At 43.4% G+C, this 132211-nt stretch overlaps 2 protein-coding genes across 9 annotated transcripts; one reads left to right on the forward strand and one right to left on the reverse strand.

The window, feature by feature from the left end:
* Nucleotides 1-34575: 34575 nt before the first annotated feature.
* Nucleotides 34576-76741, reverse strand: LOC311225497 (polypyrimidine tract-binding protein 1-like). Of its 5 annotated transcripts, none has more exons than XM_084310794.1 (16): nucleotides 76683-76741; nucleotides 75377-75430; nucleotides 67399-67432; nucleotides 57672-57735; nucleotides 57103-57275; nucleotides 56111-56257; nucleotides 53377-53544; nucleotides 50912-51022; nucleotides 49015-49189; nucleotides 45368-45439; nucleotides 44965-45104; nucleotides 42940-42973; nucleotides 41511-41603; nucleotides 40573-40789; nucleotides 39092-39169; nucleotides 34576-38539 (listed from the first exon to the last, which is right to left on the reverse strand). In XM_084310794.1, exons 1-16 carry the CDS (start codon nucleotides 76688-76690, stop codon nucleotides 38407-38409), a joined length of 1701 nt encoding a protein of 566 aa, XP_084166920.1. In that variant the 5' UTR covers nucleotides 76691-76741; the 3' UTR covers nucleotides 34576-38406. The 5 variants fall into 5 exon arrangements, with proteins under 5 accessions (XP_084166920.1, XP_084166918.1, XP_084166921.1 ...); XM_084310792.1 differs by having other exon boundaries at nucleotides 44965-45134; XM_084310795.1 differs by having other exon boundaries at nucleotides 67399-67429; nucleotides 76683-76705.
* Nucleotides 76742-89042: 12301 nt separating this feature from the next.
* Nucleotides 89043-109191, forward strand: LOC311225499 (ELAV-like protein 1). 4 transcript variants are annotated; one of them, XM_084310798.1, is made up of 9 exons: nucleotides 89043-89231; nucleotides 90379-90442; nucleotides 91831-91887; nucleotides 99450-99621; nucleotides 101915-101980; nucleotides 102874-102977; nucleotides 103730-103889; nucleotides 106476-106701; nucleotides 106963-109191. In XM_084310798.1, the coding sequence occupies exons 2-9, from the start codon at nucleotides 90407-90409 to the stop codon at nucleotides 107279-107281; spliced, it is 1140 nt and encodes a 379-aa protein (XP_084166924.1). In that variant the 5' UTR covers nucleotides 89043-89231; nucleotides 90379-90406; the 3' UTR covers nucleotides 107282-109191. The 4 variants fall into 4 exon arrangements, with proteins under 4 accessions (XP_084166924.1, XP_084166925.1, XP_084166926.1 ...); XM_084310799.1 differs by having other exon boundaries at nucleotides 103730-103883; XM_084310800.1 differs by lacking the exon at nucleotides 101915-101980.
* The last annotated feature ends 23020 nt before the right edge of the window (nucleotides 109192-132211 follow it).

Raw genomic sequence — 132211 nt, forward strand, 5'->3', positions numbered from 1 at the left:
CTCCTCGTCATCGTCCTCTGGGGGTTGCTGACTGTCTGTCTGTACGACCGTGCTAAGTACACTAGGCTGAGGTGTCTCTGTTTCTTCACACCTTACTCTGGAGTCCAGCTCTGGCTCCTCTGTCTGTGTCTCGTTCTCACATGTTGTCTTTGTGACAAACTTGACTAGCCTGTGTTTCTGCACTCTCCCTTTACCGGGATAATAAACTAGGAAAGCGGGGCTTCCTTTGTCGTGCCCTACAAAGAGTCCTTTTTCACATCTGAACTCGAGCTTTTCTCTGTCCTGCTGGTAAGCATAACACACTGATCCAAATCGGTGCATTCTAGCTAGATTACACTTCTTTCCTGTCAGTGCTGTATATGGGGTGGTGCCCGTGTGCTTATTAAAGCACCTGTTTCTGGTGTAAACGGCTTCTTGCACCGCATAATGCCATAGACTCTTAGGTAAGTTACTATCTACTAGCTTACACCTAGCCATTTCGAAAAGAGTGCGTCATTCCCTCTCTGCCACTCCGTTCTGGTGTGGGGAGTATGGACATGACGTCTCGTGTCTTATCTTGTTCCTTCTCAACAGTGATTGGAACTCTCTATTTGTGAACTCGGTTCCGTTGTCGGACCTCAAGCATCTTATGTTACCATAAGGGGCTACGTCTGCCAGGAATTTCTCTGTGGCCTGTAGTGTGTCACCCTTTGCTTTGAGAAAGTAAACAAACACTGCCCCTGTACACACATCTGTAAAAGACTGTACATATCTAAAGCCTCCTATGGACTCGTTGCTTACTGGACCGGCTAGATCTGTCTTAACTAGCGCAAGTGGTACCTTTACTTTTTCTGTGGGATTTCTGTTTCCCGATTGAGTAAACTTCCCCTTTATGCACACTACATATTCTCTGTCAGGTCTACACTTTTCACCTTCAATGTGCATGCCTTCTGTCACTGCTTGCAGTTTCAGTAAATCCTCGTAATTACAATGACCCATAATCTCATGCCATGGCTGAATATCGTGACTGACAGTCACGTTACACATATCATTATTATTATTACACTTGTCGTTGTCATTACACTCTGTTTGTAGATAATACATTCTCTTGTACACCTTTATGTTAAATCGTGTACCGTCAGGCTCTACAAGAAATGTTTTACCTTCATTGAAGAATACTTTGGCACCGTTCGCAGTAGCAGCTATTACAGAGAATAGTTATTGTGGGAACGAGGGTACGTAGAAAGCGTTCATACCTGTGCGTCTCCTCTCTCTTGCGCCAACCCGTAGGTGCGCTTCCCGTCTGCCAGCTCCATGCTGTGTCTCTCCGGGTCGAAAGTGTTGTCAAAGTTCTTGAACCGACTCCTGTCGTTGATGACGTGGGACGACGCACCTGTGTCCACGATCAGTCCCTTCCTTTGGGCCTACTGCAGCTGCGTTGGCCTGGTGACATACGCTGTCTGCGCCCCAAAGATGAAGTCTTCTTGTCCTGCTACTCTCCGGGCGTCGTCTCAATTCGTCTCACGTCCACCGTCGCCGGCCATCTTGTCCACTGCCGCCATCTTGTCCATGCGCATACCGCGCGCTCTGGTCGCGTTTCTTCATGCACACTCTGTCTGTGTGCCCCGTGGATATCTACCCTGGCCTCGAAATTTCGTAACTTGGCCTTGAACTTTCCCAGCGTCATGTCCGCTGAACCGTGTGTTACCAGGAGTGTGAACGGTTCGTACAGCTCCGGTAGTCCCCTCATCACCATCGCCATCATTAGCCCATCGCTTGGTGCTTCTCCTGCACTCTTCAACGCCGTAATGATCTGCTCAGCTCTGATGACGTATTCGGTCACAGTCTCGGTGTGCCCCTTCTTCAGTGCTGTTAGTGTTATGTAGAGGGACACGACTCTGGGTCTTCCTTGCTCAATATAATGTTCTCTCAACACTTCCAGGCTTTCTCTGCCTTTGTCCTTAGTGTCGCGGAATATCAGCCCCAAGCTTGTGTCGTCAAGCAGTGGTGCTAACTCACAGTATGCATCTGCATTATGCTTGTCGTCCAGGGCTTGCGCTTCCGCCGTTACTTCTCCCGTGGGGGCCGTCAAGATCGTCGTCTTCAGTCCCACACCGTGCATGATGCAGCACAACATGCGCTCTTCCCAGAGCTCATAGTCCTCGGCTCTTCCGTTGAACGAGGGCCATTTGCTCTTTCCTTTTGTCGCCATCCTCTTGTTGATGGTAGGCGTAGCATTAGCTCTTGTTGGCCTAGCGTCTAGCCATGCAGTGCTCCTGGTGCTAACCTAGCCTATACTTCAGCTAAACTTGCTACCTTTTATTATTTCGCCCCTGCGTGATCTGGGCCCATAACCTGTTGACAGAGTCTGCTATGGGGCGACAATAATATGTTCATGAGGCATGGTTTCTATCTTTAGCCATAAACGGCGTGGTTTATTTCACATGCTCCACAGCAGTACATCAGTAGCAGCTCCTACTATCGCAGCCTGGTGGGTCGCAGCCGGGGGTTCACGTTAGGTCGAGTTGAAAATGTAATGCTCTGAGATGCTCTGGAGCAATCTCTCTCTGTCTCTCGGATCAATCCAATAAAATAATTAACACATGTATATCATTTTAAACAACTCACCATTCATTCATTATGCATCAGCAGCAGCTAAATTAATGTTATAGTTCACAACACAGCAGCGCGTTTTGCATCGCTAGCCTATTATCGTCTCAGCAAGCACAGTCAATAATTTCCGTAGCCGCATTTCTCGGAGACAGCTGTGTAGCGAGAGCGAGAGAGAGAGCGAGAGAGACTTACTGTTTAGTTGAAACGTCCAGGGCAGGAGGGCTTGATAAAGTGTATAATCCACTGTTGATGTATATCCAGACCACTGTCCACTGTCCAGACTGCATCCGCCATATAGCTTGTTAGCCAAGTGTTAGCTGTTAGTGTTAGCACCACACAACACAAGCACAAGTACTTGATTTCTTTGCCCATTTCCGCATCTAACAGCCTGCAAACTACCTGGCGTTCTATCGCCCTGCTCTAAGACAAACTCTAACCTTAACCAACTTTGAAAGAGTGCCTAAGCTTAACCGTCGAAAGAACTTGCCGTCACGCTCTAAGACAAATAGCTGCATATCACAACAACACACAACTATCAACCTAGAAATCTAGAATTGGAACATAGAAAGTGGCGTCGGCCAATCAGAGAGCGTCTCCGCGAAATGCGGCTACGGGAAAAAACTGACGTCGGCCAATCAGAGAGCGTCTCCGCGAAATGCGGCTACGGAAATTCTTGACGCTGCTATGGATGTTTGCCTAGACCGCTTCAAATCGCGCCCGGTTTCCAACATAATACATCATATTTCAACGCACAGCGCGTTACGCACTGATTGGCTGCGACGGATACAGCGATGACGCACTCAGAGCGTTATTGCGTCTAGCCCGGGGAGAAATGCGGCTATGCTCAGTGAGTCACTTCCTGTTCAGGAAAACGATTTTTTTTTTTTTTATATATTAACGTTATATTGTGCATTGGAAACACAAACATACTTAAAATGAGTAAATATTATTCATTTTAAACATGTTTATATTATTTATAGGGCTATAAAACAAAAAACAAAAAAATTAAATGTCTTGTTCTTCTCTATTTTAACCAGGGTTCACCAGGGGGGTCGGCGCCCTAGCGCCCCTAGTGGCGAGCCGCCACTGAGTACATGATACATCCTTCTCCTCTGAGAGTGAAGGTGGAAGAGACAGAGGGGGAGTCGACATCTCCTTAAATACCCTCTACCTGGTGGCAGCATTAACGGCTCCGCCTATAGCGCCCTCTTGTGGAATCAGTTATATACAGTTAGACAGTTAGGTCAGTTACTTACTCAGTTACTTGCAATCATATATAACCTCTAACTTTAACAGTGTTTACTACAATCCATCCATGAGGAATGAAGCGTGACTCTTATTCGTCACAAAGCAAACTTTATTGTGGCTAAAAAAACGGCCCACAGTATGCCAAACAAGAACCCAACAGCAACGACACTGTGACAGTTCAGATGTGGCAGGCAGAAACAGTTTAATGGGTAAGCAGAGGTCAATACCAGAATATCAGTCCATGTGGCAAACAAATCCAATAAGGGAGCAGGCCGGAGGAGAAGTCGAAATACAAAATCCAACAGGGAGGGTCAAAGCAGAAACGGATGACTCAAATAGAAGAACGCTGGATAGCTAGGTAAGACACTAGACAATCTGGCAGGGAGCAAGGGAAACAAACAGGTGTATGTGATCGGCAGGTGATGCAGGAGGGAGTGTCCAGGTCTGAAATGACAGGAGAGTTAATATCAGAAAACAAAAAACATATTAACCCCTTCCCCTACCAAATGGTTAACCCTTTCACTGCGACAATACAGGTTAACCCTTTCACTGTCACACGAAAAAGTGTTAACCCTTTCACTACCACACTACAGAAGGTTAACCCTTTCACTACCACACGACAGACGGTTAACCATCTAGTAGTGTGGTAGTGAAAGGTTAACCTTCTGTAGTGTGGTAGTGAAAGGGTTAAAGCCTGACTGAGGTTGTGACAGACGTCTTGGTCACGGGGACCTTCATAAAGACTACCAGGTTCCCATCGGTCCAGAGAGAGTTCTGCTGAGTGATGTTTAGTGAGGACAGTGTGTCCATCAGCAGCAGCTAGTGAGGACAGTGTGTCCATCAGCAGCAGCTAGTGAGGACAGTGTGTCCATCAGCAGTCAGTGAGGACAGTGTGTCCATCAGCAGCAGCTAGTGAGGACAGTGTGTCCATCAGCAGTCAGTGAGGACAGTGTGTCCATCAGCAGTCAGTGAGGACAGTGTGTCCATCAGCAGTCAGTGAGGACAGTGTGTCCATCAGCAGTCAGTGAGGACAGTGTGTCCATCAGCAGTCAGTGAGGACAGTGTGTCCATCAGCAGTCAGTGAGGACAGTGTGTCCATCAGCAGTCAGTGAGGACAGTGTGTCCATCAGCAGTCAGTGAGGACAGTGTGTCCATCAGCAGTCAGTGAGGACAGTGTGTCCATCAGCAGCAGTCAGTGAGGACAGTGTGTCTTCTTAACCTTGGCTGCTTTCTCTTGGGCTTGTGAAACCCTGCCATAAGCTCTATTCCAGCTACACATGCGCGCACATGCACACACACACACACACACATACACACACACACACACACACGTAAGCATGGGCTCACAGTCACACCTCGTTTTCAACCAGTCACATGAACACACAGGCATGCATGAACACACATTCTCTCTCTCTCACACGCACATACATGCGCGGCACACACATACACACAGGCATGCATGTAAGCACACACACACATAAGCATTGGCTCACACCTTGTTTTCAACCAGTCGCACAGGCATGCACACACACACACACACACACACACACACACACACACACACACACACACACACACACACACACACACACACACACACACACACACACACACACACACACACACACACACACACACACACACACACACACACACACACACACACACACACACACACACACACACACACACACACACACACACACACACACACACACACACACACACACACACACACACACACACACACACACACACACACACACACACACACACACACACACACACACACACACACACACACACACACACACACACACACACACACACACACACACACACACACACACACACACACACACACACACACACACACACACACACACACACACACACACACACACACACACACACACACACACACACACACACACACACACACACACACACACACACACACACACACACACACACACACACACACACACACACACACACACACACACACACACACACACACACACACACACACACACACACACACACACACACACACACACACACACACACACACACACACACACACACACACACACACACACACACACACACACACACACACACACACACACACACACACACACACACACACACACACACACACACACACACACACACACACACACACACACACACACACACACACACACACACACACACACACACACACACACACACACACACACACACACACACACACACACACACACACACACACACACACACACACACACACACACACACACACACACACACACACACACACACACACACACACACACACACACACACACACACACACACACACACACACACACACACACACACACACACACACACACACACACACACACACACAGTATTCACTGACATATTTAACCTGTCCTTAGAACAGGCTGTCATCCCCACCTGCCTGAAGAAGTCCACTATTATCCCTGTACCCAAAAAATCCAAGCCTGCTTGCCTCAACGACTACCGCCCTGTAGCTCTCACCTCCATAGCCATGAAGTGCTTTGAGAAGCTAGTAAAGGGCTACATCTGCTCCTCCCTCCCCATCAACATGGACCCCCTGCAATTTGCATACCGCCCCAACAGGTCCACGGAGGACGCCATATCCCATGTGCTGCACACAGCAGCATCACACCTGGACAAGAGGCAGGGGAACTATGTGAGAATGCTATTCATCGACTACAGCTCGGCATTCAATACCATAGTCCCCTCCATACTCATAGCCAAGCTCAGGGACCTGGGCTTGGGCTATGACCTCTGCCAGTGGGTCTTGGACTTCCTGACTGGCAGACCCCAGGTGGTGAGAGCAGGCAACTGCACCTCCTCATCCATCACCCTCAACATAGGGGCCCCCCAGGGCTGTGTTCTGAGTCCCCTCCTCTACTCCCTGTACACACACGACTGTGTGGCTCAGCGGAGTAGCAATACAATCGTCAAATTTGCTGACGACACAGTGGTGGTGGGCCTGATCTCTGCCAACGACGAGAGGGCCTACCTGGAAGAGGTCAAGGTCCTGGCGGGATGGTGCCAGGAAAACAGCCTCTCCCTGAACGTCAGCAAAACAAAGGAGATGATTGTGGACTTCAGGAGGTCGGGGGTCAAGGACTACAGCCCCCTCAGCATCGACGGGGCACCGGTTGAGAGAGTCAACAGCTTTAAGTACCTCGGAGCCTACATATCCGAGGACTTGACATGGACCACACACATTAACAGTGTTGTGAAGAAGGCACGACAACGCCTCTACTTCCTCAGGCGCCTAAGGAAGTTCCAAGTCAGCCAGAAGATCCTTAAGAACTTCTACTCATGTACAATAGAGAGCATCTTGACCGGCAACATCACCTCCTGGTTTGGGAATAGCACTGCACAAGACCAAAGCAGACTACAAAGAGTGACACGTTCAGCCGAACGCACAATTGGAGGGGGGCTCCCCACCCTCCAGAACATTTACTACAAGCGTTGCAAGGGCAAGGCTAAGAGAATCATTAAAGACTCCAGTCACCCGAACAACTGCCTCTTTGAACTGCTGCGGTCAGGCAAGCGATACAGGAGTCTCAAGGCGAGCACAGAAAGACTCAGAAGAAGCTTCTATCCCCAGGCCATCAGGCTGCTAAACGAACAATGAATGAACACTACACAACAACAACCACCAAACGCACATAGCACACACATCCACACGCACACACTCACTTTAAACAAACACACTGTAGCACCCACTCCACACACTTATAGCACACACCCACTTTAAACAAACACACTGTAGCACCCACTCCCCACACTTTATATTTATGGATGAAGGATTGCACTACAACTCGTACACCTTACTGTAAATTGTACCTAAAATTGTACCTCATCCCATTTCTGCTTTGCACTAGATAGTACTGTACATTAGTACACTGCATAGTATTGTGTATTGTATATTATATGGTAACTCAGAACATTGTACATATGTCTATACCGAACACTGTGACCTCATTTTCTTCTTCTAAATTCATGCTATATTATGTTATTATGTTATTTGATACTATCTTGTCTAGCACAGTCTCTGGAGCGTAACAGTAAGAAGCATTTTGTATGAAAGTATTCTGTACTTCTGTATGACAACTATTAAAGAACTTGAACTTGAACTTGAACACACACACACACACACACACACTAAAAGTGCCAGACCGAAGGCCTTTTAAGTTGAATTAATCATGGTTTTGTTCGAGGGATGTGGGGCGCGTGGCAGGAGAGGTGGATGCACTGCTCCCCAGAGAGACAAGAGAGAGCGGAGACAGTGATAGTAACACGTTTATACAGTATCTCTCTCAGACACTACACAGTAAACACACAATATGATTATACAGTATCTCTCGACACTGTGCACAGTAAACACACAATGTGTTTATACAGTATCTCTCTCAGATATCGTACACAGTAAACACACAATACTTTTATACAGTATCTCTCTCAGACACTGTACACAGTAAACACACAATAGGATTATACAGTATCTCTCAGACACATACACAGTAAACACACAATACATTTATACAGTATCTCTCTCAGACACTGTAAACAATAAACGCACAATAGGATTATACAGTATCTCTCTCAGACACATACACAGCAAACACACAATACGTTTATACAGTTTCACTCTCAGACATTGTACACAGTAAACACACAACAGAAGAGAGAAAGAGGACATATTTTAGTAATTTTCTTTGGTCTTTGATGTCCCGTAAACATGTCTTTGATGTTTTTTGCTGAAAAACCCCCACTCAGATTATGTATTCTAGCAGCGTCTATACCTGTCAGTCCACAGAGGAACAGGAGCAAGGGGTCAAGTAGTGAATACAAATTAAGTCATTCCGGTGGTGGTGGTAGTGTGTGTGTGTGTGTGTGTGTGTGTGTGTGTGTGTGTGTGTGTGTGTGTGTGTGTGTGTGTGTGTGTGTGTGTGTGTGTGTGTGTGTGTGTGTGTGTGTGTGTGTGTGTGTGTGTGTGTGTGTGTGTGTGTGTGTGTGTGTGTGTGTGTGTGTGTGTGTGTGTGTGTGTGTGTGTGTGTGTGTGTGTGTGTGTGTGTGTGTGTGTGTGTGTGTGTGTGTGTGTGTGTGTGTGTGTGTGTGTGTGTGTGTGTGTGTGTGTGTGTGTGTGTGTGTGTGTGTGTGTGTGTGTGTGTGTGTGTGTGTGTGTGTGTGTGTGTGTGTGTGTGTGTGTGTGTGTGTGTGTGTGTGTGTGTGTGTGTGTGTGTGTGTGTGTGTGTGTGTGTGTGTGTGTGTGTGTGTGTGTGTGTGTGTGTGTGTGTGTGTGTGTGTGTGTGTGTGTGTGTGTGTGTGTGTGTGTGTGTGTGTGTGTGTGTGTGTGTGTGTGTGTGTGTGTGTGTGTGTGTGTGTGTGTGTGTGTGTGTGTGTGTGTGTGTGTGTGTGTGTGTGTGTGTGTGTGTGTGTGTGTGTGTGTGTGTGTGTGTGTGTGTGTGTGTGTGTGTGTGTGTGTGTGTGTGTGTGTGTGTGTGTGTGTGTGTGTGTGTGTGTGTGTGTGTGTGTGTGTGTGTGTGTGTGTGTGTGTGTGTGTGTGTGTGTGTGTGTGTGTGTGTGTGTGTGTGTGTGTGTGTGTGTGTGTGTGTGTGTGTGTGTGTGTGTGTGTGTGTGTGTGTGTGTGTGTGTGTGTGTGTGTGTGTGTGTGTGTGTGTGTGTGTGTGTGTGTGTGTGTGTGTGTGTGTGTGTGTGTGTGTGTGTGTGTGTGTGTGTGTGTGTGTGTGTGTGTGTGTGTGTGTGTGTGTGTGTGTGTGTGTGTGTGTGTGTGTGTGTGTGTGTGTGTGTGTGTGTGTGTGTGTGTGTGTGTGTGTGTGTGTGTGTGTGTGTGTGTGTGTGTGTGTGTGTGTGTGTGTGTGTGTGTGTGTGTGTGTGTGTGTGTGTGTGTGTGTGTGTGTGTGTGTGTGTGTGTGTGTGTGCGTGTGTGTGCGTGCGTGTGTGTGCGTGTGTGTGCGTGTGTGCGTGCGTGTGCGTGTGTTGCCATTATAATTATTTTAATAGGATGTTTTTCTTATTCTGAAAAATAACTAGATAAAAAGAGGCCTAAATTCCATCCCCAGATATTGCTGTGACAGATACTATGTACAAGACTGACACCATGTGGATTTAGTAGGTAAATCATTCAGCTAAACTAATTGATATACAGTAGATTAGAATAGATACCATTTAATTTAAATGTTCCCACTTAGTGGGGCCATACAATGTTTAGGTGAGCTCTTACACCAAAATTAAGTTTATATTCTAGTATTGCTAGAAGGTCTGAACCAGAATTAAAAATTTAATTGTGTGTAACGCCGGGGACAGACCAGAGGCCCGCGCAGGTTTCGTGCGAGAACAGCTCGCGTGGCCATCCACACAGAGTCCGACTTCAGAGCGGACAAACTAGCGCACATTTACATTGGAACAGCTGTAAATGCCTAGTCTATATTAAGCGAAGTCAGTCCCCGTTTGAAGATTTTCTTAAGATTTCCAGTTCGTGTTCTATTCTGTAATTGTCCATTTTGCATGTTTAACCCGTTATTATCTCATTAATTAAAATGTTAGAATGAATTTTAGAATGGTGAAATCAGTGTGACTGTACTCCTGAAAAAGTATAGTATGGTTTATTTGTATTGGGAAAGATACAGACACATTAGCTGGTTGAACAACATCTATATGTGTGGTAATAATGCAGATATTGAGTGTATTTCTGTGAAAATGCACGTGGCGCACGCCTCAAATTCCAACCAAAGCGGAAAAATTCGCTGCCCGCCCGCCAGCGGCCGGTGTGAACAGCCCGTTGACCGCCACGCTGTTTTTCCAACTTTACTCCCTGGCGCCAGCGTTATTGACCATTTTCACGGTTTGCGGACCCATCGTATATTCTATATTTTTCCAACGCTGCGATCATTACAAAAGCATGTTTTATGATGGGGTTCGGTAAAATAGATGTAAAATAGACGTTACCTTTGTCAGCAGGTACTCCACTCTCTCTCCAAGTGTCTTGGATCAGAACAGGATCAATACATATAACGTTAGGTGGCCCTCCTCCGTTGTCTTCTTCTTCATCATCTCCAATAGTTTGCTCGCCATTGCATTGCAGGCTACTATTGTGTGCTCGGGCCAGACTATACCACGGACTATAGTATTTTTATGATTTACCAGAAGTGCTGAGTCCAACATAGTCTGGTGAAAACACACCTTATCATCCATAATCATCATCCATATCATCCGTTTCGTCTTCTTCTTCATAATATCCAATAGTTCGCTCTAGGCGATCGCCATTGTCGAACGTTAGTTGGCTGTAGTTTGTTCACTGCTGCTCGCTCCCTAATGCTTTGGGGCGGCCCCACACTAAACTGGCCCATACAGTTCAAAAGGTAGGCAATACTGCCACCTGTTGGGATTCGTCCCAGGCACACTCACAAAAGCACGCGCGAGTGTTTAGAATAATAATGAAAAAAAGGAAAAAGGAAGGAAAAACGAGATATCTCGTTATTGGCGCTCAAGCGTTGGTTGTCAGAAACGAGATATCTAGTTTTTGGCACTCAATGAGTTAACATGGGAGCGAAAGTGAAGCAATGATAGCTCGCCCACCTCACGCCCGCATCCCGCGTTTGGTGTGTTCGTGCCGTCAGGCGATAAAATCTGTTTAGCGGTTCTCAAGTTACATGCCGATATGTGAGACGTTGTCGCAATTATGCCACAACAATGTGGAATGCCCTACCCAAAGCTGTAAAGGAATGTGAATCCCTGCCCACATTCAAAACCGCTCTTAAAGAGCACCTACGGGAGGCTGCAATTCGAAACTGGCCACCGTAAATGCCCAAAACCCCCACCACCTCCTAATAGACAGTCTCCTCCCCACCGCATGTATATATTCCCTCCCCGCCGTATGTATATTTCTCTCCCACCCACCCACCCCCTCCTAATGTACAGTCCCCTCCCCATCATATGTATATACTCTGTCAGGATCTAGGGGTAACAGTACTGTATATTTGAATACCGTTTATGTCACAAATGTATCAGTACTAAATACCTATATGTCCCTATGCCATAAATGTCATGTATGTTGTGTATGTCATAAATGTCTATATGAATTGAAAATGGGGGACCCTGATGGAAACAAGACAAACGTCTTTCTCAGGTCTGCATCCCCTTAACAATTGTATGTATTGAGCCGTACTGTACCCATTCTGCAAGCTGTTAAATAAAGTTCTCATTCATTCATTCATTCACGTGCGCCAAAGTACACGGCAGACTTTAAATTTGTTCGAATACCACCGCCGACTCCCGAGGCTCTAGCTCTGTCAATAATTTGGTGATCTCGAAAATTATTGGACAGGTTTGTAAGCAATGAGTGTGGCTTTCCAATGATACCCCACATGGGGATGAGCGAATCAGGGATCTAGGTGAAATGTCATGAGCGAAAACAGGAAGAGAAAAAAACGCAGAATGCATTGGAGTCAATGAGGAAACTGAAACCTGCAGAGCTTTTTCTTTTTCTTTTCTTTTTATCGCTCCTAATCACTCATTTCTGAGCGGATTCTTATGAAATTTGGACATGTTGTTATGGTTTGAAACCGACCCCAAACGGCACAGAGAGAGTTGTTTCAGAGTTAGCCAAACTCAAGGGCGTGTTTATTTACTGAGTAACAAGAATGAATTAGGTGGTGAACAGAACAAACTGGGAAACAGGCATGTGAGGAATGTTTGCTGCTCTGCAGCTTCTCCCAGAAGGTGATGTTGTGGAATTTGTCCGTGACGTCTGAGCCGCTCTGCAGATCCTCCCAGCATATACTCCGGATGGAGGCGGAGAGGGAGAGAGAGAATCCGAGTTAGCTCAGCGCACAATTGAAACTGACAGGTGACTGGTAAGGTGAATTGTCCAAACAAATAATCCAAGTGACAGATCTTCGGTGTGAAACACACAGTGAGCAGTGTCCAGAGTGAAAACAATTAGGTAATCCAAACGTGTAATTCCAACAGACAAAACGGTGAGAACAGTATGAACAAAAAACAGGATCTCTTCGGTGCTTTACAAACACAAAAAACGATAGATCCAAAAGACTGTTTACAAAAACTCACCAGAGCGCAACGCGCAAAGCGGGCAGATCAAAAGAGGCGGCCGCTTCGTAACGGGGAAGCAGGTTCTCCAAACGGAATATTTCTCGAGAGTCCTGGGAAGCAACAGAACAGGGAAAGGAACAGGCAAATGCAGGGAATGTTTCAAAACGATCCAACATCGATACTAGGGGAATCAGAGTCTATAAAGCCTCTTGGGGCGCTGATTAGAACACACATCAGGTGCGTGATGGTAATTGATACTTGACTTAGAAGTGTGTGTTCGGCACGGACCAATCAAACGCAGAATCCTCACAGTACCTTAAAGGAATGGAGCGAGGCAGGGAATGCAATAAATCAACAAAGTACCTTAAAGGAACGGAGCGAGTGGGTGGGGAGCGGACCAATCATCACAGTACTTTAAGAAGCCTGTGGTGGGGAAAGAACCAAACCTCACAGTACTCCCCCCTCCACGGGAGCCACCCGGCGACCCACTCGGCCCCGGCCTGCCCGGACGGGACCGAAGGAAGCCGGCGATCAGGGGCACTGGAGAGGGGGACAAAGACAGAGGACCGGCGAGGGAGGCCGGAGACGGGGACTGGGGCCCGACAGCGGAGGCCGGGCACGGGGACAGAGGACCGGCGAGGGAGGCCGGAGACGGGGACTGGGACCCGACAGCGGAGGCCGGGCACGGGGACAGAGGACCGGCGAGGGAGGCCGGAGACGGGGACTGGGGCCCGACAGCGGAGGCCGGGCACGGGGACAGAGGACCGGCGAGGGAGGCCGGAGACGGGGACTGGGGCCCGACAGCGGAGGCCGGGCACGGGGACAGAGGACCGGCGAGGGAGGCCGGAGACGGGGACTGGGACCCGGCGAGGGGGCTGGACGGCACCTGAAGACACTGGGCACGACAGGAGGAGCTCCACCCCTTGATGGTACCGGAGGACCAGGCGATGTGGGGCTTGTGCAGCGCGAGCCAGGGCCTGCCCAGGACCACAGGGACAAGAGGAGAGCTGGTGACGAAAAACTGGAGCCTCTCAACGTGGTTACCAGCAACGGTGAGAAGGACTGGACAGGTGCGTTGAGTGACGTCAGCCAGGCGGCGATGATCCAGCGCGAAGACCTCCAAGGGCCTCTCGAGGTCCTCAAGTGGAATGTTGGCCCGGGTGGCAAACCCAACGTCCATGAAACTCCCATCAGCACCAGAGTCCATGAGTGCACCCACCGTCGCCCGCTGGTCCGCCCAGGCTAGGGTGACGTCCGCCAGACGGTTAGGTGGTGCACGGGTGGGGGAACAGGAAAAACGGCTCACTAGGATCTCCCGGGGTCCCGGCGAGCCTGGTCTTCTTGGCCGGGTAGGGCAATTGAAGACACGGTGTCCATACCGGCCACAGTAGAGGCAACGGCCGGACCTGAGCCTGGACTCCCGTTCGGCCGGGCTAAGGCGGTTGCGTCCCAGCTGCATGGGTTCCTCCTCGGTCACGGCTCGGGAGGGAACAAACCCACCAGTCACGGAGGGGGCAGGACGGTCAGCACCGTAGAGGCGGCCGCCGGGAAAGGGAGCCCCTGAGCGGAGGTCGATGGCACAGTCGAAAGGCCGGTGAGGCGGAAAGACCTGAGGCCTGGACTCACTGAAAACCTCCTCGAGGTCGTGGTACTCGGGGGGTACGTCTGGGGTACTGAAAACCTCCTCGAGGTCGTGGTCCTCGGGGGGTACGTCTGGGGATCCCCGTCGTGCTCGCTCACGCCTTCCCTCCCGGAGGCGTCCGTCGATGCGGATAGCGAGGCTGATCAGGTCCTCGAGGGACTCAGGTTCCTCACGGGTCACGAGCTGGTCCCTGACTGCGTCGTTGAGCCCCCTCATGAAGGTAAGACGAAGTGCTTGGTCGTTCCAACCGCTCTCCGTAGCCGCCAGTCTGAACTCCAGCACGTAGTCGGTAACCCCGCCGCTGCCCTGCCGGAAGGTACCCAACCGGGCTCCAGGGTCCAGACCACGGGCTGGATGGTGGAAAACCCTGCGGAGCTCAGCCACGAAGTCTGGGTAGGAGAAACAGAAGTCTGCCTCCATTGCCCAGGAGGAAGTGACCCACTGGGCTGCCCGGCCTGAGAGCAAGTTAGTCATGTAGGCCACTTGGGCTCCCCTTGAAGTGAAACGACTGGGTTGATGACGAAAAACCAACTCACATTGCATGATGAATGTGGCACAATCCTCGAAGTTACCGTCGAACAGCCGTGGTTCGGAGAGACGGGGCTCCCGAGGTGCGGGATCGGGAGGCGCGGGGCCTGCCAGGGCTGCGGGTGATGCTGCGGGTGAGGCTCCTGAAGGAAGTGGGGTTGCAAGCAAGGTGTTAATGGTTTCACTCAGTGCTTGTAAGTGGAGGAGAATACTAGACTGCTGGCTAGCCAGAGCCCCCAGGGACCCCTGAATAAGCAGGACCTGCTCTCGAAGTTCCTGTACAGCAGCCGCAGCCGCATCTAGCTGTAGGCTGTGTTCCTTGGTTGACTCTAGCTGGACTGCCAATGCTGTGCTGACTCTCTCTGTGTCGGCTGGGGTCGTCATGGTTGGATCGTAATGTTATGGTTTGAAACCGACCCCAAACGCAAACGGCACAGAGAGAGTTGTTTCAGAGTTAGCCAAACTCAAGGGCGAGTTTATTTACTGAGTAACAAGAATGAATTAGGTGGTGAACAGAACAAACTGGGAAACAGGCATGTGAGGAATGTTTGCTGCTCTGCAGCTTCTCCCAGAAGGTGATGTTGTGGAATTTGTCCGTGACGTCTGAGCCGCTCTGCAGATCCTCCCAGCATATACTCCGGATGGAGGCGGAGAGGGAGAGAGAGAATCCGAGTTAGCTCAGCGCACAATTGAAACTGACAGGTGACTGGTGAGGTGAATTGTCCAAACAAATAATCCAAGTGACAGATCTTCGGTGTGAAACACACAGTGAGCAGTGTCCAGAGTGAAAACAATTAGGTAATCCAAACGTGTAATTCCAACAGACAAAAAGGTGAGAACAGTATGAACAAAAAACAGGATCTCTTCGGTGCTTTACAAACACACAAAAAACGATAGATCCAAAAGACTGTTTACAAAAACTCACCAGAGCGCAACGCGCAAAGCGGGCAGATCAAAAGAGGCGGCCGCTTCGTAACGGGGAAGCAGGTTCTCCAAATGGAATAATTCTCGAGAGTCCTGGGAAGCAACAGAACAGGGAAAGCAGCGACGGGAAGGAACAGGCAAATGCAGGGAATGTTTCAAAACGATCCAACATCGATACTAGGGGAATCAGAGTCTATAAAGCCTCTTGGGGCGCTGATTAGAACACACATCAGGTGCGTGATGGTAATTGATACTTGACTTAGAAGTGTGTGTTCGGCACGGACCAATCAAACGCAGAATCCTCACAGTACCTTAAAGGAACGGAGCGAGGCAGGGAATGCAATAAATCAACAAAGTACCTTAAAGGAACGGAGCGAGTGGGTGGGGAGCGGACCAATCATCACAGTACTTTAAGAAGCCCGTGGTGGGGAAAGAACCAAACCTCACACATGTACTACATAAGACTTCAGGCTATGGACCCGGGGTGTTTTTCAAGCCATACCAATTTTTTGGATATATACTTTTGGATTGATTGAATGAAAATTGTATTAACAGATTGCAGAATGGGTACAATACAGTACGGCTCAATACACACAATTGTTAAGGGGATGCAGACCAGAGAAAGACGTTGGTCTTGTTTACATCAGGGTGCCCCATTTTCAATTCATAATGAATTTTAAGTAAGGGTGCAACTTGCTCCGTGCAATCCATTCTTTGTGGATCTAGCCCTGAGTCTGACGTATACGGCGAACAGGTCTATATGACTGAAGATACAATGTCTGACACATGGCAGCTGTTTTGTAAAGATTGTAGTTTTTCTCCAAATTGTCACTGGTGTTACTCCACACCAGTAACACCAGTGGCATTCCTGTATAAATGAGAGTCTCGTGACACAAGGGAAGAGGGCCTCTCATGACCTCCCACTTGTGTCACAAGACTCTCATTTATAGGAACAGGAACGTTACTATTATGGTCTATGATTGATGACCATGACCGTATGCACATGCGGGGGCTGAAAACTGATGTTTCTCGATGGCCTAAAATGGCTATTTCTGGTGCAGCCATGTTGATTCCTCATGGCATAATTTTTACAAAAAATATTAAATTATATGCACAATAAGGCCAAAAAACAAGCAAACCCTGGGAGAGTTTTTTAATTGCAATGCATTCTATATGAAAACCTATTATCTATCTATCTATCTATCTATCTATCTATCTATCTATCTATCTATCTATCTATCTATCTATCTATCTATCTACCTACCTATCTATTGATAGGTCTGATGTCCCCCAAAAATTGCCACTGCGCATGTGCGGGGCTGAAAACATCAACAATGCACCACATATCTGAATTCATGAATGCACACACAAAAAAGTACATATATTTTAAGTGTCCCAGTTTTTGGGTTTGAAAATATGGTCACCCTAAGAAAAAGTCTTGCACAAATATGTAGTCTGTCTAAATAGTGTTAATTATGTGAGGCAATGTTTGCAACAATGTTGCTGTCCAGGTAGGATTATGCTACATTATTGTTTTGCACTGCTGTGTTTTACGCACGTATTGTTATTCTGCGATTATGCATGCAGTGTTATTCTTTTGGGTGATTATGCCTTTTCCAAGATAAGAGCTAGCAAAGCAGAATGTTATGTGGAGAGACAATTTATTCCTGGATTTGCATAATCCCTTAATTTATGATGATGGCACATCCCATCCTCGAACTGTGAGACTACAACTGATATTTGATGTGAAAAAAAAGTTATTAATTTGGGGACAATGAGATGTCTGGCAAGCAAGCCAGCCTTTTTGTCAAACATACTGTCAGCTTGTAACATGCGTTACATTATGAGGAAGATATCAATATGTGTGGGCCCAATATGTTATGATATTCAGTATGATGGGCAATCTCAGGATATATGGGTCACTTGACCTTTCAGGTCCCAGGAATGGGTGTGGTTAGGGGCGTTCCTAACCCTCAGGGTGCCATCTGTGCCTCATGGAGATGGCATTGGCTTATATAGTGTGAGTGGGAAGGAGGGATTGCTAAAGCCTCCTAATACAATCTCCAAAAACCCAAACCAAGGACAGTTCAGCTGCAGTTTTTCCCCCTATTGGTTTACAGTTCTCTTACCTTTTTGGGATGTGGATCGACACAGGACTTCTCTTTTTGGACAATCAAAGATTTGACACTACTGGCTCTAAAGAGCAGTGCTAGTTGTTAATGGACTGAAATGCTGACAGGACTGTTCCAATTGGCTTGATATGGTTTTGTTGTATGTTGCAATATAATTCCCCATTTGTTTGCTCCTTTTTTGTGTGTAATACAACATTTTGAATTTGACACTGTTCCAGTTTCCCTCATCTTTATTTCTGACATGTTTATTTATTATTTCAAGCTTGTTACACTGTTTGTTAACCATAGGCCACGTTAGTGACAGAAGGGCTTGCTAGCCTAATAGCTTTCTGGATCATTGTCACTGACAAGTGGTTGTCAATCAGTTGCTGCTACGGTAGCGCAGAGAGGTACTATAATGAAAGTCAGCAGTGAGCAAACCATAAAATAACATGTCTTTATATATTAATGTTGAACATGTGAATAAATGGCTCTTTTGTCTTTGGCAAATGGCCATTGTATAACCGGAATAATACTCTGGTGTCGTGTATTATTATTATTATAATGATTTGGTATTTTATTGTACTTTTGTTTGTCAAAAGTATTCCTTTTGAACACTAGAGGGCAGCAGCGAACAACAAGAGCGCTTTCATCTGAGGGCTGTCGCAACAAATACGTGACGTCACCCTATTAGCGGATCAGAGAAACACCTGTTGACCCGTTGAGCTACAATAAAATGAAGTTCCTCGGCGACAGCGTGGATTGACCAAAACAATGGCGCAGAGAAGAACGAGAAAGGGAAACCAAAGTGCTGATGATGCCAAAGAAATGCGTCAAAAGAAATTAGATATTTTCATTCAACAGTTTGAGAAAGAAGGTTTGGATGCTCATTTTGGCCCGTGAAATGTCAATGAATCCCCCCCCCCCCCCCTAGATGTTCCATTGTCCTGAACGGTGTGACTGGTTCCCCTACTACAGTACTGCATATTTGCATATCGTATATGTCACAAATGTAGCAGTACTATATATCTGTATCATATGTCATGTATGTCCCTATGAATTGAAAATGGGGGACCCTGATGTAAACAAGACAAACGTCTTTCTCTGGTCTGCATCCCCTTAACAATTGTGTGTATTGAGCTGTACTGTACCCATTCTGCAATCTGTTAATAAAGTTTTTCATTCATTCATTAATTCACAGCCAATTCCCGCATCATGGAGATGGAGAGAAAAATGGAAGATATGTTGGCAACGGTGGACAGAGTCTTCAAAGTGGAACTTTTGAAGATGCCACCTTCTCTGCAAATCACACGTCTAGCAGATTTAACAAGTGGTAAGCTATCATGAAATTCAGATGTTCAGCCGTGCGTCAAAATGATGTGTTTATCTTTTGCATGGAACAACACATTCCTCATGTGCTTGCAGCAGAAGAGGTTTCCGCAGGTGATATTACAATTGCCATGCAGGTGAGTTCTGGCGTTTTATGGATACAGGTTGACATTTGGTGGTATATAAAATTATTAGACTACATCACTTGTCCTAAAATTTCAGACTGCGTGCCCTGAGTTCAACCAACCCCTGACGAAGATGTCCAGCAAAAGGGGTAAAGTTAAGTAATCTTCTTAATCCTGTTTTATTTGACCTTCATATATTTCCCCTGAGACATCTGTTAGCAGTACAAGGCCCTTTTCACAGTTTACAGATTTTTTATGTGATGGGTACACACTGTCTGTAATGACCTTGATGAAAATATAATCCGTAATGCCTTCAAACGGCAACCTCTGGCTCTAGGCAAAAGAGCTTTAACATTTTGCACTTTAACATTTTGTTGGTTTGATGAATGAATGAATGAAAAACTTTTAACAGATTGCAGAATTGGTACAATCCAGTATGGCTCAATACACACTTGTTAAGGGGATGCAGACCAGAGAGACTTTTGTCTTGTTTACATCAGGGTCCCCCATTTTCAATTCATAGTGACATTTATGACATCATGACATAGGGACATACATGACATAATACAGGTATATAGTACTGTTACATTTGTGACGTACGATATGCAAATATACATGATGTTGGAGTTGAGTGGAGACAGGGAAAAGGCTGATTGCTGGCCACACCTTAGGCTCTGCCAAGAGAGGTCTGGAAGAAGTCTGGGTATAATAAATTGCACTATATAATAATATGCTATAGCTATATACTATAGCTATATATTTTGCCTAGAGGGCGCTGTTGGGTGTTGGCTAGTATTGTGCAGTGCACACTGACTCACGGGCGCGGCTCAATGCCACATTTAAATGGCACATGTTTATTTTACTGCCCAAACCACATTTTAATATTTTTTTTTTACATTCTGTTCTCCTGCAGTGAAACAAAGTGATGGTCCTAACCAAATCGTCAAAACTCAGAAAAAGACCAAAAAGGTAGTTGGTTCACATTGGTCTTGAAACCGACATCACAAATGGTCAGTAGGTTTCCAAACGGGTTGTTAGTTATAGAATGGTGTCCTAACGCTTGTTTCTCAGCTTTGTACACACAAGACTCATTAATGATGCTGTAAGTGGTATTTTCTTGTTAAAATGTGTTCAATAGCTCTACATCCCAACATCACGGATGGAGTTTTTGGTCAGTAACATAGGTCTACAGTAAACCGAAAACATTTTCTGGTATCCCTTCCCACATTATCCAATCAGGAGAGAGAACCCTAGATACAGTTTTACTTATTAAGACACACTTGCTCACTGGTAGATTATTTTACTTGTTTCAAGGATGCAGTGAAGTTCTCTCTCCTGATTCGATAAAGTGGGAACGGGATACCAGAAAATGTATTTTCCACTTACTGCGGAGGGACTGGGAAACTCATGTTACTGACCATACACACTATCTCTGATGGCTGTCTGAAGTGTAGAGCTATTATTTTAACATGTAGACTACTTATTTTAATAAACAAAAAAATACCACTTGCAGCACATTTATAAGATGGATGTAACAAGTGAATAATGTTGGGTGGAAAAGCTCAGTCCGCCTTTCCTGACAGGACAAGTGCCCGTTTCCAGCATTTTGGTAAACCTGCTGATCTTGTTTTTCTTTTCAGGGAGGGGAAGGAGCCAAGATAACCAGAACACTAGGCTACAGTAACAGCACAGGGAGCCTCAGGTAATCCTCAAGTGTATTGATAATTGCTTGTATTGACCGAACGCTTGTGCAGAGTTCTGAAGTTCCTCTTGATTTCCACAGGACCACTGCCAAGCGAACTGGGGGCCGACAGCTCAAGAGCAGTGACCAATCTATGCCAGAAATACCCAAATCCAGGTTTGTCGGCATGTATCAAAGCAGGCTGGTCTTCGCTCCACAATGACTTAAAAGTTTTGTACAACAAAAGGTTGCTGTTTGGCCATAAACATGACAATTTAATTAAACATCTGTAATTGTAAAAGTTGAAGCGAGTTAATTATTGAATGAGTTGCAATATATTTTTTAGGGACTGTTTCAACAAGTTGGTGTGGACAGATAATGTCCTACATTAAATGTACCCTGTAGTACCAGTACATTAAATTGGTGTGATCTGTGTTTGTCCCAGGTCTAACTTGCTCTCATCTGCCAGTTCGGATGATCGGTCTTGTTCAGCGATGGGCTCTAATCCACACATTACCTTAACCACGTCTGATGGAGAGGTAAAAAAGTAACACACCAGAGGCATTGTGGATGAAAGCATTTGATTAGGTGATGGTAACCCATCTTGGATACTTTTTCATTTATCAGTGATTCAAATGTAAGCAAATTGGTTGCCGACTCCACCACCTGGGTAGCAGACCATAACATCTTTTACCTTTTTCTTCTAATTGACTGGGTTCTCTTGATAAAATTACTAATGAAACAGGTAAATTAAATAGTGGCTTTATATTGTATCCATAAAAGAGTGTTTACATTGGTAATGTTTGTAAACGCTGAAGTACAGTCATACTAATTTACAATGGGTTAAACGATTTCCAAAAAGCGTTTCCATATATAGATCAAACAAGAACTAATTACCCCATATTGATATGGCAAAACAAATATCCCTGGCTGGAATGTGACATCGCATCAAGCTCTTTCACACAAACTCTGAAACCAAATTAATTTGTGCAAGACAGTTTGTTGGTCTGGGATATGTGTGCGACTATGGGCAGAATAAATCTGTTATGAATAAGTTCCATCAAGGATGGTAGCGGATGGAGAAGCTTGTTCTGGGGGCATGAAAAAGGACCATTCCTTGTTTGTGGTCTCGGTGTATGGTGGGTCTAGTGCTAAATTTGTCAGGATTCCAGAAGCTGGTACAAAGTCTTGAGTGTTTGGGTTGTGATTGATTGTATTTTAACCAGTTTTCTCCTTTCCCCAGATGTTGAGCTTTTCTGAGGAGACCAAGGATGACATTAACCTGGAGTTGTTGGACGATGTGGCACGTCGCCAGATTAAGATGCTTATGGTAATTCAATGTTATTTTTCCACAAGAAATGTGGATATAATGGCTCTTGTGCATGTTTTCTTTAGGGATGCACCAAATCCGATATTGGTATCAGCCGCCGATAACACTAAAATAGCTGGATCGGGTTTCTGTAATATTTGTTTCTAATATAATAATAAATAAAATAACTTCAGTACATTTATATCTTAATTTGTTACATTTAGTTTCACTAAGTTAGGAAAGTAATGTTTTAAGTCAAGCCTGATGTTGCCTTGCACAAAAGAATGATCCCAGTCTCTTCCACACAGTGACAGTGAGGCATACAGTTTATTAATTGAATGAATGAATTTATTTTCTGTCTTTTGTTTACAACAAATCAAAAACACACTTGTGATCCTTTACAATTCTTAAAAACTAAATATATTTTAATATAAATTTAAAAAATACTTGGAATATTTTTTTTTACTTTTTTGAAAAAAAGTTTTAACAATGTTATCGGCCGATACCCAGGTATCGGTATCGGGACTGAAAAAATCGGATCGGTGCATCCCTAGTTTTCTTTATAGTATTCTCATAACATGTTATGACTTTACAACCAATATGGCACAATGTCATCAACATGGCTAACTGGCCACAGTTTAATTATCTGTAAAGGGCAGTGAACAATTGGTAACTTTATTTGAACTGGATGCTGTCTTTGCAGAAACTGATTCATGAACTCTCCAGAAGAGCAAAAATTACCACGAGTGAGGGCTAAGTATCCCAGGACCGCCACTATCAGCCCTGTTTGTTGTTTTTAAATTGTTTTCCATTAAAGATATTTAAATAATTTTGGAATATGTAAGTCCCCACTGGCTCAGCAACTGGGGATGTTTTTGCAGTACACAAGTCCTGTTTCTGTATATATTTGTGTGTATATGGACCATGTATTTCTGGGTGTGAGTGACTCTTCTCAATATCATGTAATGTATTTAATATCAATCCTGGAGATGGTTTCAGAGACGCAACTTTATTTGACTATTATAATAAATGATTTTTTATTAAATATACAACTGTCTATTACTATTCGACACACTATAGCATTTATCCCATTAACACATTGAGTGCCAACGACGAGATTAGTCGTGCTAACTCGCCATGCGTTGAGTGCCAATGACTAGTTTCGTTTCATTGTTATTTCTTTTATTAGCGATATCTATTCTTTTTTCATCCATCCAGCCTGACGTTATCATTGTTGATGGGTCTGAGCTCGAAAAAGGCAAATACCGCCGCCTATCGTCTCCCGGATGGTAATGCACATCATTGGATTGGATTGGGTGGGCATGTGCCTCAGAAAAAAAGTCCGGTCCGGGGTTTTCCCCTTCTCTGGCAAGCAGTATCGTGTTGTCATTCACTGGCGAGGCTCGGAGCAGCGTCGATTATGTGTTTTGGTGCTATAACATTGGATCAATAAACGCGATTAATATTTGGAATGGCGATCAGGAATTGGATTAATCTTTTTGCAGAACATCTGATGTGAGGTAAGGACTCTATTTGACCAGTATTGGGTTAATCTGATTTTTTTTTCTCAGCCGTCGCAGCGTGTGACGTTAGCGCTGACCAGGTCATGGATAATAGATTTTTCAGCCCGCTTCTCTAGCGTGCATAAGTACACATAAATTATACTATCGATAATCTAGCATTTATTTGAAACGATTATAAATCAGCCGAAAAATTACGTGTTTTGTGTATTCCACTAAAGAGCTATTATTGCGGAATTTCTCTGGAATTACTAGAACTCTCAAACGACTCATATTCAAAACGGAAATGTACCATCGACTCGTATTCAAAACGGAAATGTACCATCCTGTTTGCGGACGACTCAGCCCTGCTGGTCTCTGACAGGGACAAGTTGCAGGTTGAAAAAGCCCTCAGCAGAATCTGCACCTGGCTCGTTCTCTTTGGATCAATAAACTCAGCAAGGCCAACGGCTTCTGTTACAGTGGGTGACAATATTGTCACAAGGAAAGATGAAATTACATACCTGAGTTCCATCCTAGAGGCAAATCTTTCCTGTGACAAAATGGCAACCAATGTAATCAAAGTCAACCAACGAACAAGATTCTTGTACCGGATCTCCTCTCTGGTAAACAAGAATACCCTGGCCTGAAGACTAGCGAGAGCAGGGGCGGCTGGGTGGCGCAGCGGTCATTGCGCTCGTCACCAACGCATGACACCGGGTTCGAATCCGGCTGTCGGCGTTGCCTCCGGCTTGGGCCGGCCGTCATACTAACTCAATTGGCAGAGTTAGCGGGTGGAAGTCGATGGGTGGTAATCTGGACGTTGTCGACAGCGACTCCTACAGGTCGGTTGGGGGACGCCTGCACAGCAGAGACAGGAAATGGCTGGGGTAGTGTGAGCCTCCCACACGTTACACCTCGCCAATGAGAGTCCGCGCTGGCAGGTGAAAAGATGTGACAGGCTGCCTCCTCGTGTATCAGAGGGGACACGTGATGCAAGGCTTCTATCCTCCCTACAACCGGCCAGTGGGGGGCATATGCGAGTCACGTTCAAGACAGGGGAGGGGAGAATTGGCACAGCGAAATTGGGATGGGAGAAAAATAGAAAAATAGGAGAAAAAGTGGATAAAAAAAAATATTAACGGGAGCACTCATTCAAGGGTACTATACGACTATGCTTGCACCTCATGGTATCAAAGGCCCTAAAAACAAGACTACAAACATCACAAAACAAACTGGTCGGACTACTGCTTGACCCCAGGGATCTGTGATGGGTCCAAAACTTTTTATACTTTATATTAATGATATGTGCAATGTTGCTGAGCTGTTAAGTTTGTTATTTTTGCAGATATACATTTATATTGCTCAGGAAGTAATTTAAAGGAACTTTTGTTTGATATTGAAAGGGCTTGAAATTTGATATTAATAAATTGTCTCAATATTAAGAACTAAATTTATGGTTTTTAAAAAGAAAATGGAGGGGGATATCGAGTTAAAAAGATGTAAAAATAGAAAGTTTCTGAGAATTTCTAGGGGTAGTTATTGACCAGAAATTAACATAGAAACAACATGTTAACTATATTTAAGGAAAAATATCTAAGTCCGTAGCAATATTGTATAAATGTAAGGATATATTAAACTACAAAACCTTGCACATCATTTACTGCTCACTTATACTCCTTACATATCTTACTGTGTGGAAGTATGGGGGGTCGACATTTAAAAAGACAGTAAATCCAATAGTCTTACTGCAAAAGCGGGCCATTCGGAACCTTTTCAAGGCTGGTTACTATGAACACACAAATCCATTGTTTATAAAGTCTCATATTATGAAATTTAATGATTTGGTTTATTATAAAACTATGCAAATGTACAGAGCTAAAGCAAAGTTACTCCCAGACGGGGTGCAAAGTTTTTTTTTCAATACATGAAAGAAAATATGATTTGAGAGATATTTGTAAATTTACTGTTCAAAAAGCTAAGAAAGGGATTAAAAGGAGGTGTATTTCTATTATTGGGGTTAACTTGTGGAACAATGCTGATATACAGTTAAGAATGAGTAATTCGCTTTTGGTTTTTAAGAAAATGGTTTGTAAAGCTATTTTTGAAAACTACAAGGGTGAATAATACTGTTTTTGCTATTTTCTTTTAGAATACTGTTTGAGTCTTAATTCTTGTTAAGAATATAGGACAGGCATATATAAGCATTATGCTTCAGTCTGTACCTTTTCAGTCACTGTAAAATCAAATATTGTTAAATGATGGTGTATATTGTATTGTGTGAGATGATGACTGAATAAACTACTACTACTACCTGACTCCTAGAACCCACCTCACCGCTGCCCATTTTGACAACCTAGGATGGCTTAGAGTAGACGACAGAGTACAGCAACTTGCAATGGGCCTGGTCTACAAGATACTGTACACTACACCATAAGATACCCATGTACATGTCGAAATACTTCCCAAAGGCCAGTGAATTCCATGACCACAACACCAGAGGGAGCTCCACAAATCATGTTCATCCCAGATTCGGCTCAAACAAGGGACTAAACACGTTTCGCAATTATGCCACAACAATGTGGAATGCCCTACCTACAGCCGTGAATATGCATGTGGGTATGCAGCTGGACCCTACTCACTAAACCAGCAGCAGATACCTGTGCTCACTCAACTTATTTAAAGCGACCACTGCTGGCTTAGAAGAGTTGCAGCCAAATAAGTGTTCCTCTGTAAGTGCGTGTTTCTGTGTCCCTAAAAAATTAAATAAAGTATGCATTTTAAGCCTGAAAATATCATGAATAAAATGAATTGTTAGGCATACAGCAATTGCTCCCTCATTGATAAATTAATAAACAATTCAAAGGGAGCGAAGCCCGATCTATTAGCATTTAGGCCGTAAGGTGAAGGCTGTATCGTTTCATCCCGTTCCCACCTCGGTGGACTATGCAATTTTCAATCTGGGTGAAAGATAGATTGGTGTAGATTTAGGAATAAAAAGTTCTCCATTTACAATCCTGCCCGTTTTTGCGCAATCATCATTTTAAAGTCGGGACTAGATCTTTCCTCGCGAATGGATACTTGGTCACCGCAGTTTTATTTGACGTAATTGGTGCGAGTTCGGTCACGTATCTTGCGCTCGACCAATAGCAGCTCTTTGTTGCGAGGATACGGCCGTCGGGCGACAACAAATGACACCCACAGATTAATGTTACATCAGAACAGGACAAATGGACAAAAAACACCTAAAGTTCGCAACGTTTTCTAAACAATGTTATATGCATCTCACGTCCGTTCAGAAAGACTGTGTACTAGATTTTACACAGACACGGTGGGATAGATATAGAAACTGCGTCGAACGGTGGCTTAACCTACCAGGCCAGAATCATACCATTGCAGAGACATACAAACATTGTTTAGAGATGGATTTGTGTAATAAATGTCATGATATATATCTGTATATCGTGTATGTCATAAATGTCATGATGAATTGAAAATGGGGGACCCTGATGTAAACAAGACGAAAGTCTTTCTCTGGTCTGCATCCCCTTAACAATTGTGTGTATTGAGCCGTACTGTATTATACCCATTCTGCAATCTGTTAATAAAGTTTTCAATCAATCAATCCCCTCGCCATATACATCCCAACCCCAGTCCACACCCTCATCCACCACCACACTTCCCAGGCAACACTGACGTTAATCATCCTCACCACTGTCATGCGAGTCATCATCCCATGTAGCCCTATATCCTCAGTTTCCTTAAAAACATTTGCACAGTTTCTCTGGTCTGCATTCCCTTAACAATTGTGTGTATTGAGCCGTACTGTATTGTACCCATTCTGCAATCTGTTAATAAAATGTTCAATCAAGAACACAGGCTCTCATGACAAGAATGTAGGCCTATGGATTTGACAATCCCTGTGTGCACACATCAGAATACAGGGCCAACACAGTAAATAACAGTTGATTGTCATTTACAAAGTAATTTACAATATGAAATTATAGACGGATAGATAGATGGGTATGGTAGATTATAGATACTGTAGATACTTTTATGAATAGTCTTCAGAACCGAGGACTATTAACCAAATTATTTGTAAATAGTCCTTGGTGTGGGCTAGGGTGTGAGAGAGTATGCTAGTCAGAATTATAAAGATGCTCGATGCAGTGCAGTTTCAACTGCAGTCAGAGCTGGGGGGGGACGGACAGTTGATAGTAGCCTATACTGTCTAAGATAAGCAGTCAAATACAGCACGATGTCAGGCAGAGGGTACATTACATATGATGTCAGGCAGAGGGTACATTACATACAGCATGATGTCAGGCATTACATTTTACATTTAGTCATTTAGCTGACGCTTTTATCCAAAGCGACGTACACGTTTTGTACAACAAGTCAGCAGGAAGGGTACAACTCTATCAGCTTTGATTGATTGATTGAAAACTTTATTAACAGATTGCAGAATGGGTACAGTACAGTACAGCGTTAAGGGGATGCAGACCAGAGAAAGACTTTCGTCTTGTTTACATCAGGGTCCCCCATTTTCAATTCATCGTAACATATATGACATACATGACATACAGATAGACAGTACTGCTACATCTTTTTTTTTTATCCACTTTTTCTCCCATTTTTCTATATTTTCTCCCATCCCAATTTCGTATCATCCAATTCAACCCTCCCCTGTCACGAACGCTGTTTCTTGCCTCCCACAAGCCGGCTGCAATGTGGACTAAGTCATACATAGCACAAGTCCCCTCCGGTACTTGAGGTAACAGCAGTCGCATCTTTTCACCTGCGCAGCTCGATCTCTCAGTGTCGAGGAGTAACGCGTGGGAGGCTCACGCTGCCCCCGACACTTCCTGATTCTACTGCGCAGGCGCACCAACCGACTTGTAGGAGTCGCTTGTTCACAACGTTCGATCCCCACCCTTCAGTTTTCCCTCCCCGTAATACGGCCAATGTGTATTACTGCGGACGACCAGCTAAACTGAAAACAATGTGGAGAGCTGGATTCGAACACGCGAATCCTAGCGTCTCCACACTGGTGGCGAGTGCCTTGCCCACTACACCACCTAGCCGCCCACAGTACTGCTACATCTATACATTTATGACATACCAGATTTGCAATTACAGTACTGTTTGTGATACAAAAAGAGTCCAGAAAAAAAGAGTATATACATTTGACGTAGAAACTGTACATTGGATTGGGTAGGTGGGGGTGGGGGGGGACTGTACATTGGAGGTGGTTGGGTGGGTAGGAGTGGGGGGTTGGGTAGGAGGGGTGGGTGGGGGACACTGTACAACTGTACAAACAAAACTGTACATTGGATTATTGACAAGACCATACTTGGTAATTTACTGTACATTGGAGGGGGTTGTGTTCGGACATTTACAGGGGCCAGTTTCGAGTTGCAGTCTCCCTTAGGTGTTTTTTGAGAGTGTTTTTGAAAGTGGGTAGTGATTCACATTCCTTTACAGCTTTGGGTAGGGCGTTCCACATTGATGTGGCATAATTGCGAAACGTGTTTAGTCCCTTGTTTGAGCCGAATCTGGGTTTAACATGATTTGTGGAGCTCCCTCTGGTGTTGTGATCGTGGTATTCACTGACCTTTGGGAAGTATTTTGACATGTACATGGGTACCTTGGTCGTGTAGTGTATCTTGTAGACCAGGCCCATTGCAAGTTGCTGTACTCTGTCGTCTACTCTAAGCCATCCTAGGTTGTCAAAGTGGGCAGGGGTGAGGTGGGTTCTAGGAGTAAGGTCAAGCAGTAGTCTGACCAGTTTGTTTTGAGATGTTTGTAATTTTGTTTTTAGCGCCTTTGAGGTGCTTTGGTACCATGAGGTGCAAGCATAGTCGTAGTACCCTTGAATGAGTGCTCCTGCTAGTCTTCAGGGTATTCTTGTTTACCAGTGAGGAGATCCGGTACAAGAATCGAGTTCGTTGGTTGACTTTTTTTATTACATTGGATGCCATTTTGTCACAGGAAAGATTTGCCTCTAGGATGGAACCCAGGTAGGTAATATCTTCTTTCCTTGTGACAATATTGTCACCCACTGTAACTGAGAAGCCGTCGGTCTTGCTGAGTTTGTTATTTGAACCGAAGAGAATGGACTCTGTTTTGCCCATGTGTAATGATAGTTTGTTATCAGCGAGCCATATGCAGATTTTGCCTAGTTCTGAGCTGAGGGTTTTTTCAACCTGTAACTTGTTCTTGTCAGAGACCAGCAGGGCTGAGTCGTCCGCAAACAGGAACAAGTTGCAGTCACAAGCTGACGACATGTCATTTGCATAAATTAGGAACAGTAGCGGACCTAGTATGCTTCCTTGTGGAACACCACAGCTTACTGTGAGGGGGGGGGATAGGGTACCGTTTACCTCCACCATCTGCTCTCTCCCCTCCAGGTAGGATTGCATCCAGCTCACTGATAGACTATCAAAACCAATTGCTTTTAGCTTGTCAATCAGAATGGTGTGATTGACAGTGTCGAAGGCCTTTTGTAGGTCCAGCATGACCATGCCGCAGTATTTGCCCGCGTCCACCTCTTGTTTGATGTGGTCGTTTAAATAGAGAAGGCATGTGTCAGTGGAGTGGGATGTTCTGAAGCCAGATTGGAATTCGTAGATTCGATTTTTTTCCGCAAGGTATTTTTCGACCTGTTCGTATACAATTTTTTCCATGACTTTCGAGATGGAGGTAAGGATAGAAACAGGGCGGTAGTTGCCTGGGTCTAAATTACTGCCTTTTTTGTGCAGAGGGGTCACTCTCGCAATTTTGAAGTCCTTGGGGACGTGTCCCTGTTTTATGGAGAGGTTTATTATGTGTGTGATGACTGGGGTGATGGCGGCTGCTGAGTCTCTGAGGAATTTGGAGGGGATGTTGTCATGGCCAGTGGCCTTGTTGGGTTGGAGGGCGCTCAGTTTTTTGAGTACCTCATCTGTTGTTACCATTTCCAGTTTGAAGTCGTCTTTGTGGACCCCTAGGTTCTTGTAGTATGCTACTATGTGTTCTACCCCATAATGCCCTGAGTGGGAGGGTAGTTTGTTTACCAGTGTTGTGGCTATGTTTGTGAAGAAACTATTTAAGTAATTGGCTACATCCAGCTTTTCTGTGATGAGCGTGTTGTCCGTCTTTATGTTTATGTTTGAGAATCTGGTTTTAAGTTTTTTACTGCAGCCTAGTTGGTTATTGAGTAATTTCCAAAGTTCACGTGGTTTGTTTTTGTTTTCCTCGGTTTTGTCATTGATGAATTTTTTTTTTGCTGTTTTGATCATGGAGTTTACATCATTTCTTAGTCTGTTTCTTTCCAGTTTGAGTTAAGTCACGTGGGCTTGGAGTTCACTGCTCGTGCTTATGGTAAGCTTTGACTGACTTTTACGAAACTCAGAGCATTTTTGTCTCTGGTTTTCATAGCGGTCAGTATTTCAGCGTGCATCCACGGCTCCGCGCGATCTTTTACCCTGGTGGTTCTTAGGGGGGCCATGTTGTTTAGTATCGTTGAAAATTTGGTTTTGAAGCCAAGCCATGTTTCTTCAACCAGTGTACCATTGAGCTCATCTGACCAGTCCAGACCCTCCAGTTCAAGGTTAAAGGCCTCGCTAGAGTAGGTTTTGAGGTCTCTAGATGTGACTGTTTTGTGACAGCCAGCCTTTTGTTTTAGCTTTTTGCGCGTACAGAATATCATGAATAACTGAATAACAATGTTCAAAGTGTTGAGTGCTACAGTGTAGGTTAGTATATTAGGACAAGTGCATGACAGTAAGGTTAGTTAGGGTTAGAAAACTTAGAATTATTATAATTTTTTTCATTTCAGATATTGATTGAAGAAGTGTCTTTAGTCGACGGCGAAAGATTGGACGGGTTTCAGCTGTCCTAACTGCGTGAACACTTTCGGCAACCAACATGCGCTTCCGCGTTTTTCTGATTGGCCGAGCGCCTTCCGCGTTTCTCTGATTGGCCGAGCGCGGCTCCCCCTTAAGCTCCAGGAGAGAGGAGAGAGGCTGAAAACCCGCAGATCTTGCCCGACTGATGGGAGCCGAATCCCGGATACGATTTTTCTGATGAATACCCCCAAAACATGGAGGTCCCCGAACGCATGGAAGTATTGATTGCGCCGTAACGAATCATAAAAAAAATATACCGTTAACTGGAATATGTTGTGCCTTTACACATATGTTGGATTATGTAATTGGTTTGTCATGACCAGGCATGCGTTGTTCATGGGACGGGGTAGCACGGTGTGTAACCTCACTCGCTATTTGCATCAATAGCTCCGGTCGTCAGGTGTGTTAAATACGTTCTCAGACACATTCACACCTAACCTTGTTGTGAAGACGTGTTCCATTCCATTCGTAGAGGCAATTAGGCACTGTCTTTAGTCTGTGCCCAAGCGAGGGGACATTAAATGCGCATTCGCGGGAGCGCGCGCACGCGCCGGGAGCGCGCGTGCACGTGGTGCGTGTCACCCCAGATGATTTCAATAACGCACCACTGGTCATGACAAACTAATAAAAAAATCGCGATTTACCCGGTGGCTACAACAACACACAGTGACTACATGCATGCAGATTGCAGTACTTGGATGGGAGACCGCCTGAATACCAGGTGCAGTAAGCATTTTGCACGACTACGAGGCGCTATTGCTCCCTGGAGACAGCACATGGCACAGGAGTTGGAGCATTGTTTATTAAACAACCACCTTCACATTTCATTAGTCATGTTACTTGTCCAATAATATCACTAAATACCAATCATCGCATTTCCAGCAATATGAATTGTTAGCTGAAAACCTGTTGTCTTTGTGTTGTACAGCCCTGGCTATTCCATTTCATAATTCTATTCTATTGTGCTTCTATCTCAATTTAGTTCATATTGCATTTTATTTTATTATGTCCGTTAATGTTGCACAGAAAACGACCAAATCAAATTCCTTGTATGTGGCAATAAAGACCTTTCTGATTCTGAAGAGCTCTTGTCTAAACCGAAAACATCTTTTGCGTAACAGGTTGGAGACCATTTCATAGACCACCTGTGTTGGTAATCTCGATGTGGAAAGAGCTCTCCCAGTCTGAGGCTATGCCATTCACTTGATAATACTAGTATCTCTTCCACCCGTGCGGTCCATTGGCGGACCGCAAATGACATCATGTCATAAATCAATCTCTCCAGACTGTTTGACAAAAGTATAATTTTATTTTTCAAATGTATTAAAGTATAAACATAACCATGTCACAACAGCATTTATAATGTTTATTATCATCAATACTTTAGTTTACCAATAGTGTTATTAGATAGATTTTCATTTTCGTTTTGGTATTATTTCGTTCGCGAAAGTTGCCATTTTGGAAAATGTGAACTTCGGGAATTGTAGTTTTTTTGCAGCCATTTTGTAGAGGACACTGACAGCTTTCGGAACAACACTTCCCAAGGGCCTCTATGGGGTTTCAAGCAAAGTACTTCTGTATGAATTTTTTTCATATCTTATTATTCGGGATAATAAACGACACAACGTAACGTTATTGACATATATTGAAGCGCAGTTAGTTTCTCTTCCCTATTTTTAGCATGTAGCAACTTGAAATTAGTTTAATCATCTTCCCATTATTCATTTCCTTAGATTTCTTTTGTACACATGATCTGCACGAGATCATTGGCAGTTTTTCTGTCAAAGATGCAATCATAATTCATATTCTCCTTTGTTTCATCACAATTTAAGCAAGCCTAGTAATACACAATATTTCTGACACTGGGAATACATTCACTGAGGTCCATAGATGTCCCTAGATACCAAGAATATGCAAATGGCCCTTGTAAAAGTGGAGCAATATTTGATTTACTTATGTATTTTAGGCAGATTTTCTGAAAATAGGGCTCCGGGCTTAAGAGGTTAAAATGTCTCACAACCACATCAACAAAACAAATGAAATCCATTTGCGATTTGTGTACCGCCACCAATTACCCAATTAACAATACTGTTAATTACCTAGCCAATTCAGTATCATCTCTGCAATCACTTATTAAAACTAAGGCATTGGTCATCCAACGTCTTGAGAGCTGGTCTTTTCTCAGAAATGTAACAGCATCCACCACAGGGCGACATGGCAGCCCTTCAGAAATCAATGCCGATTTATTATGCACATATCACATATTCCAAAACCATAAATAGTTTGCACATTTAGTTTAACAGTTACTTGACAAGAGTTTGAATAAGTTATTTGAACGTTAAAGAATTGTAATATGTCCTCCAGTAATGTAATCAGAAGACACAGAATCTGTGTCAATTACTGCTCAATGACATCACTGAAGGCCATAAACATTGAACAAACAAATTAACAGTCAATAACTTGAGTTTTTGGATGAGAGATTATTTTCAGATCGTCAGACATTGCAGTGAGAGCACTTCTGCCCACTTAACGAAAGTCTCGCAGAGTTGAAATAAAAAACGTTAAACAGAAGCAAAAAGGAAGATATTTATTGGGGGCACAAGAGAAATAAAATGGCAAAAAAAGACACTTCATAAGAACAGCGCATTTTGATTTAGTTATGGTTACTAATTTCTCTGTAATAAATTTCTCCTTTTGTGTAATAACAGTAAGTGAAAGGCTTGTAAATGGTCCCACGATTTAATCAAAATATACACGTTTCATAAGATATAAAACCAATATTGCATCTGAATAACTACTGTGGTATAAAAATCATTATGTACAGTTTTTCTTAACCACATCCCAACAACACACCATGTTTGTCTCCTTGGTAAAGAACCAGTATGTGACAGACATAACGCTGAGTAACTACTAGTTAAAGCTGCAATAACCCTTTTCCGACAGTATTTTTCTAATTTTCAAAACCTCTTATGACCACCTGCCAGAAGGTCTCATTGAGTTGGTGTCCTAGTCAACAAGCCTGTGCTACCAGCAGCAAATCTGTTATTAATCATTTTTGTTGTTGACAACTTTTTTTCCAGCCATCTCTTACTTACATCAATATTGTGCAGTATTGTATTTGTAGGTGAAGTATTTACCTACCTTGTTTAACAACCAGGAAATGGCCAAGAGAAAGTTGTATCAGCACATATTTTAGTTACAAGAAGATTGCACCAGTAAGGCATTTTTATGTTTATACATGACAAGGCTTCATTTTGGGAAAATAGAGTTGGTTAATAGCGGTGATTCGCGGTCCCCCTAGTGGTCAGAGAAGAGTTATAGCAGCTTTAAGTCCACTTTCTGCCATGATCTGAACATGTAGAAGTAAAATCCATGCCAATTACCACAATCAATGCTTTGGATTAGAATAACATGGTGCATTAACTCCAAGCATTTGAATTGTTCTACTCATTTGGGTTGGAGATGGACATTTGACAATGTTAATAAATTCTAACCATGAAAAGGTGATAGACAAAATATTGTAGAGGCCTATCTGATCTGTTACAAACTAAGTAATTTAAGTGAACCCTAAAAAAGCAATTAAACCAGTGTTTTGGTTTTTGAGTCCATGGTAGCAGAAAATGTTAGCATTTGTTAGCATCACACTAAGCATGCCAATGGAAGTAATTTCAAATTCTGTTACCAAGCAATATTCATGCCCCCTAACTAACGCCTAGTATTATGATAACAAAGGCTAACATTATGCTCCCAATATGTCAAAAACTAAAAACATTAGTGCAAGTGATTTTGACGTCCAGTTTATAAAAAAATCAGATAGGCTTTATTAAAAAAAATATCAAAAAAGCATGGACTATCCTATTAACATAGATGGAATGTCTACATAAATAGCATTAAGACAACATGGATGGTGCTCGATATCTTCAAAGCAATCAGTCTGATTTCAACACTAACAGCACCACAGCAAACATGTCTCCAATTTGCACATCGTAATCTTTCTGTTCAGCACATTCTATGACGTGTTGCATTGAGAATGTATTTAGCCGAAGAAATCCATGCTCGCTGTACAAATAAAACGGCACAGAATAGAAGGCACTTTTGATGCAGCATCGGTTTAGTCTTTGACGCTACGCGTACACAAGGACCAGACGGGATGCACCGACACCACTTCCTTCGGCTTGTACCAAAAGGACAAAGTCTTTATGTATATTGGCGATGCAGAGTACCAATCATCTATCAATCATTTCTATTGGGCCAAATCGATTGAGATATAGCGCCGTCTTATTCTCCGTAACAGAGATCCAACGGCGTATGTGAAACAAAATGCGAAAATTCAAGTTGCTTTGATTTCCCGACATGCTACACGTGGTACTTGTAAAATTCCAGTATGAAATTCTCCCACATATCCATATCCTATTTTAGCCTGGAATCCGCCTGATGTCCAGTACCAGCATTAGTACATCCTCAGCACACAAACCCTCATGTGCCTTTGTGATTGTGTGTGCCTGCCTTTGTGATCCATTGAAATCAGTATTAAGAGATTTTAAAGTATTCACACAGGAAAACATTGTCAAATACTAAAAGAAATTAAAGTTCTTTAAAAAGAAAAACAGAAACACAGAGGCAAGTGTATGGGTTTTGCATCTAGAAGGCCTTTTTTGGTTTTGAGCTGTAGTATATCACAAACTTATAGCGTATAAGATGAGATAGCAAGGTAACACGATTTACAAATACATCCAACGGGCCAAACAAGAGACATCTTCCAGAAAAGGTTTTGCAAGGCAATTTGCAAAAGGCAAAGTGCTGCGAGATCCACTAACCATGGTTGCGATAAACTCAATAGTTAAGGAATGACTTATTGCTACAATATTTTGATTTGAACAAAAAATGATTGCATACATGGAAATAAAAAATATAAAAAGAAATGCAAATAATTTGCATCTAGAATTACAGTAAACAAGACTAGTAATAAGAGCCATACAGCCTGCAACAGGGGGGTTCATTGCAGTTTCTTTTTCAAATGGCTGGTCAGCTGTAGTTTGAATATTCCCAACTACTACAACAACAACAACAGGTAGCAGTTAAAGGTACAAAACACTCAAATAAAAGGACTTGAAAACAATAAAATATGGATATATTTCTAATATATCTCATACAAATGGTAAACCTAAAATCAGCTGTAAACCTGTTTGAAACGTGATGGAAAGATTTCTTCTTCTTTTTTTACACTGAAAGTCAAAGTCAAGGACTTCTGAAATAAGGCACAGGAAGTATATGAAATCGAGACCGAAAAGGCAAATCCACTGGTTCATTTCTCATGCTTATCTCTTGAATTAAAGCTGCACTGTCATTTTGAGAGGAAAAGTTACTAATTTAAAATTGCCCAATTAGAAAATTCTTAGAATTATGATGTCACCATTTTATATATAAAAACAACATATTTTTAAGGCATTGTGAACCAAACCTTAAAGGATATATATAAACAACATGGTGCAACAGTAACATTATAGGTTTCAAACGGTTTTCCAGGTGACCCGATTTTCCTCTAAGGACAGTTTGTTTATTCGGTAATTCAGTAAATTTGTATAAATATATAGTATTTAAAATAACATTTCCAAGGTATACATTTCCCTCCCAAAACTACAGAGTAGCTTTAAGACACTTTTAAGACTTTTAGTTTTTAGTGGCAGCGGCCGTAGAGAAGACTCGCCAACGCGCCACGTGCCTCCTGAAACATGGAGCTATGAGCCAAGCGCCAGACACCACAAAGCTCCTGAGTGGGCGGGAGAACAACCAGGTGGGACTTTGTGTGAAATCACAAAGATGAATCTGTTTCAGTGGAGGCTGGCAGGGCTAATTAAATGTACCACCACATGCATCATCCACTCTTGAAAGATTACAAGAGGAGGAACGTCAAGTTCCTTTGTGTTTTTTTCACAAGTTATTTGAAAAACACAAGTCACCTATATGCTCGAAACTGTTCAGCTAGATTATTATCCTTGTAACAATTTTTTTTAAAGAAATTTTAACAAGGGGCTTGGTGGTTTTCATTTAAACTTGACAGACTTCAAAGGCCAATTTTGAAATCTGCAAGCTAGCCTCTTCCTTGTTGACTAGAAGCAAGGCGATTGTCTGTGAGCCTGGCGCACTACCATGAATGATGCACTTGACCATGCATTTGGTTTTAGGGTACTCAATTTAACTTCTCCGGAGAGATAACCCAAGAATTGGTTAAGAACTCCGATAAAATATGCTATACACTTTTTCCATATGTGGTTGATTTGTATTGATATGTATATAAATATGCGATAGGAATGATGAAAGTGATTTCACTCGTTCAGGGCTATACTTAACAGGAGTTGTTTGCCATAAGGTAATAACTGACGTCGGGCTGCTTTCCTCAGATGGTGGACTTGGAGAAAGAGACCCTCAGATGATGGTTCTCTCCCAGGTCGTGGTTGTGAAACTCAATGAGGGACTCTATGGCTTCCTCCACTGACCCCATCTGGATCAGAGCCATTTTGCGGTCTTTCCTGAAAGGGACAGTCGGTTGGTTAGCGATGGCCGCCCATGGTAAAGATTATAGTTTGTGTTGTGTTCCTACACTTTTTTCCATTTCAGAGTTTCATACTTTACCAGGCCTTCACTTGCTGGATTTAAATATGTTGTGGGTGCTCACTATGATGCAAGCTAATAGTATCAGGTTAATAGGGCTGCAACTACACTCTACAGCTGAAGATTATTCTTCACAACAACAAATATTACAATGTCAAAAGACAGTGGGCAACTATACAATATGTAGTAATACTTCTATGGAGACTGAATAACAGTCCAGACTTGTCAGTGCTCTTTCCCAAACTTTTCACAATCTGAAAATTATCAAATTAATTTCCCATCCTTTCCAGACCTGCATATCAATCCTTGTGTGTGTGTGTGTGTGTGTGTGTGTGTGTGTGTGTGTGTGTGTGTGTGTGTGTGTGTGTGTGTGTGTGTGTGTGTGTGTGTGTGTGTGGAGACAGAGATAATGAGTGAGACAGAGAGAGAACAACCCACAACATCAATAAACATGGTGGTGCTTTACTTACTGGAAGAACTTGAAGGCCTTGACCATGGCACCTGAGCTCGCAAACACCATCTTGAGGTCATCCTCCACCACAGCAGGTCTGCAAGCAGAGATAACACAATAGACCCTTTATTCCCCCATCCTGTCATTTTGAAGGCAAAATTCGGCGTGTGCATCTCTTGAGTTTACGTTCTCATGATGTAACGCAGGCATGTGAATGAGTGGTGGTCCACAGGCATCACTCTCTGCAGTAGTGAGCATTAGCCAATGAGAGAGGGAGAGAGACTCTGGATTTCAGGATTCTTTGTCAAAGTGAAGCCAGATAAGGGACAGGCTGGGAGGCAACAGAGATTCCCCCTTTTCAAAAGAAATGATTGAATTGAAGGGTTGATTATGTCATGTTGATGTAGTGAATGGCTAAATCCAGAGTTAGGAAACTGGAAATATTTGTGCAGTGTTGTAATTTCCACTCCATAGGACCAACACATACTGTCCATGTTCAAGTACTAAATTACACAGTGTTTCACTTGCATTTGCAAGTAGAAATAGATACGTGCGAACTGGAATGATTATTTAGGAGCACAAGCGAGTAAAGATTACAACCTGAACCATAATCCTTTACCCAGCCGCTGCTAATCGTTAAAAAACGTCACGATTACCAAGAATTTTAGAAGCCACAATATCTAGCTATTAAGCCCTGCGTTAGACATTGCCCTGTGAAAAACCCCTCAGTCACGCTGTTTCACTGTGCTGTGTTTATGTGCGAGTGCCACCAACAGCATGAGTTTACAGAGAGGAGACATGCTGTGGAAACAGCAACATTCCAGCGTGGGAGCATTTTGGATATCTAAAATATTACCAGGAGATTGATGAAGACGAACCGTAACTGCCAACTGGAAACAGCAACATTCCAGCGTGGGAGCATTTTGGATATCTAAAATATTACCAGGAGATTGATGAAGACGAACCGTAACTGCCAACAGGCTTAATGTGTCGCATGCATCACATCCTCAAGATCAACATCCATCCCGTTTACCAAAGTCACTGTAAAACCTAAACCAGTCGCTAACTGAGCCCCAAAACAGTTAACTCAACCCTGAGGCAGCGCACAGCAGTCCACTGGGCGAGTTTACCTTCATTGGAGTTGATTTTGCGAACACAAAATCTCCCACCCTCTCTCCATGTACGTTCAATGATTTTTAAGTAGCCAAACATTGGCACTACAAAGACTAATTGGATAGCTGATAATGCATATTTAAATTCATTATCTATATTTGAATTTTTTTTAAAACCATCAAAATGTTTCACTGGCGTTTCAATGTTTCAAATGTATTGTCATCATGCAGCACAAGTACAGTGCAAATGTAACAGAAAAGTGCAATAGTAATATACAATGTACAGGTGATTAAACTGGGTATAAAATATATAGATTAGTACTACCGAGTAAAGTACAGAGTTGTATTAAATAATATGTGTGCAGTGATACAGGTATAAACTACTCACGGGATGTTGGAGAGGTGCAGGGTGGAGGAGGGAGGGAAGATGTTAGAGTAGTTCTTGGAGCCAGGCTTCTTGAAGCGGTGCAGTGGGGAGTTGCTGTAGTCTTTGGTCAGCCCCTGGTCCTCATGGCCCTCCCGGGGCAGCTGGACACTGGTGTGTTTGGAGAGGGTGACGCGCAGGGGCCTCCCATAGAGCCTCTGTCCGTTCAGGTGGCTCATGGCTAGTGATGACGAGAGGATTGCGACGAGGAGAAGAGTGGCAGTTAAAAAGGTGCTATAGATCAAATGATTATGTTTTTAAATAACACATCCACAGAGCTTTTAGAAAATGTGCAGAATAAAAGTATTGCTTTTCCCCCAAATAAACGATTAATTTATCATTTCAGAAATGTTGGCAGGTCCAAAATGAATGTTGTTGTTTACATGTATCCCCTCCCCTACTTCTCCATGTGGAATGCACCTGATTGGATAATTTAAAAAAAATTAAAAATTAAAAGAACATCTAACCCTAACTAACCTTACTGTCATGCACATGTCATGTCCTAATATACTAACCTACACTGTAGCACTCAACACTTTGATGAACATTGTTACTCAGCTGATAAGAGTTGTACCCTTCCTGCTGTCTTGTTGTACAAAACTTGTAAGTCACTTTGGATAAAAGCATCAGCTAAATGACAAATGTAAATGTATAACATGCTGCTAGTTGAAACAAACCAACTCTCTAGTGGGACATCTAGTGGCTCAATGTTATCTATAGCACCTTTAATTTTAAGTCTCTTACTGGACAGTAGCTTAATCGATATACAAATCAATTACATACTTTTTCACAATTACACAGAACAAATCATTCACAGGACAGACTGGCTAAACGCTTCAAGGGCCACAAGGAAAAGAAAGTCAAAAAGTTCCTTTCATTTGGGTTTTTACCAGAACATTTACCTAGTTGAGCCTGAGTGCCGTCGGCCATCTGAATCAGAGCATTTTCCTTCTTGTTGAACAGGATCTTCACTCTCATCGCGTCACCATATACACCTTAACGAGCAGTAGAGGGGGGGGGGGGGGGGTATGTGTGTAAGAAACGTACATCAAAATTAATTCTAGACATGGGTGAATTCAATCTGGGATGCTTTAAGAAGACTCTTACATTTTTTTTAATTAAAAAAAAAAAAGCATCCTAAATGCATGACCTACTTCACAGTCGATATATTCCGACTGAAAGTGGAGGTCTGAGTGAATCGAGTTTTAAGCCACTGACCCTTGCAAATTTGTATTCGCTACTAGAAAATATGCATATCGAGTAATGTTGTAAAATATCTGAAAAACTGATCTACTTTAGATGGGGGGAAAAAGGGGGGGAAATTCTATACATTGTGTGGGATCTTTGCTGAAGGTTTTGTAGAACTGCAAAATGTGAATACCAGAAGGTGAAGGGAGAAACAGTATTGAAGTACTTTTGTCGAGGAGGCGATAACATGGGAATGCTAATTAATTTATGAAGGGGGGGGGGGGGGGGAGAAAAAATAAACAATTTAGAAGGCAAGAATCACTAACTGGTTAAAAACAAGAAATCCAAGTGAGGAAATTAGGGTAAGGGTCAGAGGAAATTAAACTGGCAGATTCCACCATGTATGCAACAAAAATTACGAGAGTCTTGACTATTAACCAAAAGCAATTGATACAGTGTTGAGAGCATGCAAACGTAAGAGAATTCAGCATGCAAAATGATAGTGGAACTAAGACTGAGTACACCATAAAAAAAATTATGAAATACACCAAAAATTGCAGCACCTGAATTTAATCATGCCGGCATAAATATAGTCCAGCTAAAATATTTGTATGTTAATTAACTAACTTTGTTAGTTTTAAATAATTAAGTTAACTTTGATTAACACTAGCTAGCATTAGCTGTAACCGTTGGCTGTGATGCTAGCCAACAGCAAAGAACAAAACAACAGATGTGTTATGATTTCCACTGTGGGGTAGAGGTAGATTATGAAGACCGAACGGCATCAAACATGGGGCAGACATCTTTAACACAGTTGCCCATTGAAATGTCAATGTGTCGTTACTTTTGCTACCGTTTCTAGCTAGCAAATTAACCCAACCAAAACTAAAAACAAAAGTCTTGTTTGTAGAAAATAACTCTCAGTTAAGAGTTGTTCACTGGGTCGGCTGTCTGCTAGTACAGTCTAAATAAAGACTTTGAGTTGACTGTTGAGGAAATGCTGCAATTTTTGTGTGAATATACTCAATCACCACGCAAAGAAACAAAACACAAAATATCTATAAAGAAATTAATAATAAATAAAAAGAAAAAACAGAACAAACAAGTAGTAGTAATAATAAACAGATGCTAATGATAACATACCGAAAAGAATAAAGAGGCATTGGGGCGTAACTCTCTTTATAAGACAGCAGAGGAAGGCAGCGGAGCGAGAGGGACAGGAAAAGATCGGAGGCAGGAGAATGGAGGTTCAACAGATCATCCACAGCGAAGGCAGTTCCATGGGTAATGGCAAAAAAACAAGGGTTGTTCAATCATAAAGGGTTAATCAACTTGTATAAAAGGGTAAAAAAAATTAAATTAAAAAACTATGTGGAAGCGGTGGGTACATTTATTACAAGTATCAAGAGGTGGATAGCCACGTTGTGTGTGTTGGTGCGTGTTGTGGCACGTTATTAACAGGCACACGGAGTGAGGTGGTTCGACACATGGGACGTGCAGTCAGCAGAGCCCGACTGATACTGGATTATTTTTAATTTTTTTGCAAGGAACCCTCAAACTTAGTTATCAAAGAGTTATGACAAAGATATGCAACTGGAGGCGAGATATTTGACAGTATATATGTGTGTGTGTATATAAAAATGTGTGTAGAAATATATATGTGTGTATATATGTGTGTAAGAAAGGCTAAAGTAAGCTATTTGTACTGCATGCTAAAATTGTGTGACATACAGCATACATTAGCCTGGCAGTTAAAAAATGGGCCTGCTTAGACCCCTTTAAAATATGGTTGATCAAACGGCGGGATGTCGGTAACAAACGCAGATACCGATATATCTGTGATAAGCCAATATTGGTCGGGCTCTAGAATTAACAGGAAAAAAAAGGATTCATAGTCAAGGTATTACATAAAAAAGGGGGAGAGGGGGAGGAGGGAGAGAAACAAGGAAATGGAGGTATAAAAACATCAGTATACAAGGAAATACAAAATGTTTTGATGAAGTGGATGTTATATTATGTTATATTACACACAAGATGCTGAGGCAAAGTTAAGGACCTGGGTATAATTAAAAATCAACCAATAACATTTGTCATTTGTTTGGATTTCTTAAAACAGATCCTATAACTTTGTATTCGAGTGGCTTCTCAAAGAATAAAAAACAATGTTAATGTAGTTAAAAAGAAACAGTGAGCGAGATGTTGCATCAGAAATTATACTCGACACAAAATTAGGCAAATGTGATTCAAGGGCAGGCCTTCAAGGCAAATTGTGATACCTCCAAATATCCAGATTGTATGTAGACGACAACACAAAAAATGTGAAGGGGCTTAACGTAGAATTGGCAAAGACTTAAAATAAGGCCGGTGTGGTCCATTAAAGCATGCATAATATGGAAAATTGCCTCGTCCTTTTTTATGGATTTGGTCGATCTGAAATGTTATTTTGGCGCCGACATTTGCCATTTGTGCATTTGCCCTTTGTCCAGGGTTTAAATCTGTTCAATACATGGGAAGAAAAGAGGTAGTGGACAATAAATAGGTTTCTTTGCTAAATAAATTGACAAACGTGTTCCACAGATGCAAGGAAATTGTATACTTGTAATTGTAAGCTTAAACTACAGGAAACATTAACTCTAAATTAATTTAAACATATGATGAAGACCATGGAATCTGAGACCATAGGAAACTGTACATGTTTTAATTGACAGTATTTTCTTTCCTTGGAACTGTGTGTCTAAAACCATGAACACATTTGTCTGAATGTTTTAATGTTTTTTTTGTCTGAAACTAATGTACTTTTGCTGTCCTTCTTGGCCAGGTCACTCTTGTAAAAGAGATTCTAATCTTAATGAGTTTTTATCTGGTTAAATAAAAATTAAATACAACTGTTGAAAAGATACATAATATGTCCCCTTTAAGTCTGGACAGCAGAGTCTACTTTAACCCAAGTACTACACTACACACTGCTCATCAACCCCCTCGCTGGGAGGGATTTTCAAAAAGGAAAAAGAGACAGAGGCTGTAATGTCCGAGGAAAACTGCCTTTTATGGTGTTTCCTCAAGGCTGACTTGAATGTGTGTGCATTATGTGAGGCTGTGAATCACGTTGCTGTGCTGTGACATGTAACTGAGACCTCTACGCTGACAGAGAGCAGGGAAACCACTAACCTCTGGGTTAAGGTTGCTGATCAGCATGACGCAGTGCCCAGCGGGGAAGCCTGGGAAGCCTAGCCGGCCTGCATTGGCCGCCACAGACCCAGGCATGGACAGAGACGCCAGGCCTCCAGGCATCGCAGGCATGGCCAGTCCTGGGGAGGGCCAATACATAGGAGACACACCTAATGATTAGGTGACGGGAACAAATTAATGGATGAGTAAAAGAAGGCAACAGTGCATGAGTCCAATATGTCAAAATGATATAATTAAATCATAGGATGATACACGTTTTATATTTTTGAGGATGCCATTGGCCATGCAATTATTCTACAGTGGTCATACAGTTGAAAGTTAGCATAGGGACAATGTCCCTTCCAGACATTTAATGAATGCAGAAGCATAGATGAACACCAACCTTGCTGAATGGCGAAGTGTGGGGGGAAGTGGGCGCCTGCGTAGGGGTTGGCAGAGATGATGCCTGGAGCAGCTGTGGAGGAGAACATATACATGAGGAGGGTGGGACACGTCAGACGACACACCTTTCTATCAGTTTTCCCAGTACCCCAATTTAGTCTATTCCCCCCTGGTTGTTACGCTGCCCACATGTTGGTCTAGGGAGGGTGTAGATGACCACATGCCTCCTCTGATACACTTCTTTCCACTTGACAGCGTGGAGTATCACTGGGAGAGTGTAACATGGTGGTTCACACCATCTTCCCCCAGATCCATTCCCTGCTGAACAGGCTCCTATTGGATCCTGACTAGTAGGAGCCGCTATCGCAACGACCTCACCAGGTATTGGGTCTCTGCAGTAAATGTTACCTCCCAAGTATTTATTTTATTGCTCTGCCATATATGAATGGATAGAACACTCAAAGCACAATCAAATGAGATTTGAAAACAAGCCATCTCAAAACATAAGGAACAATCCACCCAAAAAACAACAGATTTAATTATCCTCACAATCTCACATATCACAAAACTATAAACAATCTTGTACAATTTGGTTTGAGTGCTATTCAGTTAAAGAGTTAATGATGTACATTATAACAGGAAGATAAACACAACTGAGTGAAATTATGAAAATGTAAAGGCTCACTAAAGGCCTTGATATTTTTCATTGTCATCATGTCGCTGAGTTACATCATGTTACTTCCTACATCATAATGACAGCACAGTGTTTGAGCTAATCAGCAATACCTGCTGAATGACGCAAGTGAGTTGCCCACTACCTGTATTGAGCTGCGGCTCTAAAAAAAAAGTACAATGACTGGCGGCTACGTGGCGTAGTGGGCAAGGCGCTCACCACGAAATGCTGGAGACGCTGTGCTCGTCAGTTCGAGCCCAGCACTCCACATTTGCTTTCAGTTTAGCTGGTCGTCCGTACTAATACACATTGGCCGTATTAGGGGGTGGGAAACTGATGGGTGGGGATCGGGCGTTGTGGACAGCGACTCCTACAGGTCGGTTGGTGCGCCTGCGCAGTAGAATCAGGAAGTGTCGGGGGCAGCGTGAGCCTCCCACGCGTTACTCCTCGCCACTGAGAGATCGAGCTGCGCAGGTGAAAAGATGCGACTGCTGTTACCTCAAGTACCGGAGGGGACTTGTGCTATGTATGACTTAGTCCACATTGCAGCCGGCTTGTGGGAGGCAAGAAACAGCGTCCGTGACAGGGGAGGGTTGAATTGGATGATACGAAATTGGGATGGGAGAAAATATAGAAAATGGGAGAAAAAGTAGAAAAAAAAAAAAAAAAAAAAAAGTACAATGACACTATGGAGAAACCATGGCGCTCCCCTGACTAAGGCTGAGGTTACACCTTTCGTATCATTTCGTATTGTTTTCTTATACGTATCGCCGCAACGTCATGCGCCTCGAGTCACACTTTCGTTTTTTTTCCGTTTTTGTCAGCCGAGCACACTGATGTAGTACACTGCCAAAGCAGTAGGTGGCAGTAGGTGGCAAACATGAAGGCAATTTCAACCAATCAGAACGAATGTGCCAATACACTTCCTGGTGGAAGCTCCAGCAAAGAAAATGTCAATAAGGCAGGCGCCTATGCATGCCGCGCCACCATCTTGCAATGCAAGATGCACTCAATGCAGCAATAATTTTTCAGCAAAGCCTAATAAAAGTGCAATAAACAAAACGGATACATTCACTGTGTGTTCTGCCTGTCATTTGTTGATGAAACAAAACTAACATCAACACAAGTGACCACTAAGAGCGGATAGTTTAGTCTAAAAAACGATCGGTAGCATTGTTAGCTGCATGCTAACGTCAATGGAGTATGCCATTATAACAATATAGCATTGTGGCTAGAAGCTAACGTTAGCTCACGCTACTTAGCCAGCACGAAACTGATGATATCGCGAGCTATCAGTAGTTAGATAACATTAGAGACAACGCTGTGTGTATTAAACAAAGGTGAATAGATGACTGGGCCATTTTGTTTAATGCTTGTTAAGTTGAAAGAGGAACTCTGAGCTAACAGGGTCTGAATCCTGATAGCTCACGTTAGCCAGCTGCTCATGCAATCGGTAATGCTAGCAGAATGAATGGATGTAAACTTTATTTAACATATTGCATATGGGTACAATACAATACGGCTCAATACAAACAATTGTTAAGGGAATGCAGACTGTTGTAGCTTGGACTGGGGTCCTTATAACAATAACTTGACAACACATGGTAGCTGAAGCTATTTGGGACACGGAGCTCTGTCCCAAACACACACACTGTTGTCACCGGAAGGGCACGCAGATGGTATCTACTGCGCATGGGCGTTTTCGCAACAACTGCTCCGTGCTGACTACACGCTGTTGTCGAAGCGTTTTTTTTGCGTATCTCCAAACGCAAACACAATTTTGCGTTTCAGCCGTATCCACAAAAAAACGCCAAAAAACGCATTTCTGTGTAGATAGGACATCAAACGTCGTCAAAAACGTATAAAAAAACGCCAGGAATACACTAGTCTAACCATAGCCTAAGTCGTTTCCAAAACGAAAATGGCTGGATGTCATTCGCCAAATCAGCATGGCTGTGAGTGTGAACTTTCACATAGCTAGCGTTGGTAGGATTGTGGTTCTCTTGGTGCGTTATGGATAAGGTATAAAGGTAATGGGTAACCTTTTGCCTGCATGTTGTGGTGTGGATTTAAAAAAAAAATGTTGTGTCCCCGTTTGCTGCCTGTCTAACACTTCCCGGTTCACTTGGAACCTGGCCATAACTCAGACCACGGGTCTCTGTAAGTAATCAGATAGCTTTGCAAGTATTTAATACAACCCAATGTCCAAACTATCCCTATAACTTAACAAAGCGGTTTATAGTTTTGGGATATGTGTGAGATTAAGTGTTTTTCGGAACAGAGAGACTTTTTCATAGATCAGGAACCATTGGCGGAGGTAGCCCCTTTTTGTTGTGTTCACACTGCAGGAACTGAGGACCATTGTGGTTCCTGAACCCCCGTTGATAGATGTTGTAACGTGTTCCTCCAGCACTCACTAGGCCGCACGAACACGGGGTGAAATCTAACAAGCACTCTGCCCGTCAATCAAAGGCGGTTGGACTCAACCTTTCACTTAACACGGAGAGGATAGAAACATTGCAAAAACTGTGAGAATTGACTCTGCAAAAGTAATCCGAGGTAGGAAATGTATTCAGCTTGTAGCTTATAGAACAATAGAAAACCTCTATTTGGGTGACGATGAATATGAATAAAAACAAAAGCAAGCTGCGGCTGTTTAGAAATTAAGAGTAACCCCTGTTAGTATGTTAGTCCTGCTAGCATTGCTAATGTAAGTCAATGGGGAACCAAACCAATTTCTCCTAAAAACAAAGTCCTGCCAACATTGCTAATGTAAGCCAATGGGGAACCAAACCAACAATCCAAACAGGTGCATTAGTTATGCTTACTGCAGCATATGGGGACAAAATGGCATGGGGTGCATGCAATGCTGACATTCTGCAGTATTTCTCAGAAAGAAAACCACAGAACACAGTTCCTATATTAGTAGACTCGAGAAAACCAGAGCCTTTCATTTATAGTTTTTCAAGGCTCACCAAAGGCTGCCATGGCCGGGTGCTCCATGGTGGGCTGGCTGTCTCCGGTGGGCAGGTCTGGCCGGGTGTAGTCGCGGCTCTTGTCATTGTTGTACTTCACGTTCAGGCTGGTCAGCTTGGAGAAGTTGATGCGGAGCGTACAGCAAGCGTTGTAGATGTTTTGACCATCTAGAGACTTCAAGCAAGAATTGACAAATTAAGACTTTTATTGAATTTGTATTGCTCATTATGCTGCTTGGATGGCGGATGACCCCTAAAGTGAAAAGACTATCTATACTAGAGAAAGGAGTTGGAGTATTTAAATATAGACTATCTATACTAGAGAGAGGAGTTGGAGTATTTAAATATAGACTATCTATACTAGAGAGAGGAGTTGGAGTATTTAAATATAGACTATCTATACTAGAGAAAGGAGTTGGAGTATTTAAATATAGACTTATCTAGACTAGAGAAAGGAGTTGGAGTATTTAAATATAGACTACCGTATCTATACTAGAGAAAAGGAGTTGGAGTATTTAAATATAGACTATCTATACTAGAGAAAGGAGTTGGAGTATTTAAATATAGACTATCTATACTAGAGAAAGGAGTTGGAGTATTTAAATAGAGAAAGGAGTTGGAGTATTTAAATATAGACTATCTATACTAGAGAAAGGAGTTAGAGTATTTAAATATAGACTATCTAGACTAGAGAAAGGAGTTGGAGTATTTAAATAGAGAAAGGAGTTGGAGTATTTAAATATAGACTATCTAGACTAGAGAAAGGAGTTAGAGTATTTAAATATAGACTATCTAGACTAGAGAAAGGAGTTGGAGTATTTAAATAGAGAAAGGAGTTAAGAGTATTTAAATATAGACTATCTATACTAGAGAGAGGAGTTGGAGTATTTAAATATAGACTATCTATACTAGAGAAAGGAGTTGGAGTATTTAAATATAGACTATCTATACTAGAGAAAGGAGTTGGAGTATTTAAATATAGACTATCTATACTAGAGAAAGGAGTTGGAGTATTTAAATATAGACTATCTATACTAGAGAAAGGAGTTGGAGTATTTAAATATAGATTAGATTAAAATGTATTATACAGCATAAGTACAGTACAACAAAAATAAGTTTGGCATCTAACCAGAGTGCAAATGTAACAGTAAAGTGCAATATTAATATACAATACACAGGTGATTACACTGGGTACAAAATATATAAATTAGTACTACCGAGTGTAGTGCTAATCAGATGTATGTACAGTGATACAGGTATAAAAGACAGTATGGTCGTAGTCATACGGGCCAGCAGCGTAACTAATGTGGGGGGTGCAGCCCTGTTCTTCACATGAAAATACCGTACATTAATCCCACTTCCTATGGGCACTGGGCAGTACAACACAAACTGCAGCTCCCCCCCTTGAAGCCAGCATCGCCTCACATCTATGACACTACGTGTCCTTGTTGTTGCTTGGAAAGGCTTCCCTTGTGCCATAAAAGCAGTTGCTCTGCGGCACAGAATAGAAATACAGAATAGAAGCTACCAATGTCAATTCTCATCATGTTTTTGGGGTAATCCTGCCAAGGTACGGACATTAACAATGATATATTGATGTAGAAACCCTACATGTATGGGGTTATAAAAAGTAAGTCCTATTCTCCATTGGATACAGCGTTGGCCCAGAAGGGCATCAGCAGAGGGCACTGTTGGCCCTGAATGAGTTATGTGTGGGGTCGCCAAAAAAAAAATCCTAAAGAGAAAATGGGGACGCGGTATAAAACAGTTTGAGAACCCCTGCTGTAATTCATCAATGTTGATTAATGACACTAAAAATGTGTCAAATGTGACCAAGTTGTAGGCTCTCATCAAAGGCTGCAAGTACCCGTTATTAACAGTAGAGGCTGCAACTTACCAGCTTTGAATGCTGAGCAGTCAGTCCGTCGGCATACTGCAGCAAGGCCTGGAACTGGTTATTTTTGGTGAACGTGATGATCTTCAGCACAGTGCCAAACTTTGAGAAGATCTGAGGAAGACGGAGGAGATAAATATAGGGAGGACTACATTTATGAATAAATGGGGTGTTGCCACTCTTATTCATCATAGCTAGTTGGCCAGTTCCTGCCACCCTGCCTCTTGGAATGGCCTCTGATGCACCATGTGTCTGTCTGTCTGTCTGTGTGTGTGTGTGTCTGATGCACCATGTGTCTGTCTGTCTGATGCACCATGTGTCTGTCTGTCTGATGCACCATGTGTCTGTCTGTCTGTCTGATGCACCATGTGTCTGTCTGTGTGTCTGATGCACCATGTGTCTGTCTGTCTGTCTGATGCACCATGTGTCTGTCTGTCTGTCTGATGCACCATGTGTCTGTCTGTCTGATGCACCATGTGTCTGTCTGTCTGATGCACCATGTGTCTGTCTGTCTGTCTGTCTGTATGTCTGATGCACCGTGTGTCTGATGCACCATGTGTCTGTCTGTCTGATGCACCATGTGTCTGTCTGTCTGATGCACCATGTGTCTGTCTGATGCACCATGTGTCTGTCTGTCTGATGCACCATGTGTCTGTGTGTCTGATGTACCATGTGTCTGTCTGTCTGATGCACCATGTGTCCGTCTGTCTGATGCACCATGTGTCTGTCTGATGCACCATGTGTCTGTCTGATGCACCATGTGTCTGTCTGTCTGATGCACCATGTGTTTGTGTGTCTGATGCACCATGTGTCTGTCTGTCTGATGCACCATGTGTCTGTGTGTCTGATGCACCATGTGTCTGTGTGTCTGATGCACCATGTGTCTGTCTGTCTGATGCACCATGTGTCTGTCTGTCTGATGCACCATGTGTCTGTCTGTCTGATGCACCATGTGTCTGTGTGTCTGATGCACCATGTGTCTGTCTGTCTGATGCACCATGTGTCTGTCTGTCTGATGCACCATGTGTCTGTCTGTCTGATGCACCATGTGTCTGTCTGTATGATGCACCATGTGTCTGTCTGTCTGATGCACCATGTGACTGTCTGTCTGATGCACCATGTGTCTGTCTGTCTGATGCACCACGTGTCTGTCTGTCTGATGCACCATGTGTCTGTCTGTCTGATGCACCACGTGTCTGTCTGTCTGATGCACCATGTGTCTGTCTGATGCACCATGTGTCTGTCTGATGCACCATGTGTCTGTCTGTCTGATGCACCATGTGTCTGTCTGATGCACCATGTGTCTGTCTGATGCACCATGTGTCTGTCTGTCTGATGCACCATGTGTCTGTCTGTCTGTCTGATGCACCATGTGTCTGTCTGTCTGTCTGATGCACCATGTGTCTGTCTGTCTGTCTGATGCACCATGTGTCTGTCTGTCTGTCTGATGCACCATGTGTCTGTCTGTCTGTATGATGCACCATGTGTCTGTCTGTCTGTCTGATGCACCATGTGTCTGTGTGTCTGATGCACCATGTGTCTGTCTGTCTGTCTGATGCACCATGTGTTTGTCTGTCTGATGCACCATGTGTCTGTCTGTCTGATGCACCATGTGTCTGTCTGTCTGATGCACCATGTGTCTGTCTGTCTGATGCACCATGTGTCTGTCTGTCTGATGCACCATGTGTCTGTCTGTCTGATGCACCATGTGTCTGTCTGTCTGATGCACCATGTGTCTGTCTGATGCACCATGTGTCTGTCTGTCTGATGCACCATGTGTCTGTCTGTCTGATGCACCGTCTGTCTGTCTGATGCACCATGTGTCTGTCTGTCTGTCTGTCTGTCTGATGCACCATGTGTCTGTCTGTCTGATGCACCATGTGTCTGTCTGTCTGATGCACCATGTGTCTGTCTGTCTGTCTGTCTGTTTGATGCACCATGTGTCTGTCTGTCTGTCTGATGCACCATGTGTCTGTCTGTCTGTCTGATGCACCATGTGTCTGTCTGTCTGATGCACCATGTGTCTGTCTGTCTGATGCACCATGTGTCTGTCTGTCTGATGCACCATGTGTCCGTCTGTCTGATGCACCATGTGTCTGTCTGTCTGATGCACCATGTGTCTGTCTGTCTGATGCACCGTCTGTCTGTCTGATGCACCACGTGTCTGTCTGTCTGATGCACCATGTGTCTGTCTGTCTGATGCACCATGTGTCTGTCTGTCTGATGCACCATGTGTCTGTCTGTCTGATGCACCATGTGTCTGTCTGTCTGATGCACCATGTGTCTGTCTGTCTGATGCACCATGCGTCTGTCTGTCTGATGCACCATGTGTCTGTCTGTCTGATGCACCATGTGTCTGTCTGTCTGATGCACCATGTGTCTGTCTGATGCACCATGTGTCTGTCTGATGCACCATGTGTCTGTCTGATGCACCATGTGTCTGTCTGATGCACCATGTGTCTGTGTACCTGATGCAGGACGTCTAAAGTGACGGGGTAGAAGAGGTTCTCCACTATGACCCGTAGGACGGGGCTGGGGCCTCCCATGCCGCCCATGCCCTCCATGCCTGCCATGCCTGCCATGGCCACTCCCCCAGGCTGTGCGGCGTTCACCGCCTGCAGGGCCGCCTGGGCTCTCTGAGGAGAGGAAGAGAAGGAAGTGAGGACAGAGGACTAGACAAGTAGGTATATAGGGGGTATACTGAATATGAAGGTATAGCGGCACGGATGAATGCAAAAGGTATGGATTTTACAATAACAATAGTCATCCATATACATATTGTATTAAAAAAAAATACATATATATACTGTATATTTAAAAAATAAAGATTCCTTGCAGCAGTATTACTTTTTTTAAATGTTTTACAAAATAGACAATTTTGAAAGAAATACAACCACATGTCATGTCACATTGTAATTTGTACTGGAAAATGATATACCGTTATATCGTCAATGTTATGAAAAATATAGTGATATGATATTTTTCCCATAGCGCCCCCAGCCCTGGGAGCAAGCTGGATTCATGCTCTTATCAGTAAAGAACAGCAGGGGTTCACGGTCCAGCTGGACCTGCGTACTCAGCATTCAGGCAACTCGCTGAGTGGCACTCGATGACCCCCACGCAGATTCCACAGAAAATACTTGTTTAGAAACGAGGTTTACATTACGCAGATGTTTGTACACACGTTCCATCTGTCCTGTGTTTACATTCACTCCGTTGGTCTATGGACAGATAAGGTGAGAGCCGAGGAACTTTTCGAGGGGGTGTAGAAAGCACACAGCTGTGGCCCCCATCGGTTGACGACAGCATGTGGTCACCGTGGAAACAGTGTTTAGAAAGGCAAGAGGGAGTTGTTTGGAAAACACGGAAGTCTTTGCGAAAGATAAGCAGGAGAGAGTGGTTCTGCTGCAGAACTCGTCGGACCTGGGGTCAAACGGAATTTACAAATCATTTATAGCGTTTGTTTTAACCTGCTTGGAGTACCAGATGGGTGGGGTGGGGGGGGGGGTGCAGCAGTATGTGCAGTATGGGCTGGAGGGGGGGTACCACATGGGAACAGTTCAGATAGTGTCTGGTAAGTTTGTTAAACCCAGAAAAACATATAAATTGATTTCCTGCAATTGTCTACTCTTGGAAATTCTCCACACGCCCCCACCCATCTGTTGGTCCCATTCGACCAAGCTCCGAGTCCCAACAAGCACCAACAAGTTATTTTCAAATCACTTCCCCATCACACAACATTACAAGGTAATATTCTATAGAATCAAATTCCCCCATTTAACTTGATATGTATTCTTGTCAATTGCTTTGCTGTACATTTCTTTGTAGAACCCAGTTTGTGTACAAATAAAGGTTTATAGAGTGAAAAAGGACACTATATTTTTCCGGGTCATGATGAGTCAGTCAGTCATGCTCATGGTTCCTCTGAGTCCTGAGCCGAACAGCTAAAACCTACTTGTAAAATAAATTACCCAATAGATTCTTTTTAGGGGGGGGGCTACAGTTGCAATCCTTTACCACAGCATTCCCATCCGACTGCAGATTTCCACTGTGGCTTTGGTTCAGTGTGATAAACAACACACCAGCTGGAGAAATTACCGTATTGTGCCAAATATAAGACGTGTAATGGAAATATTATCATGTCATTATAGATCTGTGTTGAAATACATATTCTATCATACATATTCGATAGCCTTGACTAGTTTAATATAGGTCAACTAGCAGAGCTCAAAGACACTAGGACAACAGTCTGGCTGATGTTCTTAAAACAACCTCAAGGGCCAGGACAGATAGACATTTCCAAGTAAATCACATCTTGTTCTTTTCTTCTTTAATCTAGACTCCACTCTAGTCTCGTCTCAGGGACAACAAACCTTTAGACTTATCTTCCGTTTTATTCTCTCTTCTATGTCTATGTCTTCTATGTTTCAACCTAACACTTTCTGAGCCAACAACGAGTTTACTTGTTATTGGCCGCCAGCGGTTGAGCGCCAACGAGTTTTTTTTTTATTTATTAAAAAAAAATTAAAACTGCTTTTTTTTTTTTAACATTTATCAAAATATGTTAAAAACAACAGCCTATTGTTTTATTCAATGTGTTTTTTTTTATATATACAAAGATGATTTTACAAAAAGAAAAAAAGTCTACATTGAATAAAACTTGTTCTTTATTGTATAGTCATTATTTTCAAATAAAATTATTTTCTTTATAAAAACAAGATTTGGTCTTGAAAAAAGTATTTTTCAAAAAATGAGTCTTGGAAAAAAAGACGTGGTCTTATACAGTATGTGGACCAATACCGATCTCCTTTTCAACTTGTAACCCTTCATGGAATAGTTCAGCCCATCTGAAGCATCATGTCCAAATCTTTTTTAGTCAATTAAGAAAAATGCCCTTGCGTCTGTGCTTTGGTTTTTGAGATATTGGGGCAGCATTTGGTAGCATTTGGTAGTCAAGGTTAGTGCAAGTAAACCATGCCAAGAGCGGCAACATTTTCAACCCAACTGACGAGCACTAGCACCACTCACACCTCTAACTACGGACTGAAGGGTTCCCCAGATCATGAAACATCAGTGAGCCCTACTTAAAAGCTTTATATATATACCTATATACAAAATAATTTATAATTAAAATAAATATAATACAAATATCTTTAAAATAGTAAATAGCTATAGATTGAGACGGAAGATCGCTGCACGTACCACTTGGTTAGGAGAGTTGTCGGTCTTGAGCTCTTTGTGGTTGGAGTACTGCATGAAAATTGGGTGGTTGCGGATAACTGGTGTTGCAGACGAGTAGTAGCTCACCATGGTCTGAGCCGACTCTTCTGTGATCATCTCAATGAAGGCCTTGGTGTGCACAAGAAAACAAACCTGGGACTCAATATGGACTGCATTTATAGAGCACTTTTATCCAAAGCGCTTTACAACTTGTGCCTCACATTCACTCACACATTTGACACATCGAACCAGGAACCTTCCGATTACCAGACAACCACTCTACCTCCAGAGCCACTGTCGCCCTGATGAAATGTGGTTTACCCAGTCAAACCAAAAGCTAAAACATGAGCACCTTATATAAGTAGTTAGTTATGTCAAGAAAGGAATTGAGGTATAAATCACCAGTGCTTCAATATTTACCCGAATACTAAATTGGCCCATTACACTTTTACGTCACAATATAAGTTTGGCTACATTCACTTAGTGCTCAATTCTGATGTATTACTCAGATCTGATTTATTTTGTTTGTTTGGCTGTTTAAAATGTGGCCAATATCAGATTCCAGTGTGAACTGGTCACGTTCCTGAATTGACACATATGCGCAAAAAACAGATGGACATAAAGAAATGTGTCAATCTAGAATGACGTAAAAGTTGCATGAAGATCACATGTTTAGACTGAGGTCACATTACAAAAGATCAGACCTATACCTGTATGAAAGTGGCCCAAATCACAATTGGAAAGATCAGATCAGATTCGGGCCACTGTCATCTGCAGTGTGAACGTAAACTTAGTGCACTCTGGGGTGAACAGGGCAATACATTTCAGGTTTCACCACATGCCAGCTGGTAACTCGCTCACCAACTCACTACCGCATGCAAATGCAGTATTCACACAGTGATTTAAAAGTGAAACGGTAGTTAAATCATAAATACTGAAATATTCATCCAACCGCTATCGTGTCCCACAAGTACCTGGTTCTTTGCTTTGAGCATGAGCAGGTTGGTGACTTTGCCGAAAGGTAGGCCGAGGGAGATGACCTCCGCCTCGTTGATGTCGTTGGGGAGCTTGCGCACGTGGATGACACGTGATGGAATCCCAGGGCCCCTTATGTCGCCTTTGAACTTCTTGCTGTCGTTGCCATTGGCTGCAGGAAAGGAGGGAAAAATCTGGTTTGTTCTTAATATCGTCTTGTGAATCACAATATGTGGACAAAACCTGTACTACATCAATTCTTTGTCAGCACTTTAAAACTTCAAATACATGTTTGGCCAACAAAGACAATCCTAAGGATTCCCTACATTTTGAAAGGTTTTCTTGCATGTGACACTTTCTTGGGCAAGGATTCTGTACATGGCCTGAAACCCTCGTTTGGGAGGACAGTAGGCTACACGTGGAACAACTCTCTAAACATTGCATCCTTTTGGAATTTGACATTTGCAGTAGTCTGTGTATTCTGAGTTAGCAGACCTAGATTGGATTACCATCATATTTGAAGACTTGCATGAGTGGTACATGAGTGGTACCTGAGTGGGGTACTGACCTGGGGCGCTGGTCATGATATAGGGTCCGTTTGTGACGCAGGAGAAAAGCTCGTCAGATCCTCTCTGCAAAAAGGAAGACATTATCATCAATGCACCGTCACACCATAAACATGCAAAGGACATCTTTTCCTCAGAGTCTTACTTTAGAAGGCCATTGTGTGGTTGATTAAGACGGCATATACATAATCAACGTTTAGAAAAGAGAAATGCAAAGCTCTACCCACAACAATTAATACTAAACAGATCAATGTAAATAACTGACACATTTCAAAACTTCATAATCTCATAAAAACACAAAGTTCCTATGCAGATCTTTCCATCGTCTCCCTGCTGAGAGCTAAAGAGTTCAGAAAGAAATTTTGAGGAAGCTGGCAACACAGCTGCAAACAACAGCTTGCTTTGCACAACATTACTCTCATCTTGTTGGCTCCAGGAAGTGATGTGATGGCGTCACGCAAAACAACAGCTCCATAATCCACTTTATAGACCTGTTCATTTGGCCCAGACAAGCCCCACTTTGCCCTGCTGTGGCCCAGGCTGGCAAGCGAATGGTGGGCAAAGATGATGAAACATAAAGACAGACTAGCCCGAGAAGACATTAAACCCTTGTACCTCTACAATGATAACTTTTCAGAAACTACTCGCCGTTTGCGACAAGTCAAGATCACCTTTTAAAGATGTGGAATATCCCTTTAAAAGGTTATGGTAAGGGATAAGGCTGCGCTTGTGAGTCAACGGAATGTCCTCAACCACAACACATGGCTTGAGTGTGCATAACTCTAGTGTGCAACAACTCTAGGAGGATAAACCAGATCATGTAGCCAAAGATTTGATAGAACAAGACTAGGCAAGCCTAGTGAAGCCGGACCCAACCACGACATTCCAACAATGGGGAGTCAGTCAGTCAGGGACATTCGCTATTATATGCTGAACCCTCGGGTCCGGCAGGGGGGACATCCTGGGTCGTCAGGCAGCAGTCATGGGTTGCATTTCAGCAGAAACTTGTGTACCAACAATTTAAAATGAAACATACAGGCCCAAAGCTCGCCTAGTACCCTCCCTCAGCGAATTACTCTGAATCCCATAGTTAAACGTCAGCCAACAAGGGGAAACCTTAGACAATGTGGAGGAACTGAGTCGATGTCAGCAGGCCCGCCCTTTCATGTGATCAGCGGAAGGCAAAAAGGAAGCCTGTTCTGGTTTAAACAGCCTTTCCTATCTGCTGGGGAAGATTCAGAGGCCAAACCTCATGCGCTCCCTCTCTCTCCTCTCCCCCACCAGGCAGCCATTCCAAATTCCAGTGCTGTGTGGGACGCAATGAAAACCATATGTGAGGGGGCAAGTCTTCACAGCGAGTCAGTGTGTGTAAAGGTCTCCTAGAAGAGGTTTAACAGGGAAAAGCATGATCTTCATGCTTGTAGAGAGATACTTTAAATAGGTCTCAACAGCAGTCAGAGGCCCAGTCACAGAGTGGGCTTTGTCCCAAGACTGTAACAGTCTAACAAATGGTCTTTGGAAGAATGAGGCCGGTCCTCATTTGGCCTATTTCTCTTTGGAACTCCCCTTGATGATCGATACAAAGGAAAGACTGATCACAGTTATGTTTAATGAATTTGTAGTCTATAAAATAAACTCGTCAAACTTTATTTGGAGAAATCTCAGATTTAAATCAACCATTTAATTTCAACAGAATTAGGACCCTGATACCATTTGACTGACTTTGAATACTCCTTGATCTTTCAGAATGACTATCCATATACTCAAAACCTGCTGAAAACTATAATATTAATGTTTCATAATTAAGATAATACAAGAAGATAGAGATAAGATATTCCTTTATTGCACTGTGTGCAGCCAAAGTTTTGTGAGCAGAAGCATGTGCACGCACGATGTGCACGGCACACGCATGCACACAGGAATGCGCTTCACTCGCCAACTCGCTATAAGTACCCCACCTGGGCTACTTTGCATATCAATATCGCCGGTCATCAGGTGTGTTAAAGACGTTCTCAGATACATTCACACAGAACTTGTGAATGAAATGCGTTACATTCCATTCGTAGAGGCAATTAGGCATCGTCTTTAGTCTGTGCCAGAGCCTTATAATCTATGACTCTGGTCTGTGCTTAAGCGAGGGAACATTTATGCGCACGCGCCGGGGAGCTCGCGTGCACGACTTCCTCTCCACGACATTCTGTTGTCCCCATCTGTGCGCTCTTCCTGTTGACGCGCTGCAACGCTTCCTATCGGTGTTGGAGTTGGCACTGTGGTGACAGTGTTTTCCTCTTTAGAAGACTAGAGCGGGCACAGGCTCCATTCACCCCAATTTCTCTTTACCATATAAATCTAATCAAGGTAAATATCGGTAAAATAGTGTTCCGATTTTTTTTTTTACACATGTTTACATTTCTTCTGTCAAGACTGTTGAGACTTGTCCTGCAATCTTGCAGTGTTAATGACAGTGCCGGTGTAAACGTCCTGCCAACTAAGGAGACGGGAACAGTTCCCTTATCATCCCATTGCCGCAGTCATCTTCCTTTAGAGTATCTTTGGTTTTGCCGTGAATGAGGCGCAGCCCCGCAATCTAACCTGTCCCATGGGCAAATAAATCTGATAGTTTTAGCTTTTATTGTAAAAATATAAAAACTTCAGAATAGCTACATGAACGAATACCCGCATTGTTCGGGCCGGCCCTAACCGGAATGCCTGTTAAAAAAAAACACTCGAGCGACGCCTGTGGTTTGAGAGTAAAGAAGCGTTGCGTATATATAGGAGTAGCCGTCATGAGGCAAGCAGTAGAGAGAGACAATGTATTTGAGGAATGGGGCCGTTGCCAAGGGTCACTCCTTCACCATGGAAACCTTAGCCGACAACTCCAGGTGAGCAGCTAAGCCACACCTGCCACTCCAAGCCTGAATACACAATGGACTAGCTTTTCTTTTCTTTCTAAAAAAAGAAAATACAAAAAAAGAAGCTGGCTGGGCATTTCTCTGCCAATTAGGGCAACAAACACAAATGGTTTGCAAAACCGGTTATGACCCCTTTTAACTTCCAGGTGCAGAGAATAGAGGTACATTCAAGATGCAGTGGTAAGATCTAGTTACTCATCTGCACATAAATTATGGAGAAGCAACTCTATCCCGCCTCTTGTAACCACCAGTCTTCATACTGGCCGCCTGGCAACATGTGGTGACCGATGATCAAATGCAAGCGAGCCACTTCAACCCTTTTCATCTTTCTATGGGGGAAAACAAGAGGCCATAACATTGTGTGTGGTGGCTGGGGGTGGAATAGGTTTTTATTCAAATACATTTATTCACATGATGTATTTAAGATTAGGGCTGCAACTAACAATTATTTTGTTATCGATTAATCTGTCGATTATTTGATCAATTAGTCGATTAATCTAAACGATTAATTTACCAGAAAAAAACAACAATTGATAAAATTTGCAATTCAACATTTCAAAATGATAACATGTTTTTCAAGGGCGCACTGTCAAGTCCTGACTTTAGGCAGAATCACAAACAAACCATTAAATGTGGTTTAAGAGAAGTTATTTATATTTTGAATGTGATTCATTCATTGTGCACTAGTTAGATGACGTGTTGCGTGTGTTATGACTTTGAAGTTTGAACGTCTGCCATTTCCACTGCAAAGTAACGATACGATGCATCGGTCATGAATATGCAAATTTACAACATTTCATGGCGGACGTCATCAAAAAAAGACTCATCGTTGCATCACAACAATCAAGGTAAGCGGCATCTTTGTTGGCATGTAATGACTTGTTTTCTAAAAAATCTAATAAAAGCCAGTGAAACGTAGATTAATATTGTGCAGAAAACACACCTCAGCTCAGGACGGCTCCAGCAGAGGAATCGGCCAATAGGTTTTTGAGGGCCACATAAAGTCAGCTGACTTGACTGAAAATTCCGATGACAATAAAAAGCGGTAAAGCTAACTAATAACCAGACACTTCCCAGTTGAGCATGTAGCAAATCTAAACCCACCATACACACTTCAGACCTTCTTGACTAAAAAAATACAGAAACAAACATTGTATATATATACATTTTTTTTTATTATTATTATCTTTTCCCCCCTCCTTTTTTCCGATTTTTCTCCCATCCCACTGTTAGTCGTTATGCCAATTCCCAACGCCCTTCCTGGTTGTTGCGCACCCCCCCCCTACTGTTGGTCCGAGAGGCCGGAGACTGTCACATGCTTTCCTCCGACGCATGTGCAGCCAGCCGGCAGCGCAGATTCTCACTGGGAGAGTGTAACGTGTGGAAGGTCGCACTACCTCTCTCCAGATCCTACCCTCGCTGTGCAGGCGCCCCGACCGAACTGTAGGGGTCGCTGTCCACAACGCCCAGGACCCACCCACGGCTTCCCTCCCCCTAACTCAGACAAACGAGTTAGTATAGCGATCAGCCCAAGCCAAGGCAATGCTGACTCTCCGGGAGTCGAGACGGCAGCCTCTTGCATTGGTGACAAGCACAATCTCCGCTACGCCACCTGACCGCCCTATATATTTATTTATATCCATTTGGAAACACTATTGATTCACTGGCTCAGCTTAGAGCTGACTGACTACCAACGCAAATTCTACATGATGAACCGGCTGGCGGCTGCCACTCAAAAACGACCACAGATGGAGACCAGATGCTGACTAGCACAAGCAGCTTCATACTGTCGCTTATCAACTTTCAGCACAAACAGCTTCCTGTCGCTTAGTAACTTTCAGCACAAACTGCTTCCTACTGTCGCTTAGCAACTTTCAACACAAACAGTTTCCTACGGTCGCTTAGAGACTTTCAGAACAAACAGCTTCCTACTGTCGCTTAGCAACTTTCAACACAAAGTTTCCTACTGTCGCTTAGCGACATTCAGCACAAACAGCTTCCGACAGTGTCGCTTAGCAACTTTCAGCACAAACAGCTTCTGACCGTGTCGCTTAGCAACGTTCATCACAAACAGCTTCCGACTGTGTCGCTTAGCGACTTTAACCTCTTAAACATCGGACGGCAAGCCATTCGGACAAATTACTACATCCAGTTTGGCCCGGTCCTGAGCGGACCAGTCACCTCTGATGGCGAAAATTATTGACCACCTTTGTAGCCAATGACATTCTGGATTTCAACAAGAAAGACAAAGAAGAAGACGGGGAAGTTCTTCGTTTTGACTAGCGCCTCGGAATCAATGGCAGCGGACGGCCATTTTGGATAATAATGCTGAATTAACGCTGGTACACACATTACAAAAACCTTTGTAAAACATTCATTTTCCATGGGATTGTTATCAACTTTGGACCTGTACTAGATAAGACTTCAGTCTATGGAACCGGTATGTGTTCCAGCTCAGGCGTGTTATGCAAAACTAGCCCCATTTTTGCCCGATGCTTAAAACATTCTGTGCCAAAAACGTAATATCTCGTTTTTAGATCCTTTGATGTTTTTCCTTTGATCCCCGTTCTATACACTCAGCCGGAGCTCCCTAGGTCTCACTGGCTCATCTGCCTACGTTGGAATTGCAATGACGATCGAATATCACCAGGTGGCAGTATCGCCTACCCTTTGAACTGGGGATATCACTTGTCCCCAGTACAGAGAACAGAGTTTACCTCCGGCTGTTTCCACCTAGGAGTGGATCACAACATAGCAATTAGGGATGCCCCGATCACGTTTTTTGCCACCGATCCCGATCACCGATCGTCGTGAGCCATATCGGCCGATACCCAACGTTTTTGATTAAAAGAAATTAAAATTTATTTTATATGACATTTTTTTTTTTATAAAATATATATTTTATATAATTAGACTTGTACTTGTATTATCTGCGAGACATCGCCACCACGCAACAAGCTCCACTGTCTGTGTGTACTCTAGTAGCCTCCAGCTACAGCCAGGATTCTCCGGAGCTGCAGCTGGACCTATACTCGAGTAGCCTCGAGCTACGGCCAGGATTCTCCGGCGCTGCACCTGGACCCTATTGGTATAACGTTACTTAACTGTGCTCAGCAAGCCCTCAGCTCGAATACGCATCGAATCAGTGTTATAAGACATTGATATCAGGAGCTATCTGTAGCTACTGCTAGCCGGATATATAATGTTAATACAACGCCTCAGTGAATTATTTAGTTAAATGGGACATTTCGTTTTTAACAGTGAACTAACTTGCGCTAACGTGAGCTAACAGCTAACAGATATCATACCCATAGATGTTCTATATATATCTATGATCATACCTACCTACTATACTTGCTAGAGCGTTTGTTGATGTCAGGAGCTATCGGTAGCTGGCCGGCTAGATACCGTTCGGTTAGACAATGCCTCATCATGTAGTAAACTAAAAGTGAATAGTTGACTGGGTCATTTTGTAACGGTAGCTAAGCTAACGTTAGCTCAGGGAGACGCAGACAGTCACGCCGTCCTCCCGTGTCTCACTAGACTAGACCCGTGTTTACATGCGTGCGGGAGGGGCTGGACTCGAGAGCAGACGCCGCACCACCGGTGTCTGAGACAGAACTCAGCGACAGCGACTGAGATCGGGTTTGACGATCGGTGAAAATAAAACATCATCACCGATCACCGATCGCATATTTATACTGAATATCGGCCGATAACGATCGGTGGCCGATCGATCGGGGCATCCCTAATAGCAATCGGTGGAAGATTTGGTGCCTCAGAGCTAATATTTCCCATATGGTAGCCATGCCCAATATACACGAGTAATTGCGATTGCCATGGCATTGGGATTTATTCATTTTGGAGTACTTTCTGACTGAGGTAAGGTCTATCTTAGGTAACCTGCTGGTATTTTTTTAACGTAAAACATGCTTCTGTACCGATCACAGTGTCGTGTTTTACCGGACGTAAAAAACATGCTCGACAAACACGATCGCAGTTTCTAGTCATCTCACCCGTTTAACTCCCATCATTCACAACACACAGTCCAACTCCTCGCTCCCTTTTTGAGGCTTAACGGACTCCCGAGTAGCAGTTCAACACCCATCCCCTAACGCCCCACCGGTGACCACCGTACAAGTAACCTAGCAACCAACCTGTTCCACCCGTTGGAAACACCCATCCACCGCTCCACCTTGGACACAACCTACTCTAAATTATCAAATATTAGGAGTAGCATCTGTGAGAAACGCTTCGGCCCCAGAGAGAGTATGCTATTCAAGAGGGAAACTCTGCTAAATCCATTTCTCTTAAAAAACAACAACTTGGTAGCAATTTGCATATTTGCATTACACTTCCTCTTCCCTCCAACTCTCTTTAAGTGTGCAGTGAACCATTCTTTTGACTCATCAGTTTCAAATGACACTCCCCGGGGCAGAGGAAACACAAGAGGTAATTAGAGTAATGGGGGTGGGGGAAATACCGTCATTCCACTGAGCTGCTCCCTTTTCCTGTGAAGATAACCAGGCTGGCGACCAGCTTCATGTTTCAAACTCAGGCATAATTTACAAAGTGGCCTTCTCATCTAGGTCATGGACTCCATGTGGTACAAGCAAGACTCCCTCTATTGTGTCCTGTGCTCAGGATCATCACCTCTCCACCCCCCTCCACTGGGTACATACCACAGACGATTATGAAAGGTTACTGGCTGGTGGAATGCTACCGCAGTGTGGTGGATTTGAAAGTCTATCTGGAAGTCAGGAGAGCAGCGGTGTGGTTGAGTGCAGGCGACAGATAGCACATCTGTTATACCTCAAAGTAAAACCTGTCAATTTCATCATTTATTGAACCAAAATTACCCCATCTCCAGGAATAATGTCATTGTATAATTTATTGAACCAAATGACCCTATCTGCAGGAATAATGTTGCAGTTTAAGGCAAGGTTTTCTAACAAGACAGTGCACGGAAAGGGACAAAACTAGATAGATTAGATTCAAATGTATTGTCATTATACAGCACAAGTACAGTACAACGAAAAGAGGTTTGGCATCCAACCAGAGTGCAAATGTAACAGTAAAGTGCAATAGTAATATACAATGTAGAGGTGACTCGGTATAAAAATATATAAATGAGTACTACTGCTAATCAGATGTATGTACAGAGTTATAGTATTAATATGTACAGTGATACAGGTATAAAAACACTATAGTAAATCATACGACTACTGGATTGAGAAGTCAGACCTTCATCGTCTTTATTTTGGCTTCACTGAACTTTTGCTGGCACACCAATGACGAGAAGAAGAAAAAAAAAAGACAATGGTTTGGGGCAGTCAGGATGCTGGAGGACTGAAATGCACCAAGAACATTCTTGGGCCGCTGCCAAAGCCAGCCAGTAATTACAGTTTCCACGGCAACAGCAATGTTCTCACCGCAGCAGATGACGGGTTTGGGAGGATCCAGCTCAACAGCAGCTAAAAATCACACTACGGAATGAATCTTGAAGTTGCATTGTGAGCTCAATAGGCTCCATTGTGGAACAGAAAAAAGGAGGTGCGCAGCTCGCTTGATCCAATAAAACTTGTGAGCTCTGCAAACATTACACTCCCACTGGCATTCAGTTCCTAATTGTTGCAGGCAAAGGTACAATGACATTCCTTTCCAGTAAGGCAATAGTATCACCTCTGCAACATAACAAGTGGGGGTTCTCCCTCTCCGTCGATTAGCTGATGAATCAGACGTAGGTCTTTTTTCAACTAAGGTTTGTATTTTTAAGTTGACAGACTGCTTTTTATGGCGTTATAATGAGTATGAGTATAATATGGTGGGAAACACAATATTACAGATTTATCTAGCCTATTAAATCAACTAGCCTACTTGGCAAGATGACAAAATCCTATAACTAAGAATTTCTTAAGTCAATGAAAACAAATATTTGCCTACAAAGCAACTTTGCCATTTTACTCCGGACTGACCTGAAAGCCACCTTTTAGGCTTCAGACATTCATTGGTGGTTCCAAACGAAGCTTCAAACATTCGTTCTCACAAAAACACATAAAAAAACTAAAAATAAAACTAGGAATGCCGTAGGCAGCGAGGTCAAACATTGTCGTAATTTATTCACAATGGCAGCTCCGTTGTGGTTCGTTTTTAACTCACCATTTAACTCTGAAATGTATGATATAAGCAGATATAAAGCATTAAATCATTATACAAGTCCCCCCCCCCCCCCCCCCCCCCCCAAGTAATCTGGGGATATAATTCGGCAAACTTAAAAAGCTTAGGCTATTAGGCTAACTTTTACTAGTTACACTGCTGGCCAGTATGATTTACTACCATTAATGTCTCTATACCTGTATCACTATACATATTAATACTACAACTCTGTACATACATCTGATTAACATTATTACTCAGTAGTACTAATTTATATATTTTATACCCAGTTTAAATCACCTGTACATTGTATATTACTATTGCACTTGTACATTTGCACTCTGGTTGGATGCCAAACATCTTCTTGTTGTACTGTACTTGTGCTGTATAATTACAATACATTTGAATCTAACCTAATCTAATGTTGTACATTTATATACCACCAACATAAAAATGTCCATATCTAAAATATTCACGTTTGGGTCACTGGCTTGGCTAATTTGGTTTGCCAAGAAACTGTTGATAAGGAAACACGAGCAGATTGAAGCTGCAAGAAGGACGCCTATATAATCGCAACAGACATGTTTGCTGGAGAATATAGGCTTAAGCAGGAGGAGACAACAAACTGCTGTAAAGGGTGAAGAAAAGTAGAGGTGCCTACCTTTGTACCAACTGTAATATCGTGGTGGACACTGCTGTGAAGGAAAGACAGGTATGTTAGAAGGAGCAAGGATGAAGATTAACAGGGTTAAGGAGATCGTTGTAGTTAAGCACAGGACAAGCCAAAGAACCCCAAGGGAAGGGATTGAATCAAAAGTCTGGGGACACTCACACCTGTTAGAACTGACCAAAAACCAAGAAGTGATTAGTGAAAAGGGACACACTAGATTTATAATATAAAATAAGCAGCCCGTTTGTCAGAATATGGAGAACATAAAACCCAAGCTGACCACAAAATGTCATGTTCCTTTCCCAGGGCCTAGATGTCAATAGATAGAAGTTCAGGCCAAGCAGAACCAGCCTCCTAGCTATGGTGTTGTTGGCTGGAGCCTCATCGGCAGTAACTATGCACCCCTACATAATAAATGTGATGCCAACAGTGTGTCACGGCAAACAGGGAGCCACTCATCACCCAGTCACCAGAAGCCCTGGAGAACGTGGACAATGTTGACGACAGTCGACTAGTTTGTCACCCACAAAAGGTTGACCACTGCTTTGCTGGGGGTTGTTTTTGCACTTTGTTATTTTGTTATTTAAAAGTAAACAAAGAATATGCAGTACTAGTCTACTAATAATAGGCTAAGACATAAACGAGAGCTGAATAATTCAGACATTTTTGTTTAAGTTTATTTATTTATTACCCAGGAACAATGCACACCAATCAACACTTTCAGTTTCCACATCAATGTTAATGTGCCAGAGTTAGCTAATGAGCTAGTTTTCATCCGTAGTCCCTGCCTAACATGCATGTCTTTTTTGGAGGTTTGGAAGATTGTATTCTACAGACAAATCATCTTCAAACAATATGCACTATTAAAACAAATTTAAAGCAATACGGATAGTATTTCATTTTAATCGTGAGCATACCAAAATCTCAAAAGCATACGTATTTGTGGAATGACCCTTTGGAATAGATTGGATGATGAAATTAGACTAATAAAAACGTCATACAGTTCAAAATGTAACAGTTAAAATAATCGCAATTAGATAATTTTTCTAAATCGTTCAGTTCTAAACAGCAGATGGCAATGGGTAGGTATAGGGGTGGAACTGTACACGTATTCGTAATGAGCCGCTTGGTATAGGACTTTCGGTTCAGTGCACATTGTGAAATGAATGAAGACAGTGTATGTTTTCATGTGCCTTTATTGGGGATGTCCGTTGCCTATAATGCACTGTATTAAACAAAAGCAAAAAATAGATGTCAGGCAGGCCCAACATGCTCAACATTGACAGTAGTATGTTGACAGTAGCCTGCCTAATAATGACTATGGATTGGCCTGAGTAATCAATTCTTCCATTGCACGCCGTTACGAGTGAACTCAAGTGGTTATTCAGTTTGCAACTGAAAAAGAAATCTTGCTCTGAAATGCCGCGGGTGTGAGTTGTTGCAGGAAGACAACAGTGGAAGACAGTTGGAGAGGAGTAACGTTACCGCAAAGAAATGTGTTGCATTGGAATACAGCTAGCTTAACGTTATCTAACAGATAAAAACAGATTTGGGTTTGTGCATTTCCTAATTGTGAATTTGTGCCAACAACATGACGCCCACTTTGGGTAGCATTCATAGACTTAATACGGAGCTAGGAGCAAGCCAATTGTGGCTAGTTAACCATTAACATTAATTGTGCTACATAGACCCATACAGTGCTACTACTGTTAGCCAAAGAGGAGAAGACACTTTTCTCATTCCATGGGTGAAGAGACCTGCTGCAGACAGAGTGGAGGTAATGCAATTATTACAAATGGTAACTGACCGTTTTGATTGACATTAAGCATCGGGTATATTGCTGTGCCTTGTTATTACTGCTGCCATGCTCTTTAAGATGAGTTCTAAAAAAAATGATTTCCCTAGTAAACAAGTACTCCATCACCCCTCGAGTAATTCATGCGATCACTCGATCTGGCAAACCATTATTCGTGCCCATCCCTACTAATGACCACATGAGATCTATTTGAAATGCTTACGCTAAATGGGAAAGCATCAGTAATACAGTACAGCTGTCGCCATTGAAATTGTCTGTCCTTTCCAGAAACTGTGCAGACATATGATCATCATACCCGAGATGGTTTCCTTCTGTACTATATGGTTTTCCAAAGCGAGCGGTGCGTGGCTGCTCTCAGCTGCAGATATTCCCAACCCGGTTAAACTTTAAATGTTAGTGTTACAGCCGGGCAGGCTGCTCTAACTTTAGTTGGCCATTGCTCCACTATCTACAGACGCCAGTGTACCTCTGCTGAATCTTGCCGTGTAAGTTAAACAGCCGACTCAGAAGTATATTCCAAACAGTGCCTCTCAGATGTTGAGCCAGGAGTAGCAGCAGTTAGCACGTAGCCAACAGCACAACTACAGAGGGGCAGAGTACTGTGAGTGAATGAGGCCATGTCCAGTTGAAACCGATTTCGGTCATATCAGTCAAAGTATTTGATCGTATATGCACCTTTCATCCACACGGAACTGCGTTCTGAGAGCCTGAAGACGCTATTTTCTGAAACCGGGTCCCAGAGTGGGAAAATCTGAAGACGCCCCGCTTACGCCGCCGTCTTTACAAGCCTATACGCGCATTTCCCTGAACCGATGACGCAATAGCCCACCTCTCCCTTAACCCGCATGTGCAAACTCAGCCAACATCACAACAACAATGGCATCGTACAGAGTAGTTGCGTTCGTGTTACAGAAACTATTGAGCTTGATCGGGCTTTTACAGCTAAATATACTGCCCCTGTACTGCCGCCGTCGACAACAGATTGACATCTCCCTTCATCCGCGTGCAAACCCAGCCAACAAAAAAAAGAAACATGATACATATGTGTCTTATATGTCCAGATATGTCCTGGCTAGGGCTGACCTTCGAAGCTTTTTCTTTTTTTTATCTCATGTTGTGGGACTTGTACAGCACTTTTGGTAAACTTTGTTGTTTTTAAATGTGCTCTATAAATAAAGTGGATTGGATTAATGAATTAAGTAGCCCCTTTCGTGACAAGGTGAAACAAGGTTTCACTCGGCTGTGTGATTTAATTCAAGGTGGATCGCTGTTGTCGTTTGAACAACTTCAGATTTCATGGGAACTACCAATCCCCCAAATCAAGAATGTTTAAGATGAATGATGATGAAAGATTGATTATTTGAAATATGGCCTGTGTAGACTAAACTATGCACAGAATTATGTCAGTCTACAAGGTCCGGATTCTACATGGTCCGGCAATGTAGACCTTGTAGACTCCACTACAGACCAATTATCAGTGAATGTTCATGCATTTTTAAGAAGGGCTACTTCCACAAAAAAACAAAGAACTCACCAAAACATCTCAGTAGCACCTTATCTAAATGTTCTATTTCATATATGGAGATTCATATTTATTTATGTATTGCATGCATTTCTACATTTTATTTCCTATTTTGTTTATTCATCCCAGTATCTTTCTTTCTTATGTCTGGAATTCTACAAGGCATGTAGGTGTATATGTGTTTGAGGATGATATCCTTCAAACAGGCAATAGTGATGATATAATTTGGGCAGTGCTGAGCTGGGTTACTTTCCTCCAGTGTATTTGTCGCCCGGCCCCACACGCGCGCACACACACAAAAATCGAATAAAAAAAAACGTCGATTTTTTTTTTTGTTCGAAGCTTGTGCCATCGAACGAAGCTTCGAAGTATTTAAGACAGCCCTAGTCCTGGCTAGACGTTTTTATTAAACACCGGGAGGCTACTGATAAATAAATACACATCGCAGGCCTTTTTCTGAAAACCCAAATAAGACTTGTCACTGTTCCATAGCATACACCTTCAGTTGATCATGACAAATCCTCTCTTACCTTGACGATTAAAAAGCCTACATAATTTAGTAAATAGTATTCCCACAGGCCTGGTGGCCTAAATATTAAAGGCAACCAACTTGTGTCTAGCCACGCCCCCGCGGCAGCAGCAGAGCGGAGCTCGGCCGCGGAGCTCCGTCGCGGCAGCATTATATGCCAGTAACCGCCCCTTATTCAGTATCCAGAAATAGCTCAATTGGCAACGCTGCATGGCTGTGGATCCTACGGCTCTTTGCTGGCTAGTTTGATTCCCTTCAATTTTTTTTTTAATTTTTTTTTAACGTGCATTCGCATTCTTTCGCCGTTAAGTTTAGGCATAACTTTAAGCATTGTTTCGGAGTTGGTTAAGGTTAGGCATTGTTTCGGAGTTGCTTAAGGTTAGAAGGGTTAAGTTTAGGCGCTGTTAAGGAGCTGGTTAAGGTTAGAGTTTGACTTAGAGAATGGCAATATTTTTTAACGTGCATTCATTTCGCCGGTTAAGTTTAGGCATTATTTCGGAGTTGGTTAAGGTTAGGCATTGTTTCGCAAATCAAAAAAAATGTATGGCCAATTACAGACGAATCAAAAGGCCACAACGTTTTACATATATGATATGTATATCACACATTATATTATAAATCCTTAACATTGGTAGGATATCACAAAGGGACAACACATTTAAAGTTTCATCACGATCTGACAAGTGACAAGCCTTTGAGGAGTAGTAAGTGACAAGTACTATAGAAACAAGTTCAGTAGTAGTTAGTACTATACAAAGTATTTTATCTCCACGAGACCACTCAAAACATGAGCTTCTCAGATCACCGCCCCAACCACCAACTCGTGCTGTAAGCCTGCATTTTCAAAAAAGAAAGCTTGAGTTTAACAAGTTAGCAATAGGGTGTGTTTGATGGCATTAGTTGCCTATAATAGGATCCAATACTACGGTCAACCTCTCATTCCCACAGCTATTCGGGAACATGATGAATAGTAGCCTATTTTGGTCAATGGGCACCATCTTCTAAACACAAGTTGAAGATTAGCCTTAACCTCCACATCCTGTTTCTCATAAGTCTCTCAACAAGAAACCACACTAGCACTCACGTCACCAAAAATAAGTAGGGCGTCGTGCCCTTATCAGTCCCCGAAAACACAAATGGTAGACTAAATACAAGGCACAGATCTGGACCCATTTAGAATATGGCTAAAACATGTCACTGGAGAACGGTTTCCCCTTGGTATCAGAGTAACACAGTCATCACTCATCAAACACCACGTGTGTTACAGATCTAACACCAGTCCATGTCACTGCAGCCAATAAGATATTTTGAACATTCCAAATAAAAGAATACCACCAAAAGCAATGCAGTTTAAGTAGGCAAAAGAATCCCTCAAAGATTTCATACAAGTCTGGATCAAAATATTATTTCATTAAATTAAAAGACAATGAACAATGATGATACTAGCTCTAGCCATTATAGCTGGCGAAAATAGGCTATTTTTATTTTAAAGTGTTGGTCATAGCAGCCAGACGTAGCTGGCGTTGGCTTTTGTTCATTCAGTCCTTTAGGCTACTTGGGTACAACATAAAACAACCGTGGGGCAAAATAGGAAAATCAGCTAGGCTAAATTGAATAAAAAGTCATTTCTGTCGTCTAAAAATCATTGGAACAGGGGACCCAAGCTTCAGGGTGTCCTAGCAGGCACACCTATGTGAATTCACATGACAAGGATTTGTTTGAGAGCTTGTTTCTTTGATTTCCCTTGCCCCACAAAATCCAGTGTTTAGTAGTTAGCCTACAACAAGCTATTATGAATAGCCTAATCGAAGCGGTTAACATGCCACTAAAATGTTGAATCAACACTGGTTCTCCACAGTGTCGAACTGACAAGCCCAGCGTCTCCAGCATTTCGTGGCGAGTGCCTTGCCCACTACGCCACGTAGCCGCCCTAGTATATGTGTACTTATGCACGCTATAGAAGCGAGCTGAAAAATCGATTCTCATTTCCTGATCAGCACACACACACACACACATAGGGCACAGTTGATATCTCTGTGAAAAAAAGCTCTGAGAGGGGAGCTCCAGTAGCTCACCACGTACCGCAAGTGCTATTTCAGCGCCGTGGACAACCGCGCTCGCGCGGATCTGGGGCTGAGCGCGTTCGAATCCCGGACGGCAGCCGTGCCTTTCCCAGAGTGTCTACCCCCCCATCTGAACCCTTTCAGCCTGGTTCTGTCGGTCGAACTTGACCAAGTATGAATGAGAAGAAAAAGCGATAAACGCTAAAAGAACCAGGTGACTGGTCAAAGTTTATTTATATATAATAAAAAAAAAAAAAAAAAAAAAAAAAAGCTCCGATTATCCTAAGACTGGTAAAATAGATTCCTTACCTCAGATCAGATGTTCTCCAAAAAGATTATTCCAATTCCTGATCGCCATTCCAAATATCGATCGCGTTTATTGATCCAACGCTGGGTACTGGAAATATGTATTCCACGCTGTTCTGGGGCTCGACAATGAATCCGATCCTCTCGGGTGACTTGCCCGAGAAGTAAAATGAGGAAGCAGGATTTTTTTCCCCTATGTGTTTCATTCAATCCATTCCAAAGGGGTGCAGTACGGTACCACAGGGAGAGACGATAGGGGGCGGTATTTTCCCAATGGAGCTCAGAGAGTTAGCAACACTAACGTGAGACTAGATTGATGAAATATGAATTCAAATCGCTAATAAAAAAAATACGAGATCTCTCGTCGTTGGCAATGAACGGTCGGGACGAACAAACGAGTATCTCGTTGTTGGCATTGAAAGTGTTAAAGGTGAAGCATTTCCAAATGGTCGCTACGCTATTTGGCGAGACAAGGCAGACTGCTCTGGCCAGAAATGACATCACTCTCACTAGTCTAGTCCATTCTACATGATGGTGGTCTAGGGCGGCTAATAGTAGCGGTAGTAGTGAACATTAAATACTTAACCTGCAAACATAAAAAGACAGTTCTGACAGCAGAATATTGATGTAACCAAGAGATTCTCTGGGGAGTTTTTTATGCCTAGGTACATCAACGACGTCGACAATGAGGTTCACTATGTCATTAAACCGGTGCCAGAGAGGTGTAGACCAGAAGCAGTTGGACCTATAAAATTAGTATGGTAATAGGTGTGGTGGTCATGGGAAAACATTCCGGCATGCTGGCTGTCCTTTTTACACAGACGTTGATTCTGCAATGCGACTAGCCGACTACCTCTACAGAACACTGCTGCAAGGCTGTTCACCAGGTCCAGCAGGTCTACTCACATCACACCCATCCTATCATTACACTGACTTCCCATTACGTTTAGGATTCATTTGAAGGTACTTGAGGTACCTTTTCATATATAGAGAAATGCATGGTCAGGCACCTGTGTACATCTGTGACCCAATTAATCCATATCTCACCAGTAGGTCACTGAGGTCTTCTGACCAGGGCTTACTGGTTGTCCCTCGCTCTCGACTCAAAACAAACGGTGATTGTGCCCTTGAAGTTACAGCTCAGACATTGTGGAATGCTCTTCCTATAGGCATACGATCTGCAGTCTCTGTTGACGCCTTTCAAACTGGTCTTTGTTTTGTAATGGGTTTTGTTTTGACTATTTTTACTCTTTGTCACGCACTTTGGGCTCTGCTCTGTGAAAGCTGCTCTACTAAATAAACTTTACTTACTTACTGTCGGCTTAATGCCAGAACAATGCCGCCCCCCTCCCCCTATTCCATGTGCGTACCTTTCATACGGAACAGCGAGGCAGAATAACATCACAACATTCCCGCCTTGAACAGGCTGCTCAAAAGGGGCTAAAGAAACAAGTTCTCAAACTGATTTATTTTCCTCCTCCTTCGATGGGAAGTGGATGAATCAAGGTATGCTTGCTTGGCTGCCCTGGAGATTATCAAAGGAAAACACCAACCTCAGAACTGGAATGTTCTGTGAAGCCATTTACTCAGAAGCCTATTCACTGATCGAAACTGCAGAACATTATAGCTTACCCAACATCACAGCAGGGGAGAACAAACAAACAAAACAGCATTATGATACACAAACATCGAGGCAGAGGCCAACTATGGAAATGACATGGAATGAAACTTACTCTAGTTCAGTGACGTAAGCAGATCCCATAGGATACAAATCAGTCTCTAGACGGCTGAGGGAGAGAAAGAGAAGGGTTGTTTAGCCGTCGTCAAATCCTCACCATGTGAGGGCCAGCTAGCAAGGTGCCACCAAATACATTCGATACACTATTGGCAAGCTGATCACCCCGTACTAGTGAACATCGAATAAGTCACAGGAGCAAGTCAATTGGCCTGTTTGGTGCTGTCTGGGGTGGGGTTTTGTACAACAAATCAAGATGTTGCCCATTGGGCCTACGTCAGGGTTCGTGCCCTGGGCCTGGTGTGAAATTAGATGACGTTTTGGCCTGTGACTACGGCAGAGCATGTCAATCACCTGAAATTATGTTGTGGGGGGGGGGGGGGGTTCAGTTAAAAAAAATCTAGGATGAATGGCCTGGGTTCTACTTCATCTTAAAATAAATACATTTACCAGGCGGCTTGTCTACAGGGCAAGTTATTTACAGCCAAGGCCTGGGGGAGTGACTGCAGGCAAGAGAAAGGGAGGGACACTCCTGCACCATCTCCCTTGAGAACTGCAGTCTTGCATTATTGGTGACACTGAGCAGCTCCACTACTGGAGCAGTTTACGGGTTTGTTGCCTTGCTCAAAGGCACGTCGAAGGTACTTGCTTAGGGATGGGCTAGCCAGTAGTGACTATTTCAGGTCGCTCCAATTTTCTATAAAAACAAACGTTTTGCACTGCACAGACCTTTTTACATGCTGCCATCTAACACTAGACATATTATCATCAAAATGGCTTTCCACATTAACAAATAACCATGTTCTTAACCCTTTCCGCTGGCCCTCCATAGCCTTGTGTGCAAGTATCTCATCGAATGTAATTAAACAGCTGATGGCACCCCCCATTTAATTCATGATGAATGTGTGTGAAATAATAAAACTCTAAAATACATTTCCGGTCACTTATATTTACAGCCATTACACAAATAAAAAATAATAATTAAACGACTTCGTTTGTTTAATTAATTGTCTTGCAGTCCACATTATGTTAATCAAATGTTTTCTTTAAAAGATTTCCATGATATTCCCTAACAACAACAATGTAAACTTGAATTTTTTTTTTTTTTTTAACCAGGCGGTTGTTTGTTTCCTGAGATAACGTTACGTGTATGCAAGTCCACACTCTCTGCTATCTGGATGCGCTAACGTCTGCCAAAATGTAACATGTCTACAGTACACATAGAATACATTTCCCACAAGTTAAGTCGTGTGACTTAAAATCATTAAAAGTTAGTACGAGTGTAACTAAAGTGTTGAACTCACCCGTCCATTGCACAACACGGAACTAACGAGCAACAGGTTTCACCAGCCAGTCTGGTGCCTCCAGCCGAGCTTTCTTATAACCCAACAAAATGGCGGAGAACCTGAGCAGCTAGTTGATTGGAGCGAAGGGAGAAGCTGTGGGCGTTCGAACGGATGGAGAGATGATGATAGGACGGTCATACAGGGGCTGGGTTCCTTAGTTTGGTTTGATCCCTTTGTGCATTGAGCATGTCGGTATTTGATCTGTCTTTATTGGATTTGGGTCCAACAACCACTAAAGTATCGGGTAAAGTATGGGGTAAAGTAAAGTATATGGATATTCACTATGAATTGAAAATGGATGTGCATATGGCTAGCTGATAACAAACTATCATTACACATGGGCAAAACAGAGTCCATTCTCTTCGGTTCAAATAACAAACTCAGCAAGACCGACGGCTTCTCAGTTACAGTGGGTGACAATATTGTCACAAGGAAAGATGAAATTACCTACCTGGGTTCCATCCTAGAGGCTAATCTTTCCTGTGACAAAATGGCATCCAATGTAATAAAAAAAAGTCAACCAACGAACTCGATTCTTGCACCGGATCGCCTCTCTGGTAAACAAGAATACCCTGAAGACTCTGGCAGGAGCACTCATTCAAGGGTACTACGACTATGCTTGCACCTCATGGTACCAAAGCACCTCAAAGGCGCTAAAAACAAAATTACAAACATCTCAAAACAAACTGGTCAGACTACTGCTTGACCTTACCCCTCCCACCTCACCCCTGCCCACTTTGACAACCTGGCTTAGAGTAGACGACAGAGTACAGCAACTTCCAATGGGCCTGGTCTACAAGATACACTACACCACCAAGGTACCCATGTACATGTCAAAATACTTCCCAAAGGTCAGTGAATACCACGGTCACAACACCAGAGGGAGCTCCACAAATAATGTTAAACCCAGATTCGGCTCAAACAAGGGACTAAACACGTTTTGCAATTATGCCACATCAATGTGGAACGCCCTACCCAAAGCTGTAAAGGAATGTGAATCTACCCACTTTCAAAACCACTCTCAAAGAACACCTACGGGAGACTGCAATTCGAAACGGGCCCCTGTAAATGTCATAACCCAACCCCCTCCAATGTACAGTAAATGATCAAGAATGGTTTTGTCAATATTCCAATGTACAGTTTTGCTTGTACAGTTGTACAGTGTTCCCCACCCACCCCTCCTACCCAACCCCCCACCCAACCACCTCCAATGTACAGACCCCATCCCCCACCCACCCAACCCCACCCCACCTACCCAACCTCCTCCAATGTACAGTTTCTATGTCAAATGTATACTCTCTTTTCTGGACTCTTTTTGTATCACAAACAGTACTGTATTCGCAAATCTGGTATGTCATAAATGTATAGATGTAGCAGTACTGTCTATCTGTATGTCATGTATGTCATATATGTCCTGATTAATTGAAAATGGGGGACCCTGATGTAAACAAGATGAAAGTCTTTCTCTGGTCTGCATCCCCTTAACAATTGTGTGTATTGAGCTGTACTGTATTGTACCCATTCTGTAATCTGTTAATAAAGTTTTCAATCAATCAATCAATGGTAGAAAGTCATACTGGCCAGCGGTATAATTAGTAAGAGTAGGTAAGGGATATGTACAGATTTAGATATAGTATCTATATGTAAAAAGTATTATGCAGGTATATACAGACAGATGTGGCCCTGCCTGGTTCCATTCAATTGTAAACCTAGGCTATATGACATTATTTAAAATAGCCATCTGCCCAAATCTTTAACCAAGACAAGAGGAGGATGAATTTTGAGAATATAGTAAGACCTTTTTAATGGACCTGTTTTCAGCACCAGGGTGTGTACTGTATTACTAGTGTATAATAGAGGCCTACCTGTGGTCAGCAATTAACTATCCAAACGGGTTGCATTTGAACTAGTCCTACCTTGTATCAATACATTTTCTAAAAGAGGCTCCATATAGGACTACAATAGCATTGAAATAATTTGCTACATAATCCCTTAAAATGGGGGCCAGTGAAGATTAATAACAAATAAACCAAATGACGAACTGTTTCCATTGATTTGATGCACAACTGGCCCCTGTAAATGTCTAAACCCAACCCCCTCCAATGTAGTTTCTCCCCCCCCCCCCCCACCCCACCTACCCAAACCCACCCACCTCCAATGTACAGTTTCGCCCCCCACCCCACCTACAATAGGGGCAGAGGTGGGTTGGAAGGTCCATAGAGCTTTAATGCTCAGTTATCTGGACCTGTGAGACAATACAATTTGAAGTCAGTCAGGGCTGTATTTGCAGGGGGTATACTGCACCAGGGCATAGAGTTATTACAGGAAAACAAGACAGCGGGACACTTTTAATGGGACTAAAGATGGCCGAATGCTGCCTGAAGAAACACAAACATGCAGCGCAATTGAGTGCATCACCACCAACCTTAGCTGCGTTCACATGTTACTAATTAAAGTAGGCTAATTAGGAACAGAACAGAACATAACAACAAGGTTTGTAGCTATCAAATACTGACACTAGCTTTCTTTAACTATGTCGCAATAGCTTAGATCTGTAGAGCAAACTGTTTTGTTGTTGTTGTATCTGTTTACATCAACAGGTATGTTGGCTCTCTCACCATGGTAGACATTGCTGGTTAGGACTTGTTCATTGTTGTTTCATTAAGACTTGTTTGTTGTTTTCATTAAACTTGTTCATTGTTTTCATGAATCATGTTTAGCACCATCACAGCTTAATTAGCCTCTTCTGAGCAGTGTCTGGTAAAAAGTGCCAATGCTATTACTCTCCATAAGGCTACATAGACACAAAGTAAAGCATAAAGAAGTAGGGGTGTAATATAGTATAGGGAGGCCTGGACATTGATTGAGACTAGTGTTGAGCTAAATATATCTTTTTAAGAATATCAAAAACATTCAAGCTTATCTTGACTTGAGCCATCTGTTGGCAGTATCAGGGTTACTGCCATGTAACACCATAATAAATAATTACTAAGCACACTGCATTTCAGGAAATTACTTTCAGTGGTGATAGGTGACCCACCTGCTCGTAGATGAATAATTGACTCAGAGCTCCAGGCAATAGGCTAAAAGACAAACACTCATTGTCTATAACGTCATGCTCCCCAGAAGAATTAGGAGCTGTATTCTTAGCGTGTGTGTCTGTCAACTGTAGAATACTTCATTTTACAGCTTAGGTACAGTTTTCTAGATATATTTTCTGGAAAAGAACCCTAAAAGATGCAACATATTCCATCAATATCAGAGTAGACCAATATGCTATAGAGTATAGTGGTAAAGGCCCTTTTTTCATTGTTGAACTGTGGGTTGTCCCAAAGAAGGCCCCAGCAATCGGGGGCACAAAGGGCTCTAGAAGGGTTCACTCTTCATACTCACATTTGACATAACCCACTATTCTGTTGTATCTCTTTTTACTTAAGTTAATCATTCAACCAATGTAGCTCTCTAAATGGTAATGTCCTGTAATTATCCATCTCTCATATAAAATGTTTGTCAAAATTGGGCTTTTGATTGAAAGTGGATTGTGGGTAAATAATAAACCCAACTTGTTCAATAATATAAAAAATAAAAAGAAGATCTGGAGTAATTGGTGTTGGTTTTTCAAGAGTGGTAGCTTGTACTTCTTTGGTTAGTCAGATTGTTGGTTCTAACAACATTTTGGACTGTCATTGTTTCAAAAGACCAGAGTGACACCTTCTGGACTACTGAATACTGCATTTGTGCTCATCTAGGCTAGTTTGCAGCTGGATAGCTGTCTACTGACTGCATAGAAAGGACATTGGTATCTACATATCTTCTTGTCTGACTCTGGAGAAGATAGTAAGCACATTTCCCATAATGTCAGCATGTTCCACAGTTCCAGCATGCTGTGTAGCTTATGTACCGGACCAAACTCCTACAGTTATTTAAAAATGCATTAATTTGGTTGTTGTTTTTAGTCTGTGGTAAACAAGAATACCCTGAAGACTATGAACTCTTCATACTCAAGAATACTCTGAAGACTCTGATGAGTGCTGAACAGGACCACTCATTCAAGGGTACTACGACTATGCTTGCACCTCATGGTACCAAAGCACCTCAAAGGCACTAAAAACAAGATTACAAACATCACAAAACAAACTGGTCAGACTACTGCTTGACCTTACTCCTAGAACCCACCTCACCGCTGCCTATTTTTACAACCTAGGATGGCTTAGAGTAGGCGACAGAGTACAGCAACTTGCAATGGGCCTGGTCTACAAGATACACTACATCACTAAGGTACCCATGTACCATGTCGAAATACTTCCCAAAGGTCAGTGAATACCACGACCACAACACCAGAGGGAGTTCCACAAATCATGCATCAACCCAGATTCGGCTCAAACAAGGGACTAAACAAGTTTTGCAATTATGCCACATCAATGTGGAACGCCCTACCCACAGCCGTAAAAAATCTGAATCCCTACCCACCTTCAAAAGCGCTCTCAATGAGCACCTACAGGAGGCTGCAATTCGAAACTGGCCCCCGTAAATGTCCAAACCCCCTCTCCCTATGGTTGCACCCCCACCCATCCCCTCCTAATGTATAGTCTCCTCCCCCTCGTATGTATATATTATTATCTTTTAGGATCTCTGTTTAACAGTACTGTATATTTGCATATCGTGTATGTCACAAATGTAACAGTACTGTATATCTGTATATCATGTATGTCATAAATGGCATGATATATCTGTATATCTGTATGTTGTGTATGTCATAAATGTCATTATGAATTGAAAATGGGGGACCCTGATGTAAACAAGACAAAAGTCTTTCTCTGGTCTGCATCCCCTTAACAATTGCGTGTATTGAGCCATACTGTATTGTACCCATTCTACAATCTGTTAATAAAGTTTTCAATCAATCAATGCAAAGTATTTTTTAAATAAAAGTTATAGAAAAACTGTGAAAATATATAATTCTCATAACAGAGAAATCTTGGCTTAATTGCTACACCCGCAAAAATGTGTTCAACATTTCATGTCTTGTTTACATCTGTAGATTGTAGTAGGGGTTCTGTGAATGGTTATTTATTTAGCTATTTGTTTTAATTTTGGCTTTCTTGCAAACAAACCCAGGGTTCTTTGAACAAATAGTGAGATTATATGGGGTGGGGTGGGCTGATCATTCAACAGATTAATCAAGCAAGTAGGCTAAAGGATTTGTAGTTCACATTACATTCAAGTGCAACCTCTCTGAGGTTTTCAAAGGAGATGTTAATAATCACCCTCACCTCACTATCTATGCAGAATGGTTCAATGTTACTTTGCAAGTCAATGGAGAATCCCACAGACATGTTGGAGCCTTGTGGTCCACATCAGAAGGACTCTTCAACCTGGTACTGTTCAGTGCTCAACAACCCAGGACAATGTGAACCTGGGTGCCGCTTTGATTGACACTGTACACCTGTACAAGCAAAACTGTACATTGGAATATTGACAACCATGCTAGGTCAATAAAAAAATAAAATACAAAAACCATGCTAGGTCATTTACTGTACATTGGAGGGGGTTGGGTTAGGACATTTACAGGGGCCAGTTTCCAATTGTAGGTGTTCTTTGAGAGTGGTTTTGAAAGTGGGTAGTGATTCACATTCCTTTACAGCTTTGGGTAGGGCGTTCCACATTGATGTGGCATAATTGCGAAGCGTGTTTAGTCCCTTGTTTGAGCCGAATCTGGGTTTAACATGATTTGTGGAGCTCCCTCTGGTGTTGTGATGGTATTCACTGACCTTTGGGAAGTATTTTGACATGTAGGGGAGAGTGGGGTGAGTAGTGCCAAGGGGCATGTAGTTCCACCCCTGTTATCTAGAAAACCATAGAAGAAGTTGGTCATGTGACAACATATTTTTGAAGAGGCATCCATTTCACTCAACCTGCAGAGAATGGAGACACCTGGCTTGAGAGGTAAGCACATTTAAGTTCAAAAAACTGTTTTTTGCCCTCCAAAGTAAAATTTGTATGATCAAGGTTTTTTGATTGCTGTGTTTGAACAATTATAGACAACTTTGAAAACAGTTCACACATGTTTTAGTACTTTAGTAAGCTACACCATGAGTCTATACAGTTAGCATGATGCTAGCTCAAAACAGCTGGGGGATGCATTTTTTTCAAACTGGTAGGCTTGGGGTGAATTGTGCCAAAGGGCCTGGGTTAAGTTGTGCCAGATATTCTCTTTGTTAAGTTGCCCCAACTTATTTTATTAACTATATATATTACTTTATTGTATTTTATTGTTATTGTACATTGCATTCTTGCATTTGATCACTAAAACGATGTGATATTCTTAATTTTAGACCAAAATCCATCATGCCACGCAGACAGACAGGGTTTCAACTCCTCTGAGAAGTTGGAAAGAGCAGTGAAAGAGGTGCAACAGGGGAAGATACGTCAGGTTGGAAAGGAGATGAAGATCTGCAGGATGCTTTTACCGCTTTTGAGATTAAAATGATCTGTTTTACGTAAAATTATCAATGGCACAATTTACCCCAGTGTATTCTCTCTAATGTCACAACTTACCCCGCACCGGGGGCAAGTTGTGCCACAAAACCACTTTTTTTTCTAAAGCTATATTTCTGAAACAGTTTATTTAAGATCCAAAGTGATTGTCCCCAGGGATGCACAACATCCTAAACTATATGTACATATTTTAGTTGGGGGCATTACTGTAATCCCCTTGCTTTAAAGGCACTTTAAGTAAAAAGTGGCACTACTCACCCCACTCTCCCCTACATGGGTACCTTGGTCGTGTAGTGCAGCGGTTCTCAACAGGGGTGCCGCAGAGAGCTGCCAGGGGTGCCTTGAGATTTAAAAAAATAAAAATAAAATAAAACTTTTTTTTCTTTATTCTTTTTGGATTACAGAAAATTATCACTAAAGTGCTATCTGTTGCAGCTGCACTGTTTTCCATGAAAATACCATATTTGGATAAGTTTGACTCAAAATCTGAAAATCATTATTTAATAAAACACAGAAAAGGATCACCAAGTTACTCTGGATAAAAAAAAACTTTACAGACAACATTGAGACAAAGCTTCCTGACACATCTCCATCCAAACTCTTGGAAGAACTCATTGAAATCTCATCTGATACTACCTGGAGAGCTAGTTTCAGAGTGTGGTGCTGAGTACCAAGTATCTCATGATGCAGCAGTTAAGGTGTTGATACCATTCAGCACCACATATCTGTGTGAAGCTGGCTTTTCATCCATGACAGCTCTGAAAACAATATAGGGCCAAGTTGAGCCTTGAGGATGACATGCGTGTTGCCTTGTCAAAGATCTCCCCACGTATTGACCGTATTATTAGCCAGCAGCAGCAGACCTCGCATTGAGCTAGAAATGTCCACTGAGTGAACTTATTTTCTGTATTTATTTATATTTTTTGAGAAATGGTAACTTGGTGATCCTTTTCTGTATTTAAAAAAAAATACATGATTTTCTGTTTTTGAGAAATGGTCAAACTTATCCAAATATGCTATTTTTATGGAGAACAGTGCAGCACTTTAGTGATCATTTTCTGTATTTAAAAAAAAATACATGATTTTCAGTTTTTGAGAAATGGTCACACTTATCCAAATATGCTATTTTTATGGAAAAGTGTGCAGCTGCAACAGATAGCACTTTAGTGATAATTTTCTGTAATCTTATTTAAAGAAATATGCTATTTGATTTACTACTACAAGCAGTGTAATGTCAACAGTACTAAGCCATTTAGACCTGAAACACCTGTTAATAATGCATTATATAGCCTGCATATACACACAAATGTGTTTCCCGGTTTCTTAAATAAACATTATTTTGAAAGCAAGCACTTTTGTCATCATTGTAGCAAAAAAGACAGGACCGGAAAAGTCTTTATCGTATGTAGGGGTGCCCTGGAATATTTTATTGAACACAGGGGTGCCTTGGCAGCAGAAAGGTTGAGAACCCCTGGATCTTGTAGACCAGGCCCATTGCAAGTTGCTGTACTCTGTCGTCTACTCTAAGCCATCCTAGGTTGTCAAAGTGGGCAGGGGTGAGGTGGGTTCTAGGAGTAAGGTCAAGCAGTAGTCTGACCAGTTTGTTTTGAGATGTTTGTAATTTTGTTTTTAGCGCCTTTGAGGTGCTTTGGTACCATGAGGTGCAAGCTGACATGCAAGATGGACCACCCAGCAAATGGCAATAAGGGGACAGGTATAATTTTGCATCGCAGGACACTAGCAGGCCTAGGCGGGTGACTGTCTTAAGGGTTGGGGATACTTCCATTGTACTGCCACTGCCACATCTGTCTGAAAATACCTGCATATAATCCTTTTTGCATACCTGAGCTGTATATCCCTTACTCTTAATACTGGCCAGTATGTCTTTATACCCATATCACTGCACATAATACTATAACAACGTACATCTGATTAGCATATTACTCAGTAATACTCGTTCATATACTCCAGTTTAATCACCTATATAGCTATTGTTTACTGGGTTTTTGTTTGTTTGTTTTTTACACTTTACTAACCTGATATTTGCAGGTTAGACACCAACTTTTCATTGTACTGTACTTGTGTTGTATAATGACAATACATTTGAATCTAATCGACTTGTATGATGCATATGTGACAAATAGAGAATTGTACTTAGAGAGCGGGGGTGGTATGTAATTAGGAGCAAGGTGGCAGTGGGATGTTTGAATGATATTGGCCTTTTGCCATCGGGAACTACGTCTGAAATAGACAAAAACCACTATAAAAAATAGGGCTTTACCCACATGTGTTTTACCTCGGTGGACCATTTTGAGGGTCAAACCAGTCTGGATTCATGTTGTAGTCTGAAAAAATGCCAGGAAATGCTGAGAGAATTGTTGAATATATATAGAACACAAATGTTCTAGAATGTTCGATTATGACATCATACTGTGACATCACACATTTTCTAGAATGTTTGATTATGACATCATACTGTGACATCACAAATGTTCTAGAATGTGCTATTATGACATCATACTGTGACATCACAAATGTTCTAGAATGTTCTATTATGACATCATACTGTGACATCACAAAAATAAAAAATAAAATAGTTTCAAAGTATCAGTCACTTCTGAAAATAAATGACAAAAAGTTTTTGGAAAATAGCTCTTTATTTGATTAACATAAAAAAGTGTTTTCTATACAGAGAACAGCAATATTAATATCGGTTAAATCAGAAAATGAGTTTTGGAGCAATTCCATGAAAATGTCAACCTCACCATGAAAAAGAAAGTTATAAAAAATCAAGTCCAATTCACTCTGCCTGGACTGGTTCAGAGAAATGGTATCTCCCTCTGTTATCCATGTGAGGATTGAGGTGTTCACGAATCTGATCAAAACTGACCCAGGACTTGTCCTCTTTGGTTGGAAGTGCAGCGGTAAGCCTCCATAAGGGACATGGACATGTGGCGTTTCTGAACCCTCTGCTTGACTCCTTCTCTCTTATGGTCACTGCATCCGTCATTCCTGGGGCCTGTCTTGAAATGTCGTCCCTGGAATAATACTCATTTACTTTCTGTTTGGTTTCATTTGGGGTTTCTGTGTTTTTTGGGGTGGGTTTCTTGTCACGATACTCAGCAAAACAATAACAAATACACATGTAGGCTGAGCAGACGCGAGGGGGAGATGGCCGACAGCAGCTGATTAGCAGTAGGCTAATGTGGACACTGCTCTGCCTTGCCCTAGACCAACAATGTGTGGAAAAGTTGTGTCTGGAAATATGTTGGATTTTAATCAAACAAGGAGTCATAAAATACTCAAAGGGGTCATAATCGGACTTAAAGGGGAACTCCAACATTTTGGGAAATTAGCTCATTTAACATCTTCCCTGGAGTTAGACAAGAAGATACATACCTTTTTTGTCTCTGTGCGTGCATTTTAGCTTTGGGAATAGACGCTCCGTTAGCATAGCTTAGCTTCATCACTGGAAGTGGGGGAGGGTTAGAGCCTTACAGTGCCTTACAGTGTATTGCAAGGTCTGACATTGACCAAACTTGATATGCATGACCTTGGTGGGCTCTAGGTCAACTCCTGAAAAGGGGGTCAATGTCAGACCTTGCAATCAAAAGTTAGGGGCGCACTGAAATTATGGCAAGGGTTATTAGCCCCCTAACTTTTGATTGCAAAGTCTGACACTGACCCCCTTTTCAGGAGTTGACCTAGAGCCCACCAAGGTCATGCATATCAAGTTTGGTCAATGTCAGACCTTGCAATACACTGTAAGGCACTGTAAGGCTCTAACCCTCCCCCACTTCCAGTGATGAAGCTAAGCTATGCTAACGGAGCGTCTATTCCCAAAGCTAAAATGCACGCACAGAGACAAAAAAGGTATGTATCTTCTTGTCTAACTCCAGGGAAGATGTTAAATAAGCTAATTTCCCAAAATGTTGGAGTTCCCCTTTAACAACACACATTTTTGATTGTTTTTGTCTATTTCAGACGTGTAACATCCATAACGCAAAAATGTAACATCCATAACGGCACTTCTTTCCTGAATGTGCTTTTTGAGTTTTCATCATGTGTTCAGTGAGTCCGAAAAGCTTGTCAATTTCCGTAACATCCATAACGCTGTGTATTTTGTCACCTATCTCAAAATCCAAAAGGTCAAAAATGTCTTATTGCAGGCTCATCTTTATCTCAATAAGTGTAACTAAAATGTGTAAATTATACTTCAAACAAAGGGGTCATAATCGGATTTAACAACACACATTCGCAATGTAACATCCGTCACTTGCAATGTAACACCCATAACGGTAACATCCATAACACTTGTAAAGAATACAAAAAATAAGACCAGAATGACTAATTGTTGCTAATATGTGATATGTCATCTTTATCAAAGTTAGCTTTGCTTTGGTTGGCATTGCATTCCAGATGCATGTTTTATGTCAACTTTTCCTGGAAAACGTTATGGATGTTACATTCGCTGTCCCATAAAGGGGCATTATAACAGCATGCTTCACCTGCCAATGGAAAGACACAAAGTACATAATTGATTCACATACTGATAGAACAGCACTTCATGATCAAAGGTGAGGTTAGAAAAATATCTGTTGATTTTTTTTGCCATTCTGGCCATTCAGAAAGTCATACAATTAGGTTAATCGAAAAATAAATTTGTAAATCAGTGTCTCCTCCTGTAGTGTGAAAAAACATGCATTCTCATAAATATTACGATCAAATCTATTTTGTACTTCAAAATATAGACCTTGATGATACATTTGAAATTGGTTTGGTTATGATCATGTTATTTTAATTTTTTCATGGTGAGGTTGACATTTGCATGGAATTGCCCCTATACTGTTTCTGCTTTCACATTTCAGTTGGTTCAGCCTGGGGTGTTCTTCGAGAGTTGGGAGGACACCGAAACGAAAGCCGAAACTACGCTCAACAATAGTATTGCCGTAATTGTGTATTCCCCACCAGTGCTATTCCCCATCAATGTTGTCCCAGACGATAGCTTCGATTGGTAGAACAAATAAACCACTCAAAATGTAGCCAACCTTTGTGCGCATACAATGGCGTTTGTTGGTTGATGATTTGTTGGAGAAATGCCCGTCTGCACGTTAGATTAAATGGCTGTATTCCCCTTATATGAGAGCTGACAACGAGGTTTTTGTATCCAAATGTTTCGCCAAGTCGCCAAGGTTTTCACGACCTTGTGAAATCATATATTTCCTTTTGGGACTTTAACGTTTTTAACCAAAAGGTGATGGTGGGTGCGCCCAAAGCGTGGAGGTTAAAAAATGCCGTTTTCCCATGATCGATTATAATGGATTATAGCGGGTGAAATGATTACAGGATTATTATTATTTCGCCACTAAAACCAATTCTCGAAGTCAACTTCCTGTCTTTTTAACTTTCTGTCTAAGTGCATGTCTATGGCTTGGGGGGAAACATGCACGTTTAGAATCACCAGAAAGGCTTTCGAAATAGTGAAATGCCATGTTGGCCTCAATATTTTCAAAAAAAATTATATGAAAAGGTCATGAAATGAACAAGAATGTGATAAAATATGTAATAAAAACGGAGCTCAACGCATACATTTGATCGTAGAAATCAGTTTGTTTCCCCAATGCCAAGATGGTGGCGGTCTCGTGACATCAGAGTGTCTTCGAGAATAATTATATTATTGTTATCGGTGGCGGCAGAAAGACGTTTGACCGCCCTACCAGTAGGCGGGGACACTTATCTACTGGTCGAAGAAATGACACAGTAAAGACCGGAAACGATATTTGCCGCCAGCAGCAGCGCGGAGCCACTGACCGAGCTGATGCGTAGCTGCTTCACCGATCTTTGTGTTGCAGAGAGAAGACATCAAGACAGTCCGGCCTCAACAACAACTCATCCTTTTATCATACGTTAGGTGGCCAGCTTGTGAGGTTAGTTAGTGGGAATATTTTCAGATCTGATATAATTATACAAGAAGATACAAGCTACGCGTATACGTCGAAGAAGTAGAAGGTAAGCATGAATTGGATTGATCTAGAACGGTTGAGCTAACTAGCTACCTTTAGCTGCTCGACGCCGCTAGCTAACATGCGGTGAAGCAGCTCGTTCACACTGGAGCCGTTAGCTAGCAGCGCTGCTGTCCTTTGTGTCGCCGCGACATACGATTCACCCGCACGACGACACGTTACTCTTGAGTTTACGTGTTTGTTATAGTATTAAATAAAGTGTCGAAAATGATCACTGTTTTCTTGTTTGAAACGGTTAGATTGCAGGCAGAATGTGTTCACTTTCTCAGGGTTGGTGCCCCCCCCCACAGTCCCACACACACAGGTTAGCCTGGATTTACCGTCCATCCCTGTTCGTTCAAACACGCTATATTAATGTTACCTATACAACATGATTATATCTGATTACATTGATCATCTGTATTGAATTTGAACAAGTGGGATTAATTAAAAGGCCCTACTGGCGGCGACTCGAGCGGCTGGATCCATTCCAGGCGACGCCCATTTATTGGAGCCCTTATTAACAATAACGTGGTTTTACTAAATGCGTGTCAACTGACGCCTGGCTTACAGTCACAAGGATGGGACCAATTTTAGAATAACCTAAGCTCGATGGCGGTCACCAGTGTTGCCATGTTAAATGATCGCATGCAATGATGAGCATTAAAACGGTAGTTTTTCGAGGAACAACAAATATGCCTACGTGTCTTTGTCGCCCGGTTTAAGGGGTTCAGATCCGGCCAAGATGTCTTGCTCTCTGGACGGAAGGGACATCTTCTGGGTACAGTTATAGCAAGTGAAAAAAGTAGTAGAACGCGCTCACCTCACTAGACTTGACACTGGGTGCTGTAACCTCTGATATCATACATAAAAAATAGGGAAACAATGTCCAGGCACGCACTCTAGGGTTTTCAAAATTTATTGGCAGCCTGTAATCATATTGACGTTTCGGTGTGAACACACCTTCTTCAGAATGGCTGAAGAAGGTGTGTTCACACCGAAACGTCAATATGATTACAGGCTGCCAATAAATTTGGAAAAACCTGGAGTGCGTGCCTGGACATTGTTTCCCTATTTTTTATACAGTTATAGCAAGATATTGGTTTTGGCTTGTTGGCAGTAAATAATCTTTGTTGTTCTGTGACTTGTTTCAGATTCACCCAGGGACTGTGAAGCATCTCCATGGCTGTCAGAAGGGGACATATTAGATATCTTAAAGTAAGTGCACAACGACCTGTTACACTAGTGTAAGGCTGTATGTGGCACTAATGTGTGTCACAAGCTAAGTTCACAAGCGCAAAGAAACTCCTTGATTTTAGACTATGGCATCACCATTGCTTTTCTACTACCTTGCTAGTGTTATAATGTATAATTGTAATCTATAATAATAATAATAATAATAATGTCAACCGATTATAATTATAAAAGGCAACACCACCATACCAGCTCGAACATTAGTTAGCAAGCCAGCAGACACACATAACGATGGGTTCATTATTTCCATGACAGATTGGCGCTATCTTCAGTGTGATAAATGTCTTTAGCCCCTTTCGTGACTTTCGGTTTGCAAGCCTGTGGCTTTTGTGACCGGAGTCACTTGCCCACCCGCCCCGATCACCCAGTAGCGAAACGACCAAGCGTCGTCAAGGGGCTCGCGGTGTGTCAAGAATACATCAGATCTGAATTTCAAAGATACCCAGCGTACAATATGGGTCTAACACAGCTTCACGATGGGGTCTGGAAGCTCGGAGTTGCTAATAAACAGTTTAAAACATTGTTACTCGACGAGTGGTATTTACAGACCGAACGTCCATCTCCGCCGTTGGTGTCACAGCGCATGCGCACCATGCCGCGTTCACGTTACTGGGAAGAAGCGGAAGAACCAGAGGACATCTCGTTGCTACAACTAGGAAGCCTTCACGCTTTGACTCTATATATATCTATGGATGAAACGCCCACATCCATACTTCCGCAATTCGTGACGCGAAGTGGGAGATATGGGGTCTATAAAAGAATCCCATATGTCCTAGTAGGAATTACCACTAGGAGGCTGACGTGAATGGTTTTTCCCAGTCGGAAACTGGTTCTTCCGCTTCTTCCCAGTAACGTGAACGCGGCATGGTGCGCATGCGCTGTGACACCAACGGCGGAGATGGACGTTCGGTCTGTAAATACCACTCGTCGAGTAACAATGTTTTAAACTGTTTATTAGCAACTCCGAGCTTCCAGACTCCATCGTGAAGCTGTGTTAGACCCATATTGTACGCTGGGTATCTTTGAAATTCAGATCTGATGTATTCTTGACACACCGCGAGCCCCTTGACGACGCTTGGTCGTTTCGCTACTGGGTGATCGGGGCGGGTGGGCAAGTGACTCCGGTCACAAAAGCCACAGGCTTGCAAACCGAAAGTCACGAAAGGGGCTAAAATGTCTTATGACTTTGCTATGCGACTCAACTGAAAAACAGACCCAGAGCTGCATATCTGGTACCTCTACCGCCCACACCATTCAGTTTGAGAGGAGAACTGGTATTTCTATGTTGCTGTGAGGGTTGTAGCCCTAAAATAATGTCACTTAATGTGGATAAAATGTTTGTGTTGCTGCAGGTGTGTGAGGTACAGTCTTCACAGGGCGACACCACTAAGGGGGCTGGGAACATGAAGGTGAGTGACCTCTCTCACACAACGTCGTTTTTTTTTATTAACATTTAGTTTTAGTTTGTGTACACAGTATAAAAACAACAACACAATAATGACAACTGTAAAGTACAAAAGATATACAGTGCAGGAAGAGGCAGAAAAGCCCAGAAGGCTTATAAGAAACCTCCACCTATTATAATAAACAAAATTATATTACATATAACGTAAGTTAAAACAAATGCAATACACTGATAACAATACACTGTTACAATATAATAATCAGATGTTCCTTCAAACCTTTTTTGTAATTTTTTGAAGTAATTTTTTGCCAGATGGAGATGATTATTCCATAATTTCACACCTCTATAATATTTAATAGAAAATTGCCCTCTGCATGTAAGACATTTAGGAAGATGAAGATGTAAACATTGACAAGTAGAGTATGAGTGGGACAAATCATTGTTTTAAAGGTAGGTCTTAAATTGTACAGGAATGGTTCCCTTCATTAGAATTAATCTTATAAATAAAAAGCATATTTGAAAAAAATTATATTATAGATATTTAGAATCTGAAGTTTTGTGGAGACTAGTTGGCAAAGTGTTACCCATACTAAATAGTAAGAAAGATTAGGATAAATAGAGTAAGAAGACAGCTAGTGGTAACAAGGTGGCTAATTCTCCTTATGCCAATATATTTATAAAATCCTTTATAAACCCAGTTGATTTGTTCTCTCCAGCTCAAATTCTCATCAACATAAACTCAGAGGAATCGTGTTGATGACACTTTAGGCATCTCAATAGAATTTATTGAAATTTTAGATCTTCAGAGTATTTTTTCCCCCCACTGAAAATTATAAAATCAGATTTATTTTTATATTCAATGATAATTTGTTTAGATTGAACTATGAGGCATATGCAGTTAGGCCAGCATTTGCTTATTTGATCAATGAAAGGAAAATAGTTTTTATTTGTTCCGTTTATGGTAATGCACATTTCCATAGTATACTTTCATAATAAAAGCACCTCAATTTGCACATTCCATGAGCGAAAAGGAGCAGGGAGAAGAAAATCATATTTTGCCTGCCACTTACTCAAAACGATAAATAAACAATAGAAATAGATGATCAATTACCGGTACACATGTTTAACACTTTCAGTGCCCAGCAGGGGGCGCACGATTTAGCGCTTGAATGCCCAGCATCCACTTCAATGTTAGCGTTAATATCGCCTAATCTATGTTTTAAATTATGGCTGTGTCTAATCCGCCCGCTGCTTATCAATGACTCATTTTCCAGTCAACATTGTCGAAGCGGATTGTTTTTTTATCGGCTAATTTCTGTTTTATAGCATCTTGAAAAGCCATAGTTTTCAAGGAAAATAAAAATATTCCATAATAAACAGAATATTCTAGAATACACAAACGTTATAATTTTTCGGCCTATATGAATCGTTTTCAAATAAACGCTAGATTATCGATAGTATATGTGTACGACGTATGCATGCTATATAGGTGATCTGATATCGGCTCTGATAGGGCTGGGCGATATGGCCAAAAACGTTATCGCGATAAAATTATAAAATTATTTTCATATAACTCGATATCGATAATTATTGTCTATAATGTTAATCAAGTTTAATTAACTTCTTATGCCCGGCGCCGATGGACGGGCTATTAATAGCATAGATATATATAATAGACTTGTTTTGCTGCTGCGAATGTTGATGTCGTCATCAGTCCGCGCACGTTAGCAGTTAGCCGACAAGCGGAGTATCTCATGACAGACAATGTACTAAATATTACCCTAAAATACTCTCTTCCGCCCCAATATATTGAAACGACGTCCACTGTATACCCCACACTACTATAAACGTGGCCTCAGAATTCACGACACACATACTCGGCACGTAAAATATAAATAGTGCCGCGCAAGCTAGTTATTCTAGCCAGCCTGTTGTGTCTAAGCGGTGTATTCCATGACAATGTAATAAATATTACCCTAAAATACTCTCTTCCGCCCCAATATATTGAAACGACGTCCACTGTATACCCCACACTGCTATAAACGTGGCCTCAGAATTCACGCCACACACATACTCGGCACGTAAATATATAAAATAGTGCCGTGCAAGCTAGTTATCCTAGCCAGCCTTGTTTACTACTAGAGTCCTACCTCTCTACCCAGAGGTGCACCGCGGGTCTCCTTCACTGTCGGCCATCTCCTTCACTGATTGGTTGTTAGTGCGTGTGCTGATATCCAAGCTTGGAAAATCGATATATCGAAACTTTGCGACCACGTTTCATGTTTATTTCGAGGAAATAATTTATCGCGATAGTTATCGTTATCGTTTTATCGCCCAGCCCTAGGCTCTGATATATTTCCTGATCGCTCGCACAGCCAAACAGCCATATCAAACATAGGGGGAAAGCTTATAGCCGTGAAAACAGGTCTGATTATTCTAAGACTGGTAAAATAGATTCCTTACCTGAGATCAGATGGTATCCAAAAAGATTATTCCAATTCCTGATCGCCATTCCAAAAATCGATCCTTTTATTGATCCACCGCTACATACCGTAAAGACATATTACACGCTGTTCTGAGGCTCCACAATGACTGGGATCATCTCCGGTTAAATGCGTGAGAAGATCTCAGTCCATTCCAAAAGGGTGCATTACCATCTGGGAGACGATAGGGGGTGCTTTTTTCACATCTGAGCTCCTGATTAGGCTGGTTTCCCAACGGTAGACTCGGTTGATGAAATATGAATTGAGGCCCCGTTTAGATGGAAACGCTAGCAGGTGAATCCGCAAAAATATTTTTTCAGATGTGCCTTTCGTTTTATACGGAAACGGCGTTTTTACGGGGTGAAACCGTAAAAAAGTGAGACCACCTTCCAGGGTGGAATTCCTAGAAACGGTAAACCTTTGCGCTCTCGTCTAAACTGTCAAACCGCATAAAACGATGACGAAAGGGTCGTCAAGGCTCTCGTCGCGCCTACTGCTTACATCACAGGCATGCGCCAGTAGCCTAGAAGCGTAAACAAAGCATGTCTGATTCTATCCATGGCGATCACCTGAAGGCTACATTGGCAGTACTTTTAAATAGGGATGTCCCGATCGCCTTTTTTTGCTTCCGATCCGATCCCGATCATATGATTTTAAATATCTATCGATCCGATCGTTTCCGATCCGATCTTTCACATTAGTAATCAATTTTGACGCATTTTTGTCAGAAACTGGCAGAGTGAGACAAGCCCATCTGTTGCCTATATCCGGGGCGCGAGCGCGGAGGCGTTTGTTATTACATTCACCCTGAGAAATGTGCTTCTGCTTCATATGAGAAATATTAAAAGTTTCAATATATGTTTGCACGTTAGTATACATTCAGTGTTCGACTTACGTAATGGTCCATTCTGGTCTGAAACGCCGACGATAAAGTCACGTAACGTTATCCTCCTGTTGAAAAGTTAGTTTGAAAACTTCGCCTCCAGCCTGCTGCTTCATGAGTTTTTCCTCCACGCGGAATCTCCTCCTTGCAAACATTGCAACTGGCTTGACTTTCTATTTTTAAATGCTTAGTTCCAAACCTCTGACATTAAGTCTAGCTGCTCAAGTCAGTGGATATTAACCGTGTTTCGGGAGCGACGTGTTGTTGTTGTGATGTGGTCGCGACTCGCGTGTAGCGTGTAGCGTCTAAATTAAAGGGAATGTTTGTTGCAACGGTGAAAATTAAAGGGGAATGTGTTTGTTGTGGATAATTATTCTGCTCTGTGTGACAATAAATACATTAATGATGATATATTATGTAATTTAAAACCAAAACTAAGGCCTCCGTATGAGTTTAAGACGTGGACATGGTCATGTTTGTTGAATAACATTTTTTTTTTTTTGACTGCCGATTTTTATTATTATTTTTTCCCGATCCCCGATACTCTGAAAAGCACGTGATCGACGCCGATTCCGATCACGTGATCGGATCGGGACATCCCTACTTTTAAATACACAAGAATCTGTCCCGCGGCTATCACAACTATTATGACTGGACCCACTGTCTGTGAGTGACTCTGCTTTGGTCCAATCACATTCCCCACCCACACTCTGCGAATCAGAGGCAGAGTAGGGCGGGTCTTCACAGCACGTCATGTGACATATGCGCCAATCGTGTGACAGCAGGGCTCCGTTGTCTCGTTGTTATAGCCTCGTCTGCACGCAGAATTCCACCCCAAAACGCTCGTCTAAACGCAAAATTAAAAGTGAAACCGCAAGACGACTTTTGCGGTTTCTGTTCAGACTTCCATCCCAAAACGCTTGTCTAAACGTAGCCTCAGATCGCTAATAAAAAAGAATCACGCTAATTATCATGCTGGGCATTCAGGGGGCGAGCTGTTAACACGTGTTATGTCGTGGCTGGCATTCAAAGTGTTAACAAACGATACTTAGAATAACATAAGGGGGAGAAATGGTCATAGGGAAAGCTATTGCGCCTCAACTTTACAACTTCTAAATGTTCTTTCTTTATACATTTTCTTGAACTGAAAGATATTTGTACAACTCTTTTAAATCATTCTGTAGATAATTCCAGTTTTACACCACATACTGAAATACACATCTGCTTTAGTTTTTATTAACATTTAAAAGAAATAAGCAGGGGGCGCCCTCGTGGCGCATACCATAGTGCCTCGCGCACCTACGCGGCTGACCCGGGTTCGATCCCAGCACCCAACGTTATTTGTCGCATGTCCTCCCCTCCTCTCCTCCCGTTCGCCCTCTCCTCTGTCGGTCCTGCGTGACCAAGAAAAGCTGTAAAAATGCTTAAAAAAAAAAAGGGCATACAGCATGTACTAAAATGGCATGTTTGATAGATACGTGGCTGTCGTAAACAGATTTACAATGCCACCTCATAGACAGACAGTTAACGCATTGAACGCAGATCACGATGATAGTCGGGTTAACTCGCCATCGCTTGAGTGCCAATCACGAGTATAGTCTGGTTTTAATCGTTATTTCTTTTATTAGCTATATCCATTCATTATCATCCATCCAACCTGATGTTATCATTGGGAATGGGTCTGAGCTCGCAAAAGGGCAAATACAGACGCCTATCGTCTCCCGGATGGTATTGCACATCATTGGATTGGATTGGCTGGGGATGTGCATAAAAAAAAACTCCGGTCCAGGTTTTCCTTCTCAGTCATGCAGTATCAGATAACAGATGGACTGGGGACATCAGAGCAGCGTGGATTATGTGTTTTGGAGATATAACGTTTGATCAATAAACGCGATCAATATTTGGAATGGCGATCAGGAATTGGATTAATCTTTTTGCATAGCATCAGATGTGAGGTAAGGAATCTATGTTACCAGTCTTGGGTTAATCAGATGTTTTTTTCACAGCGATCACAACGTGTGTGCCGTTGACGCTGAGCAAGGCATGGATATGCGCTTTTCAGCCCGCTTTTGTATCGTGCATAAGGACACATACTATCGATAATCTAGCGTTTATTTGAAAACTATTCATAAATCAGCCGAAAAATTTCGTGTTTTGTGTATTCCACTAAAGGGATATTATCGCGTCTTTCTCTGGAATTACTAGAAATCACAAACTATACTCTTATTCAAAACGGTATAAAACGGAAATGTACAGATGAAAAAACAATCCGTTTCGTACATGTTGACTGCAAGCAAGGCATTGATAAGCGACAGGTGTATTAGACCCATAGCCATAATTTAAGATATAGTTTAAGTGTTCGCAAATATCCCTGGCCTCCCACTGATTAAAGTGGTGGCAATCTAGACCTAATTTGGTCATATGTTTTTTTTTTTTTTTTTTTTTTTAATATATATATACAACAGATTTACCGGTATGTTTATTTTGCAGCAATTCTTTGTCGTTGCCGCCATCTTTAGTGTTACATCTCCTCACACTCCAGTTCTCAGGCTGCAGCTGGTTTGAAAGTGAAAGTAAACCGGCTCCTCTGCTGGCTGTGGCTCCAGGGGAGTTGAACAGTTCTGGCTCTGCTAGTTTCTTTTCTATCTTTTGGTGTTTTTTTGGTGGACAAACCACCACACATGTGCACTGTGACTTGTGACTGGAGTCTAGCTCTGCTAGCACACATAGCCTACTGTGTACAGACGGTTTCAAACTGTATTTTAAATGAGAAAGCAAACAAAATAAATGGACAAGAGAAAAATAAATCTCAATTTGGTCAGTATTGTCATTTGGACAAGCAAAGCCATTACTTTAAGTTGCAGGCAAGAAAGACAAGTCTGTCCACTGTCTCTGGTTTTAAAACTGCGCTGTTGCAGGCACAAAAAAAAAAAAAACTGACACCCCCCCCGATATCAATTATATCTCCCAGCCCTACCCATAGCCATACTTTGAGATGTATTTTAAGCACTCGCCAATATCCCCGTCCTCCCATTGATTAAAGCGCTGGCGTGCTAGCCCTAATTTGGTCATATAGGCCCGGTGCTGAATGTGTTAATGTCAGGATTTTTATAGGAGCGATTTGCTGATTTTCAACTCTAATCCTATCGTTCTGTTGAGAGGACGTCATGTGATGCGTGAATATTAAAGGCACCCAACTTGTGTCTAACCACGCCCAACTTGCGTCTAGCCACGCCCCCGCGGCGACGCAGCAGCAGAGCGGAGCTCCGTTGCGGCAGCATTATGTAGCAGTAATCCGCCCTTTTTTACTATCCAGAACTAGCTCAATTGGCAGCGCTGCATTGCTGTGGATCCTACGGGCCATTGCTGGCAATTCCCTTCAATTTTATTTTTATTTTATTTTTTTATGTGCATTCGCATTCTTTCGCCGTTAAGTTTAGGCATAACTTTAAGCTTTGTTTCGGAGTTGGTTAAGGTTAGGCATTGTTTCGGAGTTGCTTAAGGTTAGAAGGGTTAAGTTTAGGCGCTGTTAAGGAGCTGGTTAAGGTTAGATTTTGTCTTAGAGAATGGCAATATTTTTTAACATGCATTCTTTCGCCGGTTAAGTTTAGGCATTGTTTCGGAGTTTGTTAAGGTTAGGCATTGTTTCGGAGTTGCTTAAGGTTAGCGGGGTTACGTTTAGGCGCTGTTAAGGAGCTGGTTAAGGTTAGAGTTTGTCTTAGAGAATGGCAATAGACAGCCTATTTCCGCGCTGCAGCGCGAGGCAATAGACAGCCTATTTCCACGCTGCAGCTCTCTCGCGCTGCCGTGGTCACATGGGCGTATTGGCCAATCAGAGAAACGCTAAACACAAGTTGGTTGCCTAAAATATTCACGCGCCCGGGACATGTATTAACAGCGCATTCTGTGTCCTGAGAAATCATCTGGGTGACGTCACCGAGAGGAGAGCAGACCTCTAGCCAACTGCAGTCAACAACAAGCCAGAGGAAAGTTGAGGAAATAGTTGTCATCCCATGTCCTCCTCAATAAGAAATGCTAGGATTAAAGTTGAAAATCCCTCTTTAACGTGCATGCAATGAACGATTGCTCGTGCTTGAATTTTCAATGATTGTTCAGGGAGGTTCTGTGAACTCCCGTTTACAGATGACCCGCGTTTGTGTAACTTTCCCTGTCGGGCTGTGTCGTCCAATTTGAACGCAGGAGGTGTACGACAACGGGTACGATGAGCACATGGTGGACGAGCCCAGTGATGCCAAGACCAACCTCATTGTCAACTACCTGCCCCAGAACATGACCCAGGAGGAGCTGCGGAGCCTGTTCAGCAGCATCGGCGATGTGGAGTCGGCCAAGCTCATCCGGGACAAAATGGCAGGTAAGAATCGGAGCAGAAAACCACACATCTGGCCTCAATAAAAGTAAATGAAAGTTCTGCTAATTCTTAATGTCAACAATGACGACAAAAAAAAAACATGAACGAGGAAGAAAGCCAGTCCCCTGCCTTTGCCAGTGTCTGCATCTGTACCTGGGGTCAGTGACAAATAACTGCTCATGGTCACATGAGCTGTGTTTTTGGAATGGTCTGCTTTCTACTCTTTTTAAAGGAACACGGTAACGTTTTGGGAAATGAGCTTAGGGTCATCTCTGGAGTCGGACAAGAAGATGGATACCAATTTCCTCTGTGATCAGTAGAAAATGGCTTTCTACTGAACGCACAGGAAATTGGTATCCATCTTATTGTCTGACTGGAGAAGACGGTAAGCGCATTTCCCATAATGTTGACCCCTTGAACATAGTGTATTTGACATAATATGAGATAATTTAATATAAAAAAAAAAGTGGGTTCTTAACACTGGTCGCCAAAAACGCCTTACCACGTCATTCCCCGCCATGCTCATTCTGCCAAAGACGCCGTACCACGTCTTTGATATCAATATTTCAAAAATCTGTGATCGCAATCATATTTCTCCCCCGGAGACTTGAGATCTACTGTTGATCCCCTCTCAACTCCAACGGTTCAAGAGCGCCATCTGGTGGCGGATCGCTCAAACCGGAAACAGGAAACGGAAGCTGGTGCTCATTCCAATTCGGTCCGATCACTCGCTAATAGTCCCAGGACTCGAGCTAGACACAATGGATAGCAATCCGTTACCAATAACTCGATAAACAACATGATTTGGACGTATATACTATTATACAACCTGGAGACGGATCGCATATTTCTACATCCCATAATAGGAATATTTCTGCTCATCGCTCAACGGCCCGAGGAAGCTACGGTTAGTTTCAGCGGTATTTTTTTACCGTGTTCGATACAAACTGCTCTAATGATCATATCACCCACACTAGATGAATCATATAACGTTGGCCACGGAATTATAAACGACCCCCCCCCCCATCCGGTCAACATCAGATGATAAGTAGTAACTTCTAGAAGCACGTCCATTTGACATTTTTTATCTCGCGCCGATTGCTATCAAACTGTATACAATCATCAATATAATGCATTTAGGGCTATAAATCACGTTCTGGAGAAAGCTGCAGAAAACGATAAAAACATACTTTTTTTTATCCACTTTTTCTCCCATTTTCTATATTTTCCTCCCATCCCAATTTCGTATCATCCAATTCAACCCTCTGTCACGAACGCTGTTTCTTGCCTCCCACAAGCCGTCTGCAATGTGGACTAAGTCATACATAGCACAAGTCCCCTCCGGTACTTGAGGTAACAGCAGTCGCATCTTTTCACCTGCGCAGCTCGATCTCTCAGTGGCGAGGAGTAACGCGTGGGAGGCTCACGCTGCCCCCGACACTTCCTGATTCTACTGCGCAGGCGCACCAACCGACCTGTAGGAGTCGCTGTCCACAACGCCCGATCCCCACCCATCAGTTTTCCACCCCCTAATACGGCCAATGTGTATTAGTATGAACGACCAGCTAAACTGAAAGCAATGTGGAGCGCTGGGCTCGAACAGGCAAGCCCAGCGTCTCCGTCATTCGTGGCGAGCGCCTTGCCCACTACGCCACGTAGCCGCCATGCGATAAAAACATACTTATACTTTAGACCGTATTTTAGTATGAATATGTGAATGAAAAAGTATAACGTTGCTACACCCTGAACAATAGATACTTGATGTTGAATGGGCCATAGTAATGTCAATTTAGCAATACAATTTAAAAAGTTATAGCCCTGCAAAGAAGGGGAACTTCTCCATAGACAAATAGAGCTGGCGTGGGATGGTTTATTAAGAATATAAGCCGTGCGACCAAAGTGTTAAAGGGGGAATGCCACCCATTTTCAGAATGTTCTTCCTGTGCTCCAGGACAGTTCAGTCAGTATCTGGGAGCACAGACCACGGTCTCCTGCAGCTAGAAATCAGAGGGAACCCTCCAATCGGTGATGTAAAATGGGGTGGGGGGGGTGGCATTATAGACGCCGAATGGGGGCTCTGACTTTACAAGGTCATAAAATGTTTGCGTGAGCTCTTATACCCAAATGAGGTTTATATTCTAGCATTGCTAGATGGTCTGAACCAGAATTCAAATGTAATTTGGATGTAAGAGCTCACTCAATAAAGTGAGAGCCCCATTCACTCTTTACGTGGAACAGCCCCAGATTTACATCTCAGTGATGTCACCAATCGGCATGTTCTTTCTCTGATTTCTAGCGTTGGGAGAGAGTGGCGTGTACTCACAAACTGGGACTGATGGATCCAGGGCACACGAAGGACATGGTGAATTCTTTAAACTCCCCTCAAGTATGGAGGATTGGCATTTCAGTACACCGCCCATTGGGCTGCACTGAATATTGTCAACCAGTTATTTGTCATTGCCCCCTGTACTCCTTACCCCAGCACACATAGGATTTTTGTAATATAATACAGATTTTCTTTCCACACACAGCATTTTGATCAGTTTTTTTTGTCTCTGTTTCTTGACATGTAATGCCAATGTGGCAAATGACTTGCTGGTTACATTTGGATTGATTTCTATTTTATTTTATGCAACTTTTGTGTGCACCCCAAATTATTTTTTTTAAATTCTATTTTGGTTGGTTTTGTTTCGTAGTGTTGTGTAAGCGGCAGACTTACTGAGGAGTATTGGGATCTGAAAATGTTTGTTTTTCTTCAAGATGTCAGTTTTTGTGCAATCTGTTGTTTTTAATATTTTGCTTTTCTGCACTGTTGGTGTGTTTATTTGTTTGTTTTCAGCTAATTTCACCACTTAGTAACTCCAAAAACAATGTGACGCTATTGATATTTCATAGTTCTAGGCATTTTTGTTGGCCTTATTCAACTGAAATAGACGAGAATAGTTAACATTTGAATGAATGATGATTAATTTCATGTGTTTATTTTTTTCAGGTTTTAATTAAGAATGTATCTAAAGATGTACTTGACCCATTGTTATGGAACATTCTCTGGTTTCACTTTTCATTTTCAACGCAGGTCCATTTGCTGGTCCGCTAAATCTCAGTCGTTTAGTTTTTTTTCTTAATATCCGATTTCCTTGAATTGCATGTTTTGTTTGTGTACAGATTCACCCTGTGGAACTGGTCTGGGATCTGTAGACACAGAGCAAACGTTTTGTTATTTTATTTTGTTGTTTTCCTTTTTTGTTCCTCTAGGCCACAGTTTAGGGTACGGCTTTGTTAACTTTGTTAACCCTAGCGATGCAGAAAGGGCAATCAATACCCTCAATGGGCTGAGACTACAGTCTAAAACTATCAAGGTAATGTGCAAAAAGGTGTTTTTTATTTTTATTTTTTATTTACCTGTAATATGTAATATGTTCTCCAAGTAGTCCCTGGGCAGCTGGGGGGGAACCCTCTCCTGCAAAGTGTCTATTTGCATCAAGGACCCAAGGTATTTAGGAAACCATGTCTAATTATAAAAAGATTACCCTGTAATGTTATTTTTTATCAGTTAATTTTGCAGGCTTGAAATATGAAGAGATATACATATATATACACACCTGTAGTAGGCCAGTGTTTTTTGTAATCTGGCGCGGTTTTATTTTCGGCACATATTTATACTGAAGCGTCTATTTTGTCTACCTTTTTTTATTTGTTTTAATGGTCATTGGATGGAAATATCTACTATTGTGGTTTCTGCTTGAGTGTGACATTGTGCCGAATCAAAAGCCTTTACGTATTTTATTTCTACTGCATTTTCTACATACCGGTAAACATTTTTATTTTTTTGGTTTCCAAAACATGCCCTTTACCTGAAACTGTTGCTTTTTTTTATTCCTTTATTTATATATATATTTTTTTTTATTGTGATAACCTCTGGATGATTTAGTTTAATAAGTTTATTTTATATTTATACAACTTTTCTTTTAAATTTTGTTCTTTTTTTTAAAGGGTGTATGCATTTCATTGTATATCTTTTTTTCTTTGTTTTTTTTCTTGTTTTTTTTAGACCATAGTGGTTACGTTTTTGAATGTGTTGAAACTGAATGACTCTTCCGCCCCTCTCCAGGTGTCGTACGCCCGCCCGAGCTCCGACACCATTAAAGACGCTAACCTTTACATTAGCGGGCTGCCCAAGACCATGACGCAGAAAGACCTGGAGGACATGTTCGCCCGCTACGGCCGCATAATCAACTCCCGAGTCTTGGTGGACCAAGCCTCAGGTACCGGTAGGAATGTTAACAATTTATTCGTTTTTTTCTTTCAAAATGTTACAGACATGCATATAAAAAGTAAACAAAAAGTGGCATTGTCATCCTTCATACCTTCAATCTACGCCACACAAAGTCTGCCCTCGTAGGCCACGCCATTCCTGCCATCGCCCCCTGGAATGTTCACATTTTCACGCGTGGGTAGTCTGAATCGGAAGAACACAATAGTCTGTGTGCGCCAACGTTCACCGAGAATGGATGAGGAAAAATAATTGTCACTACAGCATGTAGCGTAACCTCCATGGAACTTGTGGTCATCAGGACTAGGCCGATTTGAGCAGCTTGGTCCGTCGTCCTCGCTTGTTGCATAAACGGTGTCCGGGTCGGTCTTCTAGGCGTGTCTGGTAGGACAACTCCTGGTTCACATATCTGGTGCCTTTTCACCTTTTTCTCCCATCCCCTTATTTAGTTATGCCAATTCCCTACCTGGTCGTTGCGCTGCCCTACTCTCGTTCCCTCTACACTACCCAGCCACTCTATTTACTTTTCTTTAACTGCCACAGCGCTACATTGCAGCCAGTTACTGAGCCAGGGAAGAATAATGATGGCACAAACTACTCAGGCAGTGCTGCAAGCTCACCTGGAGGTGTTGCTTCATGACTCAACACTCCCTCCTAGTGGCTGAAATAGAAAATTGCACTACCTGCATTAGCCATTATGCCATACGGTTTAGAGGTCTGCACTGGCCTGAAATGTATGCCCCGGCCCAAGCCTGTAGCATTCAGGCCCGGCCCTACCCTAGCCCGACAAGTTAAGCAATTACTTGGCCCTAGCCGACGTAAGCCAGAGGCCAATATTATGATGTGATGACAGACGGCACACACACAAATGCTACATTACGACAAAAAATGCACAATGCAATGAGACATAGCTCCGCGGCTAACAACAGCAACAGACTAAAAGATTAATGTCACGACACTAAAGCATACCGAAAACACCCATAAACAAGCAGCCAATTCATTTGAGTAAATCAGGATGGACTCACCACTTCGCTGTTAGATGAACGTCGGCTACAAAAACTTATATAGCTTAAATAACTAACACTTTCTCACAAATCTTCGCCAACCGGCTAAATCCAAGAACAAAGGTTTTTACAGTTTACAGAATTTGATGGAAACGTCAGTTGATGATGGCGACTGGCACAGCACAGAGGATAAGCCGGGGCAAAAAGAGTACATCATTTAGCATGTAATGGTCTTTATACCACGGATCAACAGGGGTTCACATTCCGGAGCAGGAAAAAAAAAGCCACAGAAATAATCTCATTATTTAGCAAACGGCATCGCATGTCTATATTTTTGCAAAAAAATAATATATAGAAATAATTCACACATTCGATAAACATTTTCTGCCTTTTCACACTTTCAACCAAATGCTGAATGTGTTATTAATAGCTATTTTTGGACAAATATGTTCCCCTACACACATCCTGGGGGGAAAAACATCTTTTAACTAGTTTTGCCTTGTAAGAAAATGAATGAAATCTTTATTTTTATTTTTTTTTTAAACTTTGGCCATTCCGCTGGCTCTTCTTGCGTTTATCGCTTTTTCTCTGGTCAAGAATGACCGACAGAAACAGGTTGAATGGGGGTAGAGATGGGGGGAAGACACTCTGAGAAAGTTACGGCTTTGTCCGGGAATCGAACTTGCTACCCCATATCCGTGACGAGCACGGTTGTCCCCGGTGCCGAAATAGCGCTCGAGGTACGCGGTGAGCTACTGGAGCTCCCCGAAATCTTTATTTTTTATTTTATTTTATATATCATTTTTAGACAAAACACCACATCACACAATACAGTAACAACAAAAATAATAATAAACATAACAATATAAAATAACTACAGTAATAACAATAATAGAAATAATAAATACAGAGTTAAAAAAAACGTAGACGTTAGACAAATGTTATGATTTTAACTTAGGTCCTCAGAAGTATTTCTCACGTCATCTCTTCCTGGCAAACCCCTCGTGGTGATGCCTTAAGTTGATTCACACAGCCTAATACACTTGTGAGTGCCGTGCGTTCGCTTATCTATACCCCTAGATTGCCAGCTTGATAGTCGTATCCGCGGTCGTTTTACTGTTTGCGAAGCTGTGTGTGTGGTCTCTATTATAGCTGTGGAGACATGGTGTGGCTCATTTTGACAAACATTACTTGTAGTGCAACATGGGAATAATAGTTTGTTTCCACACGCTGTAGTTTGTAGTTTATTACATGCTAAACATCGCATTTCCAAGATAATCCAGTATTTTTTTCATAGATTGCGAGATAAAACGCGCTATGTGCAATAAGCCCAAAGCGTTCTGGTTGATCCCCTGAAACTCCAAATACTCCCGTTTTAACTCAAAACTGTGATCGTATTTGCCGAGCATGTTTTTGTCCGGCGACTTAAGAAATGGTAAACACTGATTTGGTTTCCATTACCACATGATGTATCCAGATATTGTGAAAGAAGATGTGAGGATTGAAGAAAAGACTAATCAAATGTACCCAATTCCAAACTTGATGTAATTCTTAATTTTTGTTTCTTTGTACCTCCAAAGGTCTCTCCAGGGGTGTGGCCTTCATCCGCTTTGATAAGAGGTCAGAGGCAGAGGACGCCATCAAGGACCTTAACGGCCAGAAGCCGCCCGGCACCACTGAGCCCATCACGGTCAAGTTCGCCGCCAACCCCAACCAGGCCAAGAACTCCCAGCTCCTCTCACAGCTCTACCACAACCAGTCACGGCGCTTTGGAGGTCCCGTTCACCACCAGGCCCAGAAGTTTAGGTAAGCTTCCATTGGTGAAGAGGGGAGGAATGCCAACGCTTGTTTCTGCCGTACCCCAAACGACAGTTTCAGTACAGATCCTTGAGGCCTGCCCAACCACTGTAGTCCTACATCTTACTTGAAGCCTGCCCAACCACAGAAGCCACTAGTCCTACATCCTACTTCAGAACAGACCTTATTAACTTGCCTCCTATCCAACTTGGTGTGTGTGTGGACGGTGGACCCCCATGTACCAATTAACGATGTTAATCTCCCCGTCAGGTTCTCCCCCATGAGTGTGGACCACATGGGCGGCATGGGCGGCGTCCCGGCCAGCAGCTCCGCCGGCTGGTGCATCTTCATCTACAACCTGGGCCAGGACGCAGACGAGGGCATCCTGTGGCAGATGTTCGGGCCGTTCGGCGCCGTCATCAACGTCAAGGTGATCCGCGACTTCAACACCAACAAGTGCAAGGGCTTCGGCTTCGTCACCATGACCAACTACGAGGAGGCGGCCATGGCCATCGCCAGCCTTAACGGCTATCGCCTGGGCGACAAGATCCTGCAGGTCTCCTTCAAGACCACCAAAGGTCACAAGTAGAAGCTAGAGAGAAGCAGGGGGGGGGGGCTTGTTTTGTAGCCTTCTGAATGGAAAATTAAAAGGCGTTTAATTTTGTTACTGTAATTTATCTTTTTGTTTTTTTTAACACTTGGACTATTTTTCAACTCTTTTTTTCCCCTCACAATAGATCATCCAAGTGACTCGACCTCACTTTGGGCTTGATGTTCCAACGTCCTCGTTCCAACAATAGAATTCTCAGTCGTGTAAATGAATGAAGGTTTTCTTCAACGGCAACAGTTGCACCAATTTGGCGTTGGATTTTTTTTTTATTATATGAATTTGGTGTCTGATTAGAATTTTCTAATGTAAACTCCAACACCAAAAGGAACGCAGTCACTTGCCTCTGTTGCCGGCGTTACCGGCTGCTAACGGGAAATTCACTTTTTTTTTCTTCCAAACTCCTGGTTACAAATGTGATAAATCTCCATTCTAAACAGGACGCCTACATTCGTAGAGGCTACGAGAAGCCACAGATATTTGAGGCGGATGGCTGTTTGAAAATTTCCCATAGATGAGATGTTTGGATCCAGCGATTTAGTTTTAAGTGCGTTTGACTTAAGTCACTTGGTGGTCTATTGTTTTCACACACACATATTCTTACCGTGAGGTCTGTTTTTTATTCCTCCATGGGACGGGATGGGTTTTGAGGGAAAGGGAGGAAACTTTGTTTACCAGTCATTGAATGTTTAAAGGGACAGTCGGCAGTTTTTGCTTTTCTGGTCCATTTTATGTGCCACATGCATGGCTTGGGGGTAACGGTAATCCTTTCTTATATCTGATACTTTGATTCCTACACTGTTGTCTATGAACTTTGTTTGTAATTATACAGTTACAGATGCCATCTAGGCTCCCATGCTCATCTGCCAAGTGGGGGCTCGCCAGGGTCGACTCAAAAATGTTAACATGGGACATCTGTAGGGTAAGGGCCTACTCAAATGTGTATGTTGTTTTCAAAGGCGTTAACTAGTTTGACATTCACCTAATAGGCAGCTAGATGCAAGAAGAACCACGGAAATTGTTTGGAAATAGCCACTCCTACACAGAGCTTTCTCGGCGCCTGTACGTCACAGCCTGCCAAACGCCTCTGCCCAAGAGAGCCGGAATCTACCGAATCCGGACATCGATCACCAAATTAGTTTACGAATTATGCAGTGATGTAGTTATAAGTAAACTGACTATCTTTCTGTTAGAAGCCATACTTAATGGCTGCGTTCATCGCCGTTTCCATGGACACAGTGAATAATTAAACAATGCTATGTAGATGCCATGGAAGTGAATGATTAAACTTTTTACAACACATTTCCGGTTCTTATATATAAGACAAAAAAATTAGGGAACAATAACGTTATTTATTCAATATGTTAAGGTAAATAATGAGTAGGTAGAACCGGTTAGTTTACTTCCTCTTTGGGCAGAGAATGTTTTGAGAGCAGAACATAAGTGGGTTATCGTCCCAACTGTGTAGGAGAGCGGGAAATAACAAGTGTCATGATTAACGAGGAAGCCCTGGTCGTCCCCGTTTTGGCTTTCTAGTGGAAACTAGTCTCACGTAGGAATATCAGGAATCCTGCAGTAGTTTTCCTGTCTCAGGCTGGGTCACGTCAATCCTAAAGACTTCACTTGTAATTGTTCTTGTACATATGAAAATTGTAACAGCTCGGGTGTGTTCTGTTTTGTTTAGATAATTTAGATGCTAATGCAAAAAGAAAGATGGCCTTCAAAGGGACCAAAGAGATTAGTTTATCTACAGCCAGTCAACATTTGTCTCTTTGTAATCCCATTGCAACCGATTTAAATGTGAATATTAAAGTGATCCAGTTGATAACACTTCCCCATCTCCCTTTTCTCTTTTGTTTTATATAAAGAAAGTAAGCAAGTGTTCTCTTCTATTATTCTTGTTTACTTTTTTTAAATTGCCTTTTTAGAGGACAACCTTGCACCCTTTCAATTGTTTTACTGTTGTCATAAAAATGTGTTTATTGGCAACTTTGATCATTTTAAAAATGTTGATGTAGTTTTTGTTTCTAATGCTAATGTCTCCGATGGTTCTAATCATGTTATTTTGGTACTTTTCAATCTCTAAGTGCGTTGCTCGATTTGGGATGTAACAGGATAGTTTTTTTGGGTAGTTAATGGAACCATGTGTATCCCAAGTTCCCAACCAACCGACCAATTAAGTAGATAATGAGCATATATACAATTAAAGAAACCAGTACCATGATGTTAATTCAGTCAGAAAAGGATTATTGTGGAATGTTATGTTTGGAGTGTAATTTTCTTTTTCAGCTTCAGATGTATTTGTTATAACTGTTTCAGTGCACCATCTCTATCTCTTAAAGGAAAACTCCAACATTTTGGAAATTAGCTTATTTAACATCTTCCCTGGAGTTAGACAAGAAGATACATACCTTTTTTGTCTCTGTGCGTGCATTTAGCTTTGGGAACAGTCGCTCCGTTAGCATAGCTTAGCTTCATCACTGGAAGTGAGGCAGGACAGTAGCGTGACGTTCCCTACAGGTTTGTTGATATTCTAATTCCTTCAAAGGATCCGAACCGATTGAAGTTTATGGATACCATGACTTAAAATCCTCTTACCTTGACTATTAAAAGCCTCCCCAATTTAGAAAACAGTAATCCAATGGCTGGTATTGATAATATACTAACTACTGGACACTCGGAGCTAACCGGCGCTAACGCAGAACAGGATGGTAAAGCAAATATAATTACTTCCTTTCTGGGGTTTTCAAAATAAAAGTGCAATGTTTATAGCAGAGGAAAATGTTTATTTTGTACATTATCTAACGTTACAACTAACCTAAAGTTAGTTTAGGTTTGTGTCAACGTTAGATAATGTACAAAATAAACATTTTCCGCTGCTATAAACATTGCACTTTTATTTTGAAAACCCCAGAAAGGAAGTCATTATATTTGCTTTACCATCCTGTTCTGCGTTAGCGCCCTCCCAGCGTCCAGTAGTTAGTAGTATATTATCAATACCAGCCATTGGATTACTGTTTTCTAAATTGGGGAGGCTTTTAATCGTCAAGGTAAGAGGATTTTAAGTCATGGTATCCATAAACTTCAATCGGTTCGGATCCTTTGAAGGAATGAGAATATCAACAAACCTGTAGGGAACGTCACGCTACTGTCCTGCCTCACTTCCAGTGATGAAGCTAAGCTATGCTAACGGAGCGACCGTTCCCAAAGCTAAATGCACGCACAGAGACAAAAAAGGTATGCATCTTCTTGTCTAACTCCAGGGAAGATGTTAAATAAGCTAATTTCCCAAAATGTTGGAGTTTTCCTTTAAGCACAGCCAACTCTCGGTATGTTTAGGGGCTTTGGCCCTCTGTTAATACATGACTCTTTCCAATCTAAGTGGGACCAGTGTGATGGGTTGCTATAGGAGATTAACATTGACCAACCTGTGCTACCGGGTGATAAATAAATGGTCACAATTATTGTGGATGTTTTTTAACCACTAAATTGTAGCCAACTAGTTTCGTTACTTGTTTGTGGGCAAACTGATATCCTTTACAACTACTGACTGACATGCTTTACAACTACTGACTGACTAATGGGCCAATCAGGGTAACCAGAGTAGATGATGCAAGATCTTCAAGGAAGTAGATTGGATATCTGAAATGGTTTGACTCTGATATCCAGAGGGATAGAGATCAAGTGCTTTAGTCGTCATTTTCACAACAGTTCTAACATTCTCTGTAATTTTACATCAACATACCTTCTGTTAATTCAATGAGATTGAAAAACGTTACACGATTAAGATTCATTAGAGTAATTGTTTTTACATTTCCTTTTCAATACATGCATTTAAAAGCACTTAAACTTGTGGGAATGTTGTGTGTACTAGTATTTTAAAATTTCACAGCCATTTAGTCTCCTTAGTGGCTTGGGTGCGTGAGGTTTTGCTGTAGAAGTTTTCACAAATCCAACGTTCCGGTTCTGAGCCCGTTTCATCCTCCGTTTTGAATCGTATGGTAAAAGTCATTCCAACCTCCACGTCACCAGTTTCCCCCTCTAGTTATTTTTGTAGTTTCAATTGCAACAGTGACTTGGTTCGGTGCAGAGCTGTTGGCTCTGTATGCTTTTCCTCTGGCAGCTTTCTTTGATATATTATGCGTGAAGCCCCAAGACTAGGAACCAATCGTTGTGTTTTTAACTTGGGCGGTGTCTGGGAGCAGGTCATGTTTCTACTGGGGTGGTCAGCCTTGCCTCGTGTATTTCTCCCTGTAGTTTCTTCTGAAGAGGCCCCTTGGTCAATCGTTTGTCTCAACAATGGCATGTCAAGTATTGATTGTGGGATTTCTAGTTGATGCTGTTACACATTTTGGATGCTGTTAACTCTGGTGTAAATATTTCCACACCCCACAAATAATTAAAAAACGTTCAGTCGCACATTGCACTGAAATACAAATAAATGATTCTGCCTCTTATTTCAATCTTAATTTTTCTTTACATAAACAGGAATATGTTTGCTCTCGTCTCCATTTTTTACCACTGGTGTCGATGCAGCCTCCTAATCTGAAGCGATTACAATGCAAAATATAATCGATCCAAATGTACCTGGTTCAGGGCCAAAAAGTAATTCCAAAATGTTTATAATGGCAGAATTTAAGTTCACTAAGAGTTGATGGAACATTTCTATAAAATTCTATGTTTTTAGGCCATTTTGTTTGAATGACTGATATTTTATAGGTTTATGAAAGACCACTTAATTTTTTTTTTATTTATTTTTTAAACACCGAAATTGATAGGAATGGATTCTCCCCCCCATTGCTTTTTAAGTGGACCCTAAACTATCTCACCCAAGACTAACTGACCTAGCATCTGAAAAAGGCCATAACTCATGTCTGTTATATATTTGCAGTCATTTGTCAGAAGTATTTTGTAATGTTTTCTTTTTTTCGTTGCTATTCAAATATTCATGACTTGTGTTTATTCATTTACTTATAGCCATAGACAAAATGAAGAATTATTGATCAGCAAATGAAAGTCGTGGAGAGGACCAGCTGCTGAATCTTGTGGTAGTCGGGCAAAATAAGAGTACATTTTGTCCGGATGGCTTATCCCTTCTTCACTGGAGATGGGTGAGTCTCACCAGACTGATTAAAGTGGACTGTACCAGTCTGCAGTCTGATTAATGTGGACTGTACCAGTCTCAGCAGTCTGATTAACACTTCGAGTGCCAATGATGAGATTTCTCGTTAGTTCATGCCAACCGTTGAGTGCCAGAGAGACGAGAGATCTAATTTTTCATCAATCTAGCCTCACGTTACCAGTGGGGATCTGTCTGAACTCGAACAGGGAAAATACCGCCCCCTATCGTCACCGGATGGTACTGCACCCTTTGGATTGGATTGAATGAAACGCATGGAGAAAAAAAGTCCTGCTTCCACATTTTACTTGTCAGCCCACCACCAGAACAGCGGAAAATGTGTTTCCAGTACCCAGCGTTGGATCAATAAATGCGATCGATATTTGGAATGGCGATCAGGAATTGGATTAATCTTTTTGGAGAACATCTGATCTGAGGTAAGGAATCTATTTTACCAGTCTATTTTCACCTATATATCAGCGTGTGCCATATGTGTGTGTGTGTGTGTGCGATCAGGAAATAAGATGATAGATTTTTCAGCCCGCTTCTATAGCGTGCATAAGTACACATATACTATCGATAATCTAGCGTTTATTTGAAAACTTCATAAATAGGCAGAAAGATGACAACGTGTTTTGTGTATTCCAGTAAAGGGCGATTATCACAGAATCTTCAGAAATTTTCAGAAACTTTCAAGAAACAAGTGTTTTTCAAAATGGTATAAAACGGAAATGAACCGATTAAAAAAAAAACAATCCGTTTCGACAATGTTGACTGCAAACAAGTCATTGATAAGCGACGGCTATATTAGACACATAGCCATCATTTAAGATATAGTTAAATGCGTTTGCAAATATGAGAGCTCTGTCATTGAAGTGGGTGGTGGCACGCAACAGGGTTCCTGTACCAGTCTCCGGCAGTCTGATTAAGGTGGACTGTACCAGTCTCGGCAGTCTGATTAAGGGGACTGTACCAGTCTCGGCAGTCTGATTAAGGTGGACTGTACCAGTCTCTGCAGTCTGATTAAGATGGACTACCAGTCGGTCCAGGTGAAACACTAGAAGCACTTGGCACAGTGTTTCACTCTCAACTCCAGGGGTGAATTCCTGGACAGATGGTGGAGCACGCTGTAGATCACTCATGGATGTCATGTCAGGGGAAATGCTGCACTCGGGGGGGGCTGAGCAGGAGATGCCACCACTGGTGGAGGACTGGGCAGGTGGTCGTGATGGAGCAGGAGAGGTAACGTGGCCGCCACTGGTGGAGGACAGAGTTGAGGGCTGGGTGTTGGTAGTGGAGAGGAAGGCAGTGAGGTCCTCAAGGCCACTGGGGTGTTGTCTTGGAAGCCCTCATCCTCTGGCTGCTCTTCCATGGCCTGCTCATTAGCATCATCTGACTCTGGGTCCATATCCCTGCATGGCTTTATCTGTCTGCCTCAACAGGTACTCCACCCAAATCAGCTCTCCTGTTGATGAAAGCAATAATATTTTAAGAGTAAATGTATAAATAAGCAGATAACCACATAACAGATAGAGAGCAGGGGCTAGAATAACCCAAGGCTAGAACATATAACCTAATTACATAACCTAGAACCCAGAACCCAAATGACACAAGGGCCAACAGTGACCGGAACCCCATCCAGGTTCTTACTGTATCCCTATTATGCTGGCTTCCCAGTGGTCCCCATACGAATCTTGTTTCGTTCACCCCATGAGAGAAGACTATTCTGATTCAGGTTTAACACTGTTATCCCCTCAATAGAGTATAGAATTCTGGACTAAATCACATTCTGAGGCCGATTTTGAGGCAAGATCCGTTAAAATATTTAAAAAAATGTTTACATTGCTTGGGTCTTTCAATTTTAGGGATAGCCAACCTTAAGAGTTTTTTTTAGAGTTCTTAGATAGCCAACCACTACATTTTGAAGGACATTTTATCTGATCACTGTGTAGTGTGTAGCCACTAGCCATGGTAAGTTGATAAATGATGAAAATGCCCAACAGGTTTGTCCAAGAAAAGTTGGATCCAATCACAACAGACAAGAAGATGACTGACAGGTAATGTATTTAATTGAATCACAAGGGACTGTTAACCATCACTTGTTGCATATATAGCCAGATTCACACAATTTAAAAGTTGTTCAAATTGAAAGGCAACTTTAAGTTAACGTTAATTTGCTTGCTATAGCGTTAAATACATATTTTTTTATTTTGATTAACATTTCCCATTAACGCATTCCTAAAAACATGGTAACAGCTAGCTATGCTAGAATGCAAGTTAATTCATTTAGCAATTTCATTCACATTAGCTTGTAGTTAGTAACATTAAAGGTACAAATTCTCAGACCGGTTCTGGGTTGTGTCCCACAGGTGGGTATCGACTACCAACCTCCCACCATGGCGCCGGTTGGCGACCTGGCCAAGGTTCAGAGGGCTGTGTGCATGTTGCCAGGCACGTGCTTGAGCACCTGCCTTTTTGAGCCTCATAAAAAAAAGTGCCCTTTTTGAAAAAAGAATTATAATTTGTTTCGTTACGCATATAGACTGCCCTTCCAACTGAAAAATGTCAGGATAGAATCAAAATATTAGGTAAAGAGAGAGAGATGCCCCATATTCCATTGCAGTTTGCAAGGCCTCCTCAGCGTGCCTCTCCGCGGACCTATATATTTTATGCATAGCGTGGGTGGTGATGATGATGATGATAGAAACCGCTGTGGCCCATACAGTTGAATGCTGGTATTATACTCACTGAGGGACACGAAGAAGTCAAGTCCGATGGGATTTGGGAATCTCAAAATACAAATCGGGATTGGAATAAAAAATGCATTTATATTAAACGATACAGAAAATACAGCACTTCTTGGGGTCTGTAGGGTAAGCACTTATTCCCTCCCCCCTGAACATTTATGGAGATGTATGGGCCTTTTAAGTCAGTGATAAAAGTGTTTTTCAAGGATCAGTGAGCCCCCGCACTGATTATTATAGTTCAATATTCAATATTTGATCACCAAAACCCCCCAAAAAGCATAAAAAGGGGGCCCCCCCGCCCGATAAGGGCCCTTAAAAATCGCGCTACGCACGCTCGGTCAGCCTTTGAGCACCTGCCCCTCTAAAGTCCTGTGCACGTCCCTGCATGTTGCAGTTATTCAGATCTGGCAAAATCTCGATGATTTATGTCAGTTTACATGCAGGCAGCAAATGGATTATCATTCATTACCTTGATGAATTGAAAATGGGGGTCCCTGATGTAAACAAGACGAAAGTCTTTCTGGTCTTTTTTCATCTTAACTCAATCAGCGCCAGACCCGAGGATAGTCGGGTTAACTCGCCAACCGTTCAGCATCATACCCGAGTATAGTCGGGTTTTAATCGTTATTTCTTTTATTCAATATTTGTATTCATTTCTCTCACACGGACCTCGGGGTTACCATATAGGGAATCACTCTGAGATCGCTAGAGTGCAATACCGGCCGCATCCTGCCAGGTAGCAGTATCGCCCATCCTTCTAAACCTTTTTTTCACACCCGGTGTTACATTTAATTCACTCCGGGAGTAGTTTTTTTGGTCAGGCGAGTCCAGCGGTTCACTCACATTGAAACGCGTCCAATGCCCCCGATGCATGTGTTGTGGTAGATTATGTTGGCGACACGATGGACACCAATACTGGAAATCGCGATCAGACAATTGGAATATTCTTTTTGGGGTACCTCCTAGTGAAGGTAAGGACTGTATGACATCAATCCTGCTTTGATCCAACTATGATCAACGACCATGTGTAACGTACTCCAAAACGTATGCCGTTGGTGACGATCAAAGCATAAAAAAACTACCCCCCCCCTTTCATGCATTCATGATGAAACATAATACCTATTATATACATTTGATTTGGAAATAGTAGCGTGTCCAGGCGAGCAACGCCAACGCTTTTAGTCAAATTCACGTATTGCTCCATAGCAATACGTTATATTCACCAAACGTATACATGAAAAAAGTAATTATTTTTCACATATTGAACGATGGATAGTTGATGTCAAATGAGCCATAGTATTGTATCCATTATAGCTAGAATATAGAATATAGATATAGCCCTGCAAACACCGCCACGCATCCCTATCTCTTAGAGCGGTGGCACAGTAGGAACAAAGATGGGCTAGACCTGTGGCGCTGAGCCGTAGCCTACCGTATTGTACCCAGTGTTGCGATGCTCATATCAACACAGGCTGCACGCACGCTAATGACGCCACATGCACACACTCTCCCAGGCGCGTGTGCTCGCTCCCGCGCATGCACATAAATGTTCCCTCGCATAAGGACAGACTAAAAACAAGCCTAATTGCCTCTACGAATGGAATGTAACACCTGACGACCGGCGCTATTGATATGCAAAGTAGCCAGGTGTGTACTGCGAGTTGGCGCATCAGTCGAGTGCAGCGCATTCCTGTGTGCACGTGCGTGCATGCGCTTCTGCTCACAAAACTTAGGTTGCCCGGAGTCAGTGGCGGCTGGCCACTGGGGGCGCTCGGGCGCCGACCCCCCTGTTAAAAGAGAGAAGAAAAAGAATTTTTTTGTTTTTGTTTTTTGTTTTATAGCCCTATAAATTATATAAACATGTTTAAAATTAATAATATTTACTCATTTTAAGTATGTTTGTGTTTCCAATGCACAATATAACGTTAATATATCAAATAAAAATAATCGTTTTCCTGAACAGGAAGTGACTCACTGTCGCATAGCCGCATTTCTCCTAGCCGTATTTCTCTCGGCCCGGGCTAGACGCAATAGCGCTCTGAGTGCGCCATCGCTGTATCCGTCGCAGCCAATCAGTGCGTAACGCGCTGTGCGTTGAAATATGATGTATTATGTTGGAAGCCGGGCACGATTTGAAGCGGTCTAGGCAAGCAGCCTTAGCAGTTTTTTTTATTTCCGTAGCCGACGTCAGTTTCTACACTGGTTAAGCTTTCGAAGTAGGTTAAGGAGGTAACGTTAGAGTTTGTCTTAGAGCGTGACGGCAAGTTCTTTCGACGGTTAAGCTTAGGCACTCTTTCAAAGTTGGTTAAGGTTAGAGTTTGTCTTAGAGCATGGCGATAGAACACCAGGTAGTTTGCAGGCTGTTTGACGCGGAAATGGACAAAGGGACACAGCTCTTCACTCACACTCTTGTTGGCTAACAACAAGCATGGATGCAGTGTACCGGACATGCATGGACAATGGACATCAACACAGTCTGGACAGTGGAGTGAATATACTTTATCAAGCCCTTCTGCCTGCTCAGCCCTGCTGCCAACTTAACAACAAGGTAGAATTGCGATCTCTCTCTCTCTCTCTCTCTCTCTCGCTCTCTCTCTCTTTCTCTCTCTCTCTCTCTCTCTCTCTCTCTCTCTCTCTCTCTCTCTCTCTCTCTCTCTCAACACAGCGTGTTAATTGCTGAATGAATGGTAACTTGTTTAAAATGACTATATATATGTGTTCATTATTGATTTGATGATCATACGTGTACTAATGTAGTATGCATCAATTAACTCGACTTAATGTTGGTAACGTTATGAGTCCGTATTCGCTTGGTCAGCTTGGTCAGATGATTTCGAACACCCAGATGTAATTCATACCGGCCGCCACTGCCCGGAGTGCAATCTCATCCCATGAGCAACGCATCGCTGATTGTACCCATTATGCAATCTGTTAACAAAGTTTTCAATCATTCATTCATTCATTCTGTCTCCCGTTTCACCTCTCTCTCTCTACTGGACTGCCCAGTAGAATAAAGCGATACACGCTAAAAAAGTTATCTTTAAAAAAAAAAGCAACCCCAACCTGAAAGGTCTTCGGATGTCTGCATTGGATTCCGTGTTTATACTGTAAATAAAGTTCACCTTTGAAGTTTCAATGAGATTGGGATCTGTTGGGGCTGTTTATTTGAGGTCAGTTAATTTGGAGGAATGGGTCAAAAGAAGCCATTATTAGTGGATTAGGTTGCGTTAAAATAAGATATTCCTTTATTGATCCCCTTGGGGAAATTCAGGCATCATAGCAGCATGCTGGGGGTGGGGGGGCCGCATATATAGGCAATACAATTAGGTCTGAATATACAGTGTAAACAATATAATTAACTCTGCGTATACAAATATGAGAAAACATGACTCCCTCCTAATATACTGTATACAAACACATTCTAGTTATGCAAGAGCATTTATATAGTAAACATTTCCCTTCTCCTCCTGTCCATTTTCCTGTGACCTGGTTTCTTCACACTATGGCAGCGGAGGTGACATGTGATGTGTCTTCTGCTCTACATTCAACCATTTACACATTGTCTAATGTCGAGCACACTTTCTAAATAAAAGCAAAAGATTACCCTCAATACCGTGCCACTTGAGATGAATACAAAGAAAATGTTTTTTTTTTTTTTTTTTTTTTAATACGTCATTTTGTAAATGCTCACTAGAGGGCGGTATCGCTTTATTTTGTTGCAGTTATTTTGTTACCTCTCCTTGGGGCGTTTATGGCCATCCCTCTGGAAGGATATTCTTTCCACTTGAAAGCAGGTCAGTCTGTCCCAGCCGCACCCCCCCCTCCTCCTCCTCTCTCTAGCTCTCTGCCCACCTACAGCAGCCAGAGTCCCACCCTATAGGCTTCTGTACATAATAGGACTTTGGACTTGACACACATTTGTACTACTTTTACATAGAAAAACAATGCAGGGTTGACACTAAAAGTAGCCTACACTACTGTCCGGGTTCCAACCAACTACCCACCGCCACCTGACCCTGCTGGACGGTCAATAGTAATAATATGATCTAGTTACATAATGTGTTATTAGATGATTGCCTCGTCTAGATGATGATGATGATTAGATGATTGCCCCATGTACCAGGAGGAGAGCTTGCGGAGGTTGTTGGGATGGGCAGGTCATGGGCCAGGAGCCATATGCACTGGCCGGGTTGGTAGGCCGGGGCTGGAACGTGACGGCGGTTGGCACCGCAGCTGGCCCGCTCGGAGGCTTGAAGCAGGGCTCATCGCATCTTCCACCAGATCCGGACAAGGTGTGTCACCAGGAGGCAGCAGAGGGGAGCTTGGGAAGGGCCACAAAATGCGCCTGCTTGGAGAACCTGTCAACAATTGTGAGGACAGTGGTGTTACCTCGGGACTCAGGAAGACCGGTTAAGAAATCCAGGCCAATGTGAGACCATGGGGGCGGCTAGGGACCGGAAGGGGAGTAGATTTGAGGGCCATAAGGGGAGTAGTCACCCGGCTGTAGTCCTTGATGAACCGATGGTAGAAACCAGCGAACCCCAGGAACCATTGGAGCTTGGTGCAGGTCTGGGGGCGGGCCCACTCCAGCACTGTCTCGACCTTCCGGGGGTCCGCACGGATGTGCCCTGCGTCCACAATGCAACCCAGGAAGTCGGCTGACGAGGTGTGAAACTCGTACTTCTCTGCCTTCACAAAGAGCCTGTTCTACAGGAGGCGCTGAAGAACCAGGTGGACGTGCTGAATGTGCTCCTCAAGGGAAGAGGAAAAAAATCAAAATGTCATCCAAATAGACAACACCGACCCCACCGGAAGGGGCCGCAGGAGACCAGCCGGAGGGCGGTGAGAGGCCTTGCTCCGTGCGCAGACGGGACAGGCGGCCACACACTCCCGGGTGTCTGCTTCCATGGAGGGCCACCAGAAGCGGCGGTGGAGAAAGGACAGTGCCCGAGAGGTCCCTGGGTGGCACACGAAACGACTGGCATGCCCCACTCCAGCACCCTGGAGTACACAGGGGGAGGAACAAAAAGTTGGTTAGGCGGGCCATTACCTGGGCTGGGGTCGTCCCGCACCACTGAGTCAATGGCCCAGGTGACGACGCCCACCACATGCTCCGGGGGCAGGATGGTGTCTGGCTCATGTCCATAGCGGTTCCTATGTGAAGACGGGAGAGAGCATCCACCCGACCATTTCGGGAGCCCGGGCAGTAGGACAGGGTGATCTTGAACCGGCTGAAGAACAATGCCCATCGGGCCTGTCGGTCACTCACCTTCCTAGCTGCCTTCACGTATGTCAGGTTATGGTGGTCTGACCAGACCAGGAAGTGTTGCTTTGTGCCTTCGAGCCAGTGTCTCCACTCCTTGAGAGCTACATGGACCGCTAGTAGCTCCCGGTCCCCAATGTTGTAGTTCCGCTCTGTGGGGGTGAGGCGTTTGGAGAAGAAGGGATGGAGTCACTGATCCTCCTCGGAATGCTGGGACAGGACCACACCCAGTCCGAAGTCATATGCGTCCACCTCCACCACAAACTGTCGACAGGGGTCAGGTTGACTCAACACCGGAGCTTTGGAGAACAGCTGTTTAAGACTCCCAAACGCAGACTCAACCTCCGGGGTCCAGTCAAACCAGCGCAGCATAGAGGTGACGGCCATAAGGGGAACACGGGTCTGGGGGCGGGGCCACTCCAGCACTGTCTCGACCTTCCGGGGATCCGCACGGATGTGCCCCGACTCTACAATGTAGCCCCTGGAGGTGGACGGAGAGGGGCGGGGAAGTTACAAGGACCCGACTGCGCGCCGTTCCTGGAGACACTCTCCCATCATGAGAGCCAAACTAATAAGCTTGTTGCAAGTCTTTGGACGGTCCCTTAACGGTCCATCTTTTAGCTCCTTGCTCAACCCCTGCTGAGATGCGCTGAGAAGGGCTTTGTCATCCCACCCACTGTCCGCGGCGAGAGTAGAGAACTCCAGCGTATACTCCGCTACACTCCGGTTGCCCTGCTGAATAACATGGAGCTCTGTCCCGGCATCAGAGCCGTCAATGGGGTTGTCAAACGCATGAGTGAGCTCCCTATGGAAAGCCGGAAAATTATAATTAGGTGCCGGGTTCTGTCTCACAGTAGCCGTAGCTCACTTGAGGGCCGGCCCGGCCCGTAGCTACCTTGGTGCCGTCGTGAGTGTACCGGCTCACACAATGAGCTCACACTGAACGAGGAAACCCCGGCAGAGGTCGAAACTTCCCTCGTAGGGTTTGGAGGTAGCCAGGCAGGGTTCCGCCTCGGTAGGACGAGCGGAGCAAGGGGGGTCCAGGGCTACGGGAGGCGGCCGGGGATCAGGGTTGGCTGTGGACCCGTCCATCCGATCACTCCAAACGCCTTGCTTAACTGTTTCTACAGACAGACCCGACAGATGAGCCTCCTGGCGGAGAAGGGCCCTGGAGAGTCCTGCTAGTGGTGCCGCGGGAGTAGCCGGGGCAGGCAGCTCCCGCTGCCCCAGAGCCACCTAGGTCCGTCATGGCCAGAACGTACTGTTACGCTGAACGATACAGGACCCAAGTAGGTGACTCTGAGACAGTTGTAAGCAAGAACCCCATGGGCAAGTTTATTATAAATGTAGGGAGGGGAATTGCGGGAGGTATGGTGCATCCTTGGAATGTTTGTGGAGTGTGTATGCGAAATGTAAGACTGTGTTTTACTTACTGGTGTTGCAAAGTAAATGGCTAAGCGTGGTGTTGTTGCGATGTGTGTGCGCCTAACTAAATTCTCCAGTCCACTGAAGTCCAGAGGATATCCAAGGGGCAAGCGAGAGGTGATAACCGGAGGGTCCGTCCGCGGGAGTGAGGGGAGCCAGGGTGGTGAAACACAAGGGAGCGTCCGTAGAATCCTGGGAGGGAAGACAAAACGAGGTCAGACAGTTTCTCTGGAATACGTGGGGAAAGAAGAACAAGCAATACATCTCTACGACTTGTACCTAGTTCTAATTACGTTCTGGCAACGTGTTGAAGGTCTGGCTGGTTGTTGTAGCTCAGGTCCCTCATTGCAGGGGGTGAGTCGCATGTGTGTTGACGGCTGATTGCGCTGATTGCGTGCAGGTGCACCGCTGCCTGTGCTGCACATTCGTACCGTATATATCGATGTGTAGTTGGTTTTATTTGGCTGATGTGTACCGTATATGTCCACGTGTAGTTGAGGTTGGAGAAGCCCTGAGTAGAACCAGAGGACCCCCCCTCAGCGTTCCATGTTAAACTACAGTGTGGTAGCGGGAAGCAAGCCGTTCTCCCTCCCTCCCTCCCTCCCTCCCTCCCTCCCTCCCTCCCTCCCTCCCTCTTCCCCACACACAAACACACCATAATACAAACCACACACACACAGGCCAGTGATGTCTGCTCATCTCGACTGTGCTATAAATACCCAGCAGCCCACTCTGGATCTGGTGCGGGGGAGGAAGCCATTCTCTACACTGGGCCACTGTTACCACTTCAGTTTTGTTGCCTTCTTCTTTCATTGGCAGCCTCGAACATTGAAAGTGCATTATTATTTTCATTAGCTTATGTTATATTATAATATGTACCGTATATATATGTAAATATAAGGTTTTCATCAAGGTAACCGGTAGTGGAGTATAATGTAGGCTAGCCTATTTCCGTTGAAATGTAGTGTAGTAAAGGTATATCAAATCAAATCAAATTTATTTGTAAGGCCTGACAACACACGTTAATGTCCCCATGGGCCGGACACGACTTCTTTAAACAAGTCAAGAAGAAACATCACAATAAGTCAAGAACAAAACAAGAACACCATAAAGTCAATTTTTTTTTAAGTAAATGCAAAATAAATAAATGCAACACTCCCAGACATATACCCCGCTCGAAGGTAAGGAAAAACTCATTAAAACCTAGCAATAGAAAAAAATGCACCACAGGCAATGTGGAGGAGAGAAACCTTAGAAGGGCCATTCAAGGGGGGATCTCCCTTCTTAGATGTCGGTGATAGTAGTGTTGCAATAAAACAGGTGAACAGTTGGTAGGCATGCACTCATGTGTGTAGTGAAACACAGATAAGTGCATGCGATACCAACTGAACATTTTGAAAGATTAAAGATAGAGCTGATAGCGATAGCAACTGAACATTTTGAAAGATTAAGATTAAAGATAGAGCTGATAGCGATAGCAACTGAACATTTTTGAAAGATTAAAGATAGAGCTGATAGCGGATCTATTTGAGGCGAAGGGGCGGCGCAGATAGGGTCGCATCCTCCCGGTCTTCATCATCACGACGTCCAACACTCCGGTCATCACTCCGAGACAGCCACTCACAGGGAGACAGGGGGACAGGGAGCCGGGACAGGTGTTAAACAGTTCCCGTGATTGTGATGGGCGGACATAGCAATAGATACAAGTGGTAAGCATATATGTGAATAGAATAGATATATGTAGTAAGCAGGGGCGGACCTTCCTACAGGCGATATAGGCGGTCGCCTAGAGCGCCACCCAGAGGGGGGCGCCAAAAAAAAAAAAAAAAAATCTTTTTTATTTTTTTATTTTTTTATTTTTTTATTTTTAATTTTTAATTTTTTTTTCTCTGTGCAGTTTTGGCGCCCCCCTCTATATCGGCAACCATTATTTTTACATAAAAAAAATTCTAACATAAGGGAAAATGAGCCAAAAATCTAAAACAGTCGGTCGGTCTGAGCCTCAGCTTTAGGTGTTCACAGTCAGAACATGCTAGAGCGCTGTGCATTGATGGGTATCGGTCAAGTGTTTATAGAATTGAGCATTGAGGAAAGAAAGACTAACGTTAGAGAACTATGAAGAGGCAAAAGCCATACAAAAAAAAAAAAAAAAAAAAATTACAAAAAAAAAAAAAACGGGGGGGCGGCGCAGTGGTGAATCTCGCCTAGGGCGCCAAATGTGCTAGGTCCGCCCCTGGTAGTAAGCATATTATGTGAATAGAATAGCAGTACTTAACCCAGCAATGAATGTCTGAACCACGTTGACAGACCACGGACAGAAGATGGTAAGAAGCTGATCCATGGCCTTGTGGTGCACGTAGAACAGTCACTGCAATCTTGGGCAAGACCCGAGACATCCACCACCTTGGTCAGCACTACGAGACAACGACAACATATATAGTATGTATTATATATGATATATTTATATATAAGTTCCTAAAAAATTTAAGTACTAGTACCTCAAAGCTGTACTTCAGAAGCTCTTTGGGCCCTTCCACACCCAGGGCCTGGGTCCAATTGAAGCTCCTGTATTTATGGCCCTGCTGAGTTCCTTTCCAAGCCTGGCGCTAATGTACTAGTTCAAGTTTCAAGTTTGCTTTTATTTGTCACCTATGTTGTTTTATTTGGCTGATGTGTACCGTATATGTCTGTGTGTAGTTGAGGCTGGAGAAGCCCCGAGGAGTACCCCCCCTCAGCGTTCTCTGGCCAGAGTTGGTCGTGGCGTGGCAATGAGCTCATGTGTTTCCCTACAAACATGACACTAAATGGGGTCAGTGTCACTCTGAAGACACACGCCCTCTTTATTAGTTTAGCGCTGGAAGTGGGAGGAACGGCCGACCCGGTTCATGTTTCCATCCGTCAGGTGAGGCCTGGCTGGCAGTTGGGGCGGGAAATGTACACAAAACCCCTTTACTTTAGTGAAACTATATGTACATTACAGTGAAATGATTGGTTCTGTATGAGCCCCTGAGAATGTGCTTCATACAATAAAAAAAAAGTAAGTAAAAGAGGAATAAGTCCCAACACTACAATATACAAACTAAAGTACAACCTAAGTACAATGACGTAAAAATGCAGACAATAAGGTACAAAAACTAAAAAAGGCAAAATGCGGTATGGATGTTGTTATGGTTTGACACCGACCCCAAACGCACAACACAAGAGAGTAGGAATTCAGAGTTGCCAAATACAAGGGCTTGTTTATTTGAATACTAAATATAAGAGTACAGGATAGGCAAGTCAACAAGACAGGTACATAGGCCAGGGGGCAAAAGTTCTGCTGCTCTGCAGCTTCTCCCGTGGTGGTAGTTTGGGAATAGCAGATGTTGACGTCAGAACCGCTCTGCAGAATTCTCTCGGCAGAATCTCCGATGTGTTGCGAGACCGAGAGAGGGAGAGAGGGAACGAGTCAACAACAGTGCAGGTTGAACGAGCAGGAGAACAGGGTGAACTAATCTTCGTGTAATAAAACACAGTGAGCACAATTCCAAAACAAATCCCAAGTGAATCTCTTCGTGTAATACACACAGTGAGCAAAATTCCAAACACAGTCCCAAGTGAATATCTTCGTGTAATATACACACAGTAGTGAAGTCCAAAAACAATCCAAATGTGAATAATATCTTCGGTGTGAGCAACACACGGAGGGAGATGAAAAGTCCCAAAAATATTATCCCAGAGGGAACAAACAAAAGGGAACGCTGGGTGAGTGACTGTCTGACAAAAGGTGGTAATCTTCAGTGTAATAGTAACACACGAAAAACGGAATAGATCAAGACAGTCAATAAAAACTCACCCAGACGTAATGCGTAATGGTGCTGGAACAACAGCGGAGCGAGCGCGCGCCACGGGAACAGGTGTCCAAGAGGAAGGCTTCTTGGAGAAATCCTGGAGATAGCACAGAGAGCAAAAGCAGCAGCAGTAGCAAAACGGAGAATGCAACCAGAGAAAAATCAAGACGATCCAACAAACTTAGAGTGGAGAAACGGGGTATAAATAATAAGGGATTGATTGATTGACAAGCAGTGACAGCTGGGGAATGTGATTGAAAAGCGTGCGGACCTGAGAGAACCAATCAGCGACGTCTCTGATGACGTCACTGGGGAGAAGCGTGTGAATGAGGGAATTGAAATAATTAACAGAAAAAACAAATGAAAACAGAGCGAGGTGGTTAAAGGAACAGAACGAGTGAGAGAGCAAGGACAGAAACCTCACAGTACCCCCCCCTCCACGGGAGCCACCCGGCGACCAGGCCGACCCGGCTCGTCAGGATGGGCTCGATGGAAGTCGGTGATCAAGCCGGGATCCACGATGAGCTGCCGGGAGACCCAGCTACGCTCCTCAGGGCCGTAACCCTCCCAGTCCACCAGGTATTGGAACCCCCGGCCCCGCCGACGAACGCCCATCAACCGGCGGACCTGCCACTGGGGGTGACCATCCACCAACACGGGAGGCGGCGGATCAGGAGCTGGAGGCATAAGGGGACTGAGGGAGACGGGCTTAACCCGGGAGACATGGAACACGGGGTGGATGTGCATGGATGCAGGAAGCTTCAGGCGCAGGGCCGCCGGACTGAGTACCTTCAGGACCTCGAAAGGCCCGACGAAACGGGGGTTGAGCTTCTTGGCCGAGGACCGTAGCGGGAGGTCCTTCGTGGAGAGCCACACCCTCTGCCCAGGGCGGTAAGTCGGCGCAGGAACCCGGCGCCGGTCGGCACCACGACAGGCGCGCTCAGATGTCCGGAGCAGCGCGGTCCTGGTGATCTCCCAAACTCGTCGGCAGCGGTCGAGGTGGACCTGCACGGAGGGAACTGCCACTTCCGTCTCCTGTGCGGGGAAAAGAGGGGGCTGGTAGCCCAGGGAGACCTCAAAAGGGGAGAGGCCGGTGGCGGAACTGACCATTGAATTGATGGAGTATTCAACCCAGGGAAGGAAACGGCTCCAGGATGCTGGTCTCTCGGCTGCCACACACCGAAGAGCAGACTCTACGCTCTGGTTCATCCTCTCCGTCTGCCCGTTAGTCTCGGGATGATAACCAGAGGAGAGACTGACCGTTGCCCCCAATCCCTTGCAAAAGGCCCGCCATACCTGGGAGGTGAACTGGGGCCCCCGGTCAGAGACGATGTCCTGGGGAAAGCCATGAAGGCGGAACACGTGGTGCGTCAGGAGGTCCGCCGTCTCGGCCGCCGAGGGAAGCTTGGAGAGGGCCACGAGGTGGACCCCCTTGCTGAATCGATCCACCACGGTCAGAAGGCAGGTGTTCCCCTGGGAGGAGGGCAGACCAGTGACGAAGTCGAGCGCCACATGTGACCACGGACGGCTCGGAATGGGAAGTGGCTGCAAGAGCCCGGAGGGTGCCTGGTGAGAGGCCTTGCTGCGGGCACAGACCGCGCAGGCCAATACGAACTCCTTGACGTCGTTCCGCATGGTGGGCCACCAGAAACGACGAGCCAGGAAGGAGAACGTGCGATGGACGCCAGGGTGGCAGGTGAACCGGCTGGTATGGCCCCACAGCAGTACCTGGGACCGGACAGAGTCGGGGACGAAGAGACGACTCCTAGGGACGTTGCTTGGAGCACGTTGGAAGCGTAGGGCACGCCTCAACACACCCTCGATGCCCAAGGTGATGGCTCCAACCACTCGGGCCTCCGGGAGGATGGGAGAAGGGTCCTCAGAGGGTGGAGCCCCCTTGGAGTGCATCCGGGACAGGGAGTCGGCCTTCGTGTTGCGGGAACCGGGGCGGAAGGTCAGCGAGAAGTCGAACCGGCTGAGGAAACTGGCCCATCTCGCCTGCCGACCGTTGAGGCGCCTGGAAGCGCGGATGAACGTCAGGTTCTTGTGGTCCGTCCAGATGGTAAAAGGCTCCTCGGCACCCTCTAGCCAATGACGCCACTCTTCCAGCGCAGCCACGACCGCCAGCAGCTCCCGATTGCCGGTGTCGTAGTTCCTCTCGGCGGGGAGGAAGCGACGCGAGTAGAAGGCGCAAGGATGCACCTTCTGGTCTGAAAGAGATCGCTGGGATAGGACAGCGCCCAGGCCAGAATCCGAGGCGTCCACCTCCACGATGAACTGTCTCTTGGGGTCAGGGTGGAGCAGGATAGGGGCAGAAGTGAACCTTCTCTTGAGGGAGCAGAACGCAGCGCATGCCGCTGGGGACCAGTCGAACGGCAGAGCGGGGGAGGTTAGCTTGGTAAGTGGCTCCGCCACTTGACTGTAGTTCCGGATGAACCTTCGGTAGAAGTTGGTGAACCCGAGGAAACTCTGTAACTCCTTCCGAGTGGTGGGTTCTGGCCAATCCTCCACAGCCTGGATCTTGCGAGGATCCGCTCGGGTCAAGCCCTTCTCAACGATGAAGCCCAGGTAGTCGACGGAGTTGGAGTGAAAACGGCACTTCTCCGCCTTGACGAAGAGCCGATTGTGGAGGAGGCGCTCCAGCACACGGCGGACATGCAGGATGTGTTCCTCGAGGGTCCTGGAAAAGATGAGAATGTCGTCCAGGTACACCACCACGAACACCTCCAGCATGTCACGCAGGACGTCGTTCATGAGTGCCTGGAATACCGCCGGGGCGTTGGTGAGGCCGAACGGCATTACAAGGTACTCGTAGTGGCCCCTGGGGGTCTTGAAGGCGGTCTTCCATTCATCGCCCTCACGGATACGGACAAGATGGTAGGCACTTCGGAGGTCCAGCTTGGTGAAGAACGAGGCCTGGGTCAGTGGCTCGAAGGTGGAGCTCATGAGAGGTAGGGGGTATTTGTTCTTGATGGTGATCTCGTTGAGCTGACGATAGTCGATGCAGGGTCGCAGGTCCCCATCCTTCTTACCAACAAAGAAGAACCCGGCCGCCACCGGGGAGGAGGAAGGCCGAATGAGTCCTGCTTCCAATGACTCAGAGATGTAGAGATCCATCGCCTTCTTCTCCGGGACAGTCAGACTGTAGAGGCGGCTGCCGGGAAGGGGAGCCCCTTGGCGGAGGTCGATGGCGCAGTCATAGGGGCGGTGAGGTGGAAGGGCCTGAGCCCTGGTCTTACTGAATACCTCCATGAGGTCGTGGTACTCGGGAGGTATGGACGAGGGGTCCGGGGGCAACTCACCAGCGGGCCTCCGGGGCGGGGGACAGGACGCCGCCTGCAGACAGCGGGCGTGACAGGAGGAGCTCCAGCCCCTGATGGTACCGGAGGACCAGGCGATGTGGGGCTCGTGCAGCGCGAGCCAGGGCCTACCCAGGACCACCGGGACAAGGGGGGATTGGGTAATGAGGAACTGGATTCTCTCGACGTGGTTCCCAGCGATGGTCAGCACGACTGGGCCGGTGCGTTGAGAGATGTCGGCCAGGCGGTGTTGGTCCAACGAAAAGATCTCCAAGGGCCTCACAAGGTCCTCAAGAGGTATGTTGGCTCGGGTGGCAAACTCGAAGTCGAGGAAATTCTCGTCTGCCCCAGAGTCGATGAGGGCCTCCACCGTGGCACGTTGGTCCCCCCAGGCCAGGGTGACGCTCATCAGATGGTCAGGTGGTGCGCGGCGCTGGGAATGGGAAAAACGGCTCACCAGGATCTCCCGGGGTCTCGGTGAGCCTAATCTTTTGGCCGGGTGGGGCAGTCGGCGATACGGTGTCCCGCACCTCCGCAGTAGAGGCAGAGACCGGACCTGAGCCTTGCCTCACGCTCCGCCTGGCTCAGATGAGAGCGTCCCAGCTGCATGGGTTCCTCCTCGCGAACCGAACGGGGAAGCCTGTTACCACCAGTAGTGTTGGGGACGGGGCGTCCAGGAGTCCGGGGTGCTTCAGGAGGTAACAGTCGGGTCCTCTCGCGCCTTCTCTCCAGGAGGCGTCCGTCAATACGGATGACGAGGCTAAACAGATCCTCGAGGGAGTCGGGCAACTCCCGGGTAGCGAGCTGGTCCCGGACTGCGTCACTGAGCCCCCTCAAGAAGGTTAGGCGAAGAGCAGGTTCGTTCCATCCACTCTCCACCGCCGTCAGTCGAAACTCCATGACATAGTCCGTCACCCTGCCGCTCCCCTGTCGGAAGGTCCCCAACCGGGCTCCAGGGTCCAGACCTCGGGCTGGATGGTGGAACACTCTGCGGAGCTCCGCCACGAAGTCTGGATAGGAAAACAAAAAATCTGCTTCCATTGCCCAGGAGGAAGTGACCCACTGGGCAGCATGGCCTGAAAGTAAGTTCGTTATATAAGCCACTTGGGACCCACGAGCAGAAAAACGGCTTGGTTGATGACGGAAAACCAACTCACATTGCATGATGAATGTGGCACACTCCTCGGGATTACCGTCGAACAGCCGTGGGACGGAGAGACGGGGTTCCCGAGATGCGAGATCTGCTGGGGCTGCGGGGAATGCTCCTGAAGGGTGTGAGAGATGAAAGGTATTAACGGTGTCGCCCAGCGAGTGAAGCTGAGCGAGAATGTCGGACTGTTGTCCCGCCATAGCGGCCATTGAACCCTGCATAGGCAGGACCTGATCCCTGAGATTCTGCACCGCAGCCGCAGCCCGCTCTAATTGGAGACTGTGATCCCTGGTCAACTCGACTTGATTTGCAAGTGCGGTTCTGATCCTCTCTGTGTCGGCTGGGGTCGTCATTTTGGTTGGATCGTAATGTTATGGTTTGACACCGACCCCAAACGCACGACACAAGAGAGTAGGAATTCAGAGTTGCCAAATACAAGGGCTTGTTTATTTGAATACTAAATATAAGAGTACAGGATAGGCAAGTCAACAAGACAGGTACATAGGCCAGGGGGCAAAAGTTCTGCTGCTCTGCAGCTTCTCCCGTGGTGGTAGTTTGGGAATAGCAGATGTTGACGTCAGAACCGCTCTGCAGAATTCTCTCGGCAGAATCTCCGATGTGTTGCGAGACCGAGAGAGGGAGAGAGGGAACGAGTCAACAACAGTGCAGGTTGAACGAGCAGGAGAACAGGGTGAACTAATCTTCGTGTAATAAAACACAGTGAGCACAATTCCAAAACAAATCCCAAGTGAATCTCTTCGTGTAATACACACAGTGAGCAAAATTCCAAACACAGTCCCAAGTGAATATCTTCGTGTAATATACACACAGTAGTGAAGTCCAAAAACAATCCAAATGTGAATAATATCTTCGGTGTGAGCAACACACGGAGGGAGATGAAAAGTCCCAAAAATATTATCCCAGAGGGAACAAACAAAAGGGAACGCTGGGTGAGTGACTGTCTGACAAAAGGTGGTAATCTTCAGTGTAATAGTAACACACGAAAAACGGAATAGATCAAGACAGTCAATAAAAACTCACCCAGACGTAATGCGTAATGGTGCTGGAACAACAGCGGAGCGAGCGCGCGCCACGGGAACAGGTGTCCAAGAGGAAGGCTTCTTGGAGAAATCCTGGAGATAGCACAGAGAGCAAAAGCAGCAGCAGTAGCAAAACGGAGAATGCAACCAGAGAAAAATCAAGACGATCCAACAAACTTAGAGTGGAGAAACGGGGTATAAATAATAAGGGATTGATTGATTGACAAGCAGTGACAGCTGGGGAATGTGATTGAAAAGCGTGCGGACCTGAGAGAACCAATCAGCGACGTCTCTGATGACATCACTGGGGAGAAGCGTGTGAATGAGGGAATTGAAATAATTAACAGAAAAAACAAATGAAAACAGAGCGAGGTGGTTAAAGGAACAGAACGAGTGAGAGAGCAAGGACAGAAACCTCACAGATGTAGTGCAAATCTCTTTAATAAATAGATAAATATGATGTAGTGTTAAAGTGTCTAAAGTCAGTGTTAAGGTGAGTGCTTGTTTAAAGTGAGTGTGTGGATGTGTGTGCAATGTAGATGGATGGGTTGATGTTACATAGAGTCATGGAGTGCTAATGCACAAATCTGCTAACATCTGTCTGTCTAAGACAGATCCCCTTGGAGAAATTCGGGCATCAAGGCAACATGGGGGAGGGAAGGGTAATAGTAGAAATACATAAATATAGGCAATACAATTTTATCTGAATATAAAAATATGAGACATAAACAGTGTGAACAATATAATTAACTCTGAACATAAAAATATTATTAAATTCGTATGCCGTATCCGTTATATTATACGTTACAATAGATATAGTCGATAAAGAATTTTAATCTGCTAACCTAACCTGCTAGTGGAGAAGGCCTTCCCCTGAAGACACTCTGCATCTAATATCAAATGTCTCCTGTATCCACTATTTGAAAAGATTTGAAACCAAATCGGACCAACTTCTCGCATGAAGGTGTAACTCGCCACGTAAACATTGTTGAAGTCACTAGATATCGTGAGAGCTTTCACTTATATAGTGGTGACGTTT

This window comes from Notolepis coatsorum, assembly GCF_963971535.1.
Source record: "Notolepis coatsorum genome assembly, chromosome: 3".
NCBI lineage: Eukaryota > Metazoa > Chordata > Actinopteri > Aulopiformes > Paralepididae > Notolepis > Notolepis coatsorum.

What these genes read in the sequence shown, in the direction of transcription:
- LOC311225497 (XM_084310792.1), bottom strand. An exon ending in CTGCTCAGCATTCAAAGCTG is followed by an intron (nt 49,190 to 50,911) that starts GTAAGTTGCAGC and finishes TCTTGCTTGAAG; the next exon opens with TCTCTAGATGGTCAAAACAT. An exon ending in TCAGCAACCTTAACCCAGAG is followed by an intron (nt 42,974 to 44,964) that starts GTTAGTGGTTTC and finishes TGTCTTATAAAG; the next exon opens with AGAGTTACGCCCCAATGCCT.
- LOC311225499 (XM_084310798.1), top strand. Translation starts at nt 90,407, where the DNA reads ATGGCTGTCAGAAGGGGACATATTAGATATCTTAAA. An exon ending in GACATATTAGATATCTTAAA is followed by an intron (nt 90,443 to 91,830) that starts GTAAGTGCACAA and finishes GTGTTGCTGCAG; the next exon opens with GTGTGTGAGGTACAGTCTTC. An exon ending in TACAGTCTAAAACTATCAAG is followed by an intron (nt 102,978 to 103,729) that starts GTAATGTGCAAA and finishes GCCCCTCTCCAG; the next exon opens with GTGTCGTACGCCCGCCCGAG.